The 136,728-nt window shown below is 40.4% G+C and overlaps 17 protein-coding genes, 2 long non-coding RNA genes and 1 pseudogene across 27 annotated transcripts; 9 read left to right on the top strand and 11 right to left on the bottom strand.

The window, feature by feature from the left end:
- Nucleotides 1-519, bottom strand: part of LOC145890011 (pancreatic secretory granule membrane major glycoprotein GP2-like) — a 3,733-nt pseudogene extending 3,214 nt beyond the window's left edge.
- Nucleotides 520-2,038: 1,519 nt separating this feature from the next.
- LOC145890367 (aldehyde dehydrogenase, mitochondrial-like) lies at nt 2,039-10,623 on the top strand. Its single transcript, XM_082981357.1, has 13 exons — nt 2,039-2,131; nt 2,379-2,483; nt 2,547-2,687; nt 2,884-2,963; nt 3,395-3,444; nt 4,547-4,737; nt 5,486-5,599; nt 5,938-6,087; nt 6,502-6,639; nt 7,729-7,893; nt 8,358-8,515; nt 9,661-9,775; nt 10,235-10,623. The coding sequence occupies exons 1-13, from the start codon at nt 2,084-2,086 to the stop codon at nt 10,265-10,267; spliced, it is 1,488 nt and encodes a 495-aa protein (XP_082837483.1). The 5' UTR covers nt 2,039-2,083; the 3' UTR covers nt 10,268-10,623.
- A 5,875-nt stretch (nt 10,624-16,498) lies between these two features.
- Nucleotides 16,499-25,530, top strand: LOC145888839 (uncharacterized). Of its 2 annotated transcripts, none has more exons than XM_082979709.1 (21): nt 16,499-16,600; nt 17,012-17,173; nt 17,382-17,937; nt 18,058-18,850; nt 19,217-19,408; nt 19,718-19,822; nt 19,940-20,134; nt 20,248-20,338; nt 20,507-20,696; nt 20,769-20,815; nt 21,144-21,185; nt 21,523-21,606; nt 21,687-21,740; nt 22,089-22,190; nt 22,572-22,691; nt 23,152-23,224; nt 23,311-23,431; nt 23,735-23,819; nt 24,197-24,371; nt 24,596-24,918; nt 24,980-25,530. In XM_082979709.1, exons 1-21 carry the CDS (start codon nt 16,549-16,551, stop codon nt 25,120-25,122), a joined length of 3,705 nt encoding a protein of 1,234 aa, XP_082835835.1. In that variant the 5' UTR covers nt 16,499-16,548; the 3' UTR covers nt 25,123-25,530. The 2 variants fall into 2 exon arrangements, with proteins under 2 accessions (XP_082835835.1, XP_082835834.1); XM_082979708.1 differs by having other exon boundaries at nt 24,971-25,530.
- Nucleotides 25,531-25,930: 400 nt separating this feature from the next.
- LOC145889329 (uncharacterized) lies at nt 25,931-30,989 on the top strand. The gene is made up of 9 exons (XM_082980268.1): nt 25,931-26,083; nt 26,362-26,527; nt 26,981-27,060; nt 27,116-27,657; nt 27,726-27,887; nt 27,948-28,207; nt 28,446-28,607; nt 28,828-28,961; nt 30,319-30,989. The coding sequence occupies exons 1-9, from the start codon at nt 25,963-25,965 to the stop codon at nt 30,423-30,425; spliced, it is 1,734 nt and encodes a 577-aa protein (XP_082836394.1). The 5' UTR covers nt 25,931-25,962; the 3' UTR covers nt 30,426-30,989.
- A 5,451-nt stretch (nt 30,990-36,440) lies between these two features.
- LOC145889186 (uncharacterized) lies at nt 36,441-39,968 on the top strand. Its single transcript, XM_082980086.1, has 4 exons — nt 36,441-36,715; nt 36,948-37,152; nt 38,917-39,041; nt 39,329-39,968. Exons 1-4 carry the CDS (start codon nt 36,485-36,487, stop codon nt 39,512-39,514), a joined length of 747 nt encoding a protein of 248 aa, XP_082836212.1. The 5' UTR covers nt 36,441-36,484; the 3' UTR covers nt 39,515-39,968.
- A 163-nt stretch (nt 39,969-40,131) lies between these two features.
- Nucleotides 40,132-43,170, bottom strand: LOC145889563 (kinase D-interacting substrate of 220 kDa B-like). Its single transcript, XM_082980542.1, has 10 exons — nt 43,061-43,170; nt 42,746-42,997; nt 42,353-42,656; nt 42,060-42,251; nt 41,756-41,860; nt 41,473-41,664; nt 41,221-41,345; nt 41,046-41,163; nt 40,722-40,876; nt 40,132-40,585 (listed from the first exon to the last, which is right to left on the bottom strand). The coding sequence occupies exons 1-10, from the start codon at nt 43,105-43,107 to the stop codon at nt 40,378-40,380; spliced, it is 1,698 nt and encodes a 565-aa protein (XP_082836668.1). The 5' UTR covers nt 43,108-43,170; the 3' UTR covers nt 40,132-40,377.
- A 7,952-nt stretch (nt 43,171-51,122) lies between these two features.
- LOC145889876 (uncharacterized) lies at nt 51,123-52,126 on the top strand. Its single transcript, XR_014399540.1, has 2 exons — nt 51,123-51,245; nt 51,473-52,126. It is a non-coding gene; the product is annotated as an uncharacterized LOC145889876 (long non-coding RNA).
- A 111-nt stretch (nt 52,127-52,237) lies between these two features.
- LOC145890623 (kinase D-interacting substrate of 220 kDa B-like) lies at nt 52,238-57,453 on the bottom strand. Of its 3 annotated transcripts, XM_082981742.1 has the most exons (13): nt 57,280-57,453; nt 56,211-56,402; nt 55,928-56,089; nt 55,171-55,609; nt 54,855-55,106; nt 54,467-54,764; nt 54,179-54,370; nt 53,862-53,966; nt 53,580-53,771; nt 53,330-53,454; nt 53,155-53,272; nt 52,864-53,042; nt 52,238-52,726 (listed from the first exon to the last, which is right to left on the bottom strand). In XM_082981742.1, the coding sequence occupies exons 2-13, from the start codon at nt 56,299-56,301 to the stop codon at nt 52,519-52,521; spliced, it is 2,361 nt and encodes a 786-aa protein (XP_082837868.1). In that variant the 5' UTR covers nt 56,302-56,402; nt 57,280-57,453; the 3' UTR covers nt 52,238-52,518. The 3 variants fall into 3 exon arrangements, with proteins under 3 accessions (XP_082837868.1, XP_082837866.1, XP_082837867.1); XM_082981740.1 differs by lacking the exon at nt 57,280-57,453 and having other exon boundaries at nt 56,211-56,681; XM_082981741.1 differs by lacking the exon at nt 57,280-57,453 and having other exon boundaries at nt 52,864-53,018; nt 56,211-56,681.
- Nucleotides 57,454-63,928: 6,475 nt separating this feature from the next.
- LOC145889783 (uncharacterized) lies at nt 63,929-64,916 on the top strand. Its single transcript, XR_014399529.1, has 2 exons — nt 63,929-64,051; nt 64,279-64,916. It is a non-coding gene; the product is annotated as an uncharacterized LOC145889783 (long non-coding RNA).
- Nucleotides 64,917-65,045: 129 nt separating this feature from the next.
- LOC145890622 (uncharacterized) lies at nt 65,046-73,838 on the bottom strand. The gene is made up of 12 exons (XM_082981739.1): nt 73,704-73,838; nt 73,422-73,583; nt 72,665-73,103; nt 72,349-72,600; nt 71,587-72,259; nt 71,314-71,505; nt 66,710-66,814; nt 66,428-66,619; nt 66,176-66,300; nt 66,001-66,118; nt 65,679-65,833; nt 65,046-65,541 (listed from the first exon to the last, which is right to left on the bottom strand). Exons 2-12 carry the CDS (start codon nt 73,519-73,521, stop codon nt 65,334-65,336), a joined length of 2,559 nt encoding a protein of 852 aa, XP_082837865.1. The 5' UTR covers nt 73,522-73,583; nt 73,704-73,838; the 3' UTR covers nt 65,046-65,333.
- A 4,326-nt stretch (nt 73,839-78,164) lies between these two features.
- On the bottom strand, nt 78,165-86,870 carry LOC145890620 (uncharacterized). Its single transcript, XM_082981736.1, has 15 exons — nt 86,731-86,870; nt 86,112-86,305; nt 85,020-85,181; nt 83,621-84,218; nt 82,548-83,292; nt 82,019-82,204; nt 81,626-81,730; nt 81,263-81,457; nt 81,070-81,160; nt 80,843-80,959; nt 80,623-80,722; nt 80,359-80,479; nt 79,907-80,018; nt 79,607-79,784; nt 78,165-79,252 (listed from the first exon to the last, which is right to left on the bottom strand). Exons 2-15 carry the CDS (start codon nt 86,140-86,142, stop codon nt 78,700-78,702), a joined length of 3,294 nt encoding a protein of 1,097 aa, XP_082837862.1. The 5' UTR covers nt 86,143-86,305; nt 86,731-86,870; the 3' UTR covers nt 78,165-78,699.
- A 679-nt stretch (nt 86,871-87,549) lies between these two features.
- Nucleotides 87,550-94,721, bottom strand: LOC145890621 (uncharacterized). 2 transcript variants are annotated; one of them, XM_082981738.1, is made up of 15 exons: nt 94,663-94,721; nt 94,411-94,572; nt 93,594-94,185; nt 93,198-93,374; nt 92,578-93,094; nt 91,978-92,169; nt 91,655-91,759; nt 91,321-91,515; nt 90,335-90,416; nt 90,200-90,275; nt 89,571-89,720; nt 89,378-89,498; nt 89,257-89,320; nt 88,727-88,931; nt 87,550-88,346 (listed from the first exon to the last, which is right to left on the bottom strand). In XM_082981738.1, exons 1-15 carry the CDS (start codon nt 94,715-94,717, stop codon nt 88,079-88,081), a joined length of 2,961 nt encoding a protein of 986 aa, XP_082837864.1. In that variant the 5' UTR covers nt 94,718-94,721; the 3' UTR covers nt 87,550-88,078. The 2 variants fall into 2 exon arrangements, with proteins under 2 accessions (XP_082837864.1, XP_082837863.1); XM_082981737.1 differs by having other exon boundaries at nt 89,257-89,498.
- A 1,164-nt stretch (nt 94,722-95,885) lies between these two features.
- On the bottom strand, nt 95,886-104,865 carry LOC145888801 (actin filament-associated protein 1-like). Of its 3 annotated transcripts, none has more exons than XM_082979657.1 (16): nt 104,573-104,865; nt 104,194-104,273; nt 104,059-104,115; nt 103,933-103,999; nt 103,227-103,293; nt 101,986-102,139; nt 100,802-100,941; nt 100,239-100,411; nt 99,840-99,929; nt 99,521-99,622; nt 98,976-99,181; nt 98,206-98,424; nt 97,312-97,793; nt 96,882-97,077; nt 96,495-96,572; nt 95,886-96,148 (listed from the first exon to the last, which is right to left on the bottom strand). In XM_082979657.1, the coding sequence occupies exons 1-16, from the start codon at nt 104,745-104,747 to the stop codon at nt 96,119-96,121; spliced, it is 2,316 nt and encodes a 771-aa protein (XP_082835783.1). In that variant the 5' UTR covers nt 104,748-104,865; the 3' UTR covers nt 95,886-96,118. The 3 variants fall into 3 exon arrangements, with proteins under 3 accessions (XP_082835783.1, XP_082835784.1, XP_082835785.1); XM_082979658.1 differs by having other exon boundaries at nt 96,495-96,569; XM_082979659.1 differs by lacking the exon at nt 99,840-99,929.
- Nucleotides 104,866-105,798: 933 nt separating this feature from the next.
- On the bottom strand, nt 105,799-108,655 carry LOC145888802 (tubulinyl-Tyr carboxypeptidase 1-like). The gene is made up of 8 exons (XM_082979660.1): nt 108,414-108,655; nt 108,124-108,344; nt 107,871-108,042; nt 107,770-107,815; nt 107,171-107,250; nt 106,365-106,489; nt 106,188-106,289; nt 105,799-106,109 (listed from the first exon to the last, which is right to left on the bottom strand). Exons 1-8 carry the CDS (start codon nt 108,600-108,602, stop codon nt 106,067-106,069), a joined length of 978 nt encoding a protein of 325 aa, XP_082835786.1. The 5' UTR covers nt 108,603-108,655; the 3' UTR covers nt 105,799-106,066.
- Nucleotides 108,656-109,305: 650 nt separating this feature from the next.
- On the top strand, nt 109,306-111,514 carry LOC145889611 (STAGA complex 65 subunit gamma-like). Of its 3 annotated transcripts, XM_082980593.1 has the most exons (8): nt 109,306-109,458; nt 109,591-109,704; nt 109,815-109,924; nt 109,990-110,192; nt 110,340-110,516; nt 110,627-110,705; nt 110,934-111,036; nt 111,097-111,514. In XM_082980593.1, the coding sequence occupies exons 1-8, from the start codon at nt 109,363-109,365 to the stop codon at nt 111,133-111,135; spliced, it is 921 nt and encodes a 306-aa protein (XP_082836719.1). In that variant the 5' UTR covers nt 109,306-109,362; the 3' UTR covers nt 111,136-111,514. The 3 variants fall into 3 exon arrangements, with proteins under 3 accessions (XP_082836719.1, XP_082836718.1, XP_082836717.1); XM_082980592.1 differs by having other exon boundaries at nt 110,002-110,192; nt 110,934-111,514; XM_082980591.1 differs by having other exon boundaries at nt 110,934-111,514.
- An 86-nt stretch (nt 111,515-111,600) lies between these two features.
- LOC145888322 (glucose dehydrogenase [FAD, quinone]-like) lies at nt 111,601-114,760 on the bottom strand. The gene is made up of 13 exons (XM_082979039.1): nt 114,618-114,760; nt 114,504-114,561; nt 114,304-114,451; nt 113,898-114,177; nt 113,653-113,779; nt 113,362-113,575; nt 113,174-113,287; nt 112,937-113,031; nt 112,715-112,811; nt 112,329-112,518; nt 112,173-112,269; nt 112,000-112,110; nt 111,601-111,918 (listed from the first exon to the last, which is right to left on the bottom strand). The coding sequence occupies exons 1-13, from the start codon at nt 114,730-114,732 to the stop codon at nt 111,771-111,773; spliced, it is 1,794 nt and encodes a 597-aa protein (XP_082835165.1). The 5' UTR covers nt 114,733-114,760; the 3' UTR covers nt 111,601-111,770.
- LOC145888323 (G patch domain-containing protein 2-like) lies at nt 114,696-117,952 on the bottom strand. The gene is made up of 6 exons (XM_082979040.1): nt 117,435-117,952; nt 117,057-117,219; nt 116,759-116,838; nt 116,362-116,408; nt 116,248-116,291; nt 114,696-115,704 (listed from the first exon to the last, which is right to left on the bottom strand). Exons 1-6 carry the CDS (start codon nt 117,921-117,923, stop codon nt 115,526-115,528), a joined length of 1,002 nt encoding a protein of 333 aa, XP_082835166.1. The 5' UTR covers nt 117,924-117,952; the 3' UTR covers nt 114,696-115,525.
- Nucleotides 117,953-118,771: 819 nt separating this feature from the next.
- LOC145889861 (uncharacterized) lies at nt 118,772-120,670 on the top strand. The gene is made up of 4 exons (XM_082980908.1): nt 118,772-118,956; nt 119,221-119,439; nt 119,876-120,082; nt 120,447-120,670. The coding sequence occupies exons 1-4, from the start codon at nt 118,795-118,797 to the stop codon at nt 120,528-120,530; spliced, it is 672 nt and encodes a 223-aa protein (XP_082837034.1). The 5' UTR covers nt 118,772-118,794; the 3' UTR covers nt 120,531-120,670.
- Nucleotides 120,671-120,943: 273 nt separating this feature from the next.
- Nucleotides 120,944-136,051, bottom strand: LOC145890613 (meiosis regulator and mRNA stability factor 1-like). Its single transcript, XM_082981729.1, has 32 exons — nt 135,719-136,051; nt 135,503-135,599; nt 134,744-135,336; nt 134,528-134,687; nt 134,309-134,391; nt 134,137-134,254; nt 133,695-133,861; nt 133,316-133,494; nt 133,014-133,131; nt 132,912-132,946; nt 132,786-132,850; nt 132,175-132,272; nt 131,678-131,853; nt 131,342-131,422; nt 130,648-130,743; nt 130,527-130,580; nt 130,174-130,278; nt 130,011-130,059; nt 129,678-129,789; nt 129,247-129,338; nt 128,732-128,863; nt 126,091-126,233; nt 125,648-125,781; nt 124,976-125,178; nt 124,497-124,727; nt 124,160-124,308; nt 123,992-124,076; nt 123,607-123,713; nt 123,131-123,291; nt 122,851-122,984; nt 122,080-122,605; nt 120,944-121,742 (listed from the first exon to the last, which is right to left on the bottom strand). Exons 1-32 carry the CDS (start codon nt 135,947-135,949, stop codon nt 121,633-121,635), a joined length of 4,824 nt encoding a protein of 1,607 aa, XP_082837855.1. The 5' UTR covers nt 135,950-136,051; the 3' UTR covers nt 120,944-121,632.
- Nucleotides 126,896-128,250, top strand: LOC145888900 (uncharacterized). Its single transcript, XM_082979771.1, has 4 exons — nt 126,896-127,027; nt 127,230-127,371; nt 127,575-127,745; nt 128,060-128,250. The coding sequence occupies exons 1-4, from the start codon at nt 126,896-126,898 to the stop codon at nt 128,248-128,250; spliced, it is 636 nt and encodes a 211-aa protein (XP_082835897.1).
- Nucleotides 136,052-136,728: the final 677 nt, after the last annotated feature.

Below are 136,728 nucleotides of genomic sequence, written 5' to 3'. Positions count from 1 at the left end.
TTGTTGTTGGGCAAGAAGCTGTTAGGAAAGTTAAAAGTGTGTCACAAACATTGGTTCAGTCTGAGAATAATCGGATAAGCAAACTATGAAAAAAAACGTAAGACATAAAATTCTAGCTTACGTTCGTTTTCACCATATTAATTTACTTAGTAGATAAATAGGCTTTTATCTATGTCGTGGAACTAAAACAGTCGAGCTACAATTCACAATACTGTGGAGCCCATTATTTAATTGTGCACTAACGTGTGACCTTACAAACTTCGTTATTAAATTATGGCTGAAGAATACGAAATTTTTTTAATAATTCCCGGCATAGTAACGGACACACCTAAGTTCTCCTCATTTCAAAAATTATGTTAAACATTTAGCCCGAAATGCAAACGTCAACTCTTGCTGAATCATTATTTTTTTTAAAGATTGGTGTAGAACTTGTTGTATTCGTGTCTTACTTGATCGACTTGCGATTTTCCTTGGCATCACCAGCAACCAAGCTGTAAAAGTTAATGCTCTCCCAAACATTCCCCAGCTTTGCTGTTTGGCAAGCTAGCCGAGTTGTGTACCAAGTATTCCAAAAACTGTTAGACCTAGTTGTCAGTCGCGCTCACTACAGGCTTCCCTGAAAATGCAGTACGTAACATAGCTATGTGATGATCATCTAATCCAAATCAAAATATCAAAAAAACTTGCTAAATTGTTCGCGTTCGCGGTTTGTGGGAAACAATGCGAGACCTTTTTTGTTCTACTTCCGTGTCCGGTGTTTAGGTTGGGTTTAACCGACACAACGCACTGTGACATCGCAAATATTTCCGTTCTTTTGTTCACAACAGTCGGCGACGCAGGTAAACTGTTTGTTGTGTTTCAATTTCACAAATGTTAATCCAAACCCGTTGCCCTTGAAACGTTTTGTTGCATTATGTGTCTTTTGTGATTTTAACCTTTTCCCCTCACCCCCTAGCTACTACCTAATAATTATTTATTGGCTGCCAGTAAAAATGTATGGTGTAAAGAACACCAGAATGTATCATTAAATCCTTTAAGTATAGCTTGTATAGTTACATTATACAAATAATATTACCGCAAACTTTAATTTCCAAATTAACTGCTTCATAGAGAAATTATAAACTTCAAACTTAATTTTGTATTACGGCCAAATAAAATCTTTGAATAATAAATCAAATTAAATAAAACTGTAAATTCGTCGAAAGTGATCCTTTATGATAAAATATGCAAAATGGAACCATTTCGGTTTTGTATAATTACTTTTGACACCAGGAAGTGAGTAACGGCAATTCTGTCACTCATGTTCGATCCATTTATTGTATTTTTTTTGACCACACCAGGATTTGAACTGGGCACGAAACCCGATCAGGTTTTTTTATTCTTGGTATACGGGTAGGGCGCTTGGTTAATGCTGCCAATCACCCGCCCATCCATTTATTGTAGGATAAAAATTTACAGGACATCAACCAATTTTTATTTTTTGTGGTGTATTCCCTAAAAAAAATTCACCGCAAGGTGACGTAAAAGCGCAAGACAATGACGTACCGTCGTGATGGGAAAATATGAAAAAGGCACGTGGTGGATTCACAGGACATTTAAAATGCTCTTGTCAGAATGTTGTACCTTGCTAGTTATCAGTGTAACGAAAGTGATTGCAGGGATAGGTACTTATTGTAGGCTTTGCAACTGACACTGAGCTTGTGCTTTAGTCAAAAAAGGGTATGGCGGTTTTCCGGTTGACTTGTCACAGAACAAAACATCATTGCGTCATTGGTAACTTGATGTAGATGGAGCGTTACTTACTTACAACGAAGTTCTTGTAAACTGTGAAAAGCCATAAGGCTACGCCCTTTTTACCTAGGAAAGGTATTTCGTAATCTTTTAGCTGTTCGTTGTCACGTGTTTTTAAGCGCACATAAAACGCTCCTCCCACCACGAAATTTTGCACAGTAGCAGGATAGGCAGAAGTAGCGGACGTAACCAACACACATTGCAAGGGTTATTCGAGGCAGTTAACTTGATCAACCGCTTCTTTTACAGCTTTAGCGTTCACTGAGGCTTTGTTTCACTGCAAAAAAACGCAATGTCGACCCCAAAGCCTGATCTTACGCCCAAGATTCAGTACACTCAGGTAACCTCCACCACATTAGAATGCAACTGCCAATTGAACTCGTTTGTAGTTCAAGCACAATTTGCTGGTTCTAACTAAGTATTCAATTGCTGCAAACTTTCCAGTATTGATGTATCCAGCTGTGGTAGTGTATTGTGGTTGGTGATATTTCATTCATATACAATGGAGTATTGTATTGTGTGTTTGTAGCATTGTTGATGTGAACACCTTAAAATTTTACTCACTAGCTCCGTGGTTTGTTTTGCAGATTTTGATAAATAATGAGTGGGTGAACTCAGTCAGTGGGAAGACATTCCCTACCATAAACCCATGCAATGAAGAAGTCATTTGTCAAGTCCAAGAGGGAGACAGGGTGGGTATTCATTGTTGGGCATTTGTGTAGTATTTTGAAGTTTACTGACTATGTCCTTTACAGGCTGATGTGAACAAAGCTGTTGCTGCAGCTCAGGAAGCTTTTAAATTGGGATCACCCTGGAGAACCATGGATGCTTCTGCCAGGGGCAAACTGCTCATTAAACTTGCAGATTTGATTGAACGTGATAGACATTACTTAGCTGTAAGTATCGATTTTGTGTCTACTAGTTTTTTTTTGCTAATGCTTTGGTAAGTCCGATCTAACACAAACCTTTTGTGATCAAACTACTGCCAGGGTGTTTATAAAAAACAAGCTAACAAAAACATTGAGCAGAACTGATGCACTTATATACACATGTAAATTGCAAAAACTTTCATTATGTATTACCATTCTACAGTGTTTGGAAACTTTGGACAATGGCAAACCTTACCACATCGCCTACAACATTGACTTGCACCTGGTTATTGAATGTTACAGGTAAAAATTTTGTTGACAGGATTGGCGATTTCATTTCTGCATAAATGCATGGAATGTCACTAAAAGCTGGACCTACAGTCCAGTTTAATCAAGTGCTTTCAGAGTAAGTTTGTTTTGAAAAGATGTCGCTTAACAGGCCAGTGCGAAGAGAGAGGTAGTGTTACGCTTTGTTTGCGATGGTCATTCAGAACGCGTTTGAAACGTTTTAACCGACATTTGTCGCACAATCCATCGTGTTGTTTGTGCCCAAGCCAGCATGCACACACACTCAACAAACCAGTCCTAATTTGGCTTTCACTTGCTCCTGAAAGTTCAATCCTACCCTAATTTACTAGACGTCATGGTTGACCGCACTACGTTGCTGCAAAAGAGCCTCGCCTTGAGGTTTATATCCCGCTTGTACTTGCGTAACCTTTTGTTTTGTAACACAGATATTTCGCTGGTTGGGCTGACAAGAACCACGGCAAGGTCATACCAATGGGTAAGTTATTTTCTGATTTTGTGCTACGACTGTTTGCACTTTATGAAAACAACACAAGCGAACATTCTTTTTCCGCAACTATAACATTGAGAGACAGGGCAAATGACAAACACGGAAGTCTTTAAAATGCGCTGTAGGGCCGGTGGATTTCATACTGCAATGAACCACGTTGGTATGCAGCGCCCAAAACTTGTTTTACAGAACGTTATTTACCGTGTAGCTGCATTTGCATGTCAGCGCAATCTTGCCGCACGAAGCGATAGGAAACGTGGACATTGTGAAATTAATGTTTGGCGTCGGCACGATGTGTTGACACCGTGACGTTTGATTGCTTTGTGGTCACCGGGGATCGTAAGCGATTGATACGACCTTCTTGTTATACAGTTAAACAGCGCACTGTTAACATAAATTAAACAAGTAAAGATCATGCTGGGCCCGAAGCTAATATAGAGGAAATCTCTGAGGTATTATAGCATTGCGACGCGTGGGTTCGTCCTGTATTGCTTTTTATTGCCTTTATCACAAACTCGTAGTTAAAGCACCCGACCGGTTAGCACTTTTCTGTGAATTTGCTTTACCCGCCTGTCATGATGGCATGTCAGCATGGGCATTTAGCGTGACGTAACACGCTATTAACCTACACCAGACTGCCGAGCAAATAATAATGCTTCAAAGAATGTCAGGGAGTTTTTGCTCATGATACGAACACAGGAAGCTCCTAAAATCCAAATTTTATACAAAAACCTTGAATCACGAACGGTGTTTGCATACAAGTAAAAGCTGATTAACCGTTTCACAGGATATTCAGCACAATTATCTTTGATGACCGGAGCACTTACTCATATGTAATATTAAGTTTGCGTATATTCGATGGGACATTTGCGTTTATAACGCCCTGTCATTGTTGCCCGTTTTTCAAGATGCCATTTCCGTCGTTTCTAACAACTAACCATCGCTCCCGCCACTAAAGAATTAATGGTTCAGCATTCGTTCCTCCATATTTCCGCGTATTAGAACATATGTGTTAAATTGCAATTCTTGTGCAGAGGAAATTACATCACGTCCGTTCTGTAACATAACTCCCCATTTTTCTTACATTTAGACGGAAATTTTCTGGCGTACACGCGTCATGAGCCGGTGGGGGTTTGCGGTCAGATTATTCCGTGGAACTTTCCGCTGCTAATGCAAGCTTGGAAGTTGGGCCCGGCGCTTGCATGCGGCAATGTGGTTGTGATGAAACCGGCCGAACAGACTCCCTTAACTGCGCTTTACGTTGGACAACTTGCAAAGGAGGTAAGGAAGTTATTGGCCGTAAACGCGCCATAAATAAACACGTCAGTCTTTCGCAAAAACAGTACTTAACGCTTTATGAACTGGGGTACATAACGACATACAGATAACGTGTGCATTTGTGTAAAATAGGACTCGGTTATCTTTTGTGGTTGCCGTGAATACCAAGCAATTGAAATTGTCAGGTGCAGATTTGCAGCATAATTCCACAAAGTTGTGTTTCCCTTTATCCGACTTACATAAGCTGGTGGTTTCAAAAACATTTACGTGAGACTTAACCCAAGCTTTATCGCATCGGCATCGAGCCAACTATTTATCCTCGGCTACGTGCCGCCCTATTTCGCGGAAAATATGTCCGGAGAATTTTACTTTAGCATTTTCGGTAAGCGCAAAAACAGATTATTAACATATTTAACAAAACTTCCTGTGGCCCGGACTTCGACACGGGTCGTCTTGTGCTCTGCTCTAAGCTCCTTATGCACACCACGAGATGTAATTAATAGTAAGTATTGTGGTACTACGAAGCGCGTTCCTCAGCACTAATCCACGACCAGCTGCTCGGGGATGTCAGCATTAAACCACAGCAAAGGAAACCGCATGTTTTTGCAATTATTTATAAGACTTGGCATCTCTTGTCGTAACGAACTTGCGTAAGGTACAATAGCAATTTATTTTTCTCCGCATACCCAATTTATTGCGGGTTATAGAGTACTTGTCAGGCGTATCTTTTAAAACGCTGTTGCAAACACAGGCAGGCTTTCCGCCAGGCGTGCTGAACATTGTGCCAGGTTATGGGCCGACGGCGGGCGCAGCCATCAGCGAGCATATGGATGTTGACAAAGTCTGCTTCACTGGATCCACGGAGGTAGGTTACACCTATTTGTCACCAGTCTTTGGTTAATCATTTCCCTTATGAAGCTACTTTTTCGTTCAGCCCGAGGTTGTAACATTGTGCGTGAACAAGCAGTATGAACCGACTTAATAAGCAATATTACTTTTGGTCGATTCATGAACAGCCTCAGGCATTTTAGAACTGTTATCGGAATATTTTGCATTTTAAAGAATGCCCGATTAAAATCTCGTCAAATTTTTACTTCTAAATCCTTACAAGTGGTTCTCTCATTCGCCATAGTTAAGGTTGCAGAAAAATTGCAATACTTCATTTGACCGCACGCATTCAGCGACGCATTTCCTGTTGGTCAGATTGGTCACGTGATCATGCAAGCAGCCGGCAAGAGCAACTTAAAGCGCGTTAGTTTGGAGTTGGGCGGAAAGAGTCCGAACATAATCTTCGCCGACGCGGATCTTGATCATGCTGTAGAGACTGCTCACCACGGTCTCTTCTTCAATCACGTAAGTATTTCCCAGCGCCCGTGGAAGTGGTCTTGAAAGACCCGTTTTTGGATTTGCGAAAAGGGTGTTTTTTGTCCGATTTAGTTATTCTGAAATAATGTCCGTTTGACATAACTAGTTTTTTGGAGAAAAAGTGCAGCTGTTGCATAAATATGGTTACACACAATAAACCAGAGTTTCTCCTTGGAGATTATTGGCTACCCTGGGGGCCATTGAAGGTGCCCGTTCCATATTAAAAATCATTTTTTATTGTCACAGGGCTTAGCGTTACTGTCGGAAACCACTGTAATAGACCATCCGTGCGTAATATCATCATTACCTTTGCTTTACTGAGTCCAGTACGGCATTCAAAAAGTTCACATACCATTGTACCCGTCGGAACTTCAATAAAGTAACCGGAAATCTATCTTACAGGGACAGTGTTGTACTGCGGGCTCCCGTATCTTTGTGGAGGAAACGATTTACGACGAGTTTGTGAAACGCAGCGTTGCGAGGGCAAAGAAGAAGGCGGTCGGTAACCCGTGGGACGACGGCTGTGAACAAGGACCACAGGTAAAGAAAACGGACTGTGAACCAGAATGTTTTGCTTGAGTGATATCGCTTTAGTGGCAAGTACACGTCCCATGAAGCCTATAATTGTCCCTCGTACTTTTGCCGTGGATTTTGTGGACTTTCCTCCCGTTAATACAATTTGCGTTAATTTGTTTAAGGCCTCTGTTGTCCTAGTCACCTTAATTGTGCTAAGTGTCAAAAAGGCATATTTTATAACAGTCCTGTATGAAACGCACCTTCCAATACGCAACCAACGAAAAGCATACAGGTCATTTTGTCTGACTTGAAGTGCTGTTGTCCAAAGCAACAGAAAATTGGAAACCAATACGCTCCTGTGAGGTTTCCTTCGACTGAAAATCGCCTGAGCTAAATCGCTAACGTCGTGCAACTATTTACCGAGCAAACAGCATCTGCTTATGTTGTGCAAAGTTTAAGTTTCGCCTCGCTTACATGACAGTGCTGCAAGCATCTAGGAAATATAATTCCAGATTTCTCGGTTTATTTGTATTTCTCCGTGGCTTCAACCTATCCTGGTTTAAACGCTTGCCCCGCGGGGCTGCATACTTTAGCCTTTATATGAGAAATATGCGGAGTAGTTCGCACAGCAGCCAGTTCCACTGAAAAGTGGATGTCGCAAATTGGCCTGGTAAGCTTTAAAAGCAACATAGCAGTAATAGCACCATTAGCGATCGCCCTATTTGATATCCGTAAGATAAAACAAATAGGTTTATTTTGCACCACGCGTGTTTAGTGCCAGTTCTGGGCGTCTGTTGGAATGTTGGTAATATAATTGAAGCTCTTACTGTTAATTCGCATTCCAAGGAATGACGGCATGTTGTGCTTATAATCAAATCCGGTTCCATTCTGTCAGCTAACATATTGGCAATAGCTATGACAACTCAATTAAATATTGTATGCTACATCACTATTAGACGGGTTGCAACTGTTTATAAACCTGGATTCATGTTGAGGAAATATCAATACAGAGTATATTTCCCCACTAATAGTTGTTACAACAAATCCCTATTGCCGATGTACCCCGAAATGGCCTTGCAGATCCACAATAAAAGTTGTATGTTGCATTTACAGGTGGATGCCGAGCAATTCAAGAAAATCCAGGGTCTCATTGAAAGTGGCAAACAGGAAGGCGCCGAACTTTTGTGTGGCGGAAGTCGCTGGGGTGACAAGGGCTACTTTATTCAACCGACGGTTTTCGCAAACGTCACAGATAACATGAGGATTGCCACGGAAGAGGTAATTGTTGGTTTTGGATTTGCTGCCTGATGGGTTGCAGCTGCGTGCCTATGCAAACAAACGGTGCAGCAACTACCGCAGTATATGTGTTAAAAGGTGTTTTATATTGTCCTCGGAAAATTTAATTACCAAACTGTACAGCAGAGATCGCGAGTTTTTTTCCATATGATTTAAATTTGTTTAAAATAAACTTTGATGTGTACTCATTGAAATTAAACACATGAATGCCGACGAATTGACAAACAGCTCGCTCGAACCATGTTTAGCTGTTGGGGTGAAATCCTTCCGCACGCGATCAGATACCCGATCCCACGCCATTGTAGTGTTTGCACGGTCCGAGCAACACTGCGAGGCTGTGGCCAAAACACGCCCTATACACGATTCCGAACGTGTAGAAGTGTATTACTCTTGGGGTAATCTAACTTGGTTAATTCCACCTGTATTATTGTGTATTTTCCGAGCAGATCTTTGGTCCAGTGCAACAGATCCTAAAATTTAAAACGATGGACGAAGTAATAGAACGTGCCAACAGAACATGTTACGGTCTAGCAGCCGCCGTCATAACCAATGACTTGAACAAAGCTATCATGGTGTCCAATGGCGTGCGGGCAGGCACAGTATGGTGAGTATCGCTTTTTTATGGTTGTAGGTCTAATAAAACTATTAGGACAGACAGTTTTACGTTTTTTATATTATGCACTCACAGATATTGATTGTTACAGAGCCACGATGTGTAAAACGATAGTTACATAAATTAGAGGCTCTCGTCACATACAGATGTGTGACCTCCGAAATATTTATGTATGAAGCAAGTTGGCTCAATGTTGCTCGATCCTGTTTAACTGAGTCTGTACATGGGACCACGTGGGTATAAATTGACAAAAAAAATAGTTGGAAAACCAAATAGTAACATTTAAATAGTTTGAATGTTAAGAAAGCCTACTTGTGCAAAATACACAGGTCGTTTTGCTGTGTGAGGGAAAGAAAACCGTACTCCTGCTCCAATTACTAAAAACTAAAACCTTCGTGATTTCTTGTAACATTTGGGTAAATAAGATTGATTGACAGCGGTGAAATACAAGGGTGGCAAGCAGCCAAACAATTCAGCAGACCAGCAATTTGGTTCAAACTATACCAAGCGTATCCGAATGTGCTGGGCACTCCCGCGTGCCTAATGAAGCGAACGATATAGGTCTTATTTTCTGGCCTGATAGTGAAGCGTGCACCTTTATGCCGCAATTGCCGAAACTGGGTGGGAGAGCAGACACGTGTTGACATCTTCTAGCATTTTCTTGCAATGTCCGTGTTCTAAATTCGTTGTAGACGTGCGCCAAGTCGCGCGCGTGCGTGCAAATATTTACACGAATTGCTGTTTCCCACCAGGCGGACTATTTATCTTCAGATGCTAAGTACGCCCGACTTTCAGCGCGTCACACAAGCGGCGAGCATTGCTGCTTGCACATGCATTCAGGCTTCGCAAGTCGAAACGTCCACAAATCGACAAACGTGTCAAGCTAAAATGGCACGTTGCCATATGCTTGCATTGTGGTACATGTAAACTACCATGGCCAAATCTGCATTTGTAGGTTAAGTTGCCAATATTCTATAAATACACAAGGGCCTGAAATAGCTTTTGTGGTTCAAGTTTTAGTTCGATTTTGCTTGGCTTATGAAATCTACGTACACATTTCGAAATAGAAGTCCATGACAAAAGTGTATTTGGTTTCTGAAGCTGGTGGTATTACGGGTCGCATTTTTATTGTCTAGGATCAACTGCTACAACTGCTTTTCGGCGATGACTCCGTTTGGTGGATTTAAGATGTCGGGCCAAGGGCGCGAGCTGGGCGAGTACGCACTGGAAGGTTACACTGAAGTGAAATGCGTGAGTCGATGCCTGTTTCGCTTTCATAATTTGACACAGTGCGTGTATACACCCTGTCTGCAGCTCTCATTGATTATTATGGCTCTTTTGCGCATATAATTTGACATTGTTCGCGTGCGAATGTCAGAATCGTGGGAAGTTATGCGCGGGAATGCTTCCTGTCAGCAAGTCCCATGGGAACTGCTGTCATTCTATTTGATGCAAACTTGTAAAGCACTAAGAGACCGCATTTGATTTAAAGTTTTGTGGATGCTGTGCTCAAGTTACCACGTTTAAAATAGCAGTTATTTAACAATTTAATTTAGTATTTGTGTAACTCTAACGTGTGCTCTACTTTTCCAATCGCACACAAATTGTTAAATCGAGCTCGCCATGAGTATATGTCATGAAATTGTCTCTGTAGCGACTTCTAGTGGTGGCTAAAATTGAACCTAATGTGGTCACTTTCTTTTTTCTCAGGTGGTCACTGCAATTCCAAAGAAGAATTCTTAAATGTTCAAAGATCTCAGTCATTGCAATTCTATCCACCTGCAGCATTGTACAATTGTGACATGTATCAAATTAATCTACTAATTTTACGTCTGTGTGTAACTGTACAGGTTTGCGCGCGAGTGTTGTCTTGTGTTCACCTCATGGTTTGTAATTGTAATTACTGCATTTACTTTACGATTATACCCAATGTCGATCGAAGAGATTGGCAATGTAATGGTTATCAACAGGTTTTGACCCTGAGCTGCAACTGAAACATGCATCGATTATTTATCATTCAATCAGCATCAATTTCTTCGGTGTACAAGTTTCGAAAAGAATTAAAAAAAATTAACTTAGCAAGTGTACATCTTATTGATTCGATCGCTTTGTGTTTATGGCGTTGTCAGTACCTTCACATGGTAATAACTTGAACCGTGTTAATTAAAAAGGGGTTTGGTAGCGACGCATCAGAGCAGGCACTATACGTGGCGTTACAGAGCACACAATTTAAATGTACACAAATTTGTTTATTATACGACCACTATTTCAAATTATACATTTTTTTAGATAACAATTATTTCACACCGGCGCTACCAGCAAGGACTATAGCAAGCAAGGCTTCTCGTGCTAATTTTTAATAGGCCAACACACAGCTTTAGTTGGGCCTGAGGGGACCAGTTATGCAGAAATGTTGTCACTATGCAGATTAAAGGTATAAGACTAGGGCGGGCGATTGGCAACATCGGTTAACGCCCGACCTATATACCGAGAAGAAAACCTGACGAGATTCGTGCCCAGTATATTCGAAATGCGGTTGAACGCCGTAAATACCAGTGAAGAGTTTGATACACTTGAGTAGAACCACCGCCTGCCAACATTCAACCACAGAAAGCGATTAATATAGCTGCAAGGACTTATGTTTAGACTTGTGTCATTTGTATTTATACCTCAACATCATGGTTTCTGATAAGAGCTGTTCAATATAGTTTTTTTTTATATGGAACTGATTTATAAATTATGCCGCAAACTTATTCATAGGATCCAAGTGCACCGTTGTATTTGATACTTGATGTAGATGTTAAAAAACATACACATACACAAAAGTTCATGGTTTTAATTGCGCAAACAGTAGAAGTTACGAAAACGGGCATTAACGATTGTCGTAACTTTCATATGATGGTTTATTGTAGGTTTTTGATGCTCCAAAGTTTAAACGTGCGATTCCTAATAACCGCTTATTACTTGTGCAATTCTCGCGATTAGAAAATTTATTGTGGTATTTTTAAATAGGCTCGTGCTTCCTAATGAATTCCCAATCCGATTTTTCCCAAACCCAAACTCTGCTATCGGGAGTTTCCCGATTGCATCTATTGTGTTGATGCTTCGCCAGTTTCACTCAACATGACGCAACTCACGTGTTGCTGAAAAATTACGTTTACGCCAGTACTTTTTTAGTTGCCTTATACCCATGGCCTTTAGTGTTTGCGTAGTTATTTTTATAACTTTCTGTATTTTAGAGATTCAAATTATGTTGTTTACAATATAAAGATCGGGTGTCATTGAGTTTATGCATGCAGAGCTTTTATCGCCTCGTTGCTTTAAAAGTGTTCTTCGCTGTTGTTTCTTTCTGTAAGGTTTCTGAATCGGTGTCAAGTCAAAATCAAATTCAGTCATTTACGTTTTGCGCGTAAAACGTGCTACACAAATGAACAATAACATGAAGAAAAATTGGACACCGATAAAACCTCATGTAATGGCGATTTTGTGTGAATCGTAAGATAGATGACAAACTTTTTTACCCCAAACCGCTCAAGTGTATAATTGATAATTTCATTTTCCCCGTCGTGATAGCAAGTGTGGTTACGGATTCAATAAACTGACGAGAACCGAACAACTTGGAACCGTATATAACCGCCTAGGCGGTTATCAAAGAGCTTCCGGGAGAAAGTGGAGGTATTTACTATAAACACACACACACATTAGAGCGTACACAAAAAAATGAAAACACAAGGCAATAACTTATGCAATAAAACTTTCTTGTGATATTATGAGACTTTACGAAATCGTGGGTTCCCTTTTCTCTAAATCAAAGCTAAAAATAAGTTAATGCAGTCACTGAACGTCATAGTTGCAATGACGTCGCACTATAAAGTTCAATGAATAATATTTCGTAGTTGGCCAGAGTACAATTTCTATCAACGCTTTGGGAAGATTCTTTTTTATCCACGCGTTGCTTAAACGTCTTGCTTTCCATTGAATCTCTTCTTAGGCGAACCAACAGTTGTTTTCAGGCAAGTGGAAGTTATTTTAGGCACGAGGTAATATGCAAGTAAGATTGGAATTTGAATCATATTGTCAACTTCCGCGTAGACGGGGCATTCATATACGCACCTCGCCACAGACAAACCACACAATTCCGTTCATTTCGCATATGGCCTATATGAGGAAGATAGTTCCGCGAAAATAGTCGTAGTGAAGCTTACTTTCAATAGTTTATAAGAACGTCACTATGCATGCAGTGAAGTATGTTTGTTTTTCGTTTAAATGTTTGCTGTTTAGAAGATTCGGGGAATGTGTGTTTATATATTTATCTACATATGTATACATATTTTTTGGGATAAACCGTAAAGTTACTTCGATACTAACCATCATCCGATGACACTATAGTGCATACGATATACGAGCATTTTAAACATTTACGTCATGGCGGTCGGCATTCGCGCATTGGTTAAATTGCTCATCTTCCGGATCTTGAACAAGAATAGAAAATTGCTTCAGAATAGGTGACCTATCAGCGTGTCGTTCGATACCAACATATTCGTTTTATTGCTCATGTTCTGGATTTAGTAAATTTCTAAGTTTCTAGAAAATACAAAATTCAGCAGAAGAGGTTTGCCTTTTGGTTTGGTCTGCTTTGAATGCGAATATGCTGGTGTTTCTGCAAAGGAGCCTGGTCGGGCCAAAAAAACAAGTATGTTTATGCGAGTAGTTGATTTGTCCTAAAACATTTGAATGAATCACGGAAGATACAACTGTTATATGAAAATGTTTCGTTGCTATAAATTGAAAATAGGAACGTGAAGGACGAAACTGTATGAGCAGTACATTGTTTTTTTAAAGTTAGTGTGTTTGCATTTGTTGTGATTTACCCAAGATTTCAAGGAATAACAATGATAATGGAACTATATTAATTTCGTTGAAGCATGTTTTGTGTCGAGTAGACTGGACCTATTTCATTTGAATTCATATTCAGATTGCCCTAACGTGATAGCTGGATATATTTTACATAGCTGTTCATGGCGCTGAACACAATTCAGGTTACATGCTGTCTTTACACATATATGACGCCCATTTGTTCAGGGTACATAATTACCACCCTTACGAAAAATCTTGACATCAAGGGGCAACGTTTTACACTTTTAGCTGTGCATTTATTGAATGAAGTTGAAATTTGACTTTTATGCAGTGATTTGGTGTTGGGCAAGTAACTGTTTTAAGCTTTACTAACCCTGATAAAGACCATCTACGTAGTCCCACGTATTTCATCAGGTTGTTTTTAGTCTTCCTGCCTTGATTTTTTGTCGTCCTTAAAACTGCAACAATACTGCAGACTTCACGTCTCGCTCCTCAATTGTTTTGAAGTGTGTGCATGGATTGAACGGTCATCGGTTTTGTTCTTCAATCACGTTCAAGATATAAACGCAAGCAATGTGATGATATCAGTACAAGCACTTATACTACATAACCCGAACGACGTTACAAGCATCAGAAAAATCGTGACAACCCTCCGTGACGCATTTCATTAACACAATCATTATGTTGCTTGGCTTCCGGATTTTGTGTAAGGTTTTCTTTAATAAGACGAAAATTTAGCAGCAAGCGGTATTGCCTCAGGCATTTCACAACTGATGTGGAAGCCTACGTGTTTGTAAGTCTGGTATTCAGCTCATTGGGCCGCAGGTACTTGGCCGGTTGACATTGCCTGGTTTTAGCCGAAAGCGTACCTGTTTGTTGCTCCTCTACGTACGGGCATGTTGATTATGAACTTCACAGGAAGCCTAATTGTTTGTTAGCAAGATGAATTTTACTTCGCGTCAGGTCCGCGGAAGTGGGTGAAGGGACTTTCCGTTCGTTGATGAATGGTTTAATAGAAAACGCCGCTTCTGACTTTAGTACAAGGCGATGCTTAAAAGGACCCACTGCAAAAAGTAGCTCTGATATAAGTATTATGGATGTATTCTTATAGTCTTGTGTTAACTCAATCGACCAACACTGTTTTCGTTAGGTTAAAAAGCTAGTCAGTTTAAAAAGTAAGAACCTGTGTGCATGAGGAAATTTTGGCGCACCATTTAAATATGGTATATCAGGCAGTGCATTGTAAAACATGCAGTTTTTCCTGTCTGAAACGATACCGTAAGCAAGTAAACGTAGATTCAGGGTTCATTGTCTTCCTAGCTGGATTGTGTGCTCTTTCGCGCACTTAAATATGCATGCGTGCATGTGCATGGAATTTTCGAGACGGCTTTCGTCTGATTCATTGTTTTCATTCAAACGAAGCCTACAACGGGTTGACAGCGTGGGTTGATTTACCAAGCTCGACAAAACGTCATACGCTTAACCTCCAAACATGACTAAACGCCGGTTTGTCATTACAGTCACGCAGAGTTTGCACAATCCAAGACTTGGTCAGCCGCAAGTGTGGGCCTTATAGCGTCCTTTGATGAAGTATGTGTCTTTGCTTGCGAAACTTTTACTCAAATGCAGCCAATCTGCAGATTTTCGTTTTGAGCATACGGTTAGTATCTTTAAGATGTGTGACATTTCTTTGAAAATTTACTCAAATGTAGTAAAGCTGCCGATTTACTTTAGGAGTCCGTGGTTATTAACTTTAATTAAGCGGAATATTTGTGAATTACGTCGCCAAATATTTTGGTGCTTCCGTGGCGGTAGCTTTTCCCCGAAAGTGAATATAAACCACCAATCGTGCGGTTATTCAGAGTGGCGCTGTGAATAAAGCTGTGTATAAAAGCTTTCAGATCCGACCCTGAATTTTTCCTGCTTTAAATGAGATTTATTTCAAAGCTTTACACAACCTTGTAGAGGTAAAATATGTGTTCGGAAAGCAAAGATCAGTTGTCAGCAGTCTAAGTTAATTGGTTGTGCTTCCGTGGTACTGGAGCATTAAAACGGGGGCTTAACATGACTTGCAACCTTTTGCATTGTGAAACTACTTATTTAGGTGCTAGGTATAGGCTATGGAAGAGTGTAACAGAAGGGAAAGTAAAGTAATAAGTGATGTAGTGGTTGTTAGTATTGTTGTTCACTCAATGAGTGACTTGTAATCATGGTGATGTCATTGCGGGGGCAGCATGTTTCCTGTTATGAGTGTATATTCCTCGTTTGACCGCACTGAGTTGGGTCACAGGTAAAAAGATATGTCCAAGCCACCTCACCGTTTCTGTTTCACATAATATGAAAGACAAAATTTGACAATTGCCGGATAGACGCATTGCGTCATAAACTAGTCACGTCATGAAAGTTTGGAATCATCCATAGGAACGACATGTGGGCATGGTATTAGCTGTTTTTTTCATGTCCATTCTAGCTGTGTTATTTCAGCAAATTTTTGGTATCGTTACGAACATGTTTTTAGCCGTTAAATACACTTGTCGATTAAAAAGAAACTCACTCAATCGATCAATTTTAACACGATTTGTTCGGTCGTTGCAAATGCCCTAAAAGCCATTTGTAGGGCATTTCATCTTAAACGGTCACTTGTCCATGGTACAGAGACGCGAAATGCAGTTCAATGGACCGGAAGAGGACAGAGCCTAAAAAAATGGTTCCACTTTTCTCCAAACCAAAACTTAGCTATCGCCGTGTTGATACCAAACGTGCTGATCGCCGCGAGAGTTTTCACTCTCGATTCACTCGGAAGTTGTTTGTGACGGGAAGTTTGGCTTGGACCAAAATAGTCACACTTACTTGTGTTCATTCGCAATGAGTGTTAGATATTGTGACAAAGAGGCGGTTTAGAATGAGTTTTGCCTATATACCCTGTTATGAATATTTCGGTTTTCCTATTATGCTGTTGATGTGTGATACAGGCCTAACCCTATAGGTTATTTTAAATTGTCAGAAAGCCCATTCAAGCCTGTTCTCTGCTACTGCTAACTACCGGTAGCAATTAACCGGTTTTCAAGGTATAGTCACCGACCAATGTTGGTATAAAAGCCTTATCTCGTTCGTTGCAGATGTCTGCTATATACACTGTAAGGTAGCTGCTGCAACAGTAATTAAAAATGACGCGCAAGGGTGATGGGAAATACACCAAGAAAGAGGTGGACCCGTCAGGTAAGTTAAACTTGCTTTGGATTAAAGTTAAGTCGTGAAACTACATCGCATGTTGGACATTTTCTTTCGGTCTTTTGGCGCCGATGTTACACGTGGTTGCGCATTTATTTACGGCTCGTTGGTTTGGACAATCCTGTTGCTTTGGTATGCGGTGTGTTTATGCGGGAACACATTTTTTAATATCAGTACCACAATAGGTCGTTCAAAATAAGTTCTTTCCTTTGAAAAATGAGGAAATGTTCAAAATAAGTTCTTTCCGTGTCGCATGTGGAAAAGAGAGTTCCAATCTCAGAAAACTCGGACTCACATGCTCTTTTATATATAGCATGTGACTTAACGCTTTTCCTTGCTCGTGAATGCTAAGATATGTAGTGCTATAATGTGTCGACACTTTCTCATTAAACTCTCCAGCCAGGATTCTCAATGATAGCGACACTGGAACCGATCATCTCGGACATGGAGTTTATGCGGAGATGCTCGCCAACACAATTGCAACAGTAAAAGCCCCCGTCACTATTGGCATCTTTGCGAGATGGGGAAGTGGGAAATCTTTTCTCCTAAACCACGTGTGTGGTAAGTCCGAAAAACCGCTGTTCCAACAACAGGACATTTGGCAAGATTTAAAATTCACTTTATATGGTTGAGTCTTTTCGTCAGACTGTAGGCAACGAATGCGCAAACTAAATGGAAATGTTTTTTGCGAAAAATTTGAATCACAACATACATTATGCAAATGTACTCTACATGCAGTGCGGTAATAGCAGCCACGTGCATTTTTCAGGTATCTTGTGGCGAATGCAACAACAAGAAGACGTCACTTTACGTTCGATGAGCGGCAAACGCAGCCACAAAAAGTCCTTTGCGTTGTCGATCGTACTTCTTATCGTTATTCTGGGCGGGTTCGCCGCCCCGTTTTGTGCCCTTTTCGTGCCTGAGATCAAACAACAACAGCCTTTATCTGGTGTTTGCAGCAACTGCACAAGAAACACCACAGATATGGCAAAAACCTACAACTTCACCGTTCACCAAACACTGGCACTGGTGACTCTGTGCTTCTCTGTCGGTTTGCTGTGCGTCGTCGTTTTCATGCTGTGTTGCTGTCGGCAGGCCAACACTCGGTTTTGGAGCAACTTTAAATTGCTTCTGATCGCCGCTTTTACCAAGCTTCCGGTCGGTTGCGACGAAAAACCGATCGTACACGGAGATGACGAAAAGGCACAACTGGAATATGCACCATCCGAGAACGGAATCACGAAATCGCCAAACACTACAGAAAGTTTGGAATGCTGCTCGAAGCACAATGCCCCCGATGCAAACCAAGACACCCTTGCTAAAAGGTACGGATTTATTTTGGTTTGGAAAGAACCGAGGGATATAAAGTAGTTACTGCTATATGTTTCAAACTTTAACCTTTGGAAAGCAGTAGAAGTTATAGAGCGTTATAATTTTGTACACAGGTACATCGTGGTGAAATTCAATGCCTGGGCTTACGCAAGAAGCGAGAACCTTTGGGCAGGAATAGCAACCAGCATTTCTGAAGCAGTGGAATTGGAATTCGGCAGCGTAACTTCCAGGTTATTTCGTCTCTTGGACATTACCACCGTTACTAAGGAGCCCGAGGAATGCGAGGCTGTAATGTCTACTCGTTTCTTCGCGATGTTCAGTAAAGACCACGACTCGACGCTGCATGAAATTCTACAAGACTTTGGCGTGATTTGCGTTTTTGAAAAGTACAAGGACTGGGTTGATGCGGGGAACCAGAACTTAAAGAACAATAAAACCAGTTCGGCTGCAAGTTCGAAGAAAAACGACAGTGAAGAATGGTTTGTGGTGGAATACTTAAACAAGTTGCAATCCAAGGAAGCCTACGCATATCTGGAGAAACAGAACGTAATCGTGCAGTATGACGAGCCGCGTATTTCGGTGAAAAAGCCGAAAAATCTTGATCTAAAAAGTTCCAACCTGGCCAGAAATAATGCTAATCAACAAAACAACATTGAAATGGGGAACTTGAAAAGACGTCAGGACAAACAGGCCGACAATCGCGCAGACCAAGTCAGCACGCAAAACCCAAACCCAATCAGCAGGAAAAGTAACAACAGCAATGCGCACAGCAAGCCAAGAACGCCAGGCTTTTGGTACTTGTTTCGCAAGTACGCGAAAACTGCATGTCACCTTCCTGTCGCAACTCTTGTCGCCGTTGCTATATTGCTGTGCATTCTGGTTTTTGTGGCTTCCGTGGCAACTGCAGTAAGTTATGTGTTGAAGTTTTCCAATTGGCCCGGAAAAGCCCAATTGCGTATGCATATTACCTAATCTGTCCAAAGGCCTTGTGGAGAAAAATTCTGAATTTAAACACATGAAGGAAAATTGACATAAGCCCTGTTATGTAATTGCAAAGGACAATACCAGAAGGGTTAAACGGTTAATCTTGTTTCGGCCTTCCTGTCCAAATACGTAGTTCGCAAAAGAAGCAAAATTCTCTTTGAACCACTTTGCTAAATTAAACATGCCATAGTTATTTACGTTTCCTTGAGTTTTTGTGTATATGGGACTTTTTTTTTTTTCTCTGGAAAAAAGCTCTCTGGAATAAATCAACTTATCCGTGTTTTCTAGGCAACGCAAGCGATCAAGATTGCGCCGTTGGTTCTGGGTCCCATCGCCGCAGCGTTGCCCATAGTTACTGCCATCGTCTCATTCGCCTGGGCAATGTTTCACTCTCAGACGTCACGCATCACCTCCGCTTTGACCGGCATGAAATCCAACATGGCCGACGAGTTGGGGGCGATGGAAAAAATCAAGTATGAGGTGAGAACAGTTTCCTTAAACCGACCCATGAGTGGAAAATAATATTTGCATCACATCGGGTTCCCGAAGAAATTTGCCTGGGCTGCCAAGCCTGGAAACCTTTTTAAACTATATACAGCCAGAATTTACGTGCGCGGTTTAGCTTATCGGACTGGATTCCTTTACAATTTTGCCAAAAAAGTACACCCGAACGATGTGCACAGTATCACACAAAAATGACCACCAGAGCCTTATATGTGTGTGCGACATCCTGACACCTTGGTTTCGTAGCGATGTAACTTATCCAAAAACACCTTGGTTTGGTTGCAGATTCAAGTAATCACCAAACTGGTCCAGTGCACCCAGTTTTCGCATTTCAAAGACTACAAAATCGTCCTGGCTATCGACGACTTGGACAGAGTGCCTTTGAATAAGGTGGGCAAAAGTGTGAAAAACTTTGGTAAAAGTTTTGTTATCAAAGTTGACTTACTAGGAAAGCACCTGTGAATGTGCTACGTAACGGTGTGTTCAAGTTTGCGTGTTTGTCTGCAGGTAAAATCGGTCCTGGAGGCTGTGAACATTTTGCTCAGTGACACTTCGTCGCCGTTCGTTTGCATGATAGCAGTTGACCCGCGGGTGGCTGTGAGCTCTGTCGAGGTGGAAATGGCCGACACTCTTTTAAAGACAAATGTCAACGGTCACGAGTACCTGAAGAAGATTATAAACCTTCCCTTCTGTCTGCCTGATGTTAGTACAACATTTTGATTCGCTTTTCGCAAAATGTTCCTTGGCACAAAACCAACCCAGCAAAAATAAAACTTTAATTTTAAATCTAACTTTAATCTTGCATTTTACATCAGGTCGGAATGAAACCGCAGTATATCAGCGGATTGATCGACCAAGCAGACAAAACTAAAACAGTTGTGAGCAGTATCAGGAAAGCCAGACAAGGTAATATTGTACGGGAGTTAACCAACTTCACCAAATAACCTTTGCTTGGAAAACTTTCTCCTTTTGTAAATAACATCTCTGAATTGTCAAAACTTAAAGATATTCAGTTATATTTTAGTGCGATATTTGAGCAGTAACTCCTTCTCAAAAAAATGCCATGATTTTAAGACGAAACGGATGGAAAAGGACCAAAAATGGCAGCCTCGGACGCCGCAGCGACACCTACACCGACAGGTAGCAAAGTTTGGCAAGGATCAACCACCACGTCACTTGATAGTATAAACTCCGATCGAGCAACTCATCCAACGGCACAAACACGACAATCTGGAGGTGCTGCTTTACTCCACAGCGTGTACAGGTGGACGTTTGTGACATTTCCTTTGTACGGTAAAAATTAAGAGTGAAACTTTACCCCAATTTTCTTGAGCAGGCCAAACGGAACGAATCAAAATTCCAATCAAGTAGATCCACGACAAAGTAAGTGAACTTAAAACAGTGTAATTGAAGTTTCGCAGAGTGTAGTTAAGATAAGATCAAAAAGCGTTCGATATTAAAATTGCATTTAATTTTTTGTTTGTCGGAATTACAACGGTTCAAGATCATCAGTTGGTTGGTGTAGCAAAAACGTATTGGACACTTTATTGTTAAAAACCCGTATTGTTGAAAAACGAGGATTCATCAGCGAAAATCCTCTTATAAAGATATAAAATTCACACGCTTGTTCCAAGAGAAATGTGACTTGTGATTTAGGGTAATGAACAAGATTGTAAGCAAAATTTTATGACATACATTTTGTTTTTTAAAGGTTTCTCAAGTACAAGCAGTTATGGAGGCGGCATTCTTCCAGGTGACCTCACCTTAGTATAAGCAAAAGAGCCAATAATGTATTTGTAGTGGGCTGCAGTCAGGGCTGTAAGGCTGGCGTGGCTATTTAGCTGGCAAGATCATTGTAAGTCACATTAAAGCTCCCCTGGTGAGACCTAATAGGTCGGAACAGTGGCCTTTTCTGCAGCTACACTGAAATTAAATCAGGCTGTCATTTTCTTACAGCGTCTACAAATAGTCAGAGATGGAATAAAAGTTGGATAATTACTTGTTACTCAAAACTCCTACAAGTTCATTCGGCCCTTGCATATGTTATACGTGTGAAACTGAATTTTGTTTTAAAAGTTGTTTGCCTGCAGGCGCAAGTCGTCGTAGCAGTGTGCAACCGCCCAATGCGAAAAATTGCATGTTGGATAGAGCAAGATACGCGTCTTTGAATCGCAGTAAGTTTATAAGTTTTCCCTTAAGTTTTTTGTGTACTTCGGTAAAGGTTTGTAGAAGCACAAGATGTTTTGTTACGCAGGCGACACCTCTTCAAGCGAGGAAGTGGGCAAACCTCCGGGATTTTTTAACGCAGGTACGCAAGTTAAACCAGTTATTTTTGCCTAGTTACAAAGACATAGGAGAAATGACGTGGGCACCGATAATGTTTGCCAATCTGTTGTCCAAGTTAACACGTAATTTCCCCGCGAAAATTCACCACTGCTGTAGAATCGCAGCTATAGTTTTGCATTGAGAGTTGATGTAGTTGTGCGCGGCCGAATTGGATGTTTGTTGGAAAATAAAATGAAGAATTTTATCTGTCATATTACAACTTCCTAAAGACTTCATAAAGGTTTATATAACAGAACAAACAATCTAGAAAAAACCTGACATAGCATTATATTTCTTTGCTGTAATTTGATATTTTTATGACTATTTTTAGATAGCACAGGTGGAGGCCATGACGTTGTTGACAGCGCTCCTCTCACTTCAAGTGACGAAGACGTATCGGCACTTTTACCACCAAATTCTGCTTCTCCCCAAGGTATAAAAAAGATTAAATTGGCTGAACAGATGATTTTGCAATGCTGCATTCGGCGGTTTCTATTAAACTATTATATACCAGTAGCAGTCATTTGCGTTCGGTCTTCGTTTGAATGCAGGTATTTAGTGCAGAATTAGTGTTGCGGCTAACTATACCTTTTCAAGACGTTTAAAGTAACAAACTGATCTAAAAGCTAAATAGAACTAATATTGATTATTGTTGCGCAATTTACTAAATAAACATAAATCGAATCAAGAACAACGTGTATTCACTTTTACATACTTTTACATATTACTTACGTAAATACAGCTTGTTCAAGTTATGATACAAAAAAAACTGTAAAGCAGTAATGGAAAACTCTTGAAACAATTATTTGTTTAGACCCTGGAACGGGTGATGCCAGTAATTCTGGACCTTCCGCACCAACACCGCGCACTGTAAACATAACAACTCTTATAAGTAACCCAATTCGCACTCGATATGCAGCACGAGAGCACGGAGGTGAGTTCCGGTATTGTTGAACTTTGCTACTATATGACACGCCTTATTGTTTCATAATGATGCAACAGAAAAAGGCATTTTTTAAATTTTTAAATCAAAGCGTAATTGCTTTCTTTAATTTTTAAATCAAAGCTTTTAATTTAGTGTGTATTATAAACCCCTTGATCGTAGTTGATCATTTCAACCCTAACAGTTTCATTTTTGTTCATCCCTCACTACAAATGCTTGGCCTACTTTTCCTTGGCTTAGTTATAGTTAGCCAAGCATCATATGTATGTTACAACATTATGTTTCCAAACAAATTTACAGATAGGATTTTAAATAATGGACTGCTTTGTAAATCCAAAAGAAATTTGATATATACAATTGCATGGGAACCGATGAAACCACAATTGTTGTCGAATCAGTCAAACGTTGAATCTTAAAAAAGGTGTTTTAGTTTTTTGTTGTGATTGTTAAGGCAAAATCCAGGAGGAGAGGAGCTCCCGCCAAATGGAAGATATCGGCGAAAGAAAATTTCTCTTCGAATGCAAGTAAGTAGATTCGGGCACCTCTAAAACAATAAAAGTATGTGCGGGAACCGGTGGATGGCGCTAACAATATCCTTTCTATTACATAGGAGATTCTTCAACGAAGATCAAATCATCTTATCGCATCTACACAGCAATCCAAGGAATATCAAACGTATTTTCAACGTCCTTACGCTGACAGCAGCAATGATTAACTGTCACCATAGAATGGTGAATACTCATACCATGACCACGAGCGGGGGTGTGGCTGCATGGTGTGGCGCACAATACTAGTCTAGGAGGGAAAAAAGGGCAAAAGGGCAAAAGGGCAATAGCAAAAGAGCAAAACGCACTAATTCCATTGTTTGCTTGAAAACTAAGGAATTTGTATTGTAAAACCTTGCTTCTACGCAAAACTTTCATGCCATATTTTCTCCAAAGGAAATAGCTCATACCAAAAAAATAGGTTTTCATGTATAAGTTTCGGGAAATCTAAGAACAAGTACATGTAATTAACAAGGTTAATTGTTGCAGGAGAAACGAAAGATGTATTTTCGAAACGAGAAAATTCGCAAAAATGCACGAGAGGTTGGAAAATCTTTCCACCAGATTACCGCAGGTATTTCTGGACAAAGATTACTGTAGTTTATTTACCTATATAAGTTTGGTGTCTGACTTGTGCAGACCAAATTACGACCCACCACTTTGGGTGTTCTTATATGAGTAAACGTTGTCGCCTCGTTGTCAAGTTCATATCATTCCGATTTGCCTAAATTTCAACGACACATTGAATTACTGTCGCATTTGATTGACTCGTATAGTTTTGTGGCAAAATCACAAACAACAGTTATTACCCCGTAGATTGTAACACAGATTTACATTTCACACGGTTTGCATCGACCGATTTACATAACCCATGTGTCACTATACACAAAATACCCACCTTATTGTGGCTCTAGTTTAAGATTTTTCTTTACAAACCTACACCATATACAGGCGAGAGAACAGAAGACCTTGCTAAAAAAATCGCCCGCTGGGTGGTGCTCACGGATCAGTGGCCGTATCGTACCAGCTACATCCTGCAAGTGATTGAAGATGCAGATCAAAGGGGCGACGCCGGGAGAGAGACAGTCGAGATTCAGTCTTCCGATTCGCTGCTAGATATATACGAGTAAATAGTTTAAAATAATCTTATTGCAGCTTTTACGTTGTTTTTTTTGTTTGTTTTGTAAATCATTTCTACACAAGTAATATAGTTTTACACAAACATTGCTACGAAAAGTATAGAATCCTTTCACAGGCCCAAACAAAGCGTGAATAAACCACAATCTGTAAACTGAAAATGATCGTTTCATTTATCATGCGTTACCACTATGAAAATCCTTTTGTTTGTAGAAAAAATGTGCTACCTGAACTTCGAAAAAACGGCTTAGACGACCATTTTTTGGCACTGGATGATGATGGTGACACCTTCTACAGTTACCTGAAAAGGCTGGGCAGTGAATACATGAGCAAAGAAACGGCAACGTCATTGTTAAAATACACAATCAACCTAGACCACAGCATTCGTCTGAGCATAGCAAAGAAACGCGAACGGCTTGACATCGAAGGAAATAGTGACAATGATGACATCGAGGAGTCAGAAACGGAAAAACAAATTACCATCGATGCCGAGAAACCTGTCTCGAAGTATGCCAAAGCCATGAAACGAAAATATGGTAAGTTTCAAATGCATTTCTAATGACAGTTTTGCTGTAGTTTAAGTATCAGTTGCTGTAGTTGCAGGTAACGCAAATGAAGATGACGTTAAGAAGGCGGTGGTTTCGCCCCAACATGACGGTCTTGTTATCAGTGATGAACATTCTTCACCCAATAAACATGAGTTTTCGTTTGACATCGAAGCAAATTTAGAAGAAGCATGAAGATTTCCAATTACTTTTGTATTGTAAAACAAATGCCATTTGCATTTCACACATTCTGTATTTTTTACCCTGGTCGTGGTTTGTGTTTGTATCTTTTACATCCGTGGGTTTTCGATAAGTTCAAAATGGGTGTCGCAGCGTTATACTTGTTTTATATTTGTTTGGAAAGTGGTGATGGTACGCGCCTAATTGGGTTTCTGTACAAATAGGCGCCTTGCGACTTAAGGTGAACTTATTATTATAACTTTAAACCAATAACTCATGACATATTGTACTGTAGACCAACAAAATAAAGCATACATAGGTCGTGTGACTTCACAATGAGGCCTAATTTTGTACAATCAATATTAACTGCCACTTTTTAACAGGAGTTGATTTTGTGTGGGATGTTTTCTTCGCGTTCCACTGTCCGATCGTATAAATAAAATGTTAATTCGACCTGGAAGTGGAAAAAATAGAAAATCTGTGGGCCTGTTAGTGCAGAGAGCAAAAAATAAGGAAAATTTCAGATCGTCTTAATACTACAAATTCAAAACATTTAATTTATGATGTTTGTGGCGAAAATTCCCCTTGTGGGGAAATCGTAGTCGTCTTGCAACTTTTCGTACATTTTTAATTTTGGTAAAACATTAAATATACACCTTTTGGCACAAAAAAGAAACACAACGTGTTTGCAATTGATCACTGCCTGTTTCGTACATTCAGCCTGTCAACATGGTTAGATTTAAAAAAAAATTGTTTGAGTGGGTGATTATTTAACATCATGCTGCTTGTGTAATAAAGATATAATTTTTACTGACAAGGAAAAACTTCTTTTAAGTTGTGATAAATTGTATCAAAATGGCACAAGTATGCTGCATGTGCAGACTTCAAGAAAATGACAATTATAAACCAAGTACTTCTATAATAATAGAAGCTCTTCAGCAGGTCGTAAAATCGCTTGTCAAAAAGGATTCACAAGGTAAAAATATATTGGTTTTAAACCTTTACCTCGATGGTATGTCTTTACTCCAAAGGAATATCGTTTTTTAGAAATACAAACTTTTACTGTAGATTCTCAAAATATATTTTATGAATTTTGCTTTCTGTTAACTTAACCAACTTTGGTTCTGTTGTTAGTTAAAAATTGTTTACATAATGAACTGAAATGACAGAAGATTTTTTCAAATTTATGAAATAAATATTTTAGACAAAACATTAAAATGCTGAAGTCAATGAATAATCTTATGGACTTTGCAGATCAACTGCTCCTACAGGAAAAAGAAGACAACATTTCTGTTCGCAAGGAGGAAATAGCAGCATTGACTGCTGAAAATAATAAGCTGAAGCAAGAAATCAAACAACTTAACACAACATTAAGTTTTGCTCGCAATAGATCAGATCACTACAAAAACAAGTTCCTGGGGTAAATTTTTACTCTTTAGGACCTATATTGGTATTTCTATGAAATAAGTTTTGCTGGGAAATGCCCATGTGTACACCTCTGTCACAATGGAAAGAGTTCGCCACAAAGCAATCAGTGGATGCATAGGGGGTTGAATGAGGACATGTGTAAGTGCTGTTGCCATGGCGAAGTTTAGCGTGTTTTGGGCTAGTTTAATCAGGTGGTGGGTGTGGCTAAATAATATGGTGAAAATAGACAACAAAATTCAGCCTGTATTTGTGGAAAAATGAATTGTTTTAAGTGGCCAATCATTCTAGACTTTATGAAAGGTCCATAGATCTACACATTTTGATCAAAACTAGTCTCTGGAAAAAAGGCCACCCACCTGGGGCTTGAAAAAGAGTATTTTCTGAATTTATTGCCGTATAGGTCCTGCATCAGAGTGTGCTTAACATTTTGAAACATTACTTTTAGTGCTCAGGATTCCCTGGTAGAGCTTCACAACAAAAACAAAGAACTCTCAAAAAAATGCAGCAAACCAGAACAAAGCAAAGGTTTGGCCAGAAAAAAATCACTTAAATTCTTAGAATAAACTTTTTTTTCTTTTAGAGGAAAATATCAAGAAATCATATCCCTTTAAAGTTGTTAAAGTGACTTCAAAAAATCCAAAAGTTATCTTGGCACCCGATACATGTTGTCCACAAGGTCAGGAACGTGAGTGGATGGAAAATGAAGACCCAGAAGAAGAAGAAAATTACAACAGTGGAGATGAGAGTGTGTTTGCCAAACCTGCGACTCCTGCAAAATCACACAATGCTAAACATGCGATCGAAACACGGCACTGTACAGTGGATTTAGTGAATTGCTCTGTAGACCCTGATGAAACATGCCTTCAAGGACATTTACTTTCCGATGGAAGACCTCACAGTGATACAGAAGAGGAAGACTTTTCTATCCCACCTTCTCCTGTTTTAAGTGGTAGCGTTCTTGCCACAAAATGGCCCTTGAATGTGCAAGAGAGTCAATTACACACAGAAACCCCAATTATTGATAAAAATGCACATGATCTTGAAGTCAGCATGCAGGATGGTAATCGGTCAGATGCTGATTCACCAAGTTTGCTGAAAACAAGGAAAATGTTGGAGAAACAGGTGCAGCCTTAGCTTACAAGTATGGTTGAAAGCATTATTGACATTAAACTCATGTCATTTCTTTGCAGAAACCACCAAGAAGCATGGATTCCACTGCTCTGCCACCGACAAGTGGTAATCTGCAAGAATCACAACTTGACTTTCATAATGGCACCCTCAAGGACAGTTTACTGTACCATAGGAAACCAGTAAAAAAGTCCATATCACCCATTAAATTTCCCAAAGAAGTTGTGAGAACTTGTTACCAATCCACTGTACTATCGTTTATTTTAAATACTTATATTTTTTAGGATGGTCACACAAGCATAGATGAACTGTTTGAAAAAACTGATGGAGAACTCAAGTCATTCCTTGATGATGATGTTGTCTCTAAAACACATGACCTGGATGAAACCAACTTGTGCAATGTGACTGATGAAGTTCTGGTGGCTGAAAAGCAAAATGAAAGCATTGTTATAAGTGATGATGACGATGATGATAATGAAGGGATGTCTGATTTAGATGATTTTACTGTATCAACTCCTCGACAACCACCGAAAAGGAAAAAGTGGTAAAACGCGATGTTAGGTTGAAGTATTAGCCAAGAAAATGCATTCATTTAACTTAAACATGTATTTTATTATGTTTCTTACCAAATCTATAAGAGTTAATAAACTTATGCTTTAGCTACTTACATATATTTAACAACAAAATAAATTAGCCAGGCTGTGATTATTCATGGAGTTTATGCAACTATTGCTGATAAGAATACATAAACTGTTAAAACAATTCATGCTTTTACTTTATAGCTCCATCGCTTCAACTAGCAAACAAAGTGAAAACGATAGTTTCAACATTGTGCCGAGAAAGGGCAAAGACTTAGGTTTCAAATACCAATCTGTTGTAAGGAAAAGGGCAGATAGAGAAAAGTTGAATGCAAAATCATGCCCACAATGTGAAGCGTATTACAGGTGACAGAAATGCTTTAATTTTTGGGATGTTTTATTGTTATTGAAACTAAGGTGGTTTTAAATGTAATCATTTATAATATTAAACCAAGGCATCATATCTATCAGTGTTTATTGTTGAATAATGAGGCAAATTTCAGCTACCCTGTTGTGGTAAAAATGCGAAATATCTGCGTATTGAAATCTGACAACATTAAGATAACGTGCGCCACCCTGTGTTTAGCGACCTCCCACCAGACGAACGCGAGAGGGCGCTAAAGGAAATATGCCGCCATCGCCACGAGTTCGCCCCGCCTTCGTCGCCCGAACATTTTTGGGAGATAGGAATACCGAACACAGCTGAATGCCGACGAAGAGGTTTGTTGTAGAGAAAGTCCCTGTTTGTATCCTTGTTTAAAAATTCCCCCGCTTCTGTGCAGTGATAATTATACCTAAAAATATTAGTCGGCGTTTGTGTGATATTACGAAACAGTGTTCGACGTAACATGTTATGAATGCGCAGTAGTAAAATTGAAAAAGTTCCAACCTTAACTATCCACGTAACACCAGTTGTTCCCAAGTCCAACGCGAACCACTTCAAAGTTCTGCACACTTGCCGCGAACCACCTTCGTTAATTTCAAAAAATATGACGCAAATAAGTCAACCCCATTTTAACCTCGTTTGGTCGCATTTAAGGGCCGGACTGTATATGAGTGAATAACTTCTAATTAATTTTCATTTTTTTAATTGCATAGAATAGTTTGTCCGCACCAAACATTTTTGTCAAATGTACTTAAGTGCCGCCGCGATACCTTTCGTGTGCAAATAGTGGTTCGCGTACCATAATTCAAAAAGTTTCCTATACTGTGTGAGAAGTAAATAAATTCACTAAAATACATTTTTCGTGACTATTCGGGGCATATCAGCCGTTGCTTTTTTTGCCCGAAGCGCGTTCCGCCTTAGTTTCACTACTTAAAATACGTAAACATTGCCCACCAAACACTCACCAGCCGCAACCAACTAATTGATAATTTTTTCTCTGTTCAGCCAAGAAATGTTTTCTTGTAGTCGTTTTTTTTAACATTATTAAGGAATGAAGTTAAATTCCTTTCGTAGTTCGACGATGTTATGCCTGCATACCAGATCGCATAATATATAAATCGCCGCCTATTTTCATATTTCGTTGTAACTCGACCCGCTTTATCACATGTTGTATCGCTGATCGATGCCCGTGTAATGGAAAGCGAGCGGTAATCGTGATATGCCCCGTTCGGGGCCAATTCTAAGTTCAAACAGCTGGGAGAATACGCTTGTAATCCACAGGGTCTCGTACGAGCCGAACTTTTGCAGCTGTACACTGTACATTCAAGCTTTCGCCGCGTCAAATTATTTGCTTTCTGTCTGCCGACAATGTCCAACGATATCTCTTACGTTGTTGTGAATGTCTCGCTGTTTTATCCAAAAGGGATTATGTCACCGTGAGCACGTACGGCGTCCCTCAAGTCTCACATTGCGGACAAAAGTTATTAAATATCTTTGCGGGTGGCCTGAAAGTTAAGTGAACACTTCGGCGTTAAAAATCTCGAAGCTCAGTTTCCCAGTTTCATGTTTCCAAAAAGCGAAGCGAATGTGGTCAAAACCCGCTCTGCGAATAATTGACAAAATCGCGTCCCCAATTTCTGAGGCTCGGTTCCATAAAAAATCGTGACTAAACTTTATGCTTACAATTTCAAGGCTACTTAGTGGATGAAACTGACTTGACTCCACAAGGTAGGGCGGAGGTAAACAGCAGGAGAAGGAGAAAAAAGCCCTTGCAGGCAAGATTCAACAAGAAGTTGTAAATCGCAGTCATACCCGCAAAATAAGTGGATCTGTTCACACCCACCTGATGCTCTGTCCCTGTATTATTATTCGACACTGAACTGCTATGCAAGTATCGTAGCCTTTTGCGTTTGTTAGTCTCTGTTCTTGCTGCTTTAGTGAAATTTTATCCACCGTTACGGGTGTTTTTATAATGACGACATATTCCCGAGCAGTTTTATGAGAAATACAATTTATATCGAAACAAATAAACTTCAACTTTCAAAATTCCGCAGTTGTGATAAAGATGGGGTCCGCGGAAATCGACCATCCAGTTTAGTTTTGATAAATTATAGGCAAAAGTACTGTACATTTGAAAAAACCTCAAATTTAAATCTTTTAACTCCGAAGATTTGTTTTGTGGTCAGATCCCTATTCCCCGTCCGGTTACACCGCTGCTTGTAACCGCAAAATAATCGAATGTCAGGTATCTGTGGCCTTTCCCATGTATTGTGATATATGTAGACCGAATTAAAGGTGGATGGTTTGAAGCCTATACATTAAGGCCTTAATTAGAGAATCGTGTTGAAGTTTTGGAAGTAAGAAACGGGTGTTTGTGCGGCTCACACGATAGCCAACATTCGAATAGTTTTCCAGACGCTAATGGAATTAATTGAACGGTTACATGCACGCTGTATAGGGCGACGCGTCGGTCAATCCGATCGAGTGTATTTTTAGAAACTGCTGACCGGAACGCTGGCATGTTTTGCCAAATTTCTATTGATTGCATTCCGGACTGGAGTAAAATTTAAATTTCCAACTTTGGTTTTTCCCATACATTGCTTGAATAATATAATGTCACTTACTAATCATATTTTCCAAATTCTAAAATCATATTGTCATGAATGTAACAGCTCGTGCCAAGTGCAAAGTCAGTGTTGCTGTGGACGTCAGCACTGGAACAAAACAAGCATTTTTATATTTTCAAAAGCGAAATCTTTTCATTTTCTTGTCAAAATTTAGTGGCTTCGACCCAATGCCTGACCACCATTTCGTCCTAACTAGAAGTGAACGGAGTCCAAACAAAAGCGAAGTCGGGTTTGACCCCACATAGCGTTCGCAAATAGCCCTAGATTCTTCATAAACCGCTAATTGAAACCCAGCAATTAAAGCCGATCTGTCAATATGTGCACCCCTGTAAACTTTCAGTTTAACTGGGCCTAAAAGTGGTTGTTGGCAATCGTACACTCCAATCGAGCTGCTAATTGCCACGTTGTGAAAATATTACCCAGAAAAATGGGCCCTCGTCGCTTGACAACAACGATACGGAACCTTCTTAACCCTTCGTTGGAGAGTGTGACCCATCAAACACACAAGCGTAATTCAATCCGGGGCTTGCGTGAGAGCGTATAGAAGACCAGTAAACGCGCTAAATAGACATTTGCAAACACTAAGCGCTAATCGGTCGACCGCAAAGACTCCGTGATCTTGGTTGTCGGCACGCAGTCCAATCTGCTGCACGCGATCCATAGATTTCAATTTCGTTGCGTTTTCAACGCTTGTGAGAATGCAAATTGAGCTTGTGGCGCCTTCCCGGCGTGCTCATCAATGGCGCGACCGCCTCGTTGATTGGAGTTTGCTTTGCATTTATGGCTGTTTTCCGGCGTGGTGACGTTTTCGCCTCGATGTGCGCTTCAAACTGTCAATTAATAGTCGTCAAAGCATGTGGTTTTATCGGTACCTTGCAATTTTATTTCTTTGTATATTGTTCATCTACGTAGTTGTTGCTTTTTTTTGCGCAAAATAAACATGATTTACGATTTTGTGATGTTCATTAATTTCTGTATTTTAGTCCTTAAATCCACTCCTTCTCATGATACAACAAAATTTGGGTATTTTTGAAATATCCATTTCAGAGTTGCACTGCAAACCAAAACATCTTCACTTTCACATGGCCGTATAGCATCCGACAATGAATAGCAAATGCAGAGATTGCGTGCAGAGGTCTGGTGTGTGTATAATTCTTAACCCTGCCCCGGTTTGGTGGTCTTTCAAGTGTGAAACGTTGAGGTTTGAACTCACCCACCCGAATATCGCCTTTACCGTTCATACCAGTCCTATCGTTTCCGCCTCTGCTTGTTAACAAAACACGAAAGCGAACACTTTGCGAACTGTGCATGCTCCATCGCTAAATGCCACTCACCCAAACGCGACCGTTAACTTTATTAAATTCTTTATGACGCATTCTCTCCGGTAACACAAACAGATACAGTTAACCCTTGTTACTGTAGCAAACTGGCGTTATTTACTCAACGGGTGTAAAGATAATATTTTCGGAGCGAACTTCCTTACAAATGGTGTGCCGGGCGCTAAAGCGAATCGACTACAAAAACTCTATTGTGGTGAAATGTAAAGTGGCAATTTTCGACGAAAAGATTTCCAGATAGCGTTGAAACCGGCGAGCGTTGTTTGAGATATGCTTCTTCCTGTCGGAGCTTCGCGGAAAGCTTGCGGTCGACCTTATTCGCCGTTGCGTCTTGATGCGCTTTTGAACTCTTGAAATGACTTGACAGCATCATCAAGCGTGTCCTATAATTTCAAGGCCGATGATAATGGAGCAATTCCATTTGTCTGGGAAGCTTGCAGTTGGAAGTCTGAATAATTTAACGCCTAGACCAAAATGATGATGAAATCTGCCCAGACCATGTCCTCGCCTTTTTTTCCTGTTTGAGGTCTGCGAACTATTTGTTGTTAAATAATTTTGAAAAGCAACACAGTGTTAAGTCAAGCCCAGTTAGTTGCGGCGTTCACACAGGCTGCGGTGTTGCAGTTCATACTATAGTCTTGTGTCGAGTATCGTGTTATATTGACATTGGTACTCAGCAAACGTGTGCCTTTTTACCGCAATGTTAGCGACTATTAACTCCAGTTCAACATAGAACTTACGAAGGGTGTGCCCCGCGCATTGCGTTTTTTCTATATCCGACTCTGACAATGACTTTGCAAAATCTCGAGATTGCGTTGTTAACTTACCATCACCCCTTTGCCCGGATATGGCAACCTGGGCGCCCTCCAAATTACACTTGTTGTCGTTGAACCATTTTGGGTTATCGCATCCCCTGTTTATTTATCTCGAATCGTGTGAGCATACAGTTTGTTTTGCTAGTGGAACGCCCGCGGCGTCGACTTTGCCAATACGGCCTTTGCACCGTTCATTTCGACGAGTCGCGACTGAGCGTGGAGGTGTTGAATGTGTTCGGGGTAAGTGTTGACATTTGTGTGTTTTCTGTTGGCGCAAGAGTCGCGAGAGACGTCGAGATCCCGCGTTTGGGTTTGTTCCGGAAGCGATAATCGAATGCAGATAGCGACTTTGTTTGTTTGCGAGTGATCGCGTGACAATCCAAAGTTAGAAACTCGTTTAATCTGCAATACCCTTTTCGAAACACTTGAACCGGCAAGTCTGGCACTCTTACTTGCTTTGCGATTGGAAGTGTGGCGGAAGTTGCCGAGTTGTTTTCGTAAGCAAGTACAGGGCGAGTGCGGAATTGGATGTCATAGCGCCTTGATGTAGGGCTCAATTCAGAAAGCAATCGGAAGCCGATGAAGCCAAATGGTAAATCGTGTTTTGCGGCTGTGGGCGGTAGCTGGTCTGGAGCGACAAAAACAAACAAGCTAACCTCGTTTGACGACGTGTTCGAAGGCGTGGACGATGTTTGGCAACTTCGTGGTCTTATCGCCAATTTCCCAAGGCGCCCGTTGCGAAAACCACAGGCGTCGTGGTTTTAAGGAATTGCTCACTTGTGTTAGTCTCGTAAAGTTCCTGATATTCCTGGAAATCAAACGTCAGAAGCTTTGCTGAAGGTCACAAGGTTGGCGATTACGTTATAAAACATAGTTATACTTATTCTTTTCGTCCTTCCAATTATTTGGTTATGAAACGTGTAGCGGTCTAAGTCTGAGGCGCTAATGTTACGGATTGAACATTTCGTCGGCTGACACTCCACCTTTGCCGGGCGGAATCCGACCAATGGTGTTTTTGCAATGACGTTTGTTTACTTCCACAGTTATTTGCCGCACGTCACAATCCCGCGCTGCGCGCTGGAAGGCAATCACGTTCTGTATTTCCGGCTCTAGCGCGTCTCCACCGAGAAAATGTCCGGCACATTTTGTTTTGTCAGTTTGGGCATAAAAACGTTGCACGTAGGCTGCGCAGGACCAGTCCAAACGACAGGCAGAGCTAAAATGCGACTGCCGGTGCACCAAACGAGAGAGAAAGAGGCCGTATCTACCCCGGGAGGTTTACGCTCGAGTGGCTACGCTACTGAGCACGAACCTTACCTGCGTTAGTCTGCAAACAGACTGGCAAAAAGTGGTATTGCCGGCTATCGTAAGTGTTGAAATATTTGCCAGCCAGTCAGTCAGTGAGCTCAGTTTCTCGATTGTAACGCGTTTAGACGAGTTTGTCTTTTACGGAAACCGCCAGTTTAGTACAGGCATATTGCAAAAGGGAGAGTTTTTTGTGGCATAGCCTTCCTCATATGTTGGCTGAAAAGTTTTGTGATTGGCGTCGGAAGGAACGTCGAAGGGCAAAGTCATTAAACCAGTTTTCAAACGCAAGAGTTTGCCTTGAGACGGTAGAAAGCTTGTTTTTTTGAACGATTGTCGTGCAAGACGGGCACATACGTCAATACGACGCCACGGCCGGAAATGTATTTGCAAAATCCTGTTTGGCTTCACACAATGAAGCAACGTAGAACTAGCTAAAGAGTTGTGGCAAATCCTTGAGTAGAAAGTGCCAGAGCACATAACCTTTGCCATCATAGTTTTGTCTCCCAAACATTATAATGCAGGTTCAACCAAAAGTTTGCATGGGAAGCATAGGACACTTAGTTGCTAGTACCAGTAGTGCCAAGCTGCCAATTACCGCAGACAGGCCAGATCAGTTCAGTTTCGACGTGCTGTCATTGTGAATTGTCACGCGGATTCGTATACTTGCGCTTTCCCGGCATATGTCTCTGGTCTGATAGCAAACAAATTCGTGTTTGTGTTGCTCCTCACTGGCATTGTGTCCTCAGCCATGCCCAACAGAACGCAATTTCAAGCTCTTAAATAAAATACGAACGCAGTTTTGTGGCACGGGACTTTCAGTAGGCTTTGAACACGGGGACAGTGGAATGCGCCTTTTGCTGCAGACCCCCACCGTAGACGGAAAGTCGCCTACAAGAGAACTCGTTAATAATTGAGGAGTTTTCTTTGTTACGTCACCGTCGTGGAATTTCGTCGCGATGGTTAAGTTTTTCTTTTCTTATTGGGTTTAGTAGTATATGATTAATTCCTGCGAGTGTTTGAGTGAAATGGTTACTTTTACTGTTTCTTTTCCTCTTTTCGTAAAATGCTGTGTACGCAGTATCGGTAGACAGCATCATCAATGTTGGCAGTTCGTTGGATTATGACAAAGTGGATCGCACCATTTTACCAAACTCTATTCTGCTGCATGTTTCGAAAAACGGCCCTAGTTAGTTTTGAGTTAGTTTTGAGGTAAGCCCCTAAAACTACTCATGTTCGATCTTCGGCTCCTTGCAAGGGTCAAACAAACAAACAAACAAACCTTTATGGTGATCGTATCAGCAGTGATACCAAGTTTACGAAATCTTGACAGTTTCGCTCCGGGCGATTGAAGGATTTTCTTGCTTACAAAGAAACGTGTCGTTGTGGTCTAAGTCCATGTAATGTTGCGACTCGCCGGCTCCCTGTATCCGCCGGCAACGCTCAAGTGTGTTGTCAATGCGCCGGTTGTCTAAACCTAAATGGTAAACGCTCAATCAGTGTTGTATGTTGTTGCAAGGATTCTTTTATTTCTCCTGAAATTTAGGAATGCCAGCATCGATATAGGTGTTTGTCGAAAATCACCATTTGACGCCAGTCGCATTTATTCAAACGGAACAACATTAGTTATATCCCCAAATTACGGTGTTCCGGAAACCGAGTTGTCGTGAAGTACGCGCAAAAGCTTAAGCAAAGACATTTCAACCACCTTTTGTTGTTGTTGCAGCCCTCGGTCAAACTTACTATAAAGCCATTAGGTTCTGCCGCTAACAGAATGACAGACTGCAGTCAACGAGTTGCTCTCGTGCTGGGCGGGGCCGGCAACGTTGGCTCCGGCACCGTGGCCGGATTTCTGCGCAGGGGTTACGGCCGCGTCGCTGTTGTTTCTCGCGACCCAACGCGACTGGAGAATCTGCGTCGTAATCTTGGACCAATGGCGGAAAAGGTCGTCCTGATTCTCGGGGACATCGGAAGCGAAGCAGGAGCGGAGGCAGCAAAAGCCGAGGTTATTTGACTGCTAAATTCTCTTTGTTAAATACAATCCATGTGTTCGTAAAGATTTTTACCAGCATGTTTAAAAGCAGTGTGGGTGTTACGCTCTCCTGCATTGTTGGTAAATACTTTCTCTGCTACTGTTAAAATATGGAAAGATATGAAAATGTTGATTATCTCTTTTAGTAAATTTGCAACAAACTACACTGAACCTGGAAACAACGCCCAAATTTTCTCGTCAACAGGTTTTACGTCAATGCGGAGGCAGGGTAGATGATATCGTATCGGCTATCGGGTTTGGGTGGTGGCAAAAAGGCCCCTTGGTCCAGCAGAGCAAGATTGAATTGGAGTCAACGCTAAATTCACTTGTCGTCGTGCCTTTTGTCGCATACAAAGTCTTCATCGACCTTGTGAAAAATAACCCCACCGGTTCCTACACTTTTGTGACAGGTAATGCCTTTTTGGTTTAGCCGCTTTAGGACATCTTTTGAATGTAATGTTCGTTTACAGATTAGAATATTGAAGTAGTATTCTGGCCATTTTGGCAAATCGCAGTGATTATCTGCATAAAACCCAAGGAAAATAGTACCGTTGTAATAGTTAACATACAAATGTTAACTAACATCCAAATGTTTATGTTTGACTCATAATCCTTGACGCGGCTTTTATGCCCAAGGCATTTTTGCCAAACCGCTCCCTTTGTCACCAAATACTTCACCGAAGAAAACTTAACGTCCCCGTATCGCATACCTCCATGGCTTAAACTCACCCAAGTGCTGCGGCTTATCGAGGAACTTCGATACCGTTTGTTTTGTTCACTTGTTGTGCAGTTCTCGGCAACTTGCTGAAAATAGAGTCAACTAAAAGGCCACTGAGAGGACATGGGAGTTATCGTGACTTATAAGCTATACTAAAGCCAATGAGTTTCCAATTTCGCGCCATAGGCAAAGGCGAAAAGTTGAAGACGCGATTAGAAACCGATTTAATATCGCTACACAGAAGCAATTAAAGGAGGGGCAGTTTTTAATACGTACGCTTTCTATTGTCTGCGACCGGGACAGTTGGAATTCGCAGAAGGAACGCGACCTCCAATGGCTTTACCCCGAACGAGACAAAAACTGCGATTGACGCCGTGCCATATTTATGCTTGGCTGCTGTTCAGTTGAGTATATTGTGGGCCCACTCTGTCAAGCTTCGCCGGACAATAAAGGGTGCTATGACTTAATTGCTTCCCCTCTGCACCCGATATTGCAAGCCCTTTACTCCTTTGTTCTGCCGTCGTGATAAGGCGAGGTGGTGAATAAAAACATTACCACGAATCGTTTGTGTTTATCAAACACAGAGGAAATATTTATTTAATGGCAGCAACGTCAATGCTTTATAATTGCACTACACAATGACTCACAAAAATACTAGTGCTTATTACCATATTTATGTCAACAGCGGAAAATCAACATTACGCTTGACTCATTTGGTGGAGTTTTGTGTGCAAAGAAATATCGAAACAAGGACCGTTTACATTATGTTCAACTTTAACTGCAACGGTTCCATGAATATTTACTGCAAGCGAACCCTATAGTTTTGCCAACCCCAAACCGCTCTTTTTATCTTCCCGCTCCCGGCCCTGCGGTATGTAGCGTGACGTAATGTATCCTCCGTTGCGCAAGAGCGAGCACGGATCAGGGTTGGCATTGTTGTTCGGTGGGGCTTGACTTGCCGGTGGATGGGGCGCAGAAAGGCCGGTGGCGAAACTCAGTGAAGTGGAAACGCCTCGGAGTGAGTGTCGTCACTTGCTCACACGATCGCCCTGAAGTTGATCAAAGGTTGTGGTGTTTGGTTGCGCCTTCCGCCGGATTAAATTATAAATGAGAGGGGGATGGCGTGATCACGAGCATTACTGAAGAAGCACCAAAGCATCATATATAAGACCAATCGAAACGTGACATTTAAAAATAGGTTATGGTTAATGAAAATCGTCAGATAAAAGGACAAACCAAATATTTACTTTTCAAAAAAGAAACCCTTCCGCGCCAACTTTGCGGTCTTTGCATCAAACATTTCTATAATGCATAAACTCTAGAATATTCTTCTGATTTTCTTGATGCAAAAACTGCAAATTTGTTAAGGTGGGAAATGCTTCAACGCAAAACAAACGCGATTGACATGAAAAGTTTGAAACGTCGCAATAACTATTTTATGTTGCACATTTTACAGGCGGTGGTGCGGACATGTATCTTATTCCCGGCACTGGATTCATGCCTGTAGGTGGGGCGGCCGCTCAGGGTCTTGCGCGAGTTTCTCTGAAGGAACACATCGAAGATCCAGTGTGTGTGACGGAAGTGAGTTACTTTGTGATATGAACGTTGCTTTTGTGAGAGCATGATTAAACCGGGATCAGGGAGACAAGTGCAATTTTCAATGATAACTATCTACTTGCGTTGATACTGATTGCACTATTATTTGACACATGCTTTGTTAGTAACGTGAAGCAAAAAAAGGAGCAATGAAATGTAGAAACGATTCAAAGTGCCAAACAGCGTTACACGAACTCGCTCGTTGTTGAACCATAACTACACCAATCGCACCATCTAGCGGCAAACAATCATAAATATCTGTAATATTACAGATCTCGTTCATGCTGGGTGTGACGCCGGTGCCCGACCAAATGCCGCCCGCCTTTCAATGGATCTTTAACCAGGACGCCGGTGACGCCATCTCTCTGGTCGCCATGAAGAGAATGGGACGGGGAAAGACATCCACCGTGAACAATCTGGACCAGCTTAAGCAACTGGCGGAAAACGGTGTCTTGTAATCGATTCGGAGCGGAAACTTTTTTACTAAAACACGTGGGGAGCATCAACCTTTGTTGGCGCTGAGTTAATCCCCACGTTCCCCCTGCTTGCCCGTACGCGCAGTTGCAAAACTTTCACTTTCTTGCCGACCTAATCCCCCACACACATTCCGAACCCACTGCAACAGGCACACCGGCCCCTATAGACGCAAATAATAACATTCTAATCCATCAAGTAATGGAACGTCCTACCTCGTAAAGCGCTTGACGGCATGTGCAAAGTATTATGCCGAAGAAAATGTAAGCAATCCATCTGTTATTCCCAACCCCGTTTTGGGGGTCGTTTGGTGCATTGGACATAGGCGATATAACCCATTAATAAGACGTCTATTTATACTTTCCTAACAGCAACTGGGGTGTGTCCGGTTGGTAGCAACCTTGTTTTGTATCACTGGTAGTTAATAAAATTCGCACTTTACGTGAATCCAGTAGTTGTTTTAGAGAAAGTTAGACAGGAGAGAAGGGATTTTCACGCTATATACCCAAACTATATTTCATAGTGTTAGTTACTCTTGTGCCATGATAAAAAGTACTCTTTCAAACTGAAACTCCGTTTAATATAATTACACATGGTTGCTTGTCAAAGAATTCAACTTTCGGAAACAGAAAAATTCAAATTCAATTGCAGTCGTTGAAAAAAATAACTGGATAACATTTTGCAGTTGTAAAATTGGTTGTCCAATGCTTGTCTTAAGCTGCGCAGATAGCAATACAATTAATATAGACAGTATTGTCAAACAAAATACATAACAATTAATACATGGGTGTCACTACGATGTTAACCGGTAACAAACAACCAAGCTAAAACCCAAAGACAGTTTCCCTTATTTGTTTCCATTTCGCATCTTTGCAATCCTCTGGCGAAAAATGTAATCGAGGTTTGGAGTGAAATTGCGGAGTTCGCAGGCATCTTTCTTCGTCATTTTTTTCCCCAACTTTTCAAGGTAGCATGTGAATTTGTCAGCATCCCAGTCATAAGCAATAAGACGCTTGTTTGGATTGACCTCGAGTAGTTTCGTTTTCACGATACTTCTATTTTTTTGTAATAACATTTTGTCAGAAGCTCGAAATGCAGAAAAATATGTGGCTTAAAAATTACTTGTCGCACACAGATGCGATTTTGAAAGACCACAAGCGGACGAAACCCAAGGTAGCAAATATTTCTCACCGGTAAATGTCCCGAAGTGACGTTTCATCAGAAATTGATTTAGTTTTCCGCTGTTCTTTTTTATCGATCATTTGAAGGATGCAACTCGTGCGATACGGCCACTGATCCGTGAGCACCACCCACCGAGCGATGCTCTCAGCCAGGTGTTCGGTTCTCTTGAAGAAATTTAGATAAAGAGTTAAAGTTTGTCGCTTCGGACCAAAGGCCTCAAACAAAATTTCATAGTTTTAAAAATATTTGTTGTTTTTATTTTATGATTATTTTTTTTGTCCAAAAAAGCAGCTGATTACTGCCGTCAATAACGCAACTGAAACATTCGCGTACCGGTTTTTGATGACAATTGATCATGGCCACTGTGAGATTGAGAATGTTACATATATGTTTAATGTTTCTTGGATTGCTTTTAAGATAGGATGTAACAGGTTCCTTTTTGAATGCGTTCCTTTAAAGTTCAAGTTTATTTATTTGTCGTGTTTAAATTTGTAAGTTGAACACCCACATGCATGCTTTCAAAAATTCTTCTTCTCCGAGCTGTTGTTGTATGTCGTTTCTTGCATTCCTCTCTCCCTCAATTTTTCCTATCTCATTCATCAACCCTTCAATGTACATTTTTGTTTCCATTTTCTGTAAAAATATATCAACACAATGAAACAATTTGTTGTGAATTGGTACGACCAAATTTAATAGTTTGACGTTGTCACAGCACTTTTACAACCTTGCACCAAAACTTGTATATACAACTTCAATTAACCTCAGGGAGGAAAAAAGGCAGGTCGGTAATCTTTTTAAGATACTCGCGTCCATTTTCATTTTGGTGAAGAACATTTTCCTCGCCATGTTCAACGCAATTTTCGATCACCCGTGGGTCGATTGCGATCATGCAAACGAACGGAGACGTTGTATCACTAAGCAGTATGTGCACAGCTTCAATCACCGACTTCACCTGCAAAGATAGCTTATTCAATATGTTCAATATGTCTTACTATGTGTTATATTATGTCAAATGTCTTGGCAGAGGACTGTAAGAGGCATACCTTTTCCAAAGGCGCACGGTCAAGGTCATCAATTGCCAAAATGATTTTATACTTTCTGTTATGTGAGAATGGCAAACATTGGAAAAGTTTGCTTATGATGTGGATCTACAAACAAAAAACCTGCTGTAATAGTGGTCATGTTCCGCCTATAATTGCAGACTCAGGCCTGCTGTTGTGTTTTTTTTTTCGTCGTTTTTTAATATATTGGTATACAGTCTGGACAGCAGAAAACAGTCGCCGATGAGTCACGAATAATTACACGAACTTCGAAAAATATTATTAGCAAAAAACGATCAGACCAAACCTCTGTTTTTATTTTCTCCACTACCCCAAGCTCGTCAGCCATGTCATGTTTGATGCCTGACAGCGCTGAGTTGATTCGCGAAGTCTGCGAGTGACACATGGCCCACGCAAAGGCAACCATGGAACCGACAACCGGAAGTATGACTGATATGTACGTAAACACGTACGAATCAATTTTAACAGCTTGCGTGTCCTGGAAAAATAAACGTTTTATTCCTGAAAACGTATCTTATCTTCAATTTATCGCTGAAAAAACAGTGGAACCTTGTTTACAGTTAAAGGTTTAACACTTACTGCAGTGGCTACTGATGCAACGATGATCACAATCCACGAGATTATTGCTAGAAATACCAATAGCGCCAGGGGCACATTACATGCAGTTTTTGGAAAATTCCACAGGAGGTATCGAAACCCTTTCTTTGCAGCATTGGTTGATACAATTTGTTTGTTTGCTTTGTCTAAGCCTTTCGTTGTGGGATGAGCATAGCTTATCTCAACCTCTGGTTTTTTGTTTTTGAGAAATTTAATGGCGGCGTCCGATTCCAATTTGTGGCTGTATTCTATTTCAAACCATCCATTAAATTTCAAGTCGCTTGCACTGGAATAATTTTAAATACTGTATAAAACCTAATTTTTTTCTTTCCTTAACCGAAATATGAATGTAACTATTGCTTTGCATATTCTTACCTGCGAAGGCATCCAAACCGTTCAAGTGTTGTTTTTTCTTCTTCGTTTATAATTGCAAAAAATCGTGGGCTCGTTGTTGGGTTTTTGTTGTTCGGATCAGGCAAAACTGTCTTGATGTTTAAAAGACGAAGTAGTCGCCACGTAACTCGACCAAACTCAGCTTCCACGGCTTCTGAAATGCTCTTCGCAATACCAGCCCATGGATTCTCGCTTCTGGCGTAAGCCCAAGCGTTAAACTTCACAATGATGTAACTGCGAACACAAAGACGTTTTGAATTATTTGTACGAATTACAGTTAGCAATTTGTTTTCTAACTTTCCGGGTATTTTATCTTCTCTACTTTCTCCACCCAGAATCGACATCTCTTCGTATGTGGCGGGTAATTTGGTAAAGGCTGCTATTGAAAGTAGTTTAAAGTTGCTCCAGCCCGACACCCTCATGGGTAGGCGACAGCACCAACACCAGATAAAAAGAATGACAACAATTATAACAGAAGATATCAATGCGGCCAAAGCAAGTTTCTGATAATAATCCAAATTGTGGTTTGCTGTCGCATTGGATTTGACCTCTACGGTGGTGTTTCTGTTGTCTGGGGAGATGTTTTTGTCACTTCGTGGAAGAATTAGGGCACAGAAACTGACGATCGAACAGGCTAAAGCGACAAGCAAAAGTATAATGGAGCAAGCTGTTTTTATGACTTTGTTGCCTCTGCTTTCTGGGGGCGATTTTCCGTCTTGCTTGCAACGCAACTGGTCTGCAATTACAAAAAGTGATTTTAAAAAATTTAGCCTGTGTGTTAAGCCCCAATAACTTTAATCATCAAGCTCAAATGAAACGTCGCATCTCACTGGTACGTCGTTTCAACATTGTTGGAGGCATCGCAAGCTTGTAATGCCAAATAAAACGAAAATTCGAATACACGAGTTTGAATTCCTTTCTAAAATTGTTAAATAAACAACTCAACGCTTTATCAAAATTTAGCATTTTTTTACGTCAATAACCTGACTAATCCTGGTATCTGAACGTTTAGCTTGGTTATGCTGATCAAGTAAGGTTTAGTCTACAAACGTACTTAGGGTGCGGTTTACAAAAAAAGATTTCCCGCAGCCCCACCGCCCATAGATGCCTATTGTTAAAGGAGGTTGCGCCTTTGCAATAGTGTTGGCCAGCATTTCCGCATAAACTCCATATCCGAGATGATCTGTGCCTATGTCGTTATCGACAAGAAGTTCGCCTATTAATACATAAAAATACTTGATTGATTTGATCCAAAAAATTGTACAAGACAAACTTAAAGATACCCACGGACATGTGCATCATAAGATTTTAAAATTTGTTTGTTCAAACCAACTCACAGAATGGCGTTTCGTCCTCTGCTTGGGCCACTCTTTGGACTGCTCCATAGCCCTCCATTTGTATCGTTATGAGCTTTATCCAAAAGACACCAAATTTTCGGTCGCCGTTTTAAAATGATTGTCGTTGGTCGCTGTTGTTTTTTTTTCCAGTTAACAAAGGTCCTAAACAACTAAAATTGGTTGTCATTTCATACATGTTTGTTCGAAAGAGTTTGAATGGCTTAGCGGAAAAAATACTTAGCTGGTATTTAGAACCATATACCCGGATCCCTTAAACCGATATTCTAAGATAAATTCAACCGCTAGAAATTTCGTTTGTAAATAGTAGTGTAATTTCCACACTCGTAAATGTCGTTCAGTAATATATTGTCTGAAACATTCTCCCCCAGGCGTGGTTTTTATTAATCATTCATAGAATTTAGCGGACGCGATACTGCCACTGTTACGTGGGCACTGCAACGATTTTATAATAAACAAAAAAGTGATACATAAAGGTCCTATTGTGATGTCACCAAAGCCAATCCAATATATCGTCTTCGCTGCCGTTGGCCCAAGTCTGACCATGTCAACGCAAGTTTGCTTTGCCTTTAATGTGGCCATGTCCTCTCTGACCATCGTTTGCTTTTGCAAGTACTGTGCCTGGCATCCACGTAAACTGCTTATGTGAAAAGGATTGAAGTTAACATTGCCTGCCTTGTGTCTTCATATTGGCACTTAGTAAGAATAAAATTGTACATTCGAAACCAGAAGTAAGGAATTTTCCAAATTCTACCCCCAAGGCTTAGGTCTTTAAGGGTAAAGGACCATAAACTCCTAGAAAGTTCACCTAGAAACTCTATACCTAAACTAAAAGCTATCTATTGCGGCATACGTTGCATTGGTGGCTCGAATGAGGACTGCCTTACTTTTACACTTAATATCATAACATTAGCTTTCAAAACTTATTATTAAATAAATAACAACAATTCATCAAGCCATAAAAATTTTGCCACACGTCACACTGTGGGCCAATACGAATGTCAATGATTATCGACGATTTCCGTAAACACACAGCTTTGCTATAGCTTATTGCATCTGTTGAAGGGAACATAGTGAGTAAGTATTACAGTTTGCTATAAATATTCCTACAATACAAACTCGTGCGTTCCACATTCATATATCTCACAAAAGAATAAAACAAACCTATATATTACAAATAATTTCAAAAGTAATTACAACCACAGATTATTTAGGACGTAATTGTTCTGTCCTAGTCTTTTGACAGTGGTTTTGTGTCAAATCAAGGCAGCAGTTATGGTCCTTTAGTCATGCTGTCCATACGAATCGTTTATAAAGAAGAACTTCAGTTATAAGCAAAACACTATTTAAGAAACTTTCGTTTAAGGCTACAATCTTTCAGTCTTGTTAAATTAGATAAATATATTTCGCTTTGTTAAAAGCATCATCAGTGTCTATAAAAAGCAAAGCAAGAATTAGGTTTAAATAAAAGAAAAAGGCTCTCCACTACTTCACAACACGCCCTTTACACAGCAAAAACCTGCCACATGCAACTGGTGGAAGCGATGAGAAAACGCGGAAAAGATTAGGACACAGGAAAGAAATACAAACTAGGTAATGATAAAACATGGGAAAGATAAAAAAAAAAAACAGTATCAGCGTTAAAGCAATGCATTTATTAGCAAAAAGTAACAAATCTTAAACTGTCGCGACTTTTTGCTAAACCCCCTCATCCCTCATCGTCCAATGGAATATAACGGGTCTCAATATCGGATAGAAACAAGGCGGAACTGTTTGCAAGTAATCGATTTGAATTCAGTGTTAACACTCTTGCAATGGCGTCGTGACTTGTAACGTAGGAATACAACCACTATTATATCAGCAATGACAACATAGTTAACCACTTTCGATGACGTGGGTGTACAGTTTGTAACCATCTAACCAATTAGGTGCGCGCACGTTCTGTACGCCTGATTAAAGAGGAAGCCGCAAATTGATTTTCCCCGACTAATCGTCAGAAAAACCCTTCAAATGTGTACGTCACGTTCAGAAGAAAAACAACACGCTAAAAAAAGGAGGAAGATTGCTGTGAGTTTTAAAACAGGTTGTTGTGTGTAGACTTGCGTGGTAATGTATATCGCAAAATGACGTGGGTAGGCTCGCCTGCGCATCAAAACTATAAATCATTCGTGCAACTATAAAGCTTTGTGTGACGTCTCCAAAACGCACTATGTGCACATTTCCGTTCGAGGGTCGAATCCCTGCACGCGCTGTGCATTATTTCTTTCAGTTTAAGGTACCTGGCCAGTTTTTTGAAGATGATCATCACTTTTGTGTTTGCACTGGTCACTTTCTAAAAGTTATGAAAGGTGGGACTTCCATTGCTTTCATTATTACTATTACGTTACATTTGCAGAAACTGACGATGCCTACATAAGCGAAATCGATTTCCTTTTTCTTTTTTTTCTGTGTTTCCTTCTGTTGTTAGTTTTCTGTGTTTCCTTCTGTTGTGTGTAGTCCAGTTGTGTCTACCTTAACTTTCAACATGCGAATCTGCTCTTAGGCTCAGCAGATTGCAGAATATGACATACTGCCCCCGAAGCAATGTGTCTATTAAAAGGCACAACAAATGAAGACAAGCAATGCTCGTATCTTCAAGTTGAATGATCACTACAAAGAAATACTTGCATTAGCATGTGCTACTACTGCAACAATTACAGAAGACACTTTTTATTTCTTTGGAACCAAAGTAAGTTTATTTTAGTCAGAAAACTACCTCCAGCTACTGAATGTTCAGTGTGGAATCATACTCTTCATGCTCCTGGAATTGGGAAGTTACAATCTTCAAAACCGATAATCATGTAGTTCATGACTTCAGATAGGCTACGAGTGCTAAATCGGAAGTTAGAAATGCAATTCTAACTCGTTTCAAGCTGTTATATGACCCTATCTTTCATCAAATGCGAACGCTGTTTCAAAAGTCGGATAATTTTCAAATCCAGAGAGGCGAATGTGTGTCCAATGATAGAATTTTTGTGTGGCACCGAGTTCACACTATGATGGCCCAGAAGTACGGCCATTCATGCAAACACAAGCCACTGTTCACATCAACAGCGCAGGAGAATCCTTTCGTATCCAAATACCACAAATAGCGATGTCTATTCATCATTGACAGGTGTGTCCAATTGTCTCAAAGCGACTGCTACATGCAGTTCCAACAATCTTGTAATCCAAACAACAAACTGCGAATTGCAGTCACCATCAGAACATCTGAGATCAATTGTTCCTAGAAAAAAATCTACAAATCTTAATCCCTACACTCTGTTCCTTAACAACCTAGAGGACAATCTACGAGATGAATTCGCTGCACAGCAAGCTGGTGTTGCTTTTCTCGAATGTTCCTATCTGCTCTTATAAATCCGTCGAAAACATTAAGCTTACTGATGGGAACAATTAATGTCCGACTAACTTACTGAGTTTGGTTGCTTAGGTCGGCAAGTCAAACTCGTAAGATCTCTGCGATATGTGAACTTTTTTGCAACATGTTCGTTGCATGTAGAGCTAAAAATGGCGCCCTTTAGCGTCAAAACTTTGGTCTGCCAGCAATATGAGAATTAACATCTTTTCCGAGAAGCCATTTATCTCGAAGAATACAAACCCAGTCCCACTTTTCGCTTCAGAGGCCCATTGCAAGTTTATCAATTACTTCTTTTCCTCTGTGGAAATGCAACAATTATCTCCGCATTTACTCTTTTTCAATGGGTCTTTGCCTTCAAATGATTACGTGGAGCAATCACAGAAACTGGGATATCAGTCTTCAACGCCTAGAAACCTAAATGCGTCTCTATCCAAAGTTCAATTAGGAAATGCTCGGTTGACAAGTTTCTTTGATAGTCAACTTAATGCAACAACCAGCAGCTACCGACATCAATGTTTCATCTATGTTTTCCAAAAAGTCAAGCACACCTGAGTGTTAATCATGTTAAGTTCAATCGCCGATCCGGTATTCAACACACTTGTATCCATTGTGATTGTCATAACCTTTGCTTGGGCGTAATCTTGACTGTAGTTACAGTCCGTCACGTTTTCTTACCTATGCTACGCCCCAGCACAATACAGAATATTTGGCAACGTACAAGCCGACGTTTTACGCAGTACCGCGCACGCCACATCACATCACAATCACATGGTAGAAACCCAATATAAAATGTTATAATTACAAAACCTAAAAATTAAAAAACTTTATGAACTTGCTTTCTTATGTGTTCTCTTCCAGACAAAGCTTTCGCAGAAAATTTTTGTTTTGTGCAACTTCTTGTAACTTGTGTTTCATTGTGTTTGTTTTGACCCAGACTTCGCCGAACACTTATGTTGTGTTTGTCTAATCGGCGGGGAGGAATATGCAACGTTTTTTATAATTTACGAAACTAAATGATGCATAAAGGTCATGTTGTTATGTCACTAAATGTCATATTGTGTGTAATTGCCAGTATATCGTCTATGCGGGCGTTGGCCCAAGTCAGACCATGTCAACGCCTGCCTTGTGTCTTCATATTGGTTCTTGGTAAGAATATTATTGTACATACAAATTGGAAGATTGATTAGTTCTAAACTATAGAAGAAAGGAGATTGCCAAATTCTAGCCCCAAAGTCAAGGACCATAAACTCTGAAGTGATGTTCACCTAGGAACTCTATGCCTAAACTAAACGCTATCTATTGCGGCACACGTTGCAGCGGGAGATACATAACAGTAACATTTTACTTCATTTTGATAAAAAAAAACATTTTGCAACCCGTAATTAATGCAATTCTCCATCACCGGTGGGTCTATTGCGATCATGCAAACAAACGTAAACGTTGTATCACCAAGCAGAATGAGCACAGCATTAATTACCGACTCCACCTGCGAAACACAGCTATGTAAATTGTTGGCATATTTTACACTACCCTTGTTGTGAGATTGCTTACAAGTTTAGTAGGATGAAAAGCAATATTCTTTACCTTGACCTACGCAAAAAAACTTGGTTTGTGGAAAAGAAGTGTACCTTTTCCAAAGGCGCGTGACCTGGGTGGTCAAAGGTAAATTTTTTTTATTTCTGGTGATGTGTAAATTGCCCATAAAGGTTTAAATTGATTTTATAGTGACCAAGATACTGTGTAAAGAATACGTGTTTTGCCAATTTGTCATGTGCATCCACCATACAAACATCCACTGCGTAACTCAACGCGTTCAATAGACATTACCGTATGTTGTCAAACAAACAGCAGAAATAAAACGATAAATTTAAATATGAGGGTTAGTAAATAGGTTGCTCTTTTGCGTTGCTGCTACTGATGTCGGCTAATTCGTTTACAGATTAGAATATAGAAGTAGTATTCCGGCCATTTTGGCAAATCGCAGTGATTGTCTGCATAAAACCCAAGCAAAATAGTACCGTTGTAATAGTTAACATCCAAATGTTTATGTTTGACTTACAATCCTTGACGCGGCTCCTATGCCCAAGGCACTTTTGCCAAACCGCTCCCTTTGTCACCAAATACTTCACCGAAGAAAACTTAACGTCCCCACATGGAATACCTCCATGGCTTAAACTCACCCAAGCGCTTCGACTTATCGAGGAACTGCGAAACCTTTCGTTTTGTTCACTTGTTGTGCAGTTCTCGGCGACTTGCTAAAAATAGAGTCAACTAAAAAGTCACTGAGAGGGCATGGGAGTTATCGTGACTTATAACTATACTAAAGCCAATGAGTTTCCAATTTCGCGCCATAGGCAAAGGCGAAAAGTTGAAGACGCGATTAGAAACCGATTTAATATCGCTACACAGAAGCAATTAAAGGAGGGGCAGTTTTTAATACGTACGCTCTCTATTGTCTGCGACCGGGACTGTTGAAATTGGCAGAAGGAACGCGACCTCCAATGGCTTTACCCCGAACGAGACAAAAACTGCGATTGACGCCGTGCCATATTTATGCTTGGCTGCTGTTCAGTTGAGTATATTGTGGGCCCACTCTTTCAAGCTTCGCCGGACAATAAAGGATGCTATGACTTAATTGCTTCCCCTCTGCACCCGATATTGCAAGCCCTTTACTCCTTTGTATTGCCGTCGTGATAACGCGAGGTGGTGAATAAAAACATTACCACGAATCGTTTGTATTTATCAAACACAGAGGAAATATTTATTTAATGGCAGCAACGTCAATGCTTTATAATCGCCCCACACAATGACTCTCAAAAATACTAGGGCTTATTACCATATTTATGTCAACAGAGGAAAATCAACATTACTCTTGACTCATTTGGTGGAGTTTTGTGTGCAAAGAAATATCGAAACAAGGACCGTTTACATTATGTTTAACTTTAACTGCAACGGTTCTATGAATATTTACTGCAAGCGAACCCTATAGTTTTGCCAACCCCAAACCGCTCTTTTTATCTTCCCGCTCCCGGCCATGCGGTATGTAGCGTGACGTAATGTATCCTCCGTTACGCAAGAGCGAGCACGGATCAGGGTTGGCATTGTTGTTCGGTGGGGCTTGACTTGCCGGTGGATGGGGCGCAGAAAGGCGGGTGGCGAAACTCAGTGAAGTGAAAACGCCTCGGAGTGAGTGTCGTCACTTGCTCACACGATCTCCCTGAAGTTGATCAAAGGTTGTGGTGTTTGGTTGTGCCTTCCGCCGGATTAAATTATAAATGAGAGGGGATGGCGTGATCATGAGCATTACTGAAGAAGCACCAAAGCATTATATATAAGACCAATCGAAACGTGACATTTAAAAATAGGTTATGGTTAATGAAAATCGTCAGATGAAAGGACAAACCAAATATTTACTTTTAAAAAAAGAAACCCTTCCGCGCCAACTTTGCGGTCTTTACATCAAACATTTCCACAATGCATGAACGCTAGAATATTCTTCTGATTTACCTGATTAAGGTGGAAAATACTTCAACACAACACCAACGCGATTGACATGGAAAGTTTGAAACGTCGCAATAACTATTTTTTTATTGCACATTTTACAGGCGGTGGTGCGGACATGTATCTTATTCCCGGCACTGGATTCATGCCTGTAGGTGGGGCGGCCGCTCAGGGACTTGCGCGAGTTTCTCTGAAGGAACACATCGAAGATCCAGTGTGTGTGACGGAAGTGAGTTACTTTGTGATATGAACGTCGCTTTTGTGAAAGCAAAGTTTCATTGCTTTGCTGAAATTCTGTGGTTTCGATGTGTTGATTAAACCGGGATCAGGGAGACAAGTACAATTTTCGATGATAACTATCTATTTGCGTTGATACTGATTGCACTGTTATTTGGCACATGTTTTGTAAGCAACGTGAAGCAAAAGCAACAATTATAAATGAATGTAATATCACAGATCTCGTTCATGTTGGGAGTGACGCCGGTGCCCGACCAAATGCCGCCAGCCTTTCAATGGATCTTCAACCAGGACGCTGGTGATGCCATCTCTCTGGTCGCCATGAAGAGAATGGGACGGGGAAAGACATCCACCGTGAACAATCTGGACCAGCTTAAGCAACTGGCGGAAAACGGTGTCTTGTAATCGATTCGGAGCGGAAACTTTTTTTCTAAAACACGTGGGGAGCATCAACCTTTGTTGGCGCTGAGTTAATCTCCACGTTCCCCTGCTTGCCCGTATGCGCAGTTGCAAAACTTTCACTTTCTTGCCGACCTAATCCCCCACACACATTCCGAACCCACTGCAACAGGCACACCGGCCCTTATAGACGCAAATAATAACATTCTAATCCATCAAGAAATGCAACTTCCTACATCGTACAAAGCTTGACAGCATGTGCAAAGTATTAACGCCGAAGAAAATGTAAGCAATCCGTCTGTTATTCCCAACCCCTTTTATTGTGGGGGGTCGTTTGGTGCATTGGACATAGGCGATATAACCCAACAATGAGACGTATATTTATACTTTCCTAACAGCAACTGGGGTGTCTCCGGTTGGTAGCAACCTTGTTTTATATCACTGGTAGTTAATAAAATTCGCACTTTACGTGAATCCAGTAGTTGTTTTAGAGAAAGTTAGACAGGAGTGAAGGGATTTGCACACTATATACCCAAACTATATTTACTCTTGTCCCATGATAAAAAGTACTCTTTCAAACTGAAACTCCGTTTAATATAATTACACATGGTTGCTTGTCAAAGAATTCAACTTTCGGAAACAGAAAAATTCAAATTCAATTCCAGTCGTTGAAAAAAATAACTGGATAACATTTTGCAATTGTAAAATTGGTTGTCCAATGCTTTCTATGTCTTAAGCCGCGAAGATCGCAATACAATTAATATAGACAGTATTTTCAAACAAAATACATAACAATTAATACATGGGTGTCACTACGATGTTAACCGGTAACAAACAACCAAGCTAAAACCCAAAGACAGTTTCCCTTATTTGTTTCCATTTTGCATCTTTGCAATCCTCTGGCGAAAAATGTAATCGAGGTTTGGAGTGAAATTGCGGAGTTCGCAGGCATCTTTCTTCGTCATATTGTTTCCCAACTTCTCAAGGTAGCATTTGAATTTGTCAGCATCCCAGTCATAAGCAATAAGACGCTTGTTTTGATTGACCTCGAGTAGTTCCGGTGCCACGAAACTTCTGGATATTTTGTAATAATATTTTGTCAGAACCTCGAAATGCAGAAAAATATGTGGCTCAAAAATTACTTGTCGCACACAGGTGCGATTTTCAAAGACCACAAGCGGACGAAACCCAAAATAGCAAATATTTCTCACCCGTAAATGACCTGAAGCGACGTTTCATCAGCAATTGATTCAGTTTTCGGCTGTTCACTTTCATCGATCATTTGAAGAATGCTACTCGTGCGATACGGCCACTGGTCCGTGAGCACCACCCAGCGGGCGATGCTCTTAGCCAGGTGTTCGGTTCTCTTGAAGAAATTCAGACCAAAGGCCTCAAACAAAATTTCATAGTTTTAAATATATATGTTGTTTAATTTTTGGATTTTTTTTATCCAAACGCAGCTGAATACTGCCGTCAATAACGCAACTAAAACATTCGTGTACCGGTTTTTGATGACAGTTGATCATGGCCACTGTGAGATTGAGAATGTTACATATATGTTTAATGTTTCTTGGATTGCTTTTAAGATGGGCTGTAACAGCTTCCTCTTTAAATGCGTTCCTTTAAAGTTCAAGTTTTTTTATTTGTCGTGTTTAAATTTGTAAGTTAAACACCTACATGCATGCTATCAAAAATTCTTCTTCTCCGAGCTGTTGTTGTATGTCGTTTCTTGCATTCCTTTCTCCCTCAATTTCTCCTATCTCATTCATCAACCCTTCAATGTACATTTTTGTTTCCATTTTCTGCAAAAATATATCAACACAATGAAACAATTTGTTGTGAATCGGTACGAAAATTTAATAGTTTGACGTTGTCACATCACTTTTACAACCTTGCACCAAAACTTGTATATACAACTTCAATTAACCTCAGGGAGGAAAAAAGGCAGGTCGGTAATCTTTTTGAGATACTCGCGTCCATTTTCATTTTGGTGAAGAACATTTTCCTCGCCATGTTCAACGCAATTTTCGATCACCTGTGGGTCGATTGCGATCATGCAAACGAACGGAGATGTTGTATCACTAAGCAGTATGTGCACAGCTTCAATCACCGACTTCACCTGAAAAGATAGCTTGTTCAATATGTACGTATGTCTTACTATGTGTTATATTATGTCAAATGTATTGGTAGAGGACTGTAAGAGCCATACCTTTTCCAAAGGCGCACGGTCAAGGTCATCAATGGCCAAAATAATTTTATACTTTCTGTTATGTGAGAATGGCAAACATTGGAATAGTTTGCTTATGATGTGGATCTACAAACAAAAAACCTGCTGTAATAGTGGTCATGTTCCGCCTATAATTGCAGACTCAGGCCTGCTGTTGTGTTTTTTTTGTCGTCGTTTTTTAATATATTGGTATACAGTCTGTACAGCAGAAAACAGTCGCCGATGAGTGACGAATAATTACACGAACTTCGAAAAATGTTACCAGCCATTCAAAATAAAGAAAAACGATCAGACTGAACCTCTTTTTTTATTTTCTCTACTACCCCCAGCTCGTCAGCCATGTCATGTTTGATGCCCGACAACGCTGAGTTGATTCGAGAAGTCTGCGAGTGACACATGGCCCACGCAAAGGCAACCATGGAACCGACAACCGGAAGTATGACTGATATGAACGTAAACACGTACGAATCAATTTTAACAGCTTGCGTTTCCTGAAAAAATAAACGTTTTATTCCTGAAAACGTATCTTTAGTTTATCGCTGAAAAAACAGTGGAACTTTGTTTACAGTTAAAGGTTTAACACTTACTGCAATGGCTACTGATGCAACGATGATCACAATCCACGAGATTATTGCTAGAAATACCAATAGCGCCAGGGGCACATTACAAGCAGTTTTTGGAAAATTCCACAGGAGGTATGGAAACCCTTTCTTTGCAGCATTGGTTAATACAATTTGTTGGTTTGCCTCGTCTAAGTTGTCCATTGTGGGATGAGCATAGCTTATCTGAACACCTCTGTTTTCGAGAAATTTAATGGCGGCGTCCGCTTCCAATTTGTGGCTGTATTCTATTTCAAACCATCCATCCAATCTCAAGTCGCTTGCACTGGAATAATTTTGAATACTGTATAAAACCTAATTTTTTTCATTTCCTTAACCGAAATATGAATGTAACTATTGCTTTGCATATTCTTACCTGCGAAGGCATCCAAACCGTTCAAGTGTTGTTTTTTCTTGTTCGTTTATAATTGCAAAAAATCGGGGTCTTGTTGTTGGGTTTTTGTTGTTCGGATCAGGCAAAACTGTCTTGATGTTTAAAAGACGAAGTAGTCGCCACGTAACTCGACCAAACTCAGCTTCCACTGCTTCTGAAATGCTCTTCGCAATACCAGCCCAAGGATTCTCGCTTCTGGCGTAAGCCCAAGCGTTAAACTTCACAATGATGTAACTGCGAACATTAAGACGTTTTGAATTATTTGTACGAATTACAGTTAGCAAATTTGTTTTCTAACTTTTCGGGTATTTTATCTTCTCTACTTTCTCCACCCAGAATCGACATCTCTTCGTATGTGGCGGGTAATTTGGTAAAGGCTGCTATTGAAAGTAGTTTAAAGTTGCTCCAGCCCGACACCCTCATGGGTAGCCGACAGCACCACAACCAGATAAAAAGAAAGACAACCATTATAACAGAAGATCCCAATGCGGCCAAAGCAAGTTTCTGATAATAATCCAAATTGTGGTTTGCTGTCGCATTGGATTTGACCTCTACGGTGGTGTTTCTGTTGTCTGGGGAGGTGTTTTGGTCACTTCGTGGGAGAATTAGGGCCCAGAAACTGAAGATCAAACAGACTAAAGCGACAAGTGAAACTACGATAGAGCAAGCTGTTTTTATGACTTTGTTGCCTCTGCTTTCTGGGGGCGATTTTTTGTCTTGCTTGCAACGCAACTGGTCTGCAATTACAAAAAATGGTTTTAAATAATTTAGCTTCTGGGTTAAGCCCCAATAACGTTAATCATTAAGCTCAAATGAGACGTCGTATCTCACTGGTACGTCGTTTCAACATTGTTGAAGGCATCGCAAGCTTGTAATGCCAAATAAAACGAAAATTCGAATACACGAGTTTGAATTCCTTTCTAAATTTGTTTATTAAACAACTCAATGCTTTATGAAAATTTAGCAAATTTTTACGTCAATAACTTGTCTAATCCTGGTATCTGAACGTTTAGCTTGGTTATTTCGATCAAGTAAGGTTTAGCCTACAAACGTACTTAGGATGCGGTTTACAAAAAAAGATTTCCCGCAGCCCCACCGCCCATAGATGCCTATTGATACAGGAGGTTGCGCCTTTGCAATAGTGTTGGTCAGCATTTCCGCATAAACTCCATATCCGAGATGATCTGTGCCTATGTCGTTATCGACAAGAAGTTCGCCTATTAATACACAAAAATGCTTGATTGATTTGATCCAAAAATTTGTACAAGACAAACTTAAAGATAACCACGGACATGTGCATCATAAGATTTTAAAATTTGTTTGTTCAAACCAACTCACAGAATGGCGTTTGTTCCTCTGCCTGGGCCGCTTCTTGGACCGCTCCTTGGCCTTCTCCTTGGACCGCTCTTTGGACCGCTCCTTGGCCCATTTGTATCGTTATGAGCTTTATCCAAAAGACACCAAATGTTTGGTCACCGTTTTGAAATAATTGTCGTTGGTCGCTGTTTTTTTTTTCAGAAAACAAAGGTCCTAAACAACGAAACTTGGTTGTCATTTCATACATGTTTGTTCGAAAGCGTTTGAATGGCTTAGCGGAAAAAATACTTAGCTGGTATTTAGAACCATATACCCGGATCCCTTAAACCGATATTCTAAGATAAATTCCACCGCCACAAATTTCGTAAATAGTAGTGTAATTTCCTCACTCGTAAATGTCGTTCAATATTATATTGTCTGAGACATTCTCTCCCAGGCGTGGTTTTTATTAATCATTCATAGAATTTAGCGGGCGCGATACTGCCATTGTTACGTGGGCACTGCAACGATTTTATAATAAACAAAACTAAGTGTTGCATAAAGGTCTTATTGTTATGTCACCAAAGCCAATCCAATATATCGTCTTTGCTGCCGTTGGCCCATGTCTGACCATGTCAACGCAAGTTTGCTTTGTCTTCAATGTATGTTGTACAACGTTGTTTAACACTCCTGACTGGCGTGGCCATGTCCTCTCTGACCATCGTTTGCTTTTGCAAGTACTGTGCCTGGCATTCTAAATTCGGTTGCCACGTAAACTGCTTATGTGAAAAGGATTGAAGTTGACATTGCCTGCCTTGTGTCTTCATATTGTCACATGGTAAGAATATAATTGTACATACAATTTGGAAGATTGATTATAGTTCTAAACTAGAAGAAGGGAAATTGCCAAATTCTAGCCCCAAAGCTCAGGTCTTTAAGGGTAAATGACCATAAACTCTAAAGCGAGGAACTCTATACCTAAACTAAACGCTATCTATTGCGGCATACGTTGCATTGGTGGCTCGAGTGAGGACTGCTTCACTTTTACACTTAATAAATAACATTAGCTTTTAAAACTTATTATTAAACAAATAATAACAATTCATCACACCATAAAACTTTTGCCACACTTCACACTGTGGGCCAATACGGAAGTTATTTGATTTCCGCTGTAAACACACAGCTTTGCTAGCTTATTGCATCTGCTGAAGGGAACATAGTAAGTATTACAGTTTGCTACAAATATTCCTACAATACAAACTCGTGCGTTCCACATTCATATATCTCACAAAAGAATACAACAAACCTATATATTACAAATAATTTCAAAAGTAATTACAACCACAGATTATTTAGGACGTAATTTTTCTGTCCTAGTCTTCATGCATATTAAGGAAATGGTTGACAGTGGTCTTGTGTCAAATCAAGGCAGCAATTATGTTCCTTTAGTCATGCTGTCCATACGAACCAGGGTTAAAGAAGAACTTCAGTTATAAGCAAAACACTATCTAACAAACTTTCGTTTCAGGTTATAATCTTTCAGTCTTGTTAAATTAGACAAATATATTTCGCTTTGGTAAAAGCATCATCGGTGTCTATAAAAAGCAAAGCAAGAATTAGGTTTGGTTTAAATAAAAAAAGGCTTTCCACTACCTCACAACATGCCTTTTACACAACTAAAAACCTGCCACATGCAACGGGTGGAAGCGTTGAGAAAACGCGGAAAAGATAAGGACACATGAAACAAATAAAAACACGGTGATGATAAAACACAGGAAAGATAAAAAAACAGTTTCAGCGTTAAAGCAATGCATTTATAAGCAAAAAATAACAAATCTTTAACTGTAAGACTGTTTCCTTAGTTTTTTCAGAATCTAGCCCTCTGGTTGGCATCAGCGACACCAATTTCATATTTTAGTATTAAGTGAAACTAACAGAAGCTTCAAATTGCAGTCAGCTGATTTATTAGTAATCGTGAAAAATCGATTTCGCCTGCACAGGCATCCTCAGTTTCTTATTCAAATAGAATCTTATTCTTAAACTGTAGCGACTTTTTGACTATATCCCCTCATCCCGCCTCGCCCAATTTAGTGTTGACACTCTTGCAATGGCGTCGTGACTTGTAACGTAGGAATACAACCACTATTATATCAGCAATGACAACATAGCTAACCACTTCCGATGAAGTGGGTGTACAGTTTGTACCCATCTAACCCATTGTGAATGCGCACGTTCTGTACGCCTGATTAAAGAGGAAGGAGGACGATTGCTGTTAGATTCAAAAAAGGTTGTTATATGTAGGTTTGCGTGGTAATGTATTTTGCAAAATGACGTGGGTAGACACGCCTGCGCATCAAAACTATAAATCATACGTGCAACTATACAGCTTTGTGTCCTAATGCTTTCTAAAGTAGGAGCACAGTTCAGACGCGCACACCTTTAGTGGCAATGACGTCTTCAAAACGCACTATGGGCACATTTCCGTTTGAAGGTCGAATCCATGCACGCGCTGTGCATTATTTCTTTCAGTTTAAGGCTACCTGGTCAGTTTTTTAAAGATGATCATCATTCTTTCTAAAATTATGAGAGGTGGGACTTTCATTGCTTCATTATTACTATTACGTTATATTTGCAGAAACTGACGATGCCTACACAAGCGAAATCAATTTCCTTGCACCTATATATGATGGCCCTTACAAGGTCGTTCACAAATATCCAAAGACTTTCACAGTTAAAAAAATGGTAAACCTAACGTAGTTACCATAGACCGTGTGAAGGTTGCAATAAGTCTACTTGATCTTCTGCATGAAGAAAGCAACGACAAAAATCAACAACCGTCTTCTTCTGCTCCAGAGTCAACTTCTGGGAAAAGGAAGAATCAACAACATGCAAATACTCCTCACAGTCAACGTGGGGGTTTTACAAACTCCAGGAGAATACAATCAGAACAACAAACTCCATAACATGTGTCCAATACACTTCTAGGAATAAACGTGTCAGACCGTCACGCTACTTACAAGATTACCAATGTGGCATGTAATTTCTTTCTTTGTCGATTGTTTATAGTTTTCTATGTGTCTTTCTGTTGTGTGTAGTCCAGTTGTGTCTACCTTAACTTTCAACATGCGAATCTGCTCTTAGGCGCAGCAGATTGCAGAATATGACATACTGCCTCCGAAGCAATATGTCCATTAAAAGGCACAACAAATGAAGACAAGCAATGCTCGTATCTTCAAGTTGAGTGATCACCACAAAGAAATACCTGCATTAGCTTGTGCTACTACTGCAACAATTACAGAAGACACTTTCTATTTCTTTGGAACCAAAGTCAGAAACTACCTCCAGCTACTAAATGTTCAGTGTGGAATCATACTCTTCATGCTCCTGGAATTGGGAAGTTACAATCTTCAAAACCGATAATCTAGTAGTTCATGACTTCAGATAGGCTACGAGTGCTGTATCGGAAGTTAGAAATGCAATTCTAACTCGTTTCAAGCTGTTATATGATCCTATCTTTCATCAAATGCGATAACGCCTTTTTGGAAGCCGGATAATTGTCAAATCCAGAGAGGCGAATGTGTGTCCAATGATAGAATTTTTGTGTGGCACCGAGTTCACACTATGATGGCCCAGAAGTACGGCCATTCATGCAAACACAAGCCACTGTTCACATCAACAGCGCAGGAGAATCCTTTCGTATCCAAATACCACAAATGGCGAAATCTATTTATCATTGACAGGTGTGTCCAATTGTCTCAAAGCGACTGCTACATGCACTTTCAACAATCTTGTAATCCAAACAACAAACTGCGAATTGCAGTCGCCATCAGAACATTTGAGGTCAATTGTTCCAAGAAAAAAATCTACAAATCTTAATCCCTACACTCTGTCCCTTAACAACCTAGAAAACAATCTACGAGATGAATTTGCTGCACAGCAAGCTGCGGATGTTGCTTTTCTCTAATGTTCCTATATCTACTCTTATAAATTCGTCGAAAACGTTAAGCTTGCTGATGGGTACGCCGCGTTCAGCACAAATAATGTCCGACACACTTACTGAGTTTGGTTGCTTAGGTCGGCAAGTCAAACTCGTAACATCTCTGCGATATGTGAACTTTTTTGCAACATGTTTGTTGCATGTAGAGCTAGAAACGGCGCCCTTTAGCGATGCAACCTTGGTCTGCCAGCAATACGAGAATTAAAATCTTTTTTGAGAAGCCATTTTTCTCTACCGATATCAATGTTCCATCTATATTTTCAAAAATGTCAAGCATACCTTAATGTGTTAATCATGTTGAGTTCAATCGACGACCCGGTATTTAACACGCTTTTATTCATTGCGGTTTACGCGTACGCCACAACACATCACAATCACAGGCAGAGACCGAAGAAACTGCTGAATTAAATAACACACCTGCTCAAATATATCCATAGTTTACAACACCATTTGAAGCTGAACAGACGCTGTAACCAGGGGAGGTTACAATTGTCATTGCATCCTCTTCACATGCATCTCGTTAAATTGTATGCTTGAGTAGTTGTTATGTGTAAATGTGTATTTATCGTCAATATAAAACCACTAAAAAATCATGCAAACCTAATATAAAATGTTATAATTACAAAACCTCAAAATGAAAAAACTTTATGATCTTGCTTTCTTATGTGTTCTCTTCCAGACAAAGCTTTCGCAGAAAATTTTTGTTTTGTGCAACTTCTAGTAACTTGTGTTTCATTGTGTTTGTTTTGACCCAGACTTCGCCGAACACTTATGTTGTGTTTGTCTAATACTCGGCGGGGAGGAATATGCAACGATTTCATAATTTACAAAACTAAATAATGCATAAAGGTCATGTTGTTATGTCACTAAATGTCATATTGTGTGTAATTGCCAGTATATCGTCTATGCGGGCGTTGGCCCAAGTCAGACCATGTCAACGCCTGCCTTGTGTCTTCATATTGGTTCTTGGTAAGAATATTATTGTACACACAAATTGGAAGATTGATTAGTTCTAAACTATAGAAGAAAGGAGATTGCCAAATTCTAGCCCCAAAGTCAAGGACCATAAACTCTGAAGTGATGTTCACCTAGGAACTCTATGCCTAAACTAAACGCTATCTATTGCGGCACACGTTGCAGCGGGAGATACATAACAGTAACATTTTACTTCATTTTGATAAAAAAAAACATTTTGCAACCCGTAATTAATGCAATTCTCCATCACCGGTGGGTCTATTGCGATCATGCAAACAAACGTAAACGTTGTATCACCAAGCACAATGAGCACAGCATTAATTACCGACTCCACCTGCGAAACACAGCTATGTAAATTGTTGGCATATTTTACACTACCCTTGTTGTGAGATTGCTTACAAGTTTAGTAGGATGAAAAGCAATATTCTTTACCTTGACCTACGCAAAAAAACTTGGTTTGTGGAAAAGAAGTGTACCTTTTCCAAAGGCGCGTGACCTGGGTGGTCAAAGGTAAATTTTTTTTATTTCTGGTGATGTGTAAATTGCCCATAAAGGTTTAAATTGATTCTATAGTGACCAAGATACTGTGTAAAGAATACGTGTTTTGCCAATTTGTCATGTGCATCCACCATACAAACATCCACTGCGTAACTCAACGCGTTCAATAGACATTACCGTATGTTGTCAAACAAACAGCAGAAATAAAACGATAAATTTAAATATGAGGGTTAGTAAATAATTCTAAAAACAGGAGCAAGCTTTGGGCAAGTTTACATTGACGCATTGCTAAGTTCGTGATTTAGTACAGGTAAAGATGCTGTTTTTCCGTTAGGTTTGACTTTTTGAGGATTAAATTCGTTAGTCGCGTGGTGGCGCAAGTGAGTGACAAGGTTCGGGCTTGCCAAAGGTTGACACTGTTGCGGAAACAAAAACCCTTGCTGGGTCGGTTTCGGAGTTCGGTCCAAAACTTCAGGGGTGTGCATTGTCTCTAAACCGGTTTCACCAAAGAAATTCCCATTCATGGCGTGTATGATACCCTCAGGTTTTTCGCTGGTCGAAGGATTTAAAGTCGAATCGTTTGTAGGTTGCTCTTTTGCGTTGCTGCTACTGATGTCGGCTAATTCGTTTACAGATAGGAAGTAGTATTCCGGCCATTTTGGCAAATCGCAGTGATTGTCTGCATAAAACCCAAAATAGTACCGTTGTAATAGTTATCCAAATGTTTATGTTTGACTTACAATCCTTGACGCGGCTCCTATGCCCAAGGCACTTTTGCCAAACCGCTCCCTTTGTCACCAAATACTTCACCGAAGAAAACTTAACGTCCCCACATGGAATACCTCCATGGCTTAAACTCACCCAAGCGCTTCGACTTATCGAGGAACTGCGAAACCTTTCGTTTTGTTCACTTGTTGTGCAGTTCTCGGCGACTTGCTAAAAATAGAGTCAACTAAAAAGTCACTGAGAGGGCATGGGAGTTATCGTGACTTATAACTATACTAAAGCCAATGAGTTTCCAATTTCGCGCCATAGGCAAAGGCGAAAAGTTGAAGACGCGATTAGAAACCGATTTAATATCGCTACACAGAAGCAATTAAAGGAGGGGCAGTTTTTAATACGTACGCTCTCTATTGTCTGCGACCGGGACTGTTGGAATTCGCAGAAGGAACGCGACCTCCAATGGCTTTACCCCGAACGAGACAAAAATTGCGATTGACGCCGTGCCATATTTATGCTTGGCTGCTGTTCAGTTGAGTATATTGTGGGCCCACTCTTTCAAGCTTCGCCGGACAATAAAGGATGCTATGACTTAATTGCTTCCCCTCTGCACCCGATATTGCAAGCCCTTTACTCCTTTGTATTGCCGTCGTGATAACGCGAGGTGGTGAATAAAAACATTACCACGAATCGTTTGTATTTATCAAACACAGAGGAAATATTTATTTAATGGCAGCAACGTCAATGCTTTATATAATCGCCCCACACAATGACTCTCAAAAATACTAGGGCTTATTACCATATTTATGTCAACAGCGGAAAATCAACATTACTCTTGACTCATTTGGTGGAGTTTTGTGTGCAAAGAAATATCGAAACAAGGACCGTTTACATTATGTTTAACTTTAACTGCAACGGTTCTATGAATATTTACTGCAAGCGAACCCTATAGTTTTGCCAACCCCAAACCGCTCTTTTTATCTTCCCGCTCCCGGCCATGCGGTATGTAGCGTGACGTAATGTATCCTCCGTTACGCAAGAGCGAGCACGGATCAGGGTTGGCATTGTTGTTCGGTGGGGCTTGACTTGCCGGTGGATGGGGCGCAGAAAGGCGGGTGGCGAAACTCAGTGAAGTGAAAACGCCTCGGAGTGAGTGTCGTCACTTGCTCACACGATCTCCCTGAAGTTGATCAAAGGTTGTGGTGTTTGGTTGTGCCTTCCGCCGGATTAAATTATAAATGAGAGGGGATGGCGTGATCATGAGCATTACTGAAGAAGCACCAAAGCATTATATATAAGACCAATCGAAACGTGACATTTAAAAATAGGTTATGGTTAATGAAAATCGTCAGATGAAAGGACAAACCAAATATTTACTTTTAAAAAAAGAAACCCTTCCGCGCCAACTTTGCGGTCTTCACATCAAACATTTCCACAATGCATGAACTCTAGAATATTCTTCTGATTTACCTGATTAAGGTGGAAAATACTTCAACACAACACCAACGCGATTGACATGGAAAGTTTGAAACGTCGCAATAACTATTTTTTTATTGCACATTTTACAGGCGGTGGTGCGGACATGTATCTTATTCCCGGCACTGGATTCATGCCTGTAGGTGGGGCGGCCGCTCAGGGACTTGCGCGAGTTTCTCTGAAGGAACACATCGAAGATCCAGTGTGTGTGACGGAAGTGAGTTACTTTGTGATATGAACGTCGCTTTTGTGAAAGCAAAGTTTCATTGCTTTGCTGAAATTCTGTGGTTTCGATGTGTTGATTAAACCGGGATCAGGGAGACAAGTACAATTTTCGATGATAACTATCTATTTGCGTTGATACTGATTGCACTGTTATTTGGCACATGTTTTGTAAGCAACGTGAAGCAAAAGCAACAATTATAAATGAATGTAATATCACAGATCTCGTTCATGTTGGGAGTGACGCCGGTGCCCGACCAAATGCCGCCAGCCTTTCAATGGATCTTCAACCAGGACGCTGGTGATGCCATCTCTCTGGTCGCCATGAAGAGAATGGGACGGGGAAAGACATCCACCGTGAACAATCTGGACCAGCTTAAGCAACTGGCGGAAAACGGTGTCTTGTAATCGATTCGGAGCGGAAACTTTTTTCACTAAAACACGTGGGGAGCATCAACCTTTGTTGGCGCTGAGTTAATCTCCACGTTCCCCTGCTTGCCCGTATGCGCAGTTGCAAAACTTTCACTTTCTTGCCGACCTAATCCCCCACACACATTCCGAACCCACTGCAACAGGCACACCGGCCCTTATAGACGCAAATAATAACATTCTAATCCATCAAGAAATGCAACGTCCTACCTCGTACAACGCTTGACAGCATGTGCAAAGTATTACCGCCGAAGAAAATGTAAGCAATCCATCTGTTATTCCCAACCCCGTTTTGGGGGTCGTTTGGTGCATTGGACATAGGCGATATAACCCATCAATAAAACGTCTATTTATACTTTCCTAACAGCAACTGGGGTGTGTCCGGTTGGTAGCAACCTTGTTTTATATCACTGGTAGTTAATAAAATTCGCACTTTACGTGAATCCTGTAGTTGTTTTAGAGAAAGTTAGACAGGAGAGAAGGGATTTTCACGCTATATACCCAAACTATATTTCATAGTGTTAGTTACTCTTGTCCCATGATAAAAAGTACTCTTTCAAACTGAAACTCCGTTTAATATAATTACACATGGTTGCTTGTCAAAGAATTCAACTTTCGGAAACACAAAAATTCAAATTCAATTGCAGTCGTTGAAAAAAATAACTGGATAACATTTTGCAGTTGTAAAATTGGTTGTCCAATGCTTTCCATGTCTTAAGCCGCGAAGATCGCAATACAATTGATATAGACAGTATTTTCAAACAAAATACATAACAATTAATACATGGGTGTCGCTACGATGTTAACCGGTAACAAACAACCAAGCTAAAACCCAAAGACAGTTTCCCTTATTTGTTTCCATTTTGCATCATTGCAATCCTCTGGCGAAAAATGTAATCGAGGTTTGGAGTGAAATTGCGGAGTTCGCAGGCATCTTTCTTCGTCATATTGTTTCCCAACTTCTCAAGGTAGCATTTGAATTTGTCAGCATCCCAGTCATAAGCAATAAGACGCTTGTTAGGATTGACCTCGAGTAGTTCCGGTTTCACGAAACTTCTGGATATTTTGTAGTAATATTTTGTCAGAAGCTCGAAATGCAGAAAATTATGTGGCTTAAAAATTATTTGTCGCACACACGTGCGATTTTCAAAGACCACAAGCGGACGAAAGCCAAAATAGCAAATATTTCTCACCCGTAAATGACCTGAAGCGACGTTTCATCAGCAATTGATTCAGTTTTCGGCTGTTCACTTTCATCGATCATTTGAAGAATGCTACTCGTGCGATACGGCCACTGGTCCGTGAGCACCACCCAGCGGGCGATGCTCTTAGCCAGGTCTTCGGTTCTCTTGAAGAAATTTAGAAAAAGAGTTAAAGTTTTTCGCTTCAGACCAAAGGCCTCAAACAAAATTTCATAGTTTTAAAAATATTTGTTGTTTTTATTTTATGATTATTTTTTATCCAAAAAAGCAGCTGATTACTGCCGTCAATAACGCAACTGAAACATTCGTGTACCGGTTTTTGATGACAGTTGATCATGGCCACTGTGAGATTGAGAATGTTACATATATGTTTAATGTTTCTTGGATTGCTTTTAAGATAGGATGTAACAGGTTCCTTTTTTAATGCGTTCCTTTAAAGTTCAAGTTTATTTATTTGTCGTGTTTAAATTTGTAAGTTGAACACCCACATGCATGCTTTCAAAAATTCTTCTTCTCCGAGCTGTTGTTGTATGTCGTTTCTTGCATTCCTCTCTCCCTCAATTTTTCCTATCTCATTCATCAACCCTTCAATGTACATTTTTGTTTCCATTTTCTGCAAAAATATATCAACACAATGAAACAATTTGTTGTGAATTGGTACGACCAAATTTAATAGTTTGACGTTGTCACATCACTTTTACAACCTTGCACCAAAACTTGTATATACAACTTCAATTAACCTCAGGGAGGAAAAAAGGCAGGTCGGTAATCTTTTTAAGATACTCGCGTCCATTTTCATTTCGGTGAAGAACATTTTCCTCGCCATGTTCAACGCAATTTTCGATCACTCTTGGGTCGATTGCGATCATGCAAACGAACGGAGATGTTGTATCACTAAGCAGTATGTGCACAGCTTCAATCACCGACTTCACCTGAAAAGATAGCTTGTTTAATATGTACGAATGTCTTACTATGTCGCATAATATGTCAAATGTTTTGCAAGAGGATTGCAAGAGGCTTACCTTTTCTACGGGCGCACGGTCAAGGTCATCAATTGCCAAAATAATTTTATACTTTCTGTTATGTGAGAATGGCAAACATTGGAATAGTTTGCTTATGATGTGGATCTACAAACAAAAAACCTGCTGTAATAGTGGTCATGTTTGCGTATAATTGCAGATTCAGACCTACTGCTGTGTTTTTTGTCGTCGTTTTTTAATATATTGATATACAATCTCTACAGCAGAAAACAGTTGCCGATGTGTCACGTGTAACATACGTCACAGAAATCAGTGCTTGTACTTCGTAATGTTTTGTGTGCAGCATTGCACAGGTATTTCATAATTCATTACGTTGGCAGCATTGCACAAGCATTTGCAAGCCCGTAACCATGCGAATGAAATATTTCCCAAGTTTCAACTCAAATGACAAACCTACCGAATGTTCTGAACGTGTGAACCAGTGACTCCCCAGCACGCGTGAATCATCTATATCCGTTCCCACACATAATCTCGATGTGTACTGTATTTTATGTTCTTGTATTATATTACTTCGACCGTTTGGTGATATCACGTGACATTATTGACCAATCCGCGCTCATAATGGAGAGCGTAAAAGAGCCCAGTGGGTACCAGTAAATGCATTCTATTTGAATAAGTCTATTCTATCGTAATTCCATTCATTGACAAGACACTGCTATTATTACTGAGACTCTACAAGCTATTCGCCGGCTTGGGTTTTATTCACAGAGCCTGATAATGAACTGTTTATTTGGATTCAGCGGCTGGTGAGAACGAGGCAGAAGCAGGTTTAACAATCGAAGAGGCTCAATTCGCGCTCAAGCTATCGAGACCCTGTTAAATATCTCTGAGACACTTAGAGTTATTTACAATAGTGCCCCGTCTTCGGCAACTCCCTTGAAATCAAATTGGAGAAGCAGACGTCCTTCACCAGCCAGCAGACCAAGATACCCGGCAAACCGTCAAGGAAGCCCGTACAACCCCAAGCGACCAGCACGCCAAACCAGGCGCCCAGGTGAACATTTGTCACCAACTTCTCAAACCTTTTTCGATCAGGAACGCCGGCTGTATTCCCGCCCGGTCAACAACTCGACAGCGGACACCATCTTGTCACGCGTACTAGGGTACCACCTACGACCACCTTCAACATCTCCCCCACAACGCAACATCAGGACCGAACCACGTTCACCACTTGGACCAGCGGACCTGTTTCCACAACAAGGAAGACGCCCCACTTATCACTTTGGAACCGGACAGAACAGCGAAGGAGGTCGGAACAACCGCATCCCTGCACCACGAGAGGTACAATAGTCATTGATAATAACAAAAAAAACGAACAATTCAAAAACTGTAAGCGCTCGCACACGCATTTATTTGTTTATTGATGACCAAATTTTATATTGCATGATCATTTTTTTCTGTTCAATGTGTACATTGTGTTTGGACCTAGGTCGTTAGGGAAATTTTTCTAAACTAGTATAGTTTAGCGCCAATTGTTTGTCCGGGAAAAAAACGGCCTGTCACCCCCAAGGGGAAACTATTACGATTCAGACTGCAGTTGCAAAAGCCTGTTGTTTTTGGCAAATTGCAAATTCACGCAAACGCCTGGTGTTTCGGCATTTGCATCTCATTTCCCCAAACCAGCATATTGCTCCAGTCCAAATTTTTTCATCAATCTTTGTGTTGGGTTTAAACCTAACAACTTTGTGTTGGGTTTAAACTTAACAAACAACCACGTTGAGTAAATTCATAAAGGAAGCCACTTTTTCGCCCGTAAGTAAGCGCACGCGCAGTAAAACCGCAATCTCAATCGCTCAAAGCCCGACCGTCGCCATGGCAACAAGCGAAACAGATATTCAGATAGTTTCGCCGCATAGTGTTTCATCAGAAACAAATCAGTCAATGCCCCCGGCGTCCAACCACGTTAACGCCGCAAAAGAAACGCAACCACAGCCGATGGTAAAACAAACTTTCCAGCTCGCTAGGTTTTGGCCTAACGCCCAAAGGCATACGCAATACTTTAAAAATGCGGATAGACAATTTCAGAAAAAGGCAATTACCTCGGATTATGGTAAATTCGATTTTGAGTTAAAAAGTTTTTCAAAAGACTAAACCCTGCAGTTCCAAAACTTAATTTCGCAGGCCTCTGTGACCGACACGCCGTATCTTACCTTTAAGAAGGCATTAATTGAGCAAGCTGCCTGATTGGGCGCCCAAATTTGGCGAACGGACATTTCAAATCTCATCCAACAGCCTGACGAATTCCCAAGTGTTTATTTAAATCGTCTGGCAAACGCATGTGCTGAAAAGCCGCATACAAACCCATTAGCACGAAAATTAGTGTTAAACGAATTCCTGCAACGCATGTCAACAGAAATTCAAACCTTGATTAAGTCACAAAATCCCGATACATCACTAGATGATATTGGAATTTTAGTGGACAGAATTTCGGATGCCGCCCCAAATGCACCACACGACCGCACGCAGGCAAACGAAATGCAACGTTTAACAAGCCAAATACAGGAATTGCTAACTACGTTTCAATCTTCAGCTACAGAACAGGCCACGCCAAAACCGAATTATTCAGATCGCCAAAATTATCAATATTACAACAGGTAAGAACAACCGTTCAGGCGTGACCGGTTTTAGCAACACCATACAGCACCGCAACGCGCACCCGGAAGCTCTCATCAGCTGTTTCAGCAACAGCAGCAGTACTGTTTGCAGCAGCTGCGCAAGCAATTTTCGGGCAATCCCCCAAATAGACAGGGTTATAATTCAGACTTGTGTTTTTACCACGCGCGTTTCGGTCCCCGTGCAAACAAATGCACCCCTCCCTTGCCAATGGAAAGGCAATTAACAAGACATCCCTCCTTGTACATAATTCTATTATTAACCATGTTTTGGTGCACCGGCACAACTGCCCTCCATTTCAATTTGCGCATTTGTTCGCCGCAACAAGTGCGGAATATGAGATATTGCCCCCGAACCTGCTCAACATGACCAAAAAATGCCATGTCATTGCTTCCTATAAACATATCGATTAAGCAAGATAACTTTGTCGAAGCTTCGAACATTCTATATAATGTTCCTATAGGAACCCCTAATTACCCGCTTAGGGATCTCGACTCCATTCTCGCGTCACTGGCACAGACCAAACTGCAGAATGAACGGTTAGACTCGTATTTTGGAGGCAACAGGATTTCTCTAAAGCATCGGATGTGGCAAACTTGCGCATCTCAAGCAACATCCATTCAGTACTTAAACAAACGTTATTAATGACCCTCTCTTCGATAACATACCCATTTTGGAACAGTATCTTGACTATTTTAGTCATGTTATCCTTAATTTGGGGTGTCATATTAACAGGTTTTGCAACTAAGCATGTCTGGCTACGCCTATACCCACGTGTAAGACCAACTATTGCTCATTATATAGCACGGGCTCGGACAAACTTAAATCCCTTTAATAGGAATGAATCAGGTAACGAACCTGAAGCACCAGTACAAAACGAGACTGAAAATAATCCTTCGCATGCATTGTACCCTGATTTACAAAACGTAAATGCCCAGCAAGAACCAACCGTACCTCCTACTGCATAGGCGCATGGCCCTATCTATTGACACAAGCAGATCAAATATCTTTAAATGTGTGAAGCATTCCCACATTGTTATTACCCCAACGACATTACAATGATCCTTTGTGTATTTGCATGTAATTGAATGTTTGTTGTGACTTTTCCTTGTGCACCATTATGACCAAGTTTTCTCTATTAATAACATACCAAAATTGTGTATTATATAATTTTTCGCACCCCACCATTGGCATTTTACTCGCTCAATCGCATTAACTGACTTCTAAATCGCCTACAGCTGATGTTATATTCATCACCTGCAAATCTGAGGGGAAGTATTTGTAACATACGTCACATAAATCAGTGCTTGTATTTCGTAATGTTTTGTGTGCAGCATTGCACAGGTATTTCATAATTCATTTCGTTTGCAGCATTTGCAAGCCCGTAACCAAACGTATTAAATATTTCCCAAGTTTCAACTCAAATGACAAACCTACCGAATGTTCTGAACGTGTGAACCAGTGACTCCCTAGCACGCGTGAATAATCTATATCCGTTCCCACACATAATCTCGATGTGTACTGTATTTTATGTTCTTGTATTATATTACTTCGACCGTTTGGTGATATCACGTGTCATTATTGACCAATCCGCGCTCATAATGGAGAGCGTAAAAGAGCCCATGCAGTGTGTACCAGTAAATGCATTCTATTTGAATAAGTCTATTCTATCGTAATTCCATTCATTGACAAGACACTGCTATTATTACTGAGACTCTACAAGCTATTCGCCGGCTTGGGATTTATTCCCAGAGCCTGATAATGAACTGTTTATTTGGATTCAGCGGCTGGTGAGAACGAGGCAGAAGCAGGCTTAACAATCGAAGAGGCTCAATTCGCGCTCAAGCTATCGAGACCCTGTTAAATATATGTGAGACACTTAGAGTTATTTACACACGAGAATTACGATAATTACACGAACTTCGAAAAATACTATAAGCAATTCAAAATAAAGAAAAACGATCAGACTGAACCTCTGTTTTTATTTTCTCCACTACCCCCAGCTCGTCAGCCATGTCATGTTTGATGCCCGACAACGCTGAGTTGATTCGAGAAGTCTGCGAGTGACACATGGCCCACGCAAAGGCAACCATGGAACCGACAACCGGAAGCGTGATGAATATGTACGTAAACACGTACGAGTCAAAACTAACAGCTTGCGTTTCCTGAAAAAAAAACATTTTATTCCTGAAAACTTGTCTTCAGTTTATCGACATTTTGTTTGCAGTTAAAATTTTAACACTTACTGCAGCGGCTATTGATGAAAAGATGATCAGAATCCACGAGACTAATGCCAAAAGTACCAACAGCACCAAGGGCACATTACATGCTGTTTTGGGAAAATTCCACAGGAGGTATATTACTCCTTTCATTGCAGCATTGGTTAAGTCAATTTGTTGGTTTGAAACGTCTGTTTCTTGGTTTGTTTGGTGAGTTTCTTGGTTTGTTGTGTGAGTTTCTTGGTTTGTTAAGTTAGTTTCTTGGTTTGTTGAGTTAGTTTCTTGGTTTGTTAAGTCAGTTTTTTGGTTAGTTGAGTGAGTTTCTTGGTTTGTGAGGTCAGTTTCTTGGTTTGTTGAATGAGTTTCTTGGTTTGTTAAGTTAGTTTCTTGCTTTGTTGAGTCAGTTTCTTGCTTTGTTGAGTCAGTTTCTTGGTTTGTTAAGTCAGTTTCTTGGTTTGATAAGTCAGTTTCTTGGGTTCTTGAGTCAGTTTCTTGGGTTCTTGAGTGAGTTTCTTGGTTTGTTAAGGCAGGTGCTTGGTTTTTTTCTTGAACTTTCTCCAATTTGGGACAATTATAGCTTATCTCACGTTTTTTATTTTTGAGAAATTTAATGGCGTCTTCTGATTCCAATTTGTGGCTGTATTTGATTTCAAACCATTTCCGTCCGTCTTCAGATGTACAATTACTTTCAGCACCCAATCTGGAATAATTTTGAAAACAGTATGAAACCTATTTTTTTCATTTCCTCCACCGAAATATGAATGTAACTATTGCTTTGCATATTCTTACCTGCGAAGGCATCCAAACCGTTTAAGTGTTGTTTTTTCGTTTTCATTTATTCTTGCATAAAATCGTGGGCTCGTTGTTTGGTTTTTGTTGTCCGGATCTGGAAAAACTGTCTTGATGTTTAAAAGACGAAGTAGTCTCCAAGTAACTCGACCAAACTCAGCTTCAACAGCTTCAGAAATGCTCTTCGCAATACCAGCCCAAGGATTCTCGCTTCTGGCGTAGGCCCAAGCGTTAAACTTCACAATGATGTAACTGCGAACATTAAGATGTTTTGAATTATTTCTACGAATTACTGTTAGCAAATTTGTTTTCTAACTTTCCAGGTATTTTATCTTCTCTACTTTCTCCACCCAGAATCGACACCTCTTCGTATGTGGCGGGTAATTTGGCAAAGGCTGCTATTGAAAGTAGTTTAAAGTTGCTATAGCCCGACACCCTCATGGGTAGCCTACAGCACCACAACCAGATATAAAGAATGACAACAATTATAACCGAAGATCCCAATGCGGCCGAAGCAAGTTTCTGGTAAAAATCCAAATTATGGTTTGCTGTCGTATTCGATCTGACCTCCTTGGTGGTGTTTCTGTTGTCTGGGAAGGTGTTTGGGTCACTTCGTTGCAGCAATAGGGCATATAAACTGACGAACAAACAGGCCAAAAAGACAAGTAATAGTACAGCAGAGCAAGCTATTTTTTTGGTTTTGTTGCCTCTGCTTTCTGGGGGCGATTTTTCGTCTTGCTTGTAACGCAACTGGTCTGCAATTACAAAAAGTGATTTTAAATGATTTAGTTCCAGTGTTAAGCCCCAATAACTTTAATCATTAAGCTCAAATGAGACGTCGCATCTCACTGGTACGTCGTTTCAACATTGTTGAAGGCATCGCAAGCTTGTAATGCCAAATAAAACGAAAATTCGAATACACGAGTTTGAATTCCTTTCTAAATTTGTTAATTAAACAACTCAATGCTCTATCAAAATTTAGCAAATTTTTACGTCAATAACCTGTCTAATCCTGGTATCTGAACGTTTAGCTTGGTTATTTTGATCAAGTAAGGTTTAGCCTACAAACGTACTTAGGATGCGGTTTACAAAAAAAGATTTTCCGCAGCCCCACCGCCCATAGATGCCTATTGATACAGGAGGTTGCGCCTTTGCAATAGTGTTGGCCAGCATTTCCGCATAAACTCCATATCCGAGATGATCTGTGCCTATGTCGTTATCGATAAGAAGTTCGCCTATTAATACATAAAAATACTTAATTGATTTGATCCAAAAATTGTTCAAGACAAACTTAAAGATACCCACGGACATGTGCATCATAAGATTTTAAAATGTGTTTGTTCAAACCAACTCACAGAATGGCGTTTTGTCCTCTGCTTGGGCCGCTCCTTGGGCCGCTCCTTGGGGCGCTCCTTGGGGCGCTCCTTGGCCTTCTCCTTGGGGCGCTCCTTGGGCCTTCTTCTTGGGGCGCTCCTTGGCCTTCTCCTTGGGCCGCTCCTTGGCCTTCTCCTTGGGGCGCTCCTTGGCCTTCCCCTTGGGGCGCTCCTTGGCCTTCTCCTTGGGCCGCTCCTTGGCCTTCTCCTTGGGGCGCTCCTTGGCCTTCTCCTTGGGCCGCTCCTTGGCCTTCTCCTTGGGGCGCTCCTTGGCCTTCTCCTTGGGGCGCTCCTTGGCCTTCTCCTTGGGGCGCTCCTTGGGGCGCTCCTTGGCCTTCTCCTTGGGGCGCTCCTTGGGCCTTCTCCTTAGGGCGCTCCTTGGCCTTCTCCTTGGGGCGCTCCTTGGGCCTTCTTCTTGGGGCGCTCCTTGGCCTTCTCCTTGGGCCGCTCCTTGGGGCGATCCTTGGCCCTCCATTTGTATCGTTATGAGCTTTATCCAAAAGACACCAAATTTTCGGTCGCCGTTTTGAAATGATTGTCGTTGGTCGCTGCTGTTTTTTTCCAGTTAACAAAGGTCCTAAACAACGAAACTTGGTTGTCATTTCATACATGTTTGTTCGAAAGAGTTTGAATGGCTTAGCGGGAAAAATACTTCGCTGGTATTCAGGACCATGTACCTGGATCCCTTAAACCGATATTCTAAGATAAATTCCACCGCCACAAATTTCGTTCGTAAACAGTAGTGTAATTTCCACACTCGTAAATGTCGTTCAGTAATATATTGTCTGAAACATTCTCTCCCAGGCGTGGTTTTTATTAATCATTCATAGAATTTAGCGGACGCGATACTGCCACTGTTACGTGGGCACTGCAACAATTTTATAATAAACAAAAAAGTGATACATAAAGGTCCTATTGTGATGTCACCAAAGCCAATCCAATATATCGTCTTCGCTGCCGTTGGCCCAAGTCTGACCATGTCAACGCAAGTTTGCTTTGCCTTTAATGTATGTTGTACAACGTTGTTTAACACGCCTGACTGGCGATTTTGTCACTTGGTAAGAATAAAATTGTACCTACAATTTGGAAGATTGATTATAGTTCGAAACCAGAAGAAAGGAAATTGTCAAATTCTAACCCCAAGGCTCAGGTCTTTAAGGGTAAATGACCATAAACTCTAAAGCGAGGTTCACCTAGGAACTATATACCTAAACTAAACGCTATCTATTGCAGCATACGTTGCATTGGTGGCTCGAGTGACGACTGCTTCACTTTTACACGAAATTAAATAACATTAGCTTTTAAAACTTATTGTTAAATAAATAATAACAATTCATCACACCATAAAACTTTTGCCACACTTCACACTGTGGGCCAATACGGAAGTTATTTGATATCCGCTGTACACACAGCTTTGCTAGCTTATTGTATCTGGTGAAGGGAACATAGTAAGTATTACAGTTTGCTATAAATATTCCTACAATACAAACTCGTGCGTTCCACATTCATATATCTCACAAAAGAATACAACAAACCTATATATTACAAATAATTTCAAAAGTAATTACAACCACAGATTATTTAGGATTTAATTTTTCTTTCCTAGTCTTCAAGCTTATTAAGGAAATGGTTGACAGTGGTCTTGTGTCAAATCAAGGCAGCAGTTATGGTCCTTTAGTCATGCTGTCCATACGAACCAGGGTTAAAGAAGAACTTCAGTTATAAGCAAAACACTATCTAAGAAACTTTCGTTTCGGGCTATAATCTTTCAGTCTTGTTAAATTAGACAAATATATTTCGCTTTGTTAAAAGCATCATCAGTGTCTATAAAAAGCAAAGCAAGAATTAGGTTTAAATAAAAAAGGCTCTCCACTACCTCACAACACGCCTTTTACACAACTAAAAACCTGCCACATGCAACGGGTGGAAGCGATGAGAAAACGCGGAAAAGATAAGGACACAGGAAATAAATAAAAACACGGTGATGATAAAACACAGGAAAGATAAAAAAACAGTTTCAGCGTTAAAGCAATGCATTTATCAGCAAAAAATAACAAATCTTAAACTGTAAGACTGTTTCCTTAGTTTTTTCAGAATCTAGCCCTCTGGTTGGCATCAGCGACACCAATTTCATATTTTAGTATTAAGTGAAACTAACAGAAGTTTTAAATTGCAGTCAGCTGATTTATTAGTAATCGTGAAAAATCGATTTCGTCTGCACGGGCATCCTCAGTTTCTTATTCAAATAGAATCTTATTCTGAAACTGTAGCGACTTTTTGGCTATATCCCCTCATCCCGCCTCGCCCAATTCAGTGTTGACACTCTTGCAATGGCGTCGTGACTTGTAACGTAGGAATACGACCACTATTATATCAGCAATGACAACATAGCTAACCACTTCCGATGAAGTGGGTGTACAGTTTGTACCCATCTAACCCATTGTGTACGCGCACGTTCTGTACGCCTGATTAAAGAGGAAGCCGCAAATTGATTTTGATTTTTTCCCGACTAATCGTCAGTAAAGCCCGCCATTCGGTTCCAATGTGTACGTCACGTTCAGAAGAAAAACAACACACTAAGAAAAGGAGGACGATTGCTGTTAGGTTCAAAAAAGGTTGTTATATGTAGGTTTGCGTGGTAATGTATATCGCAAAATGACGTGGGTAGGCTCGCCTGCGCACTATGGGCACATTTCCGTTTGAAGGTCGAATCCATGCACGCGCTATGCATTATTTCTTTTAGTTTAAGGCTACCTGGTCAGTTTTTTGAAGATGATCATCACTCTTTCTAAAATTATGAGAGGTGGGACTTTCATTGCTTTCATTATTACTATTACGTTATATTTGCAGAAACTGATGATGCCTACATAAGCGAAATCGATTTCCTTGCAGCACTTACATATGATGGTCCTTACAAGGTAGTTCACAAAAGTCCAAAGACTTTCACAGTTGAAAAAATGGTAAACCTAACGTAGTTACCATAGACCAGCGGTGCACAACCTGCGGCCGCGGACGCTATTTTTTGTGGCCGGCACATTTATACCAAAATACATGCATTGGCGGCAGACGTTGCTCGTGAAACTGGTTTTTTGAAAGGGTCTCAAGAGTTAAGCTTTTAATTAGGCCCATTTCCGTGTTTATACACATTCGTTCGCTGTAGCGAGTAGTAACTGGTGCAGCCACCGCAACCGAGACAAAGCGCAACAATACGGATGGTGACGTCATAAAACATTAATAGCATATCGGTGAATTGTCATGTGCGCATGTACAGTTGTCGAAAAGCAAAACAGTGGAATCACTCAGTCATGTCGCTAAAACGCAAAAGGTTGTTAAAACAAGAGAAAAGGACGTTTAATCCCCAATGGGAAGTGGATTATTTTATGATGGAGACGTGAACCTAACGTGCAAGAACAAGGCAGCCATTGAATAATTCGACATTTCATTACATTGTAATATACGTAATTTGGCAAATGTAAATGATAAATAGTGCACATTTTTCAGGTATGGAATCATTTCCATTCCTTTCAAACAATGCTCACGTCAACTTGTCGTAATTATCAGGAGTATATCGTTGGAAAAGCAGTATATTCAGTGGCGGCCGTTAGCACACAGTGGTGTGTGTGTTGCGGCCGGCAATAGTAAAAAGGTTGTGCACCCCTGCCATACACCGTAGTTTACAACACCATCTGAAGCTGAACAGACGCTGTAACCAGGGGAGGTTACCATTGTCATTGCTTCCTCTGCACATGCATCTCGTTAAACTGTATGCTTGAGTCTTTGTTATGTGTAAATGTGTATTTATCGTCATTATAAAACCACCAAAAAAATCATGTAAACCCAATATAAAATGTTATAATTACAAAACCTTCATGAAAAAACTGTATGATCTTGCTTTCTTATGTGTTCTCTTCCAGACAAAGCTTTCGCAGAAAATTTTTGTTTTGTGCAACTTCTAGTAACTTGTGTTTCAATGTGTTTGTTTTGACCCAGACTTCGCCGAACACTTATATTGTTTCCGTCCCGTCTAATACTCGGCGGGGAGGAATATGCAACGATTTCATAATTTACAAAACTAAATAATGCATAAAGGTCATGTTGTTATGCCACTAAATGTCATATTGTGTGTAATTGCCAGTATATCGTCTATGCGGGCGTTGGCCCAAGTCAGACCATGTCAACGCCTGCCTTGTGTCTTCATATTGGTTCTTGGTAAGAATATTATTGTACATACAAATTGGAAGATTGATTAGTTCTAAACTATAGAAGAAAGGAGATTGCCAAATTCTAGCCCCAAAGTCAAGGACCATAAACTCTGAAGTGATGTTCACCTAGGAACTCTATGCCTAAACTAAACGCTATCTATTGCGGCACACGTTGCAGCGGGAGATACATAACAGTAACATTTTACTTCATTTTGATAAAAAAAAACATTTTGCAACCCGTAATTAATGCAATTCTCCATCACCGGTGGGTCTATTGCGATCATGCAAACAAACGTAAACGTTGTATCACCAAGCAGAATGAGCACAGCATTAATTACCGACTCCACCTGCGAAACACAGCTATGTAAATTGTTGGCATATTTTACACTACCCTTGTTGTGAGATTGCATACAAGTTTAGTAGAATGAAAAGCGAAATTCTTTACCTTGACCTACACAAAAAACTTGGTTTGTGGAAAAGAAGTTTTCCAAAGGCGCGTGACCTGGGTGGTCAAAGGTAAATTTTTTTATTTCTGGTGATGTGTAAATTGCCCATAAAGGTTTAAATTTATTCTATAGTGACCAAGATACTGTGTAAAGAATACGTATTTTGCCAATTTGTCATGTGCATCCACCATACAAACATCTCACTGCGTAACTCAAGGCGTTCAATATACATTACCGTATGTTGTCAAACAAACAGCAGAAATAAAACGATAAATTTAAATATTTGGGTTAGTAAATAATTCTTAAAACAGGAGCAAGCTTTGGGCAAGTTTACATTGACGCATTGCTAAGTTCGTGATTTAGTACAGGTAAAGAAGCTGTTTTTCCGTTAGGTTTGACTTTTTGAGGATTGAATTCGTTACTCGCGTGGTAGCGCAAGTGAGTGCCAAGGTTCGGGCTTGCCAAAGGTTGCCACTGTTGCGGGAACAAAAACCCTTGCTGGGTTGGTTTCGGAGTTCGGTCCAAAACTTCAGGAGTGTGTATTGTCACTAAACCGGTTTCACCAAAGAAATTCCCATTCATTGCGTGTATGATACCCTCGGGTTTTTCGCTGGTCGAAGGATTTAAAGTCGAATCGTTTGTAGGTTGCTCTTTTGCGTTGCTGCTACTGATGTCGGCTAACCCGCGCTGGTGGCCGATCGGTTGACGCAAACTGTGGTCCAAGTTCATGGTGTACTTTTTAAGTCGCTTGGCCTTTTGCTTATTCATGCCCACAGATTCAAGTCGTTTGATGAAACTGTAGAAAATATCAGGGTCGGCGTCTAGCGACAGAAGTGATTTGTTTTCATCTGAAGATTCGGTTATTTCGCTTCGCACTCGCGACCTGATAATACAAACGCCGGAAATTGGATTGTTGAAATGCACCATTAGCTATAATTGATGTCCGAAGGATTTGTTTAAAACAATCGTTAATTTCCAGTGTTGTAATTTAGGAGAAAAATAAAATTTTGATTCTTCCAAATTATTGTTACACCTAATAACCATACTTAAACAACCCTTAACAAACAATTTTTTTTACAACTTAATAAACAAACGCACAATTCCAGTTGCAAATACAGGCGAAGTATTTGGACGCTGCTTAATTGCAACCTATACAGTGTGTACGATGATTATTGAAAACAAGAAAGGCCAACCAAAGCTTTAGCAACACAATCTGGCTTGATAGGAATTTGCTTACTGGTAGATGGTGAACAGTGAATCTTGGTCAGATATCTCCTCGCCACTGCGTCCGGCTCTCGTCCGCTGGTCGGCATCGTCTATAACTTGCAGGATGTAACTCATGCGATACGGCCACTGGTCTGTCAGGACTATCCACCGCACGAGGTCTCGAGCCAAGTCCGATGTTCTGGAAATTTCTATGGAACAATTTCTCCATTTAGTTTTACGAAGTTGCGCAAATTTACGAACATGATTAATTTCTATCAGTGGTGTAGGATATTCGTTCCATTAAATTCGAAGTTTAATCGAATGGTGGAACCTTCATGCGGGGCAAAGAGGTTGTCGGTCGTGTTGAGACTCCCAACCAAATCATTGTCGTATGCAAGGGCTCCTGATTGACCAATGTCTCGCAAAATCTGCCTTCTGTGTTCCTGAAATGCACAGAATACACAATGTTGGTGTGAGGCGTTCACAGTTAAATAATAAAACCCTTGTGCTTTTCTTTCGTAAAACACCAAATGTTTATTAAACTACCATGTTGCCACAAACTAATAATAGGCCAACAAAACTTGGCTACTTTAACCGTTTATGGTTTGACTTAATCCATTTTATGAAACCACAAACTAAAACGTTTAGGTTTCACTACCAATTTTCTATAGACCGAAAAGCAGGTCAACAGATTAAACAAATTTGCGAAATAAATTTAATGTCCTACAGTAAACCTTAAAAACTACTTTTTTCAAATAAATTTAAATTTATGGTCCACCTCACCTCTCGCTTCGTGCATTTAATAATTACTGACGTCAGTGAAAGGACATTGAAAATCCGTTTGATGTTTCGGGGATTTCCCTGTAGGTGCTGGCGAATAAGTGGGTCGCTTTGTAGGAATCTCCTGTCGCGTTAAAATAACAAGCAGTGAACAGGTAACGTCAATGATGATAGTTTTTTCGAAGTAAAATCGTAAGTTGTAAATCGTGTTATTAGAAAAATTGCCAAGACTTAAACTCCATCGTGTGTTCTGTGCGAACAAAATACCTGCACAGGAACAGAAACTTTTTGCCTGAAAGTTCCCCTTGCGTCATCGTACTTTGAGAAGTTCTCCGGTCTGTGCTGAGCCCCCCACCGTCCACTTGATCTGCAAATCACAACCTCTTCAAATTCTCTTCAAATTGAATATGGGTAAAATGTTGCGTCCAAAGTAATTGGCATTCTTTGCAAAGCACATGATAACCGTATTTATCATATAAAGTCGTACCATGTGATGCTCCACTGTCTATCTGTACAATGCCGGTATCTTGACTTCCGTCACACAGCATCGTCTCTTTGATTGTGTTATTGTCGTTGCTGTCCAGACGTGAGTGCTGAATTTGGCCTGAAATACTTGTTGCATCAATGGTCATTTATAAAATTTTGTGATTGCTCTGTATATGTGCCGAAAAAAAAATAACGCATCACCTACGAAAATAAATAATTGAATGTTACCGGTTTCGCTTATGTATCTTCTTATCGTGCTTGTCTCGTCCGTTTGATCGATAAGGCCTTCGATAAACTTTTTCTTGCTGTCGTTTGTTACCTTGCAAAAAGAAATGTATTAACCTTCCCTGTATAGCTTGTCGGATACAAGCAAATTGTTCGTGCGACCGCCACTATAGTTTTAAGTGGATTATTCACTTACCTCCGGCAAGCAGAAAGGAAGGTTGATGATTTTCTTCAGATACTCGTGACCGTTCACGTTAGCGTTGAGCAAAGCCTTTCCCATGCCCTCCTCAATACACTTGACCGCCACTCGAGAATCGAGAGCGATGAGACAAACGAATGGAGACGATCCATCACTGAGCAAAATACTGACCGCCTCCAAGACCGACTTCACCTAGATTTTTAATAAAGGCCAGTTTTCTTCGCTTGAAAATAAAAGTTGCAATCAAGTATAAAGGCCTACTTTTACATGTTTTAAAATATTATCGAATATATACCATTTATGTACCACCATGAACCTATATCAGTTCTGGTAATATGTAGTTGGTATTTTATATCGTACCTTCTCCTGTGGTACGCGATCAAGGTCATCAATGGTTATCACTACCGTGTACCTTCTTCCGTGCGTAAATTCAGCACAATGAAGAAGCTTCGATATGACGTGAACCTTAAAAGCAAAACGAATGTTGGCAGTTTACAGTAGCTTGGTAAAATAGGTTAAAATTCTTATGACCAGAAAAGCCATGTGAAAGTTTAAGAGTAATGCGCAAACCATAGTTCTGTCATTTAGTTTTCATCACTCACGGAACCTGAAAATTGATTACAATCTTAAAAATACATTCAAAGTCAGATTTTTTGACAAAAACAATTTTTTCACAGTATCCGTTTTATTTGTCGACTTGCCTAAACCTGCAATCAAACCAATATGTTAACGTACACAAAATTCATTCCCTACCTCGTACTTTATTTTGCCCATCATGCCAAGGGCACAAGATAGACTTTCGTTGGAGCAGGCAGACTTGATCCTGCTTCTTTGTGAATGCAACATTGCCCACAAGAAGCTAATAATTACGTACATTGCCCCTGCGGACCCAGGAAGCCAAGCAAATATCTGAACAGTCACTGGCACAGCTCGTGAACTCTGCAACAAAATATCCTCTGTTTGGTATGCTTGAAACTATAAGTCCCAAATGGATACAAAATTGTGCAAGGCAACGTGTATATTTCCTAAGCATAAAAATGCTTTGCTTGGCCCTATTGTTTCCATCCTGGTTTGTCTCTGGCGGGTTAAACCTAGTTTGATAACCAATCGTTGAAGGCATATTCAGCACAAAGTGGAAGTCTCGCTTGGCTATTTGGCTGAAAGATCCACATATAGGCATCAAAGCTGCACCCAATAAATTAGATCCATAAATCGAAACAGTAGCCCACTATGTAACGCACTAAGTAAATACAGATTTATGCAATGTGATTTCTCCACCAACCTTAAAGACTGTCAAGCTGAGTTGTTTTGCAACTTCATATGTGATAATAGGAAGCACGATTGCCGACAAAATAAGCAAAATCGACCAGTACAGCACAGGGAGATGGCATTTCTTCTTCGGATAACGGAAAAAGTGCCCACAAAATCCTCTTCTCAAATTCACGTTAGATTCGTGTGTTTCTTCTTCATTTGCTTGAGAAACAAGCTCGTCACTCTCATTATTCGAATGCAAGTTGGTCATTTCAATAACAGCAGTCGGGGTAGAGCCGTTGGCAGTTGTGTTTCCAGAGCTTTGTCTAGGTGGGGGCGTTAGCTGTGATTCAACTCCATATCTTTTGAGATACGTTTGCGCCGATTTTGCCTCCATTGAGTCGCTATATTCGACAATCCACCAGCCTGGAAACTTGTGAGAGCCGTTTTTCTGCTTCCTCTTCTTCTTTTTCTGTTTATCTGCGAGAAAGTCGTCGTACTTGCGCATTCCAATTACGGCGCCATAAGCTCCCGCGATCGTCCGATTCTCCACTTGGGTGCGGGCGGTTCCGAAACGAGCATAAAGTATATTCTCGCGATTTCCAGATAGTACTGCGTCGTATTGAGAAATTTCGTCCAAGTCAAAGATTCGGAATAGACGCGAAATGACGCTGCCGAATTCGGACTCAATGGTGTCGGATAAGTTGGTGGCGATTCCAGCCCACAAGTTGTCGCTGCCCGCGTACTCCCATGCACTAAAGTTGACGAATAAATACCTCAAAAAAAAATACACGCATGTCAAATCAATATTGCAAGGTAACCGATAACCAATAGCACACTTAAATCTTTGTTCGCAGACTGTTTTTACGAATGACGTAAAGTTTGGTGTAATTGAGGTGATTGCCCAAAGTTATCAAGAATCTCTATCCGTTTATGCAGCCTTTGATAAATACAATCATTTATCCCCATAATATTACACTCCAGAATTTATTATATCTATGTACATTTTTATGTTTTATTGGCCGATTTTTCTCTTGTTTCTTTTTGCCAGGCTGTTGGTATCGTTTTCACATTTGCTACTGCAGATCAAAACTGCGTTCTTACCTCTTAGGGACGGCCGACGTCTTCTCAGCTTCCCGTTCGAGCGAGGGATCAAACTGCATGTTGACTGCATCGTCGTCCACACGTACAAAGGTCTTGCCCGGGTGTGTGATGGGAAGTTTAGTGAAGGCGGCGAAAGCGATCAGCTTAAAGTTGTGTGCAAATTTTGGCCAGCGCAGGTCTTGGACGCAACACATCACAACGAAAACCACAATCACGATGAAGGTCATGCCCACCAAGGAGCTTATTCTGATCACTTTCACACCGTATTCAGTGGATTCTTTAGCTGTTTTCTTCTCCGATTTTAACGTCAAGTTCGACGCCTGTTGTTGTTCATCTGCAAGCCCCGTCGAGTTGTCTTTAACTTCGAGGGCATCTGGTAACGTCGGTTTGGTCGTCGACTCGTCAAAAACTGCGTCCGTTACTTTCAGTATGTGCTTGTATACGGCCTCGGGCGCCGTTGCAGCCAACGCAAGGGTGACAAGCAGTGAGGCGATGACCACGAGAAGAATGAAGGTGCAACAACACCTCGTCCGTCCCTGCGGAGTTTTGATCTCAGTAACCGCTGCTTCTTTTTCGCGCTGGCGTTTGTCGAGCAAATCTACAAATAAAGCCGATTTATTTTGGCAAAACGAATAGTGGGGAAGCACGTGCTTCGTACACGACCATTCACTCTGTGAAGGTGAAACACAAAGAAGATTTAAAACTAATCTCTTGCATCTCAGGTAAATACTTTTTATGCGAACATTTTCGATGATTATTTTTATCTTGTTTCTTTAGTAAGCCAGTCTTCCATTACAACCGAAGACGAACCAGCCCCTTTTTACTGAACGGGGTGCTAGCAGACAGAAGGGTGTGACCTTGCAACGAAGCGTAGATAGGCGAAGCGATCACGCTACTCTAAACCAGGGAACGAGAGCCACGCTTGACTTGAACGAATTTAACGGGGCTTCACTGTACTGTATACAACAAGTTTAACCAATGTTCAGAGTTTTGGTTCATGTATGTTTGAACTGAAAAGGGAACTGCAGATGATCCTCAATTTTAAAAAGTTTCTTGCTAACGTTATTACATTACGCCACACAAGAAAATCAATAAATAGTCATAAAATTGCAATATGTCTTTTGGGTTGCTGATGGTCGTGAAACAGAAGGACATGCTGCCCTCTATGTGTATCTGAATCAGCGCCTGATGGGAACAACGCGGCACAATAATATTTAATTGCACCCATTTTGATGTTTTGGGTTTCGGATCCATTAAACAGATGCATGGTTTAGTTATAGGCAGAAAATTTGGAAAAATATTTTGGAATAGCTGTCTTTGGTTTCGAACAAAATAATAGGTGGTTATAATAAAACATGAAATTCAAAAGGTTTCAAAAAACAGGAACACCATCCCTTACTGCAGACGTGCTTGACGAGAAATGACTTCCCACTTCCCCATCGTGCGAACACTCCAATAGTGACTGGGGTTTCCACGTTAACTATAGTTTCGGTCAGTGCTTCGGCATATATTGTGTGACCCAAGTAGTCTGCGCCGGCGTCGTTGTCGTTTAGGATGTGACCTGAGGAAAATAAGTTTTGTGATCCGTGAAATGGAGGAACAATCCGATGATCGTCTAAACACTAAGAGTATTGGCCCACATTTTAAGTTTTATAATACTTCAGCGAACACACAAAAACGGCTTGTTACCATGCTTCAAAGCCGATTCAGGTAAACCCTCCCAGCAAAACAAAACGATGGGCAATTAGAGAGTATATTATTTCTTTTTTTGCTGGGTAGTAAAGATGCCATTTTTGCAAATAAATGAGATTAGCAGACATATATTCTGTATTCATAAACCACGACAAGCTGTGTAAAAGTCGCCGTGCAGCACTTTCGACATGACAGTCGTACACTTTTAAAGAGGTTTTTGTCCCCCAATATGATAGGCAACTGTTGTTAACCATTTTGCCCAACAACACTATTATAAAATCATCGCACCGCCTACTGATCAGACGATCTTTAGTATTTACACGACCAATCCTCGTCATTTCCCAGCACACCCATACACAGATCCCCCAACTCTTTGAGGATGCGAGCACCCCTTTGCAATATAGGGCGATAATACTAATAAATCGCGGTTGGCGAGCTTCTCCCTGAAGGTTATGCATTGAGGGGGCGTTTCAGTAGTTTTGCCAATCGTTTTCCATAAATGTTGTTTTTATCCGGAGACATCGGTGAGTGACTTTGGAGAATAGGGATTGCCCACACCATACATAGGCGTTGTATAATAGTATCAGTTTCGGGTTACATTGCTCACAAAGCTCGTGCTGGTGACGCGAGGTAAACGAATACAACCCACCAGTGTTTCGCGACATCCACCTACACATGACTGTGTTCGTTGCGAAACTAAACCAGGAAGCATTTTACCCGTAAACACTACGATTTTGTGTTTACCACTAGTTCCTGTATTTTTATAACTTGTATTTTAAAATCCACCTTTAGGACTTACCTCTTGGGTCGACCCGTTTCTCCGATTCCATTTCTAGCTGCGTTTAGTCGCTTTTTATTCAAAAAGCAAACAGTGCGATTCCTCCAGTTCAAGCAGGCGTGTCGCTGCGACGCGGCTTCATTGCTTGTAGATAAGATTACTCAGACAACTGCCCAGAAATGCATGGTAACGCTTGACCAACCACTACAACGTTCCTGCAAAACATTGCCCATGTGAAAATATTTTCAATGCAAAGCCTGTTTAACTAAGTTTAGAGGCAAAAGTTTTTCCAAATTGCTTTCTTATAATCTGGGGGTCAAAAAAGTAATGGTTGGAGTTGTGCATCATGCACAGTTTGCTTTGATAGTTATCCTATTTGCGTAATTTCAATCTGGAAGTCTTTGCGCAAGTTCCCGTTTAAACCATTGCTATTGTGTCACTTATGAAGTTATGACATAATCATTCACAAGATTTAAGTTAAAAATAACGAACGAAAGCGTTACGACAAAAAACTCATTGTTCTGTAGCGTATGGGTGTTACCCATTTTTGTACAAACATAATACACCTGACACAATGTCTAATCAGTAAACACCCTTCAAACCACCCACATTTTAACAAACTATTATTACCCAAACTTACCTTTAACTCTATTTTGGTCGAATTTACTGTTCAGTACGGTCTAAATGCTTTTAACGACTAAACTAGGCTAACTTGCCTGAAAGAAACGTACCAAACAAAACGGAGCTCGTTGGCGCACGCTTTGTTGCTCGTGTGTTACCCTAAATGAAATCGCGATACGCTGTGATTGTCCTTTTCAGACTAGCGACCGTGTTGCCTTTGGACAATAGCAACAAATCGACCACGCCGAGAAAACCATACTTCCTTATGCCGCCATCAAAAGTCTTCGTGCTTTGGCTCGGCTGTGGGACTTTTGAGTTGCTAAGCGATATTTGTTTTTTAGCATCTTGGTAACAACTTTGGTTGTTGTTGAACTTGGCAACTGTGTGAGGATTTGTTGGGCAGTAGCTTCCGCATTTGCAGGAAATGTTGTAAAAATATTTGCTCAGAGAAGTTTTTTAGTCAGGACTTGTGATTGGCATTTACATGTGTTTTGAGCTTATCAACGCCATGCAAAAGGTCACCATGATAAAGTGTGTTTCGGTTATATTTATCCTAAAGCTAGTTGCGGTCTGTTGGCAGTGTCAAACGCGCAAAAATCGATTTAAAAGTACAGTATAAGGTCTTTCAGGTGGTTTGTATGAAAATTTGCGCTGAAATACAAGTAACATTACATGAACGTGTTTTGGGGCCTAAAAGTTATACAGTGACCAGCAAGAAACCTACCGCACATGGGTGCCTCCACAATCTTATTGTCAATAAAATGTCAAACTTTGAAACCTTGGCCTTTTTCATAAATAACAGTACGACGCGCATTCGGTAAAAGTGATATATTAATGACAAATTGTCGTCGCGTGGATAACAAAATTAAGAACTTCAAATAAGAGGCGATCGGATATATTGAACGTTAAGTTGGAATGACAACACAAACAGGCACAATAAAATGTTAAAATCACGAAAATGAAGTTGGCAAGCGACCAAAACAACAAACAAATAACGACTCTACGATGAGGGAAACAACGAAGCAGTAAACCAAACTAACAGGATTTTGCTTTAAAACGAAGCAGCAATAACAACCGAGGAAGACGTTTGCTAATGTCCACACAAGCCACGCAGGAAAGTTAATGACAGTGGATTCGCAATAACACATTTACGTACAGATAACTTACAGCAGCTTGAGAACAACGCAAAGCATAGGCAAAGAACCCAAAGGGCAAAAATGCCAAACTAGATCTCCAACTCATCGTGATGTTTGAAATAATAGCACCAAGTATTATGAGGAAAAGCGGAGTTTGTTTCTCAAAGATCAAAAATAAACACAATTAGCGACCGCAATAATGGACAATGAGAGGTGCCAACGAAACAGAAACTAGCCACTGTCAGTATTACCGGTCCCTTCCTGTTTCTTTAACGTGGCGTCGGTCTTCTGCAAATCATACAACGATCTATACAAGGCAATGTTTTGCCGTAATGACTGGTCTAAGTTAACTGTAACGCCCTTGAGCTGCAACGCACGACGCTTAGTAAGCGAGCACGAACATATAAGACCTAGAAATAGATCCGAGTCCCCGTCCAGCGATAACAGCGTGCTTTCGTCCAGGTTCAGGGAAGCGTTGATTTCGGGTATGACGATTTTTCTGTAGCAAAGTTAGCAAAACTTTTTCAAAGGCGAATTGCCGAAAACAAGCCAAAAGGTCGGTATTGGAAACAGTTTTGTTAACGCAATTGCATTTTAGCGAATTATTTGGCAGCGTCTGTACGTAAACTGCTGAATGTCATATTGGAGTGCAGTTGCAACACTTTCGAAGTAGGTATATGTGCACCGTAATATGAAAAAATACAGCATATGAAATCCTTAAAACGAATGAATTTTTTTTATCATTGACTTTAAGTTAACGAAGCGCGCTAACGCTTAGAGAAAACCTTAATTTTTACACAACACATGACTTCCAGCAGGAATAAGAGAGCTAAAACACCAAAGGTTAATAATAGGTATTTTTATCAACAGATCGCTTACTCGTATATTGACCGCAATTTTTCTTCATCCGGAATGTCCTCGTTTCTTCGACCCGATATTGACCTCTGGTCGGCATCGTCGATGACTTGCAATAGGTAGCTCATACGATATGGCCACTGGTCGGTGAGAACAACCCACAGCACCAAATCTTTAGCGCCCTCATCGTCGGTGGTGATCGCTAGTCGCCACGAGAAGTCGTGATCGGCTGCGTTGAGTTATTTAAAGGTAAATGTTGCAAAGCGGGAGGCTTCCATAGACGGGAAAATATGATTTGTGTCGAGTTAACCAATGCATTTTCTGCCGTTTTTTGAACTCCGATAGGCAATTTTGAAACACCAGATTATATAAGAGTAAACATTATGCAGGTTTTGAGTATGGGAGTAAAACGACATTTTTGTGCAGGGTCAACAAAAACATTTTTTTTTTAATTTTTCGCTTTTTCTTAAAACTCACTTGCGCAATTTTGCAACACTTAGAGTGTCATGACTAAAACATAAGACAGATAAGTTTCGTCGGCCAATCTGATTTACCTGAAACATCAACGTCTTCTCTGGAGTTGGCTGTCCACTTTTGTATCAGAGCCGACCTCTTTTCCTGCAAAGATAAAACAAGGCTAAACAGGCAGCAGTACCCAAAGAAAGCAAGACCCACGTGCGCCCGCAGTGATTCTATCAAGTGTGTCGTCATCGAAATCACGTTGAAAATGCGCTTCATGTTGCGGGGGTTTCCCGCCAGGTGGTATTTGATCGTCTCGTCATCGTGCAGAAACTTCCTGTTTGACAAAAAGTTCACAAGCTACGAATTCCCGCAAAACGTTTGAGGGTTCTACTTCGGTCAACTGTACCTGCACTTGTATAAGAACTCTCTGCGCCGTTCAGCCTTAGTGGATGCTGGGCTTCCGTCGATTGAATCTGTACCTACAGGCGACGCTGGTCGTAAATTTCCAGCAGCGAGCTGCGCGTCACCTCCAGCGTTTACCGTTGTATTTGCCCTACTGATCAATTACACTTGATAATATACTGTATGTATATATAGTATGTTCTCCTGTTTAAATCGCCTGCTCAATCAAATCGCAAAGCTTTACTTTTAGTGATGTTCCCAGTTCCAAATTATCCGGACCGGTCAGCTCGGGACATTTATCAATCAAATCCGGCCGGATAATTTGGATCCGGCAGTTTGTTAACATCTTATCATGAGTAAAACAAATAAACGTGGGCATTTATTAATATGGTATGACACGTCACGAAAAACCTTTATAACGAACAACAGAAAAATCGTAAATCGGCGAGTATCACAAACTGGGTCCCAAAATCGAGTAATTTGCGAAATGTTTGTCCGTTTTTAGGACAAAAATGCTTTCCTAAGTATCCGGTAAAATTAAGTACATTATCCGGCCGGGTCCGGGTATTGAAAATTGGTCAATATCTGGCCAGGTCCGGGTACCCGGATCTGGCGCAAGACATCACTACTTACTTTTGCACGGTCGCGATCACATCTCCTGCAGAGAAACTGGTTACGGCCGGAACTGGTGGTTTTACTTCCCGCCGATCTGCGCAGAAAATACTTGATTACAACCTCTTCATGGCGTTTGATTTTATTAAGCGATACCTGGACTTTTTCTGACCAGTTTGGTTCGGTCGGATTGATCCATCATGCCAGCGAAATATCGTCGCTTATCTCTGGAACTGAGCTGCGTAAAAAGATCCAAGCGATGAAACAAAAAAATATATGACGCCTCATGTAACTAAAATATTTTAGACAAACAAGACAAAGCATTATGGAAAAGGTATAGGGAACGTATGTATGTATGTCTGACATGACCAAATTTATAGCATTGGCATCAAAAACGGGAAATTTTCTGGGAAATTTTAATTTTTTAAAAATATTCCTGTTGAATTATTGGGAAGTCGTGCCGTTCTCCTCCGGGAGATACGATGCCCTCCGGAATAACGCGATGACGTACCCGTGGGATAGGACAACGCTATGGACGAGGAAGTTTCGTTTTTAGTTTGTTTTGTATATCAGAACAGTTCCCATGTGGACAAATTAAAGCAGTTTCCAACAAGTTGTGCAATTATATGACAGTGCGTGAAAATGACAATCATGACGTCAGTCTCGAGCTACATTGGCCAAAAAAAGTAGGATGAAAAATGTTACGATTTTCACGTGACATTGAGGAAAGTAATCATCACCAGCCCATAAAAGACGTCAATGGAAACTTAAATCGTCGTAAAACTGAGATTAACAATGTAAATTTCAACTTATATTACCACGTTTCGCAATCAATTATTTGTACCGAAACTTGTAAAATGTCGGCAATAAAACAATCGGTTTTTGTCTTGAGCCGGTATACAAACAAACTAAGGCACTAATGCGTGTATTTATAGCCTGGTCACATACGTGGTAAAGTCACATGAACACGATGTAGTAAACACAATACATCCCAACACCGAGTTCAACCTTTCGGTGACCTTGAAAGAAATTTGCCCTTTTCATGTATTTCCAACAACAACCCCACGTCGTTCGTCAAATCACAATGTTTTGCATTAAAAAAGACAGCAAAGATATTGAAATAACATGGAGATGACACTTACCTCCGGCAAGCAGAAAGGAAGGTTGATGATTTTCTTCAGATACTCGTGACCGTTCACGTTAGCGTTGAGCAAAGCCTTTCCCATGCCCTCCTCAATACACTTGACCGCCACCCGAGAATCGAGAGCAATGAGACAAACGAATGGCGAACAGCGATCGCTGAGAAGTATACTTACAGCCTCCAGAACCGATTTAACCTGAATAATTCGTATTACATTAGTTTCTTCTTGGTTAAATCGGCACTCATTTATAGTTAAAAAATACGTTAAAATATTGCTTAAGTCAACAAATTCTTTGCACACTTAGTAAACTTGGGACACCGAGCAAATGACGTACTTTTTCGTGCGAGCAACGATCGAGATCGTCGATTGAAATTATGATCTTGTAGTTTTGCTGGTGAGTGAATCTGAGACAGCGAACAAGCTTCTCAATAATTTTTATCTGCGGAGTAAGAGATAACAGATTATTCTGACACCAACCAACAGAATAGGGAGTCAATTTAACTTCAACTTCTTAAAAAAAGAACTCTATGATCAATCATACAACCTAAAAATGTACTGCTCTTCTGGCATAAAATATACGTACTGTAGCAGTACATTTTTCAATTGCAATATGCCTGGCAGCAACAGGAATTTCATAATCATGCAACCGTATCACACCTCATCTTTAACTTTGCTCATAAAGCCTAATTCGGCCGCCATGTTTCCTTTGGCGCCAGAGAGCGCCTGGTTCACCCTTCTCGTTTGAGATTTAAACATGGCGTAGCAGAATCTAACAACAACAACCAGAGCGGCAGCTGTAGCTGGCATCCAAGCAAGAATCTGTACCTCGACTGGTATGGCGCGAGTGGCCTGAAAATAAATAATTTTTAGTCTATGCGAAGTTGCTTTGGTGGTAAAGCAGAGATATGGGGATATAACCAATCATTTTTAAGGATTTTAAAAGGATTTAAAATAAATTATATTTATTCTTTAATATAAACAAGACAGTCCATACAATGCTAGAGAACTTCATGCAGAAGTTTCAATTGTTTTCTACAATCATTTTCAATGCAAATGAAGGCGAACCGGCAAAACGGTACCGCTAAAGATGATTAAAGATGTACAAAACCGTGAGTTATGTTCCTAAGTATATTTATTCTGTTAAAAATCTTCTAAACACAGGTTTTAAAACTACTATGATTTTTCCAAAACAACGTTGTTGTATAAATCAAATGGCCAAAGTAAGACAGCTTACGTCAACCGTAAAACAAAACCCACCCTGAGAATGTCCAATCGTAACTCGGACACAATTATGCAGACTCCAATCGGAAAGAGCACAAGCGCGATAAAGAAGAGGATGCAGAAGTAGAGGAAGGGGCATCCACAGCAAACCTTCTTCGGGTACTTGAGGAAGTGGGAACAGAAAGATGTGGGCCGAGGGTTCGCGCTCCATCGAATGTCACGTGACGATATAGAGGTGCAGTCTCTGTCGGGCACCATGTTTTCCATTTCAATACTGACCGGCATGCTTTTGCAATTAGACGACTCTCGCGCGTTCTCAGTGGGAGTTACTGGCTCTGACGTGGTGTCGGACGATAACCGGGCGTCTAAACCGGCGATACGCAGAGACTTGAGTGCATTGCGAGCCTCGATCGAACTCGAATACTCAACAGTCCACCACGATCCACGACGCTCGACGCCTACCACCACACCGTACTGCGTCATCATACGCTTCACTGAGCGAGCACTGACGTCAACCTCATGGATACGCACTCGAACCGATGAAGGCTCCCGGCTGCCACACAATACCAGAAATTAGCCAATAGACAAACTACTACTTCGCACCTAGATAATAGACCGCGACAGTTTTGAGTTTCAAAAAACAATCACTATCCTACCATTTGCTTTCATCCAGCACCTCTTCAATGTCCAACATACGGAAAAGCCGCGCTGTGACAGCGCCGAACTCTGTCTCGATCGCTTGGGTTAAGTTGGTGACGATGCCCGCCCACAAGGTATCGCTCCCGGCGTATTCCCAGGCCTTGAAGTTTACGAAGATGTATTTGGTTTGTAACCTACAAGCAAAAATGTTTCAAATATTGGAGAAGAATGACTTTGAAAAGTAGTGTTACACAAATATTGCTTTTTTTGTTGCTTGCTGTTGCTGCCAAGCATAATATATTTAAAAAGTCTATCCCTCTAGAACCAATTAAACCCTGAGAAAGTCGTCGGTCATTAAAGGTTCCTTTTAATTGTGCCAGAGGGACAGATATGAAAAATGTAATGTTACACACCTGCTGTTTGGAGGGCCCAAACCTAACAGTTCGTTTTGGTCCATCAGGGAGAGCTCGGCGTCTTCGTCAAAGTCAATCACAATATCATAATCGGCCTGTGCCGTACGTCGTTTTTCACCAAGTGTGGGCAGAGTTGTAAAACTTGCGTACGCCACCAGGCGGAAATTGCGCGACGTTTTCGCCCAACACTGGGAGTCGGTGGTGGATACGCAACAGACGAAGGTAATGAACACGATACCAATGGCAGACAAAAGGACCACCACGGCCAGAAATCCTATTGATGCTTCCTCGGATTTGACAGGGTCCTCGGTCGTTTCATCCGGTGTGCTGGCAGTGCTGTTTGGCACATTTTCGTAGTATATGTGTTGAGCCGCTGGGTCGAGCGCGACGAAGAGAGTTACTATTAACAAACATATTAACGAAAGAAGAAAGATTGTCCATCCGACACAAGAGCAGCTTTGCCTTCGTTCCTCGTGTCGGGTTGTACGTGGAGATCTACCAGTTCTCTTTCGCTTCTTCGACCCATAACTATCTTCACTATCGCCGTACCGATGGTCGATTTCTTTTTGATTTTGATATTTTTGCAGTAAATCTAAGGAAAAAAATACATTGTTACGACACAAAGACCCCAGCAAACACATGTTGGGCTACCAGCACGTTTTTATATAGTATGGGCATTTTTCAAAAACAAAAAATAGAAAACAGTTTTCTGTAGAAAAACACAATTTGCTGCTTTAAAGAAAATTGGCCCTGTAATAGATTTAAGTCAAAAGTTGCAAACCTAAGTGTGTTGGACAAACAATATCAAGCGACTTACATCTCACTTCTCTGAGCAGGAACGACTTCCCGCTGCCCCAAGGCGCGAAAACTCCAACAGTTATTGGGGTCTGTACCCAAAAGAGCAGCTTTGCCAGGGCGTCGGCGTACACAGAATAACCAAGATGATCAACACCAGTGTCATTATCGCTGAGCAAATGACCTGAACATAAACCAACATTTCGCTATACGGTTCCTCCCATCGCACATAAAAAACACAATAGCGTCTGCACTAAAGCCAATAATTTTGTACCTTTTGGTTCAACTTGTCGTTGTAACTTCAAACTATTCGTGTTAAGCTCTGTCATATTGCCGTTGATTAATCCACAACACAGCAGTCCAAGTGCATTTTCCACCCAGATGATGGAAAGGTAATGACAGCGGGGTTACGATAGGACTGCTATTTAATCACCGTAAGCCCTAGAGACAAACACAGGCTAACTGTTTGCGAGAAAGTGTTGCAATTTACCTGAAGCACAAATTACTCCTAACAAAACGAGTACTCCTGCGAGGAAAAATATTTGCTAATCGTTAGTTACGTCACAGAGCAATCGGCAACCGCAGTTCTGTGTTGGCGTTGTCCTCAATCGGTTTGATGTCAACGCCACAGGGCAGCGGAATGGGACTGCAGGATTCGAGTGAAACTAATCAGTCTGTACACACAGCATTTGGTGAATATTTGTCAATTGTAACCTTTGGTCATCGGTTGCAATAAATAGGTAGGTTGCCTTGCTGTATTGTTGCAACTATTTGTAACATACCTTAACCTAGCCAGCAAACATTGTACACTTTTTGCCTGTGAAGTAGAACTTGTCACTGAACTATTACTCAGTTTGTCAAATACAAGTTTCCTACTCACTGCCACACAATTCATTTAACTAACGTCCCTCTGATTCAATCGACTTGTTTGAGAGCACTCCATGTGTTTTACAGGCACTCTCGACGTGTTGCTGACCCTGCAGCCTCACAGCTGTGACCAGCACTGGCGAGTGCTTGAGAAAGAGAAAGGCAGCGCAGGGCACGAAATTAGAAACGTTCGGAGGCAATTCAACTCAATTGAAAGAAATCAACAAAGAAATAATGACAAAAAATCCCCTCAAATTCCAATTGGTATCAACAATATCAAACATGCTTTATTTGTACAAAAGCGGACAGACCCAGGGCTGTTTGGTGAGCAGTGGATCCCAATCGATTACCTGCCACGCTCAAAGTGGATGACGTCATTCCCTTTTTCTCGCCCGAGTCGTAATTTCAAAATCCGCTCAACTGCATTTTGCGACTTAATTCTATACCAAAAAATATCTATTTTACTACCTGCACGTGGAAAAAAATAAATTGGCAGAATTCACCCCCGCTTTCATGATAAGCTGCCGGAAACTAGCATTTTGAAAATTAGTATAATGCAAAATACGGACCCATCGGTAGGGTTACTCTCGAGGCTCGACCCAAGCTTAATCTAGTGACAAAAAACACTGGTACAGTCGGAGATAGTTGTATTATAAAATTAAAGCTACTGAAATGGAGATGTTCAAGAAAGGGAGGCAAAAGCCAAGCGCAAAAACGATAAGCACCATTTGCAATGAAGAAACGAGATAGTAACAAAAGGATGGAACAGACATCTTGCAGCTATACGACAGGAGGATCAGTGCATGCATATTTTATGAAGAAGGGGCAGAGGAGCGACAGAAATGTTTCAATGTGAAACAGATTCACTTGCTTGACTCCAAGTTTTCAAACATCTGCAAATAAATGGACAATATAGGTTAAATTTTTTTATAACATAGGTGTGGGTTTAAGAAAATGATTACTACATTATTTATCGCTACACAAGCTACAAAGTTTGACATTTTTTAAGATAAATTTGACCATGTTTAACGGTATCAGCCAGCTTCACATTAGTTTATGAAGCTGGCTGACATGGATAAAAAAATAGTGATTAAAAAGAAGGCATAGTATTTGTAAGCAAATTTGTCTCTGAAAAAAAACACAACAACATTAACATAAGGACCCATTTGGGAACCTCCGGTGTACCAAGCATAACATGGGTTACGTGTAACTTCCCCACCACACGAAAGTGTAACGTACCTTAGCTCGGGACATAACATTGCCAGCAGTTGATGGCGCTGCGTTGCTTTGGCCTCGTGGACGCTGTTGCGGTTTCTGCTAAGCAAGTCAATGGTTAAACTACTACGTGACGACTCATCCATTCAAGGCACAAATATCTTATTGACGCCGTATCTTGTATTGCAGGACAATGTCATCTACGTAGCGCCATAGGTTGTAATGTCTTTCAGGTCATTTTACGGTGCACACAGTTAAAAAGTGATGTTGTTTAAAACATTCTATCCAAAGTTCAAAAAGTTTGTTAAACTCACAAAGCGCCTGGTTGGCTACATTAAACTCATGAAGTTATACTATGGTATATACACACAGTATGTCAAACCTATAGGACTGTTTCTGATAAATACTTACGCGATTATTCCCGTTTGAGTTGACACCCCGTTCCAAAGCGTTCTTCATCTTTCGCATTTCCATTTCGATGTCGATTTTTTCCGCTTTCAATTTGTCGCTGTCGTTCGCAACTCGTTTCAGCAACTTCTCCACTTCAGCTTGTTCCTTGGGCGTGGTGCAGGCGTCGGCATACTTCGTAAGTTCTTTCTGTCTTACACTGGGTTGCAACAAACAAATACGTTACTTCCACATACACAGACATGTCCAAAATATACATTCAGAATAATTTAAAAATCGCAGTTGTGGTTATTTCAGATCAGGTTAAGCATTATCGTGTAATTGTATAGAAACGGCGTCGACATTTTGTTTGGTAAATGTTGATCATTCCCATTAACAAATGCACTTTGCTATCACATAATTGCTTGAACGTCGTTAGATCAAAGTCACTTACGTTAATACGTCCAACTTATGATTGATTTCCTGCAAGCGGCTTTCGGCCTCATTTTCCTTGTCCTGCGATCCCTTGCTCTCCTGCCCCACCTTGTGGCCGACAGGTTTTTCTTGTTTTTTCGGCGACACAATTTTTTCTTTCGAGTGTAATGTTTTGAAAGTTATTGCGCCGGTCGTTGTGATTTTATCTGTGGTGTCTGACGCGCCCCTGGCTTTCTTGAAGTTGAATTTGGTTGGTGGTTGTGTGGGTGTGGCCGTGGTGTCGGACGCAGAGCGTTGTTTGGGCGGCGACGGTGGGGAAACTGGTGGGGGAGTCTTTTTTGGTTTCGTTCTGGTAGGAGGTGCATCCCCAGATGTTCGCGTTTTAGTATCTGGCAGCAATATTCCAGAATCCGGTCGAGAGGGTTTGGCCTTTGCTAACAACGACGGCGGGGCGTTTGAAACGTCCAAGTCCATGTACAGGCTCTGCTCCGTCTGTTGCGCCTGTCGAAAAAAAACGAGAAATTACAAGATAAGGCCGCAAAACCATGGCAGTTCTTAATATTTTTCACAACCCAATAAGTATGAAATCAGTCCAGAGACGAAGAGTTGACGCGAAAACGGCGGCACAAAGGTGACTGGATGAATTTGCAGGTCTTTTTGAATACCCTTTTCCTTATTTCGGAAAGTATGTTTGTGTAACTCTTGCTGGTTGCGACCGATTTGTAACAAAAATTTAAAGAACCAACGTATAGTATTATTTTCTCGCGTGTTGAACTTCCCGGTAAGATATTTATAATTAGGGTTTTAACACTACCAAGCTCAGAACGCAAGTTGGGAATAAAACAAATCAGGCAAACCCGACACGTAAAATAATCACTGCAATCGTAAGCTTCCCAACAGCAAACGCTTTTACCTCCTCAGAGTTGTCCTCGCGCTTTTTTGCCTTCTTGACTTGTTTCTTCAACCTCACAGTCTGGTTAAACACCTCCCTCGCTCGGTTCATAACCGAATGGTACAACTCCGGTTCGACATAGATGCTCTCATCCACGACAGGCGCCTCGGGAACGTCAGCGCAACCCGTTTCAGCAATTAATTTGCCGATCCACTTGCCCATTTCTTCGGACGAATTAGCCTGCGCAACAATGGACATAAATTTTTGTAACACTTTCTTATTTACATATTGTCTCTGTACGTGTACATGATACTGGCATGTGATTTATTTGTACCCGCATTGCCGCTGTTTTGTATTGATACGATATTAAATTAAATCCATTATACATTTGAAATGACGGATACAAGTTAGAAGATGCCCAATAGTCGAAATGAGTCCCTAAAATCCCAATGTAGTAAACCACTTAATGCCAATGAACCCATGAAGTTGGCACACAAGACATTACAAGGCAATTTTCATACAGGGATAGTTAGGCGCTTCGACATGTTATCGCCCGATCCCGTGTTGGATTACCAGTGTTTATTACTGGTTGTACGGGGGTTGACTTAAAATACTTTTGTGCGATACGCACAGTTGCAATAAAACTGCAAAATCACGTAAATCGTGTTCTTCGCACGCACACAAAAATAATCTTTTTCCGCGCCGTTTGACAATTTATGAACAATCTACAGTCTTTTCCTTTTCTGTATTAAAAAATCAGCTGCATACGAAGAAAAAGGCATTATGCTTACCGACAGGAAAATCATATCCATGCCATTCTCCGTCAGTTTAAAGGTGAACTTTTTCTCCGGATCCTCGAAGTAAGGATGAAGGTCACATCCGTGCAATGGCATCGTTATTTCTGCTGCTTCCTCCTTGCCGTAAACAAGAAGGTCGTTATTTTTGATGACGCAAAATTTCTTCATCCATCTTCCATCGATGCAAACCGCAAGCCCACCTGTAACATCGGTTCACCACATGTAAAAACAATCACAATTTTTTCAAAATATTCATAGTATCAAGGGCTAGGTCATTGGTCTTTCTGATGGACAAATGACTTAATCAAGTCTTCGTTGCCCATAAGACAGTCGGGGGATTCCTATGTATATTTTAAGAGTTCTAGTACCAAGAGCATTGTAATTCGCGTATAGTTAAGTCATAACAGAATGCGGGAATTATTAGTACCGTGACAACAAAAGTGACTCAAAAATTTGCCGTTGTCAAACAAACTTAAAAAGCAAAATTTTGCGTCAAGAATCTGGTATCATTACACCTGTCACAGGCATAGATAACCTACCGCATAAATCGGCGCCAAGCTGTTCGGCAACTGACATTTTCTTCTTGGTCTTGTCTTTCTTGAACATGTCGCTGACAGCATTTTTAAGTCCCTTTCCGATGTCTGCAGCAAAGAAACTAGGTGAAGAAACGGCAGAGTATGTTTTTCAGTAATATGAGATAAAATCAGTGAACCGCCAAATTACCGTGGATAGATAACAATCACAACTAATTTTCATTGTACTAAAACTTCACTGGAAGGCAACCACACAAGTTATCGCACTGTGACAATTCATCCATAAACAACAGTTATCCTATACTATACACGATGAGAAGCCTACTGTTTTTGCCGGTTGCTGGCATGGGCGGTGATGCAGGGCCCTCTCCATTCATGCGTACCGGTTGGTCATTGATTGTTAGCTTCGGCAATTCTTTGCAAATTACGCAAGATGTGCAAATTAGGAAATATGTGAAGTGCTAATTTGTTTTATATAATTCGGCATGCATGCAAATTATTTATCAACAATAAAAGTACAGCAACTGTCAAATAAGTGATATGATTTTATTGAATAAATTCGTAAATATGATTTGGATGTGCAATTATATTAATCATAAATCGTTAAGAATCGCGTGAATTTCCTTCACACTGCAAAGTTACGATAAAAACTAGTTATTGCGTTGCGAAAATTTGGGCAAATTTACAATAAATAAACAAACAAACGTTCGATGAGAAGATTAACCTGCAACACCGAGAGATGACTGCCGATTCATTGGTCTTTCAGAAGGGGGAAGTGTGCTTGTCGGTCGGGTAATAACTGGGGGAGGGGGCAAAGTTCCTGTCTGCGTAACCGACCCTGCTTTCTCTCGTAAAACTTTGTTCCACTCATCCGATTTACTGTATTCCACGTAAAATCTGGACAAATGCGGGATCGTTGGTTATTTTGCGTTTTTTTTTTGTTTAACTTAATTTTGTGCTTCATGTTTTAACGTGAACTCATTCCGATTTCGGAAAGCAATAAATGCTGCTGCTAAGTGATACATTTTATGTTTTATTAACAGGTAAGGTTTGTTAGATTTACAAACAGTGTCAACACTTTATGGGAAATCGTATGGAAACAAATAACATTCCCTGTTTCGCTATGGTGATAGAGTTATTTTGGGGATGGCAACACATACAAATCCAGTGACTGGCATAACGTGAGAAGCAAGGCTGTTTCTCTCACACGGTTTAAAAATACAGGTTCTTGTGATCATACGAACCCTTTACGTCGGCAATGGAAACTCAGGCAAGCGTGACTCTTACCTGCAGCCGTCTCCCTGGCTACCCGCGTCCTCGAGGTTTATTATAACTGAGTTGGTGCCGTCTTTGCTGCACAGGTAGGCGCTGTACATCCTCAGCGGTAGGTCCAACATTGGGTTGGAGTCGCCGAGCTTCTTGAAGCACTGCGTGACAAAAGGGAATATTTGCACGGTCACGCTCGATTAAGCGCACTGTCAGTGGACTGCACAATCGCCCATGAGTAGGGAACGCCTCCTATTTACACAAAGAGTCGTCCGAATAATTTCGTGTTTGCCCAATTTACGACGTTAGCCTCATTACAAGAAATAACGCTCTCTAAAAGGAAAAATCGACGTGACTGAAACTGTTTTCGTCAATGACTTAGGCCATTTTCATCACACCCCTTAACCACGTCACGCAAGATCGCACGCGTTTTGGTTGTAAACTTCAAGTAAATCGATGGGTACTGAAAAAAAAAAAAAAAAAACTCAAAAGTGCAGTGTCACACCGAAACGGGAATATTTTGGGGCCAAGTTTAGCTTCGAATGACGCAATTCCACTTGTTTCTGTGTTGTAAACGTAAGTCGCACGTGCTGAACTGACCGTCCCACGAAGTCATCAACAAAAGGAGAAAATTTTCGCGACATTTGGTTCGGTTCTATATTTGATCACATTGTGTTGTGCGTAAAATACGGCTTTGGTTTTCCACCTTTGCGTTTTTCTTTTTGCCAGAAGAGCCTTAAATTACCCTGGTAATAAGCCTGACATCATCAGCAACAAACCATCTTTACGTCATTTGTTCCTATATAGGAAAAGGGGAGAATTGCTCGTTGGCTCCTTCGGGTGCACATTGCTGATTTTAGGTGTATACCATCACCACCATACGAAACTTACGATTTGCAACTGCGTTAGGGTATTAGGAGCCTATCTAATGAAGGGACGAATTCGATTAACGACAGTGAAATGAAAAATTTCGGATATTTTAAGTCATGTTTGAATGCAAATTACGAAATCTGGGTAAGGGGTGCTCGGAAGCCGTAAAAACTTTAAGGCTGGGGCAAAACCTATTAACGCACTGAAAAACACGGAAAACCCGTGACCAGGTCGTAAAACGTCTCCTGGCAAATATAACAGGAGAAAGCAACGTCCAGCAAACAAATGAACAAGACTACTGCGGCGGCTCTTATCAAAATATAAAGACAGTTCACCTGAAAGTGGTTCTCTCTGACGATTCCAACTCGTTTGAGCCACTTTTTGCCGCTCAGGAACGTTTTGTTTTCGAGGAAGATGAAGCTGAAGACGTCACAGTCGGTCCCGGCAAAGTATTTGTTCAAGGTCTCGTTTTCTTTGGCGTTTTTGTTCCTTGGTTAAAACAAGACCGTAAAACCACTGGAATGGTTGGAACGGTACAACCATTTTTACCAACACAATAAATTCAACTGGTAACGGACAAACTAAATTATTTGGCGTTTTTCCTTTTGAACAAACTCTTTTTTTGAACAAAGTCAAGTGTGAAAATCTTTTAAGCAAGTTTTGGTTGTAAACGCCAGGCTGTTGGAATTGACGTGGAGACAGTATCGTTAATATCGTGTAACATTAGCCACATCGTATAATTTACAACGGCTAGTATCGAACATAATCCTGTGGATGAAATGGCGGATATTTTGTTTAATCGCCCGTGAAGGTTTTTTATTGCGAATCTTCCAGCGTTCCAACGTGTTCGTTGTGAAGCTTATTGTTGCGTTTTATTCGGGTAAATTGCAAGACAATTATATTCTCCGAACTAAGCTTTGTTGTCTTATTGTCACCAATCTATTATTATTGAGTTATTGTCACCACGCATTGTCACCATTTTTTTCATTTGGAGTTCAGTGACTTAAAAAGTATATCTTTCTAAAAAAGTAATTTTTAACTTTTTTTATGATGCCTCGGCCATATGTAGTAGTGATGGTTTAGTACGGCACATAAGCAGAAAACAATTCTGACGCCCGTGGCTGATACAGAAGAGGGCAACAAAAGCATTCCCCATGTGCTGTGGAGCATAGCATGCGTGCAAAATCTTGATCTTCCACGAATTTGCAACGTCGTTACGCACCGCTGCGTTTAACAGTTTGGAAAATGGGAAGATCAGTCAAATAAAGTGCCAAGTTCGTTCAAATGGTTAACTGCGGCTAGCTTCGATGCGGATAACATGACTTTGATTGGGTTTGAATGTGGAAAACTACATGTTGGTAAACAAATGCCATAACATGCAAACTTCAATCCAAAGTTAACATCAAGTCATTATATACGCTACATCTGCGATTTGCTTGCACAATACAATGTAACACAGTACGTAATAGTTCTGTTTGGGCAAACTTGTATTTTTAGTTATGCGTCAGGGAATGTTGGCTATTTCTGTAAGTTTTCCTCATATGCGGGTTTATCGACAAACAGACATGGAAATTACCTTGTAGACACGTCTTCATCTGAAGCGTAGGATTCATACCCAGAACCGCTGCCGCCGTCAGTCGGAACTACACGAAATAATAAGGAATACAATTCATTTAAACGGTTGGTCTTTGTGGGAACGAAATTGTGCATCTTATTTGATAAGTTTCATTTTGACGGGCAATATATGTCTCAGCATTTGTGCTAAGGCACTGGAATTGTCGTTTTTACACGTGTCAGTACGCTTTTTAGCAGAACGTTTTTGTTTACTCCACCAAACGTAAATTTGTTCATACTATATTGTACTATACAGATGTAATATCAGTATGCATACACAATGCTGGGAACAACAGAATAACTCGCTAGGATTCGGCTTTTGTAAATTTCCTAACGTGTTAGTTATTCCGCACTAATACATTTTTTGGGATAAATCGAATGTGGATTAACGGTGTTGTATTGTAATAGCTCTGTGGGAACCGAGTGTATCCAGTGTCCAATCCGACAATGCGGAATTATTTATTTTGCTCCCAGCTTAACAACCAAGTCAGTCTTTATTTCCAGTAACGTCACTGTGACGCGTATTGAACTCTCGACCGGTACATTGGCTGGGTATAGCACCTACGTTGAGTCACTGGGTTGGCGTTAATCATTAAGGAAAGGAACTGAATATACACAACGTGCGTTGACAAACAATAGCTAGCGCGACCTCATAGACCTGCACTCACTTGCAACTGCCAACCCTTTGTTTCCTGCGTCACCATTCAGATCCGGGTCATTTAAATCCATGTAAAGCTACAAAGATAACATCACATTGGAAAGCTGGCTTTCGATAGAAATATTCACTACTTTACCTCATCTGCCGTTGCTTCTTCTATAACGCCATTGTCATGAGAATTGCCAGACGGAACCTGTGTCGCAACGTTTTTGGGGTTAGTTATGCCAATCGGTAATGAATTACAAGGCGGTCTTGTTAGTCCACGACTTACTTTTGGCAGGGGAAGGGATGTCCGTTTTGTATCAGGTAGAGAGTTACGCGTTTTCTCACGCTGTTCATTGAGAAATTTTTCTGTAAAACGCAATGTTCTGAGTTATGATTAATCGTAAATCATTTGGTACAATAGAAAAATTATAGTCTGGCCAAGAACTTTCAAACCAGTGCTAAAGTAAAACGTAATTGTTTCTTTTCCGAAAGAAAATGTTGGATTATAATCATAATTACACATTGTCATGCCAAACAATGGTACTGCAATTCAGAGGCACTGCATACATTACATTATCAAAACGCGCAGAAGTAATTGCTAAATAAAAGCTAAAGTGACAAATCGTTTCAACGGATGGAATGTCGTTACGTAATTGAATGTTTACCCAGCTTGTGATTGTTCATCGTTTCAACCGCATCGCGGACTTTAACAGCGAGTTGTTTCCGCTTGGTATTAATTTTGTTCGAGAGCTTTTCGCCTTTCAAATCCTTGTCGAGGAACTCTTCGAGTTTCTGCAGCAATTCTTCGATATCCATTTCACGGAAAGGTTCACATGTCATGCAAAGACACAAGCGTGCTAAAAGGTCCTTAACAAATAACACGTATTTAGTTCTAAGAACTTTTTTTCGGGGGAATATAGGGTTTTTTCGGTTCACACTACTCTCCCAACCAACTTTGACTCACTAACATTGTATCAATTCATTTATGCGTGTTTTGACACAGTCTTGTGCTAAAACCCGACGTTACCGCATTTAAGCAAACCTCATACGTTTAACCTGAGCTTCAATACATTGCATTTGCGCGAATTAGAGTCTGAATACACCAATGCATAGGTATTGTGTGCATTGTATATCTTTGTATGTCTGAAGTTAATATTCACCAATTTTTATAGAAAAAAAGTTAGAAGCCATTGCAGAATAAAGTTTAGTATTTGCCATAACCTGCTTTTCGAAACTACTTCCTGCATGAGGGTTTTCCCGACGCTAAACCGCTGTCTGTCACAACTCACACCTAAATCTGTTTATCGTCCAACATTTCAGCCTCTGTAACTAACCTTGCTTTTACTTGCGGATAGACAGAGGATGCTGGTATTTGTCAGCTACGCCGCTGCTTTTTTCGGCGCAAAAGTAGCAGAGCGTGAAAAAAACTATTGCCATCGGCGTGCAGTAAAATCCTTATTTAACGTATTTTCTAATAGCCCTCGTGGTTAAAAAAAGCTTACTTATTATACGTAGTTTACAAACACGTCCGTGCTTATCTAGTTATAAAGTTCTGACGCCGGCCAACCGAACAAAGTGCGCTTCATCCACAAAGCGGTCAATGATTAACTTAAAAATCTCTGTAAAACTTGTATTTGCCTCTCTGTTATCGCACTGCTTGTGTGTTACCTCGCATGTAAAAGTTGCAACACCTCATCAGCATAGTCTTTAAATCTAAGCATCAAGCTGTACTTCCCTGGTTTGCCAAAAAAACTAACGTAAGGCAAACCCGGATATAAAGCGTAGATCAAAACACGCCACCGGCGCTTGGTTCGCCTTCCTGGCTGCACTGTGACATCATTGCGATTCTCATATTGGACCCGCTCCTTCGAATGTTGACACGAGCGGGTAATCACACTCCTTTTAATCATTGTCCACGTAATTTAGGTCGACGGCAGCGCGGTTGAACATGCGACGTACGCCAAAACTCTGATCGAGTGCTTGCCCTGTGGCAGACACAGACACGCAGGTACGTTATGCAACGATCCACGACGACGATTTCTCTAGAAGTGGTGAAGCTCAGGGCGGGCAACTGCATAATTACTCTTTCGTGTAGCACAAAATCTGTTTAGTCGTTTATTTGCACTTCTTGGCTCAACACGGCGTTGTACTCGTATGTCTTAAATTCTCACTTCGTACTTTGTAACCGGGGCGTTAGACTTTCTGAAATGAACACAACAGGTGTGCGTGAATTTATGGAAAGCATCGGCCTTTAGAAGCACAGCCGTAAGTCAATCACACCTTGCTATATTCGCTGACTGGCTTGTTCTGCTTATCGGCTGAAGGTGCTCCTGCACTGGTGGTACTGCCATGGTATGCTCCCGTCTCGGTGGTAACGGCATTCTGCAACGAAAAGTACGTGAACGCGGACGTCAAGTGCACAGCGAGAAAGAAAATACGTCAAGCTTGATGTCACACCTTTTGTCTCTTATGGTTGACGCAGAAACGACATAGGTCACGTGTGACTTAAGATCGCGACCGTAACGTTCCAGTTTACGTCGTCTCTCGGCGGAGTTCGTTTTCAGCATGTTAACGCTGCAAACCTGTAAGAAGGAGATATTTTACTGTAGGTGCATTGTTTTGTTTCGGGTGATTATATCGTCTTTCCAGGGGTATTCGGTTTGTTGTTAAAGAGGGCGGGACGAATGCATTGTGTTATGAATAACAGCTTTATTGGCCAATACAGGTTCAGTGTGTTGCTCTCGTTTTGATTCACATTTTTTCTTTTAAACTTGTTGTTTATCAAAACGCGCATAAGCGTTTTTAATTTTGCGAGTTGCAGCGTAGAAATACTTGCTGCAACGGTTGCAGCAGCTACAGTTTGCAAATTCTTTTGGCACAAAAAATATCGTTTTAAACGCAAATATCGGACATGTAAAAAATTAAAATGTCACTTGCTTCGCTAGAGCTTATAAGTTGTTGTATTCGGATTTGATTGTTAAAAATAGCACATTGTAGAATACAAGACGTGAATAAGTGTGTACGTTAACAAAAAAAGCCAAAAATCACATGTCACGCAGAATTGACCGTTTCTGCATACGTAACAGTTGAATATTGACGCATTATTAAAGCGGGTGATTCACACGCACGCAAATAGTCAGTGTTACGCGGCATTGTAAAAGGGCATCAGAGCGTATATATTTAAATGTACGGTGAACCAAACTCTGTACTAAATATTAGCAACTCCTTAGCAGTCTTCAGGTTATAAGTGCTATGTAACTCACGCCCCATTGCATCCTTTCCTGACTGCACATGTCATGCGGGATAACGCCTCCAATCCTAACCTTCTTCAAGGTGTGGGTATCTGAACATATTGAAAAGAATAAAAAAAAGAAAAATGGAAACACAAAGTGTTTTATGCAATCGCCACGATAAGCACACTGCACTGCGCAAACGATCTCAGCTCTGGTATTCTTATCATGAGGTTCACACGAAAAATCTATCATTGGGTTGCATCGCGGACAAGGCATAGCAACCAAACTGGATCACTTTTTCCAGTTTTCATAAAAAGACTTCAGTGTTGTCTAATTACGATGCTAGATATCTTCAACGTTGTTCGTTGGGTTCGGAAAACCAAAGTCGTAAGTTCGGACCTCGCTGGAAGCTTGATTTTTAATATTTCGTTACGACTTTTCGGGAAATTTTTGTTATTAATAACTTATAATTTATTTTAATTAACATTATTGTTTAAGAGCTAAGATTTACTAAATTCCATGAAAATGAACATAAAACATGCAAATAAAAATAAATTTCCTATTTAAAAATAAATAAAAAAGTAGAGTACATGACTGAAATTGCAAAATGGACACAAAAACTCACTTACATTGCAAGTAGGCACTGTTGTAATTTTCCAATACATCATGCAAGCTCTACATAAACCAGATGGGTTTAGCAACAAATCAACTCAAATTTATTGGGAAATACCTTGTATATAACAGGTTTGTCCATAAGGTCAGACCTTCTGCTGATGCCAAGAGCTCCAAACCTTCCTTTATACATTATCCCCAATACAACATGGTAGTAATGATGGCCATTGAACATTGACTTAAAGCCAATGGGAAAGCGTTCAACATTTGGCAAGCAGTTGGTGAAGTAACTGGAAAAAAACATTCTTTAAGATAAGTGTGCAACAGTAACAACCATACATCAAATAATGAACCAAAAATGTTAAGCTCACATTGCCAAAATGACAGCCTCGAGACATTTAATTGGAAGGGCTTCTTTGATCATTTCTTTTGCTTTGTCCATGAGACCAGCCAGTGGCCTGTTTTTCTTAATTTCAAATAGTTGTGTACCAGTGTGGTTGTAGTTCAGGTTTTGAATGTAGGTTTGAACAAGATGAAGGTAGTTTGATGTCGAAGATTGTGGGTGAAGCACAGGAGCTGCTGGAATAGGAACCTTAACAACAAAATATTTCATATTGTTTTGTTATGACAATGATGGACACCGCCTAGCCTACACACAAACATCATTAAGAGAATCGCTATTCTGAATTTGTTCAATCTCCTTCTTGGAATCTGGGTTAATTTTTGCAGCATGTTTCCACATTCTCATCCAAGTAGCTTCGTCCACAGGGAACCCATTTTTATTGACATAAAATGGAAAGTTTCCCTCTCCAAAACCTTCCTCTTCATCCGGCAGTGCTTCCAGTGACATAGTAATGATTGAATATTTCAAACTAGTGTGACATTTTGCTACAGTTGGGGACAAACTTAAAAGACAAAATAAATAAGCCTAATGTATCTTTCTCAACATTATAAAATGCTGCACATATTTTAGTTAGCATATTCAAAAAAGAATTTGAAGCCCAAGTAAAACAGAAATGCTTGGTCATTGCATGTGTAACGTTATTAACCGAATCTGTGATGTAGAAAACAAGTCGTTATCAATCAAATATAAATCATTTGACAAATTATTTGAAGTGGCGTTCATAGAAACCATAGAAATCATACTTTGACACGGATATATGGGCATTCGTACGGTCCTGCAGTTATCAACTATATATGTGTTAATGCTATAGCAAAACCGCAGAGGTATTTTGCAAAAGGTGCAAACATTAATTTATAAATTTGTGAAGTTATCAAAAAACTTGTCGAATAGCAACAAATTCGACTCATTTTAGCAAGGTTTTGTGCTTTGTAAGTGTCTTCACAAAAACTCGTATTCTACCAAAGTCTGTAAGGGCACTTTTTTAAAGATAGCCAGTTTGTATCAATAATTTTGATGTGATTTTTCGTAAAGTTAAAATAAAACTTTGTCTGCTGGGTGCCAAAATAAAAACCGATTGCTCTTTGCTGTTACCTAGTGTAATTCAAATTGGATTTCAACCTGGGGTTTTCCCTCAATGCCGTCTGGAAATGGAAAAATACATCTAGAACAATAGAAGATGATAGTTTGCAATTATTAACTAATAGCCATGGATGAAACTGCCTGGGGGGAATTGCCCCCCGTAGAGGGAACTACCCAAGTCACAAGATCGATGCTTGAGATGCTTAATCCCAAACCTTATGTTGTAAGTACTTTTTTTTGCTTAAGTCTATCAATCTCAATCTGTACAATTGCAGAAATAACCTCTTACATATGCAGTAAGCTTCAAACAGCAAGATTACATACGTTTACATCTTCAAATAAAGGTGTTTTGTAGAGTGACATCAGCACACACAGTGTCGAAATTGTTGAACCTGAATTGCCACAAAGGAAAGTTCCAAAATGTCCTTATGTTTTTCATTCCATCGCACTGTTGTCATACATTTCAGAGGTAGTTTTACAGTTCTTTATTTTCCCACCAAGTGGATAACATAAATTAATTTATTCTGTGATAAAGGGTATTTTATATGACTTGTTTTGATAGTTTTAGTTTGTTTTCAGGTTGAAAATCTTATTCAAGAAGTCTCTGCTACCAGAGGTCGTAATGTTGTCATTCCTAAGATACCAGAATTTGAAGGCAATGACAACAAACAAAAGAACTGTAATGCCAGGTACAAACATGTTCATGTTGGCAAGCAGCACACAAAACTTTCCTTAAAAGCTTTTCCTTGAACAGTGATAATGAAAGACAAGAGTTTGGCATGACTTTGGAAACAGCAAAAGCACTTGTTAGACGTGGGGTTGGCACTCTAGCTCTACATTATGAATATGAAAAAACGACCAATTCCGCTTTGGAATTTCTCACTGATTTCGCAATGCAGTGGATGGAGACTGTTTCCAAGTCATTTAAGCTCATTTCAGACAATGAAGCATTAACAGGTTTGTTGTACAGTTGTTGACTATGTGCTTATTAATGCTACAATTTGGCTTAACTTCTTGCCAAATAATTTAATAAAAGCATTCATAGTGTCTGTAATATCCCACAGTGTTTTACAACTAATTTATGCATGTGATGCCTGATTGCAGGAAGGACTGGATTCTTTGATGCTACAGACCAACTTTTGCATGATTACGACATAGATGGCATTGGGGAGTTGAATCAGTTTTTTAAACAGGGTGTGATCAAATACCACGATAACCTGCAGGAACAAAGCAAAGTGGTGAAGAAAAAATTGGAAACCCTTTGTTCAGAAAATAAACCAAGTATGTGCTGATTTATTTCTTCTAGCCTAATGTAAAATCTGCTCAATGTATCGTTCACATGTGCCTAATGACAAAAATCATTATGTACTGTGGTTGCGTTTTGTCACCAGCCTCATCAGCACAGCAAAAGCAAATCATAAAGCTGGAAGAACCAACACAAAGTGGATGGGTTGCAGTGCAGAATACCAGGTTCCTAACATTGCTTTCAACAACAAAAATTTACATTGTTTGGTTTGTAAATGGGATTTTGTGATGCAAGTTCCTTTTTAAAAAGGGGTATTTAATTTACAAAAATATAAATTTTACGTATGTCTAAAATTACTGAAGTGCACCAATAGATATGTAGCTCTGGACAATGGTTTTGTAGCTAAGCTGTATATGTTTAGTGTGACTGAAGTTTGCATCGCATATTTTTAGTGGCCAGAGTGTCAGCACAGTGTTGGGTAGCAGCCAGTACCAACCATTTGTTAAAGCGGAAACACGCCCCAACTGGACACCGAGTCCCGCACAAAACGAGATGGTGAGAGGACAAGAGCTTTCTTCACACATGAACACAGTTCGACCAATAAGTCCTTTGCAGGAGACGTACGGACCCAAAAAGAAGAAGCTTCGGAAGTGAATCGGTGAAGTTCCGTTTTAAGGAATTATCGGTGGTTCTCATGCCCGGTGGAAAGGAATTGATCAAGTCCAAGAAGGAACTTTTGTATTTGATGGAAATGCAAATTTCTGAAACAAAATTCTCAATTAACACCACAAGACAAGATAGCTATGACAAATCAATGACAGGATGCTACCTTTTCCTTGGACGTTGCTGAGAACACGTTTGTGGCGATAGTTTTGTTAGTGGAAAAGGTTTCGTGCGATTTCTGTATACTATTTTGTACTTTTGTGCGTATTTCTAATTTTGCTGCGTGTGTTTGATTCCTGGTTTACATGTCATTTTCATGCATTAAATGTAAATGTTGCACTCAAAAGACAACATTTTGAAAACACTATCTGCTAAAACGAGATTGAAAATTTTTACAAATGCACTGATATTTTGTAAAGTTTCCCGATATAACCAAAACCCAAAAGTCTGGCGTGTTTATTTATTGCGACAAAGATAACAGAAACGCAGTTCATTTTGTAAATTGCAAAAGTACGAAATTGTCACATGATCAACAAACGCAACACACTTGCAACAACGCCGAACAGAACCGAAGAAGTGTCACCACTATACAATTACAGCGTCGCCGAAGTTAAAAAAATGCGACATTACATTTCACTTTTAAGATTCCATTCCTGTTTGAGCATGTCGACAAGTCTCTCTGCTATCATGTAGCAAGATGCCTGCAATGGTCCGGTCAAATCGTGAGGCATAATGGATGCATCGGCAATGCGGAGTCGTTTTACTCCGTACACCCTGACAAACAGAAAGAAACGGATTTTATGTTGGAAACGTGCGCTCAAGAAACCAATTCAGTCTTTGTAAATTAATGCACACCTAAGTTTCGGGTCGACAACAGCCATTTTATCTTTGCCCATTTTCGCTGTGCAGCAAGGATGGAAGGCCGTGAAAGTTTCATGGCGAGTGATGCACTTGTACTTCTCGTCCCTTTAACAAACACACGATACCAATTAGTTGCACTTTTTCAATTTACTGTCCACTTGCAATACCCCTCCAAGTTGTCGCATGCGTCGTACAACATCACTTGTTCCACTTTCCTATCTCGAAAGGCCTTGGTTTGGGAAAGACGCTTCACTAATTTCAGACCTAGGAAAAAGTGATTTTTTCTCGATTGCAGTTGCGACATTTAACATGGGTCGTCCTACTTTCAACCATGGTTTTCATATCGTCAGGATGTTCCAAATAGTTTGGATCAATGATCGGTTTGTTTAACGGGTCAGTGGTGTTGAGTCGGACCGTCCCAAGACTTTTGGCATGTGAAAGAATGCTGACCACATAAAAGGAAAACATTATGCCGTCCCTCTTTCCACTCTCTTTTGCTGCTTGCCTGTACAACTAAAAATAACTCTGTAATTTGTTCCTCATAAATCAACAAAAAAAGAATTAACAATTTGTATAGTTGCCAGCAAACCGACCAAAGGATAAACAAATTTAGAAACTGAAATGTGGGTGGGGAAATTTTGGCCGCATAACTTTTATCCATAACACCAAGTACTATCTCCCAACTATGTACAATGGTTCAAGTTCTCACCTCTGGTTGAATGTTACCAGCAATTGTGTACATGGATGTAAACGTTTCCACATCCATCTCCAAACCGCCAAAAAATAACTGCACTTGTGGAAGTCGACTGCGTATTATAATTAATAAAAATCAACTGTTTTTTTGCAGACGTTATATTCATATGAAGCAGCAGATATCACATGAATATCATCTATATTGCCATGTTTATAATTATTTGGAATTGCAACAAACCTGTTGTTGAACCGTATGGTGGCAAAAGAATCAGAAATGCTTCCTGAAAGCATTCCAGTTCCATGAAACAAGTAATCAAACGCAGATGACATCATCTAAACCATATATGACAGAGTAGAAACAAAGGTCAGTTCATTAAAGAAGATCCTTCTGAATTCTGTACTTAAGTTGATCATATGTATAAAATTTGACACTCAATCCTGAAACTAAAAGCTTTAATGGAATAACCCAACCTACTGTTTTACTTGACAGAAGGTCTTGAGAACTGTTTGGTGCATAGTAAAAAGATGGCACCATCAAGTGATCTTCCAAATTAGACCCAACCCCAGGAAGATCAGAGACAACTTTAATCTAAATATGGTAATGTTACATTGGTATTTTTTGATGACATTAGGGACATAAAAAGTTATTAGTCGAATGCTTGCCTTATTTTCTTCCAAATGTTTTTTCGGCCCGATTCCTGACAGCATAAGAATGTGAGGGTTTTCAATAACCCCAGCTGACAGGATAACTTCTTTCCTTGCTTTAATGGTATGCCGTTTGCCATCCCTTTCCATTTCAACTCCGATAGCATTTTTTTTCTCATCGAAAAGAACTTTAATGACACGAGCACGTACAACAATATGAAGATGCTCCTGCCTGCATATTTCATGGTTTGGTGAATAATGATACTTTTTTTCCCTTTAGTTCACACTATACAAGTGGTGTATTGCTACCTTGAATAGGCCACAGGCCTTAAGTATGCAGTAGCTCCATTTTGACGGTAACCGTTTTTAATGCTTTGGTGAAAATAAGCGAAACCATCCATACTTTCACCATTATAATCCTCATTGATTGAAAAACCTGGCAAAACACCACTGTTTTTATGCAAACCACAAACTCAAATAAACCAAAATTTTGAAGCTAGACCAAGAAATCACTGTTGTTTCAAATCAACCCGCAGACCACAACAAATTCATACCCAACTCCTCTCCACCCTTCATAAATACACTTGACATAGGAATGCGATTGGTTCGCTGAACTGTCACTCTTCCGGAGTTTCCATGATACGAGCTGTCCCGCAGCTCTGGAATGATGTAATTCTCTGACTTTTTGTAATAAGGTAGCACATCCTCATAAGACCAGCCTTCAGCGCCAGCTTCAACCCAAGATGCAAAATCATCCTTGCACCCACGAGAGAATATCATGTAGTTAATGGAACTGCTACCACCAAGTAGTTTGCCCCTTGGCCAACGGATTTGCTGTAATTAGTGAATTTATCATTTTTGGAAGAATTAAGTATGAAAAAATTATTCATCTGAATCAAAGGTTCATTTGTGCAAGCCCAATTATCCATCATACGTATGTATATTTACTATCATTCTTACGTTGTCCTGCATGTTCAAGCATGCATCTTTTTGTGGTGTGATCATATACTGCCAGTCCCTGGAGGTTCCAGGGCTAAACAAGCCTAAAGCAGGGACACTTGTCAGAGGATCGAAGTAGTCTTCCTCTCCAGCCTCCAAAACTAACACTCTAAAACACTAATAGTAAGTCGTATGTTCTTTTAGCAGTAACAGCATAATACTTTGCATTGGTTTCACTCAAACGGCCTGCAACTGCAGATCCAGTTGTACCCCCACCAACTGAAAAAGTAATCACTGTTTGTATATTTATTGACCGAATCGTTTGTAGTTCCTACCAACAATGAAGTCGTATTCTTCATCGAATGTTTCCCTTGCAATAGATCTTTGTCTTTTCAAAATTAAAAAAACAAGAACAGCGAGCAGTGCAAAGTAGCCTGCCTGTTTTAACATTGCGACAACATCAACGGTAACTCACACCTACAAAGGATTTGTCATTAGCAACATGTGGCACATGTCATTTGAATAATCATAGAAAAAAAATAACTTCATGCAAATTATGCCCAATAAAACGTTCACAAATAAATGTTCATGCAACTTATTTATGTATATATCAAACAAGAGTGCCAAAAAAATTAAAAGTGGGATGATACAACCTGATCACTTTATGTTTCATACATCTTACCCCAAAAACAGAAGCGAGCATACATACGATAAACTTTGCAAAATCCAAAACAACTTTATTTCTGTCACACGATACAGTCACATGATTCAAATTTTCAACTTAAGGTGAAGCAAGATGAGGTCAAAATTGGTATAAAATGAAACAAAACGTTTACTATCAAAACAAATGTTCGACAACGAAGACCTTGAGGAAAAGTGTATAATTATTAAACTTCCTGGACTTCATCTCAACACGATAAACACTGTCACATGTATATGTATTATCACTTTATTAATATTTCTAGACAAAGGGCATACAGCTTGCATATTTGACTGAATTATTGCAACAAAGAACTTTCTTTCATTTGTGCCTTCTACAAAGAGGCAAATATTGTTCTAGGTGAATTGGATATCATAAAATTACATTGTGGCAGTGGCAAAACAATGTTTTTAACAGTGTTGCAAATACACCTAAAACACAATAAAAACATAATGGTTTTAAATCCCTTATTTTAAAACTCACAAATAGAAAAATAGACTCTGTAAAATGTGGTAAAAGACAATGGAAATAAATAGGGAGTGACTAGGTTCCCAATCCACTCCGCTTGTTCCGCTTTGTGGCAAAAATTGGATGGTGGATGCCCTGTCCACTTATGCCTAGGCCTTCGCCAGGTTTCCAACCCATGTTTATCAACATTTGCCGGCCAGCATTAGTCTCTGGTAAGGGTAAATGGGCAGATGTCCCTATTTCAGCTGCAATGTCTGAAACATAACAACAACATCAAGATATTGAGAACTGCAGACAGGGTGTACACACTCTTTCGACATGCAGGCTCACGTCAGTGCAGCTGTTGACTGTGGCACTATGCCAGCTTTTACACTAGCAGGCACACAGATTTCTACTTTGTGGTACCTTTCGGTCAACGTCGATCTTTGGGTTCCCATCTGGGTACCAAACAACAGAGACGAGCCACAGTGGAGCGCACTGTGGCCAAGCGACTACTTGGTACCTGACCGCACGGCACCACAAAGTGGAAATCTGTGCCACAATCAACAGATGCAGCTCTCAATGAATATTACGGCTCTTTTTGCACATAAAACATAAGATTTACATATATATATATATAAAAAACATCGCCAGATTTTATTAGATGATCCTCTACTTGTTGTTCACTGATAAAAACATAACAGGGACTAGCTTATCAGACTCACAATTATATCAGATTATCTGAAAGATACTCTAATTAAAAACGAAGTTTTGACTAAATGCAATTATTAACAGTTCATCTTAACCATATTACCCACCTTCAAAAATGTTCTCTGTTTTCCTTCTCTTGTAGTTCTTGACACTAAAGCAATAAAACATGTTGTCAACAAAACCTGTCAAAACTAATGGCAGAACAATCACTTTGTACTAACCCATGCCTAGGTTGATCACCATTGCTTGTTGGTTTCTCTACAGATTTCTGTAAAACAATTGTCTCACATGTTAACTTAACACACTTCCCCTCCATATGGGCCCAACACATTCCAATACTCTGCGGACAAACTAGGCCTTGCACACTAGGGAAAAAGGGAGTTTGTGGTTAAGCAAATGTGCTGAATATGAATGTTGACTTGTGGTGAGTATTGCCATGAATAGTAGGGCACTGTTCATTTATAAATACATACATTTATACAAAACATGTTCTTGTGATGTTGTATGTACATGAAGTACAAGTTATACCTCATATTCCCATTTGTTGAAATTTTGAAGCACTGGCATACAAAGCCACTAATATAAGAATAAAGCAACAGATTGGCTAACAAATAAAACCTTAAGCTTGTGTCTTCTCCTCCCTCTTCTTATAGAACGTGCTGCCATTCCAGGTAACCTGTTTATCCTTGCATGAAATCCTAAATAAGGTAAGATTAGTGATTATTTTAATTCCAAAAATTGTTTTGAATAAAATAAAACATTGCTGCATTTTAGATAATTTGCAACTTAGCTAAAGAGTCTCAAAAAAGAATATTAGTGTATGTCGTGAGACATATACCAAAAAGGAAGAATGTATGGAATTCTGTGGAAATTTGGAAGAAAAGGCAGTAGTAGATGACCTTTATATAGTAGTTACCTTTCTGACTTGATTCTGACAGACAAGGTAAAGCACCAGTTATAATGCTCTTTAGTCTGGGGTCGTCCACATGGGAATCTTCCCACCATGGAATTATACATGGAATGCCACAAACTGATCCACCAGATTCATTGTAGAAATCTGTCATTTCATCATCTCCATCCTGTTACACAACAAACATTTATCAGTTTCCAAAAGCAGAAATTTTGGAAGACTTTGTGAAGATTACATGAGTTTGTCTGCATTGTTGTCAACAAGTGTTAACTGCCACAAGATACAAATTTAGTTACTTTTCACTAATACTTGCTTGCACCAGAAAAGCCAAACATGAAACAAATTTCCTTTTTAAATTAGTTACTATGGAAAAATTTTAACCACCTGTCCATCTATCTCATCATTGGAGTCATCACTTGCACTAATACCACTCTCCTCTTCACACTTGGATTTGCTTTTCTCAACAGTCGTATTTATTTGCACAATCTCTATGTCCATCTTTTTCGTCTTCTTATCAGTCGGCTTGCGAGCCTTGGCATTGTTCCCCAGTAAGTCGATTTCCATGTGTTTTATCTTTTTTCTTCTGTGCTTTCGTATGATTGCTGGGAGAACAAAACCATTTTCAGTGTCAGAACCACTTTGTGTGGCAATTTTTCTAAATGTGTTGCTGCCATTTGATATGTTTGGTGAGCCCGAGTTCGCACTGCTCTGTTCCTTCAGCTTGCTTGGAGATGGGCAAGGTGGAGGACGTCGTTTGCGAATTCTTCTCTTTCTATATAAATCCTCTTCGATGGGACTCTCTTCTTCTACTTCAATTTTTGTTTGCTCCGACTCCTCTAAAGCCGATGTCAAGTCTTGCACAAGCTCTTCCATTGTTTACACCTATAATGGGAGAACTAGCATTGTCTGCAAGAAAAGTCAATGCAACTTACCATCCATACTATTGGATTGGACTAATGAAAATGTGTGATTTCATTTGATCGTAGCTGTATAATATATCACAACATTTTAAATGTACAGTTCAATTCATAATCAAAACACTTTGTACAGAAGTTTAATTGAGTTATACTAATTAAAACGTAATAGTTTTAAGCTTAAGTGGACTTTTGGTTATGGCCACCTGTCCATCAGTCAGACGTAAACACAAACAAACGTACACAGCATTTTTACTTTCAGTCTTGCACAGTCGATACAAATACATTTACGTACGTGTGTGTGTGTGCGTAGTACAAGCATCATTCCGTGTGTGTGCGTAGTAGAAGCATAATCCCGTGCGCGTGTGGAAGCACGCAGACAATACAAGCGTGTGTTCGTTCGCATCGACTTACTACTCGTTGTGTAATCAACCGTGACATGAAAAAACTGTTTCATATTTTTCATTTCTAACCTAATTTTCAAATTTTATTCATCTAGTGCTCTTTTTTGATCAACATTCCAATTGCGTTTTTTATGTAAATGACAGGATATGCTTGCAAGCGACTAACTGTCACGTCCGACTTGCTAAGCAAACGAAGAAAAAAGCACGTCAAAACCTGTCGCGCCCTTATAGCAAACATTAACTTTTGATTGCTTTCTGTTACAAGGGCACAACAGCACAGTGAGATTCCAAAAGGTTGTAATGATTCGTTAGATTAAGACTAAATTGTACTGTTGGCGAGTATGATACAAAGATAAACTATATATTCGTAAATTGTGACTTATATGATGTGTACAGGTGGTAACAGGGAGAATAAAAATTTTTAAAATGAAGTTGGTGTTATTTTTGGTCGTGATAATTTTCAGTCAAGCTTGGGGAACCGAGGAAGAAGACGCAATGGATGAACTTGCCGAAATCACAATGCAAGAAATAGCAAGACGGATGAAGTCTTCTATGTCGTACGAAAGACTGCACTCCTTTAAAAGAAAAGTAACTTTAATGTTGTGTTTTTGAGTAGGCCTATCTGGTCACATTGACACGATGTACAATAATATTGTTGTTGTTATATAGACTTAAATGCTTGAAAAACAAAATTGAATGCCCAAAAGAAAGGTGATGATGATGCCCTAATGCCGAAATACATGGGTATTTTAAAAAAATCTTCTATTCATCTAAAACAGTGCTACGAATCATTACTCTAGAGGTCTATATTCAATGCTAATTAACATACAGACTGTTATTCATATTTGACAGAAAATGTACAATTCGGCGTTCGCCAATGACCAGACAAGAGTGGACATGCATATGGAAGCTCTACGAGCAGACGGTAGTCCGGTGAGTTGTTCGGCTGCCGTCGACTTACGAGACAATTCTGGACCACCAACATTAAGCAGTTATAGCTGCCAAGAGCAAAAACGTTCAGGATTTTCGAGAAGATCAGGAGAGACGCCATGTAACCCAGAAGAACGAGAAGTAAGATGTGTGACGTGTTCGTCAAACATTGGTTTAACTCAGTGCTTCCAAACCACAGTGGGTCGCGACCCATGGGTGGGTCGCGAAGCATATGTTATATGTTACAGTTTTCTATTAGATCACGAAATTATTGCATTATCATTACGTAACATCATTTGGTCATGTCTCATTGTGGGTCGCACAATAAAACTTGCATTAAAAGCGGGTCGCGAACTGAAAAAGGTTGGGAAGCACTGGTTTAACTTATGCAAACAAAAATATACATGTGGGAAAAAATATAGGGGTGGGAAGCTCTCAATTTCGAGCGCGAGTGAGCTGGAAAATTAATTTTAAGTCGTAACTTGTTGATAGATTTTTGTTTATGTTTAAAAATCCAGCCCAAAATTACAACGGTGGTATAGCTAAGTAATAAATAATATTTTCCCTTCGTGTTTAGGAAATGGCCTCCAAGGCGAAGGAGTTGATTAACCGATCAATTCAAGACGAGAACGACATGTTGCACATGCCTGGTATGATGGACATGCCCGAACTCCAACAATCACCAATCACAATCAAAGGCGTCATTGAGTGCCACAGAGTTGAGATAGATGAGGAGGGGAACATAGAATACAAGTTGAAAATGAAAGCAGTGAAGGACGGGGTGGTAAGTAAAGTTTGCAATGGGAATATTTAAAATTTAGGCGATACGAATTCAAGGTTGGGCAAACTTTTCGGCTCGAAAATTTGGCCAGAATTGGCCGTGGGTCTCAGTTTGTACATGGACAGAAGTGAGCAATAAACAAATTATCAAAATGAAGATGAAATTGATTAAAATATAACACGCGATTAAGTTATGTTTATAGTTTCGTCCATGTTTATGTCGCGATTAAACTTGAGGCGACTATTCTTACAGGAACACGCTTCACTATCCGCAACGTGAGCAACAAAACACCAAATATTTTTCATTATTTTGTACCACGTTCAGCAAACAACGTATGATGGCCATTCTTATTTGCTTTCGCTTACAGCCTGAAGTCTGCGATGTTTCGATCGTAAAGCTCCCCAACGGTGACGTGAACATGGATCAGAACCAGTGCCAAGGCAGCAACTGACCATAAGTTGACGTCCGATGCTCGAAAACAATCTTGTTTTACTTTATTTTCAAACTAATTCCTATTTTTTGTTCAATTATTGAATTTTTTTTTTTTTAAATATTGAATTCACTCGTTTGCTGTGTAATATTAAAACATTTGCACGACTCCGAGGCCGATCAAGTATAGTTTCTGAATTCTGTGGAGACCAAACAAAAATGGTTAAGCTCCTTGTATATAGTTGGATGTAGAGTTCACAAATCCTCGTGCTTGTACCAGGTAACTGCCGGCGCGAAAGTATATCAAGTCGCACCAGCCTTGCTTTCAATGACCAAAGTGTGAGCGTGAAGTTTGCGACAATTTATTGCATTGTTTCAAATTTAACATTACACAACCGGCCGTTAGCAGGCCTTTATATAGTTATCAAGAAAAGAACAAAATAGGGCTAAAGAGAGAACAACACTGGAAGCGAAAACTGTGCATTCACCAACTGTCGTCCTGACAACAGCGATAACACATTCAAACTATGTTTTAATAGAAAACAAGTTTACAAAATACGTGCGGAAAACTGTGACACGTACCTGGTGCTTATGAGTAACAACGCAACGCAAAAAGGAGAAGTACGCTAACAACACGATCGACGCAATTCCAGCACCGAAAAGGGCATCTTAAGGGCAGTTGTGACGTTACGTATATGACGGTATGGCTGGGAAAAAAACGATATCGACCGCTTTTTAGCATGTAAAGAATACATTTTTTTGTGCATGGCAGTGTGAAATAAATGTGATTACACTGCACAATTGAAATAGCTACGAACACGATGCAAGCGAGAAAGAAAAGAAAACAACAAAAGTGTAACTGCATTGGAGGTGGCACGTCACAAAATGATAACGGCAATCTCTTGCTTAAACATGATATACTATTTGATCACAGTACGTAAAGCAGAACAGGAAAGCTAGCACGGTGAACGTGGTACAAATCTAAATCTATTTCACGTATTAGACACGAAAGCGCATATTTGGCAATAGAAAAATACGCATATTTCTCGGCAAGGTAACAGAACGAGGAGCTGGCTTGATAATGGCGTGCACCTTTTCATTCACAATGTACTCGTTGAAGCGTTTCACAATGTGGAAGGGGCGGGAAATGCGGTTACCAAATGAAGAGGACTTGCAGTGGCGGCCTGCTTGCTTTGCTCCAGAAGGCGAGATTCGTCAGACGATACCTTCGAGTCTGCAAAGGAAAGAAATTGGATTTAGAAGTTGTTTTGAAAAGGCGTTTGTTCAAAAGCGCCAGTGTGAAATGTAAGTATTGATCATGTCCACTGTTTATGTATAGAGTCACATTTTTTGTGTTTCAGAACTTGTTTTCATTGGGGCCGATATCGGAAAATCGCATTTCAGCTTTTTTTAGTCTGCCTTCTAACGCCCTAGTTTGTGGTTGAAACGGCGTACAAAGTTTCACAGAAGGCAGAAAAATTACATCCCAACTCCATTGATACAAAACTTTAACTGTGCTGTGGACATACCAACATGGCGCGTTTGGTAACAACTTATGTAACCATACCAACCTTCATCAGTGGAAAGCGCCGAATCGGGAGAGGGAGTGGAGGATATGGACGTTGTACCAGTTGGCAATGTGATCACACTCAAACTGAAACGACGTCTTCCCGGTTGCGAGTCGCTGCTCCTCTGAAATATATCCTGCAGGGGAGTGCACGACTTGACCTTGAGATCGCCGCCCCCGGCAAAGGGCGCATACGACGTGAGTGGTGACTGGTACGATCCCTCCTTGAACTGGAAGTACTGGCCGCTCTGCGAGGTCACGTAGTCGCCGCGGCCGGCTTCGCACTGGTATTGGTGGTACTGCTCGGCGCTGGGCTCGAAAACGTAAAACGGGTCGGATCCCACAGCGCCACGACTCTCAGCGGCGGGGAAGTCCCTCGCTGCGGGTGCGGAGAAGCCGTGAGGTGAGACTTCACGTCGCGTGGCAGCGTGGCACTTGGCTATTGGCTGGTATGGTCGGTAGCTATCGTCGCGTCTGACTGTGTTCAGACTCGGAGAAAAGGGCACGTCCAGTTTCTGCGCTTTGCGTGGCTGCAATGGAGATGAGAGAGCTGCGGAATCAGTTCCAGTGTACGCAGAGCATTTGATTGAGTTTTGTGTACATGCAAATTTACCGAAATAACCATGTATATTAACCGACGATGTCTATGAGGCGATGGGCGAAATATACATTCTGAAAACTATCAGACTGTTCTTGTCAGTGAAAGCAAGTGTTGGTGTAATTCTCGTTGCTACGTAGATACCACAGACATACAGAGCAGGAATTCTAAACTTACCGAAGCGCAGTTAGAAATTATTTCTTGGAGGGGAGGCGGTTTCGATATGCCGCTTGGTGGCGCATCTGCGCTGTGAGTTTGTTTCGACAAATGGATTTCAGACGTAACTGTCACTGACGTAGACAAAGGCCCGTCTGCAGACAAGAACGACAATTTAGGCGCGCTTAACATCTTTTTCAAATCTTGAACACAAGTGATTTTGTCCAAACGTCAACAAGGGAACGGCCCGAGTACAAACAGACCGAAGCCTAAACCGGTTTGAAATCACACCAAGACTTACGCTGCATGTGGTTGCGCAGGACGACCGTCTTCTTTATGCCGAAACCCTTCACCATAAGGATCATGGAGAGAGCTCGTAGCATCGCTTCACCAGATCGAAAGCCGTGACGTTCCGCGTCCAGCGCCTCGCCATAGTGAGCGCGATACGCTCGATTGAACTCGCTGCAACGAACGGGGAGTCACAATTCACTCGGAAAGTCGTTGGAGACATGAAACTTTCAAACTTATGACAATGTTATTGAACATAAATAACGCTGTTGGTCATGATGTTACTAAGCTATTATGAATCCTATTAAGCAGTGGTTGTTGGCACCAAAAACAAAACACGTATTTTTGACAAACCAGTTAGTTCACTGGTTGTGGCCGATACTTTTTATACAAGCAAAGAAACATTTTAAAATAACTTCCGAATTTTCCAGAAGGGTTATTTGCGGAAGGTTCGCGGTCAAAAACACGGCGTTGTTTCGATGAACTTACCCAAGTGACATCGATCCGCCATGTTGAAGAAGAATTGATCGGATGCGTTTTGCTCGTTGGTAGATTGGCTTGAGGGAAATGACTGTTTCGCTGTCGTTCGTCTCAAACTAAGGCACATGAGCCATCAATTATAGCAGACAAAATGTGATAAACTAGAGTATGACGAAAGCTCAGCCCAGCCAACGAGACAATGGACCACGCAATTTTATTCCACAAGAAATCAAGGAAGGACCCCCGTTAAAAAGGATTAGAACCAAAGAATGGTACATTTAGGTCATACAATTAAGCCTGAAATAATATTCTTCCTAAAAACATTATACACTAGTTGAACTGGTACACAAATAATTATCGCATTAAAGGAAAATGGTGCATTTTATTTCCGTACCTTGGCTACAGCCGATATAGCTTTCTTTAGCACATCGAGCAGTGAAAGAAACCCGTATTCCCCGGGCGTGATCTCTTCATGGTACCTTCAAATACCACAAAAAAAACGTTGTCACTATCTTTTTCCAGTGCTACATAACTACAATACACCATATGGACATTTAGGAACCTGTCCCTGTAGGCTTGGTGGAGCTGCTCCATTTCGGCTTGGTCCACGTTTAAATCGAGAAGGAGAACGAGAAGTTGGGCACAAAGAAGTCGAATCGGTTTGCGTTCGGCTTGTTTGATGAGGAGCGTCCCATCAAAATCGTGCACGATCTGAAAATGGAATTCTCCATTCACAATCCTTATTTCCGTTAAAATAAAACGCAATTGAAGTCGTCATGCCTTTTATGGTGGCAATGCTAGAAAAACAAGGTTTCATAACCAACAGGGATCATTAATACAACAGCAATAGTTAAATTCAATCAAAACACATTCAAACACAATTATCACCCAAAGCCAACCTTAACGGCGTGCGACAGGCGTCTGCCGAGAGATTCGATGCTATCGCAACCATAGTAATGCGGAACAAGCGGGAAGCCGTATTTGTGGGAGAATGAGGGTTGGAGACGAGCCAAGGGCATTTGCACAGACTCCCCGTCAGCATGACGCAGCAATCCGATGATTTGCGAAGTCAGGACTTTTAGTTGCTCGTCATCAGTAAGTTGCAGAAACTTTTCAGTGCCATCCACAACCTAAACGTATGGAGTTGAAAAAACAACAATAACAAATACTTTTGTGGAAGGCATATTACGTTGCGGCATAAAAACTAGCAGCAGACTTGGACTTTTAACTCCACAACTAGAAAGCATTGTTGGAGTCAAGGCTGCGAATAGGATTGAGATTTCGAAAAAAATAAGATTACGATTCGAAATTACTATTCACAACACACTGGAATTAGTAAGTCACTAAAATTTCCATCATTTTACTGACATGAGTTTACCTTTACAACGTGGGGCAAGGATTCGAAGAGATCGACCAGCTTGTTGAAACCGTAGTTGGACAACTTGCATTGTCTTCCGAACTGTCGGTGATAAGCTGGCACGAACTCAGTGAACGACATGCGACAACGATGTCGGGATTTTAGGATTTCTATGAGCTCGCGCGAAAACTGGTTCGCCCTCTCCAGTTCCTCGGTCGTTCGTTCTGAGTTAAATATACGTTTGTTGAAGTTACATTTGTATGTTACTTACGCTACGCGATCTGATTTAATAAAACTAAAGCGGCTGCATGCTACCATCGATAGACATCCGAGCGTTTCAATCACTGTTTGAGGTAATGGCTAAATAACGTAAATTAACAAAATAGCGTAGTGGATTTCGGTTTTATCTTCAAAAAGTTGTTTTTCACTCCAAAAGGGTGTGGTTTTCTATACAGGATCAGTTTAAACCTCAATCTGTGTAGGGGTTGGTGGTTGCATATGTGTTGGATTAAGCAGCGTATTCCAAACATTTACGCAGGATCAAATAGACAAATGCATGCTTCTGATATAACATATGTTCTTTTTCCGCGGTACGGGCATTTGCTAGGTCACTGGTAAGTGGGGATATCCACATGAGCAAACTTACATACACATTCGACCTAACCAGAAAACCCGAAACTGACCAACACCCACCTCGCGACGGCAGCGACAAGACGATGTTGTCTCCCGTCCCAGACACACAGATGTTTCCATCGGGTATATCGTCAAGTATATCGGAAAGCACGCTCACCCCGTAATCACGCAAGTTCCAAGCACGCCCGTATGTCCTAATGCACGCAGTGAAAAGTTTGCATTTGGCAAAAACACAGAAAGCAGTACAACCACGATATAGGTTTATTTTACAGTACAGTACATATACGTTTTTGGCCGATTTTCTTTCATGAAACTGCCGTGCTATTTTAAAACTATTTTGCATATTCTTTTACCATTTAGTTGACAATTTATTTTGGTAATTGTGACACCACAATTGGAGTTTAAAAGAGTTTAAAATTTATATTTGCAATAAGCATTGTTATTTTGAACACTTTAACACAGATCCGCTTGCTGCAGAAAACCACATAGGGTTTTGCGCTTACTTGAGATACATGTCGGGTAGCTGTGCCATCAGAATTGCTTTGTCGGGCGACGCCTTTAGGATTTTGATGATTTCGTGGGTGAAGCGTTTTACCTGTGAGCGGTGAGTAAGCGTCACTAGCTGGTTGGGCGAGACACCCATTACCTGTGGAAACAAGAAGAGGATTAATAAAAACAAACACAAAAAAAAACCTTACGTTTGTTTTCATGGCCACATATTCTCTAAGTGACAAGAATCTTATTTTCACGAGCAAAAAATACAAATTGTGATGTTTGGGTTTGTTTTGACTTTTTTGAATATATTGTCAGGTGGTTCAAAATAATCGATTTTAAAATACTGCACTATCTTAAAACCACAGTAAATTATTCTGTGTACAGTTATATTCATGTCGTACATGTTCATATCTGTGTTTTTTTGGGCAAAAAGTGTATGGGAAAGTGGTTGAGCAGCAAAACGATTTTAAAAAATAACAAAACATATTAAAACATCACAACCAAAGTTCCTTAAAACCATATGGTCACACAAATATCACGACCGCGACCGCGAATCCCTACAATGTGAACCAAATTCCCAAATTTGGGAATGAAATGCCGGTTCAAAGGCAAGGCAATAACCAGCGTCCCGATATCAAAGACGGACGATCAGAAAGGGAAGACAATGGAAGCAGGTGCGAAAATGGCGATAATCGATGTTTGTTATCATAAGCTGAACATTCCATCACAAAATAGGTAAGCTTCAGAAAATTTGGGAATCATTCCGTTTAAGTTACTGTCGGGTAAGCAGGAATATTGGCAGCTCAACAAATGATGGTAAGTACCTGGGATCACAACTCATCGAGTCGGTTAACGAATTATTTTCGACAGGATTTTAAAGCGCTGTGCGTGTTTGCCGCCTGTTTTGTGATGTTCATAGCACCCTCCGACTCGTTTTTGAATAAGGTAAGTTACGTAAGTTAATTACCAAAAAAATGTACATAACATTAAGCGTTTGGAAAACATAATACAAATTAATTTTTCGTAATATGAGTTAATGGGGAAGTGCGTTTTTTCAAAATTTCGCAAAAACGCACAAATAAAACAAAAAAAATTAACTTTAATCGCCAAGCAACAGTATCGACATTAAAAAGGTATTTTGGTGCAGAATTGTCCTTTTACCGTGGAGCAGTGCCAGACAGAACCGTACAACAAACTACGCTCTTGTAAAACTGCCATTGAAAACCCCAAGAAACTGCATGAACTCTCATCATCGTTTCTGTGTTCAGAACGTGACGTCATCGACAACGGTTCGTTTAAATTTGTAAATAAAAAAAATAAGTTTGGAACTTCGCATGTTACAGCGCGAAGAAAAATTGTAAATCAATTGCTATCTGATCTATCTTAGGTAAAATTTTGTCGTATGTAAAATACGCCAGCGTAACAACAACAAAAGATTAATTTAACGTAATTGTGGAACGTCTTTTGATTTTTCTCTGCTGCGGAACGGAAGATCGCGCCAAAAGATCGAGCGGTTCGGAATTGGGAAACCACACTTTGGGCAAGAGATCGACATCGGCCACATGCAACCTGTGCATGACACGTGCCCTGCAACAGATCATCTACGCGGCTGAGGACGCACAGTACGGAACAAACAACATGCTCGAATTGTTGCACAACCCGGGTAGGTTTAATGAAAGACCTGGATGGAGATTTATTTGAGCTGGTGTCCTCGTTTTGGTTTATTTGAGCTTTGTGATCGTTAAGCACTAAGTTAGGACTTTATAATGGTGTATTCTGTAACATTAACCAATAACGTTTAGCTAAATGAAGTAGGGAAAAGGTTATTTGTAAGCACAATATGGTTATTTAAATTTTCAAAATAAAGTTGTTCAATCTACATTCACGTTGGCATTAATCAAACCGTATCGCGACATTACAACAATTGGGCGAAACGGGAAAATTGTGCTAAAGAGTAAAAAACTGAACTTTGTTTAGCCGAGAACCTGTACCAGACATACTCAGTGCAAATATGCGACACGACCAAAACCACCAGCGCGGCAGGCAAAACGCACAGATGTGGAAAACAAATGATTGAATTCCAGGCTGCAGTGTGGGCTGATGACGATTCTGTGAGGGTTCAGAAGGTTCGTTACCCAACCAACTGCGCATTCCAGTATTCGTGCTGAGCAATGGATTTGTATTGGAATTAACTTGTATTCTGTAAATTTGTTCAGCTTGCTTTAGGTCTGATGCAACGCGATATTGTTTTGATAAGTTTAGCGACAGCAGTTTCGTGTAAATAGCTGGAATCGTTCGACTGATTTCGTATTTTAATCCAACTTTGCTCGGTGTTTTTGTCATGAACTCTCATATTTTGCCTGAAAAACCTTTGCCAAATGCCAGCGCCGTTTTGACGAGTTTGACCTGATTAGCGACGATGTTATGAAATAAATGATGTAAATATAGATGAACTGAGTGTGTGGTAAGTTTAATGCGTTTGAAAAACGAAAATGCACTTTTTTTTCGGCTCGGGACCCACATAATCAACCCAGTTCAAAAAACTGCCGTTACTAGCGTTCGGTTAAGCTTGATTCCATTCAGCCGAACATTCGCAACGAAAACAGAGCAATGCGGCCCATCCCACATAAAACACGAATATCCACATACCTGCACGACGTGCGATATTGTGGACAGAAGTTCAACCACATCTGAGAAAGCGCCGATTCGTAGCGCATGGCCGAAACGCGTCTGGTAGGCGGCCCGGAAGTCTACGGCTGGTATACAACAATAGGGATGCGCCTGTGTAGAAACAACATCATGAAACAAAGATTTTTCGACCGTATCGGGACAGGTGTCGCGCGTTACAAAGGGCGAAAAGTTCGAGAACGCGCCTAACTACTGCTTGTCGGCGTGAATCAATCGCCTTCTTCTCGTTGGTTGCTATGGTAGGGAAGATTACGTGCGAGCAACCATTGATACCAAGGTTACGCCATCATAGGCAACGGCGAAATTGATAAATGCAAAATTACTTGACAAATGAGCTCCAATTGAAGGAAATATAGGTTACAACTTTAGCAAGAGTTGGGGAAGTGTCGACACATGTCGCAAAAGCATCAAAACAGATGTAACATTTCATCAATATGACACAACAACACAAAGCAACTCCAGCGTCACAAACTGACCTTCAGCAGTTCCACTATTTCTCGTGAAAAGCTAACTGCGTTTGATGTCTTGGATCGCGAAGAAGTTGATATATCGCTCGCAGCGTCTGAACCTGAAATGGAAAAGTTGCACAAAGCACAGCTTTAATCGGGTGAATGGCTTACTCCAACGTAAATAAAAATTTTGCAGGGGAAAAAGCACGGTGAAAGACACATCTAAAATTGGCTATTGTTGAACTGTCATATACCGTAATTATTTCTGTCTAATTTGTCCTTAATTTAGGCTTGCGACAACTGTGTTTTCCGACCTTTGACATAACTTCTAAAACGGTCGCAAAATCTATCTTGAAGATGCAATGACCAAACGTGCAAAAATAAATAGAACAGCAAAAGGTTTAAAAGCACTGCTCATCACCGTGCATATATGTAATTGTTGGCAACAAAGTGCTTACCGGCGTCGCTGTGTGGTTGCGACCACACGATAGATTTTGTTCCGTCCTCTAATATCTGCACACCGGGAACGTAAGATATTTGATGCTCGAGATAAACGCCCCCGTCCATGTCCTACATACAATAAGATCAACCTGGGATGACAGAAGTTTGCTATTATTTTCCATTCACATACAGACTGCGCGTAACGTGTTATGTGTTTTTGGCCGTTTTTTTTTCATCCAAATTAATGATTTGTGGCTTTCCCGATTGGCGTGATATTGTAATGATTAAAAGCTATCCTGTTTTTCATTTGTTTAAAAAGGCTATGTGCGTTATGTATTATAAATAACAACCTGTGGGTACGGGAATATCCCAAACTCAGCTTGGTAGCACTGCTCAAACCTGCAAAATACAACAAAAAGATAAATCGTACCTTATTGCTGTACACAGAATGGAAAGGGTTCAATAAAAACGTAATTCCGATCACATTAAACCGCGGGTCAAGTCTTTATTTACCCATGAAGGTGGACAATTCCGTTGTGCGAATGAAGCAAAGCGTGCAGTTTGGCCGAGAATTCTCGCAAGCCAATGTCGATCTTGAGGTACCCGTTGGGTGCAGATCTAAAACCGTACACCACTTTACTATTTTCTCCAGTCTAGCAGAATGACTGGAGCTGTGAAACCAGGACGTAAAAATTAAGGATTTTAATCCACTAAGCGCATTTACAGACAAGCTCTTTACTCCAGCGAAATCTGACCATCGATTGGGCACCGTTTTAGCGCCAGCGACAGAAATTATTAAGAATGCGGGCATCATAATTCATGTAATTTTGCTTCTTGCAAATGCAAAGCAGTGACGTGTTGCATACCTCTCCGGTCGAAAGTGCATCTGACAAAGTGAGTAACTGGGCCGGTCCAAGGTTCTGTAAAAGTCGGTACTTTAAAGCATTGACACATGTGTATATTCCCGACAGAAAAAGTAACACCTACCTGTTAAGCACCACATACACGCCATCGGGTCGCTCGTCCAGCGCCAAGAAATCTTGTAGTTGGTGCAAGGTGCTGAACTTGATCTTTCTATGGAAGCTAAGAAACGTGTAATGTTTACAATAGGAAGTTAGAGCCTCCTAGTACACAAATATCATAATAGAGAATCACACGTTTTTTTTCTATTGGCGATTGAAACGACTAAGCTGCGCCAAAAACGTTCAAATTCTTAAAAGATTAGAAATCGAAATAGTGAATTTCTGTGCAGTCAGTAGTCCCGACGGGCTACGTGCACTGTTACAAGATTGCATTCCCAACATTCCACTGCCGAATCGGTAACAGTAAAATGGACGTAGTGAAAATCGAACGTAGAAACACACAACGGTCGCAGGAGGTGACGTTTAAGAACAATTCAAACCACTTTACTTTGCATGTACGAGTCCAACATCTACGTCCTTAGTTTTAGTGCCTAAATAACTATTTTTAGATGTCAGAAGAACAGATAATTTAAAATACAATATGTCTGACAGCAACAGCAACATAATATGTGAACGAAAAGTGACGAAAACCGGGACGCCATGGAATGTTGTATTGGCGATATGGAAAATCTTAACCAAGCAACAACCACGCTGCTTTATTTTTGTTGCTTCGACTCAATACTGAAATTATATTAGGGTTAGATTCTCGAAACACGCACCTTTGACTGTACAGCGCCATGAGTTTCTGAGAATGAATACCCTCAGATCCAAATTCTTTCAATATAGGGAGCAATTCTTTTCTGCAAAACAATGTTTCTGCTGGGTGACCGTCGTCAACTATTTTCATGGGTCGCAACATAAAAGGCGGGGATTCAATTTATTTCAGTACTATCTTATGAATTTACCTCAAACTCGCCAAGCAATTACTCTTAACATTATTACCCAAATATTGTGGGTTCAGCCGCACAATTTTACCAATTCGCTCAAAAAAATTGTTACGGTTTGCGGAACGTTAAATGAAGGCTCCTATTTAAATAATGTTAACGGCGCCTTACTTTAAGTTGGCGACGTCTTCGTTTTGTCTCTGTGTGATGGTGACGAGCACGCGCTTACTGCCGATCTTTCTCCTGTGCAAATGTTGAAGAACGCAAGAAGCGGCGTTCACGTTGGGCACTGTGACGTCACACATCACGGTGAAGCGGTTGTGAGGGCGGATTTGCAGCTTCCATATCTGAACGTTAAACAATTTAACATCGCGATAAGTCTGAATGTGAATGTCCTGGTTGCCCGGTTTGAGCGAACGTGCTACATAGGTTTTCCGAAACAATGTACAAAAAGTATGCCGGTTAAAAGGTAAGGTTCGGTATTTTCTAAAAAAAAAATTTTACCGGACCAAACGAATTTAAAAATGATATTTCCGCGCCCAAAAACAGCAAGCGTTACGTCACACCCTCCGCAGAACAGGCAACACATGATATCAATATTTAATCGGAGAAGTGTTTCAACCCCCTTTACAAAGCTATTGCAAATTGGTTTGGCTTCGACCACTTACAGACGTGTGTTCCGTTATCATGTCCCACACAGCTTCCTGAATGGCTTTTACTCCCAGCTTCGAATCAATGTTACTGATGGTAAGTTGAACTCCGTTTGCTGCGCACAAACACAATTCATGTCATTTATGTGAGCTGCATTCAGATGACCACAGTTTCGTCCTATTGTGTCTCATCAGTGCAGATTGGTGTGACTATGGATGATCTTGGCCAGGCAAAGATTTCCACTTTGTGGTGACTGTATACAATCACCCTCACATGTTGGGCACCAAACTGGGTGCAACCATTCGGAGAAAACTAGTTGGAAACACTATGGCCAAGCAAAGCTCAACCAATTGTACTGTTCAGACCCTGCTGTCACAATAAACCAATATTGCTTACTCAATATTGCTTACAACTCATATCATTTGATTGGACATGACGTTCAACCCATTTTGACAATGACTATGTTATAATATAGATACTGGGTGTGTTAGAACCACTAAGCCATACATGTTAAATTTGAGGCAATTGTTTCTTTCATGATGCAAACTTTACAACATTGACCCAATAGTTGTGGGTAAATTTTTTTGTAATATTCGGTCTATTGGATCAAACTGCAAATATATTTTACCATCTTTGTAGATGTGAGGGTTGCGAATTTGTTCAGTGTTGTGGCCATCATACTTTCGAGGTCTCCTATTAATTCAAGTACAGTACACATTAAAAAAAAATGATGGAAACTCTACAAAATACTTACGTTGGAGTGGCTCTTTGTCTGGAATCATGATAAACCTAAAAAAATTAAAAATCTCGCAACACCATGGAAAAGTTTTTTCGCCAAAATTATAAATATAAAAACCTGATTTCCACGATTTCTTGGTGTGAAATGTTTGGAATGCGCAGACAGATCACTTGTTTTGGGCATAACAATTATCTTTGACCCCATCACTGTTTCCCCATTCAATCTCTTCAATGACCTGAGGAAACATGCTACAGGTTATAAGAGGTCAATCAAACAGTTTAAGGGGGGAGTAAATTCATTGTTACAAGTTTAATAACAACGTTGAATGTAACTAAAGGAATAAAGCTACATCGAGACCAAAAATTGTTTGGGTAATTTTGAACTTCAAGGTAACAAAACCTAAAATAAATGAGGAATACCTGCGAGCAAGGTCTTCGTTGCTGAATTTAATGGTTGCAGTTGGTGGGTGAACTTTAATCACTTTTCCACCACAATTCTCCGACAACTGCTTTAGTTTGTTTCGAATTAGGTTTATGTCAATGTTGGCAGGAAGGTTGGTGACAAACAAGTGTGTCTCAGAGCTTGCACCAATAACCTCCTTCACAAGAGAAAAGAACATGTTATGGTGCCTAGCTAATAACTGGAAATCAAATAGCACAATAAACAGCTTTGACACAAACCCCAAGTCATTTGTCATTCACATATATTTTAAACTAATACCAATGATTTATATCAAAGTGCAAATATTGAAATATCATATTAGTTAAGTTGCACTGTTGAAAGCCATTGTCTACTCACCCTGCAAGGATACACAGTAGGAAGGTCAGAAACAAACTCCTCATATGACACAGCGGTGTTGGCTGCTTGTACCAGGCTGTCAGACGATGCCAGAGGATGGATAAGAACAACAAAATACTTATGTCTGTGTCTCAGATCGCTCACTTCAGATGTGAAGTTGCAATCACCTGCAAAACACATGAAATCCTGATTAAAAATTTACAAGATTATTCTGTTGATTTAGTGTCAGTGTACATGATTTAATATCCCAGAACATTTCTGAATAAATGTAATAGATTCAAGTAGGAATGTAACTTCACATGCATCTATAAATGCCAATGACAGTCACTATACATGCTGACTGTGATTAATGCAAATAAGCGAAAACCTAATAAAACAAATGTTGTTTGCCCAGTGGTGCAACATACAGCACATTCAACATTACACCAAAATGTAAACAAACCTGTTATAAGAATGACTGTAGCAGGTGCTGAGTGAGCTTGGGCATATCTTCTAATGCTCTGCCGCAGTTTGTCATCGGCAGCATTCTTGGCAGTTGCATTCACATGAATCACATTCACCTAAGTTAGGTAAAAACTTAATATTGGCACCTAAGATTTGTTACTACAAGTTACCTGTGCATTATTGAGATCTTGAATGACATGCTTACTTTCCTTGTTAATGTCACACACAGCCATAAATTCAGCTTCAGCATGGTCTGATAGACAAAGTGGCACAAGTTAATTCCAATGTATACAGGTAAAAATGCATTTAAATGCTTTTTAACATGGCACTTAACGCAGTAAATCGAAAGACTTCTACAAACGAATGTTTGTCTATGTATCAACACTAACCATTAAAAAACTTTTCTCGGATTTTGTTTGCAATGGCAGAAGCCGATTTCCCATTAGGCACAGCGCAGTTTTCAATGTCCCAAAATACACCAATCGGAAACATGTTCTGCTTGTCAGTGCCAGAATTACTGGTTGAATCAGAGGTGAGGTTCATTCCAAGCTGGATAAAAATGATAATCAATACATGCACAAAACTAGAGGGCAACCAAAACAAACCTTCCGCAACAACACACTGTGATCCAAACTTTGGTGTGAAAAACCAGTAAAAAGCATTGCAGTGATAAACATGCAGCACACACAATGTGAACACCTGTCATGCAATTTATGTTTAAACTCGTCACAATTTTCACATCGTTTGCACAGCAAAAACAGTTTCTCAAGTTGGTCGTCAAATCCACACAAGTGCGAACATTGTTTGGATGAATCAGGTGTGTCAATTCCAGAATCCAATTCTGGAATATGGTCAACTTTATTCTTCACACATTCGAGTGGAAAATATGCATCGTCTGCGTGTGGCTCAGCAACTATCGGTGTAGAATGACATTGAAAATCAGCAGTGTCACAATCAGGTTGTGTAATGTGCTTATGCTCTGTGGCACAGTCACTCTCACTTTTGTCAGGTGGCAGTTTAAAATCATCCGGTGTCATTAGAGTTTTGCTTACAGAAGAAGTAAGTGTCACTGATGCCGTGGTAATGGGCAGGTAGCTAACAGCAGGGTCATTTTCAACAACTGGCGGTGACATTAGCCACTGAGGTAAATTTGTGTTGCGTGGATGAATAAATTCAGGGGTTCCTGCAGCAATAACCCCTAAAAAGAAGATTACATTGTTATGTTTGCAGAGAAAAGGAATAGGGTGAGATCAATCAACTAGGAATTGCTGACTTTTTGTGCAATGTTGTCACAAATACATAAAATTTAAACCAAACATATGCAAAAGTCAGAAAGAGAAGAAGTTCAATTGCAGTGTTTTTACCTGGGTTGATTAAATTTTGAGGTAAAGTAGTTGGAGTCAGAACCACTTCTTGTGCAGATGCTCCACCATAAGCACCTTGCCATGACATAGCAGCACCCTAAACAGGAACAAATTGAATAAGTTACAAAACAGAACCACGACAGAGCAATTATCCACCAAAACCTTTTAAGAAGGATATATGGTTACCAAACATAACTTCCGCAGAACTTTAAATACCTGTGGTGAGAATGTGAAAACCTGTGGGCACTTTTGCATAGGGACACTGAAAGAGGAACTCTCTTGAAATAATGTCACAGGGCTTCTTGGTGCCGTGGAATAAGGGTAGAGACACAATGATTGTTGTGATTGTAACAAAAATGGATCGTAAAAGCTTTGTACCGCACTGTTTGTTTGTTTTGGTTGCACAGCAGTGGATGCTTTTGAAACATTACTTCCAGCATTGCTCATAGTTACCTTGCAGTATCGGCAATTTCAGCAACAAAAGCATATATAAATCATTGATGTTTGTACATACAGGCTAATACAACTTATCTAAGTCCCTAACCTGTAATGCACTGAACTGATAATGTTACAAATTCGTCCTGAGGCTTAAGGTATACCTGCGAGGCAACACGTTCCCTCGAGCAAAAGATTACGACCATTGCCGGTTGCCGCTCAAGTAAGTCTTGCAAATCACAAGCAAAGAATACTACATCTCTTGACGTGAAACGCTTGACTGCTTTGCTTGATATGACGTCACGCAATAATTTGTCACCACAAATATTAAAGGAATAGCGCGATTGTTCCTGTAGCATTTTGGCTTCTCAACCTTTTCCGGTCAAGTTCATCTTAATGTAGGCCTAAGTTTTATCCATGTGTTGCACAATGAATTTTATTTTGTACAACATTTATTTTCGTACTAATCATGACAAATTGTGCCAATCTTTTCACAGGGATAGTCTGAGGGATAGTGTTCTATTAAACATGTTAACATACCTTCCAGCCCTACACATACTAAGTGATATATGCCTTGTTGAAATGCTGTGTGATTCCGTGCAGATAATGTCAATGTTTGCTTGTAAGCGTGAAGGTCAGGAAAAAATTATTCATTTTGATCCTATTATAAAGGACACATAGTAAATTCAGGTATGACTCTTAAAGAACGCAGCATAAGATAGTATGAATTGAATTACACTACGTTATTACAAGAAGGGCTCGCAGGCTACACCAGGAACTTCGAGTGAAGT

The sequence above is a fragment of the Ascidia mentula genome, chromosome 2 (genome assembly GCF_947561715.1).
Source record: "Ascidia mentula chromosome 2, kaAscMent1.1, whole genome shotgun sequence".
NCBI classification, from domain to species: Eukaryota; Metazoa; Chordata; class Ascidiacea; order Phlebobranchia; family Ascidiidae; genus Ascidia; species Ascidia mentula.
This window is presented reverse-complemented; position numbering and strand designations above follow the sequence as displayed.

Coding starts and splice junctions, on each gene's coding strand:
- LOC145890367 (XM_082981357.1), top strand. CDS start 2,084: ATGTCGACCCCAAAGCCTGATCTTACGCCCAAGATTCAGTACACTCAG. Junction 7,894..8,357: donor TGAGGATTGCCACGGAAGAG/GTAATTGTTGGT, acceptor TTTTCCGAGCAG/ATCTTTGGTCCAGTGCAACA. Junction 8,516..9,660: donor GTGCGGGCAGGCACAGTATG/GTGAGTATCGCT, acceptor TTTATTGTCTAG/GATCAACTGCTACAACTGCT.
- LOC145888839 (XM_082979708.1), top strand. CDS start 16,549: ATGACGCGCAAGGGTGATGGGAAATACACCAAGAAAGAGGTGGACCCG. Junction 20,697..20,768: donor TTACTCCACAGCGTGTACAG/GTGGACGTTTGT, acceptor TTTCTTGAGCAG/GCCAAACGGAACGAATCAAA. Junction 21,607..21,686: donor ATACGCGTCTTTGAATCGCA/GTAAGTTTATAA, acceptor TTTGTTACGCAG/GCGACACCTCTTCAAGCGAG.
- LOC145889329 (XM_082980268.1), top strand. CDS start 25,963: ATGGCACAAGTATGCTGCATGTGCAGACTTCAAGAAAATGACAATTAT. Junction 26,084..26,361: donor TGTCAAAAAGGATTCACAAG/GTAAAAATATAT, acceptor TGGACTTTGCAG/ATCAACTGCTCCTACAGGAA. Junction 28,962..30,318: donor AGCTGAATGCCGACGAAGAG/GTTTGTTGTAGA, acceptor TACAATTTCAAG/GCTACTTAGTGGATGAAACT.
- LOC145889186 (XM_082980086.1), top strand. CDS start 36,485: ATGACAGACTGCAGTCAACGAGTTGCTCTCGTGCTGGGCGGGGCCGGC. Junction 37,153..38,916: donor TTCCTACACTTTTGTGACAG/GTAATGCCTTTT, acceptor CACATTTTACAG/GCGGTGGTGCGGACATGTAT. Junction 39,042..39,328: donor ATCCAGTGTGTGTGACGGAA/GTGAGTTACTTT, acceptor GTAATATTACAG/ATCTCGTTCATGCTGGGTGT.
- LOC145889563 (XM_082980542.1), bottom strand. CDS start 43,107: ATGTCGATTCTGGGTGGAGAAAGTAGAGAAGATAAAATACCCGGAAA. Junction 41,346..41,472: donor TGCCTTTTTTCCTCCCTGAG/GTTAATTGAAGT, acceptor ATATTTTTACAG/AAAATGGAAACAAAAATGTA. Junction 40,877..41,045: donor TCAATTGTCATCAAAAACCG/GTACGCGAATGT, acceptor AATTTCTTCAAG/AGAACCGAACACCTGGCTGA.
- LOC145890623 (XM_082981740.1), bottom strand. CDS start 56,436: ATGTATGAAATGACAACCAAGTTTCGTTGTTTAGGACCTTTGTTTTCT. Junction 53,772..53,861: donor ACCGTGCGCCTTTGGAAAAG/GTATGGCTCTTA, acceptor CTATCTTTTCAG/GTGAAGTCGGTGATTGAAGC. Junction 52,727..52,863: donor TCGCTTCAGGTCATTTACGG/GTGAGAAATATT, acceptor CAAAATATCCAG/AAGTTTCGTGGCACCGGAAC.
- LOC145890622 (XM_082981739.1), bottom strand. CDS start 73,521: ATGCTGGCCAACACTATTGCAAAGGCGCAACCTCCTGTATCAATAGGC. Junction 72,601..72,664: donor GAAGATAAAATACCTGGAAA/GTTAGAAAACAA, acceptor TAATGTTCGCAG/TTACATCATTGTGAAGTTTA. Junction 66,620..66,709: donor ACCGTGCGCCCGTAGAAAAG/GTAAGCCTCTTG, acceptor CTATCTTTTCAG/GTGAAGTCGGTGATTGAAGC.
- LOC145890620 (XM_082981736.1), bottom strand. CDS start 86,142: ATGGAATCGGAGAAACGGGTCGACCCAAGAG. Junction 80,723..80,842: donor AGACAGTGGAGCATCACATG/GTACGACTTTAT, acceptor TGTGATTTGCAG/ATCAAGTGGACGGTGGGGGG. Junction 80,480..80,622: donor AAGTTTCTGTTCCTGTGCAG/GTATTTTGTTCG, acceptor TTAACGCGACAG/GAGATTCCTACAAAGCGACC.
- LOC145890621 (XM_082981737.1), bottom strand. CDS start 94,717: ATGACAGAGCTTAACACGAATAGTTTGAAGTTACAACGACAAGTTGAA. Junction 94,186..94,410: donor CCTGCTCAGAGAAGTGAGAT/GTAAGTCGCTTG, acceptor TTTTTTCCTTAG/ATTTACTGCAAAAATATCAA. Junction 93,095..93,197: donor GTGCTGGATGAAAGCAAATG/GTAGGATAGTGA, acceptor ATTGTGTGGCAG/CCGGGAGCCTTCATCGGTTC.
- LOC145888801 (XM_082979657.1), bottom strand. CDS start 104,747: ATGACATGTGAACCTTTCCGTGAAATGGATATCGAAGAATTGCTGCAG. Junction 100,412..100,801: donor AGCCAGGGAGACGGCTGCAG/GTAAGAGTCACG, acceptor GCATTTGTCCAG/ATTTTACGTGGAATACAGTA. Junction 97,078..97,311: donor CATAAGTTGGACGTATTAAC/GTAAGTGACTTT, acceptor GTTGCAACCCAG/TGTAAGACAGAAAGAACTTA.
- LOC145888802 (XM_082979660.1), bottom strand. CDS start 108,602: ATGTCACTGGAAGCACTGCCGGATGAAGAGGAAGGTTTTGGAGAGGGA. Junction 107,251..107,769: donor CAACAGTGCCTACTTGCAAT/GTAAGTGAGTTT, acceptor CAATATGTTCAG/ATACCCACACCTTGAAGAAG. Junction 106,490..107,170: donor AGGAAAGGATGCAATGGGGC/GTGAGTTACATA, acceptor TCCTTCTTACAG/GTTTGCAGCGTTAACATGCT.
- LOC145889611 (XM_082980591.1), top strand. CDS start 109,363: ATGGATGAAACTGCCTGGGGGGAATTGCCCCCCGTAGAGGGAACTACC. Junction 109,705..109,814: donor TGTTGTCATACATTTCAGAG/GTAGTTTTACAG, acceptor GTTTGTTTTCAG/GTTGAAAATCTTATTCAAGA. Junction 110,517..110,626: donor TTGTTCAGAAAATAAACCAA/GTATGTGCTGAT, acceptor TTTTGTCACCAG/CCTCATCAGCACAGCAAAAG.
- LOC145888322 (XM_082979039.1), bottom strand. CDS start 114,732: ATGTTAAAACAGGCAGGCTACTTTGCACTGCTCGCTGTTCTTGTTTTT. Junction 114,562..114,617: donor AGAATACGACTTCATTGTTG/GTAGGAACTACA, acceptor TTACTTTTTCAG/TTGGTGGGGGTACAACTGGA. Junction 113,032..113,173: donor ACCTTCTGTCAAGTAAAACA/GTAGGTTGGGTT, acceptor TATATGGTTTAG/ATGATGTCATCTGCGTTTGA.
- LOC145888323 (XM_082979040.1), bottom strand. CDS start 117,923: ATGGAAGAGCTTGTGCAAGACTTGACATCGGCTTTAGAGGAGTCGGAG. Junction 116,839..117,056: donor GTCAGAATCAAGTCAGAAAG/GTAACTACTATA, acceptor TACCTTATTTAG/GATTTCATGCAAGGATAAAC. Junction 116,292..116,361: donor GGTGATCAACCTAGGCATGG/GTTAGTACAAAG, acceptor TTATTGCTTTAG/TGTCAAGAACTACAAGAGAA.
- LOC145889861 (XM_082980908.1), top strand. CDS start 118,795: ATGAAGTTGGTGTTATTTTTGGTCGTGATAATTTTCAGTCAAGCTTGG. Junction 118,957..119,220: donor TGCACTCCTTTAAAAGAAAA/GTAACTTTAATG, acceptor CATATTTGACAG/AAAATGTACAATTCGGCGTT. Junction 119,440..119,875: donor GTAACCCAGAAGAACGAGAA/GTAAGATGTGTG, acceptor CTTCGTGTTTAG/GAAATGGCCTCCAAGGCGAA.
- LOC145888900 (XM_082979771.1), top strand. CDS start 126,896: ATGGTAAGTACCTGGGATCACAACTCATCGAGTCGGTTAACGAATTAT. Junction 127,028..127,229: donor CCGACTCGTTTTTGAATAAG/GTAAGTTACGTA, acceptor ATTTTGGTGCAG/AATTGTCCTTTTACCGTGGA. Junction 127,372..127,574: donor ACGTGACGTCATCGACAACG/GTTCGTTTAAAT, acceptor GCGGAACGGAAG/ATCGCGCCAAAAGATCGAGC.
- LOC145890613 (XM_082981729.1), bottom strand. CDS start 135,949: ATGAGCAATGCTGGAAGTAATGTTTCAAAAGCATCCACTGCTGTGCAA. Junction 133,862..134,136: donor TACAGTCATTCTTATAACAG/GTTTGTTTACAT, acceptor TGTGTTTTGCAG/GTGATTGCAACTTCACATCT. Junction 129,790..130,010: donor GGATATTCCCGTACCCACAG/GTTGTTATTTAT, acceptor TATTGTATGTAG/GACATGGACGGGGGCGTTTA.